Source organism: Cyanistes caeruleus, chromosome 1, assembly GCF_971803275.1.
Source record: "Cyanistes caeruleus chromosome 1, bCyaCae1.hap1.1, whole genome shotgun sequence".
NCBI classification, from domain to species: domain Eukaryota; kingdom Metazoa; phylum Chordata; class Aves; order Passeriformes; family Paridae; genus Cyanistes; species Cyanistes caeruleus.
Window position 1 is genome coordinate 78527690 of NC_141701.1, and position 144179 is coordinate 78671868.

Below are 144179 nucleotides of genomic sequence, written 5' to 3' on the forward strand. Positions count from 1 at the left end.
AAACATCATTAAATGATGACATACAGTTCAGTAAAATGGAACTTAATAAGGAAAAGCATCAACAGCAAGATCTGAAAGCACTCAGAATAATTCTCACCATCTACAGTCTTCTCTAAGACCACAAAGGCTGAGACTAGAAAGTAGATTCATACCCTTCACATGCTTTAAGTTTTATCCAGCATATCACTGAACATAATTTATCTGTGAACAACCAAGCTGGTGATTAGCTGGTCATTTGATGATAACCTTGCCAACCTATGTCATATAGCATAGAAACAAAATGGAGATGATCCTGGTCTCTTATATGACCTGGATTGCCATGGATGCCACCCATTTACTGAAGAACTAAAACATAGTTTGGGCAATTGTTCAGTTTCCATTCTCACGACAAAATTAATTTAAATTTTATTCTTTATTTGACATTGAGGCAGCTTCTCTTGCAAGGTGAAGTTTTGCCAGAATTCATTTAGTGTATTTACATATAACTTTGGAGATCGAAGAGATGAGAAATGAAAGGTATATCTAATTCCCCATTCTGTAAAATGTATATAATATCTGCTAACATGAATGTTTTAAATTACATTTAAAGAAGGTGTTTCATTTTAAAGTGTCTGATTGTTTGTAACACAACTCTTGCTGGAGTATCAAGAATATGAAATATTTGCTGAAATTAAACCAAAAAAAATTTTATTTAACTTTCTGAAAAAAAAAAAAAAAGAGCGAGAGATATAAAAGAATGAAACAGCAACTCAGAGAGGTTTTCATTATAGGCAATATCAGGATACTCACCTTGGATGGGGCAAATATCATCTTCAGATCCCTCAATATATTGGTCTTTCACATGTTAAATGAGAGTGCCTTTACAGCTGCTTTGGAATATTTTGGTGTCAGAATCTCCCAGCTGCCCCCACTGATGCTGTTTAGATCATTCTATTCTTACAGCAAACCATTTCTGAGTCATTTAAAATTTGATGAATCATTATAAAAATGTCTCTTTTTAAAAGCATATCATTATATTTAATAACAATTGATAAGAGAATTTGATATTGAATCATTATGTCTAATAACAATTGAAAAGAGAACATGATTTAGCATCTCCCACAGAGTAGGGGAGTGAAGCTTTTCTCTTTTTGATCAAAACAGTACTACCTACATTTCAGAAAAAATCACAGAATAGGTAAGCTGGCACAAAAAGGATTTTGCTTTGATGAAAAATGTATTTTCCAACAAGAAAAAGCATGCAAAAATCATAAATGTGTATTTATTAACAAAACAACGCCAAATAAAACAAAAAACAAAAAATTGAAAGAGAGACAAGAAGAGACAGCTGTTTAACTGATCCAATAACTCGTTCATGTTATATGTTTTAATACAGAAAAAGTAGGAACTCATGCTTCAGAAACACAGTTACACTGTTTGGTACTCTTAAATATTGGCGATGCATCAAGATTATACAATTAAATGTGGTGCATAAACATAGGGGTAGTATTTTAATGCAACTTGTCTAAAAACCGTTCTTTCTGAACTTATGTGGGTCTATCCATCTCGTTCCTCATGATTTCCAGACTAGACACTTCTAAAATAATTTACCACAGATAAAAGAAAAATAAATACTACAAATGTCATCACAAAATAAAGTCCACTTGAGCAAGAATTAAAGTAGATAAAAAACACAGTCTTGACATCTACAGTGAAAATACTTCACTTTCTACAGGCTGCTGATACAATTTAACATATCATAATATGCTGTGAACCTTTTGGGATGATTTCTGAAACATAAGAGTGGAAAAGAACATGTACTAACTAAAATCTTCTGAGAAGTAGCACCATATTTATGAGCAGGAGCATCATTTTGAAAAGAAAGAACTGATTGCAATCAATTTCATTTTACCAGTGGACAGTTTTTAGGAGATAAGAATTGACTTTCAGAGAAAGTTGGTTCTGTTTCACTTAAACATTTGAACCTTTCTGCATTCACATCTAAAATTTGGATACACATTGGGGTTTTTTTTTCTCTCTGTCACGTGTGATTTGAATTACTTGGGGATATTCTTCTGCACTAACACAACTAGTGCAGAACAACTACAAAAGCACTGACAAGTGACTTGGGAGTTAAAACTGAATTCCAGCTTTGTAAATTAAAGTTGTTTAATCTACACTGGGAGAAGGAAGGAGGAAAAGAACACTGTGTTTTGGGATGCAGCGCTTGCTTTGGACACTGACCTAAAAATAAAGAGCCTGGAATTACATTCCTAGTAAGAGTTCCTATTTAAGTTAAAGAAAATATCTTGTTACACTCTGGCTTGGAAGAATAAGCTTCTCATTTTACTAAAATGGAAGGAAAAAAAGAATTTAATTATTTTTTTCACAATGAAACATTCCCTCAAACCAGTTTTCATTAAGATCTGTTTCTTGACATAATCCTTCTGTGAAAATGATAAATAAAACACCCAAGATTTCTAACTGATTATCACACAGAACTTATGGACCTGCAGAGAAGAACGAAAGTCTCCTAAAGAGACTTTAAGTATTACACTTTTTGGATCACAAGGTCAAAATTTTGAAAGAATTTCACTAGGAAGATATTCAAAGTGCATTCAGACTTAGCAAAGCCTTTTTCTGCCCTGTAATATCAGTTCCCTGAAACAGGCATTTCCTATTGAATCAACTAAGACATTATGACAAATCTAAATTGGAGCACTTTCCTCAGCATTCCATGGAGTTGCTTGGTGTCAAAGTAGAGTGAACAAGGCCCTGAGTACTCTCAAGTTTGCTGCTATTAATCCCCATTAGATTTGCACCAAAGAACAAACAATATGCTGCTGAGCTGACAGAACACCTCAAACCACCTCAAGCAGAGAATTCAGTGGAGCTGATGATGCTGTGAGGTTGTGCTTCAATGTAGTAGGATGCTCACTACCCAGACCAATGGAACCTTAGCACTGTGATTTAAAAGATTTGTTAGCTTTCTATGTTATCAACACAGGATGTAGGAGTTCTCTTTTCAACATTTAATGGTCACTAAGGACAGAAAAAGCTCAAGAATCCCCTTTGAATTCTGCTGTACAAGGTCAATAGCAAGGCCAGAAGACCAGGGAAGCAAAAAATAAAGGAAATTATTCAAGGGAAAGAAGTCATGTGGATGAGAAGGTGTCAGGAAGGCTAAAAAAACAGTTTTGCTGAGTTGCTATGAGACACCACAAAAAGAAGGGCAAGATATTAGAGTAGAATTTGATATGGTCAAAAGGCTAAACAGGTCAGAATTTCCTGAAACATGTACAGAAATATAAATACAGAGAGATTCCCACTATGGCAGACCATCCAATTTCAGTCCTGACTAGAATCAAGAAAGTACACATCTGGGGAAAGAGCAGAAAAACTGCAATTGAGAGGGTGTTTTGCAGATGTTAGCTAGTTGTGGCTATAAATATGCCAGTATGCTTCCTGATTATGTACTCCCTCAGAAGTCCATATACTTCAAATAAACAGAGATGTCAGATTTTAGATTTATTAACCCACTTTGGATAAAAATAGTTTAGTAAAAACAAAAGAAAGCAAAAGTAAACCCAGCTTGAAACACAAACTAGTTTTATCAAATTATCATCTTAACTACTCTATTTCTTGAAAATATATGGAGCTTATACTCAGGACAAGCCTGTGATTGATCATTAACTAAGGGAGTGGCTAACACAGAAAGATGTCACCACAGCCATATTTGTGGCTTGTTCCTTATCCTTCATAATCTTCTAGTACTTTTGAAGAGATGAAAAACCACAAAATCTTTTCATTTGTTTGGTCTTAGATTTCCAGAGAAAGAAAATTTGTCTCTTAACATGTCATCTTTCCCTTTTCAGGAAGCAAATATGACTCAATGAAATCATGGCCTTGGAGTGTTTACAACTTACATATTTGACATTAGCAAAGGGAACAACCACAGTGCATGTGTTAATCCCACCCTTTCATATTTAATTTAAAATGTAGGACCATTGAAATAAGTTATAATTTAACTGCATTTGTTTTATTGCAGCACAAGATCTTAATGACACTAGCTCATACAACAGTTTGTGAAGAATTTATCTGATCATCACAGAGGTACTTCATTAAGAAATTATGTGCCCTTGCTAGCAAATTTAGCCTAAGTTTAAAATGAACAAGAGTTACTGAATGAAGACATGAATGAAACACAAATCTCAACACAAATCTCAGTGTTTAAATCTGAACTAAATGACATCCAATAAAATCTGTGAACCTTAAAAGAGCACACCACAAGTGATAAAACATTTGCCCTAAACAAATAATTCAGGATCAGGCACCTTTGTACCTGTGCGCTACATGAGATAAACAGCAAAGCTCAGATTTCCTACAAAAAAAACTCAACAAGCTTTCAAGCAAAAAGACAACGTAGTACATACATTTTCATCTTTGGTCTTTCCCACAGTATTTTTTTCCCTCTTCTATTAATTCTTCACATCAATGACTTATTGGTTTTTGCCACTGAATTTTTAATTTTGCTTCTCTATTCAACATCTACAACTATTTGAAAAATATTAGTTAACTACTGGCAAAACACATACCGACTCTTTAAGGAAATATAGCCACACCATTATAGTTAAAGCTCTGTCAATATTTCTGCAATAAAAAAACTGCATTTCCAAGATTTATAATTCAAATGTAAAGAAAAAAATCCTTCTGGGATGATGTTCAGTGTACAAGGTCATAGCCCACAACAAATTTGTTTTACCACTTTTCAAGCAAATTGATTCTGCCATTTTGAGTGCTGCAAGTGTAAATCAAAACAGAGATTTACCTGTTTAAAGCTAAACTCTGTTAGCCATGTACTCATCTGTGCCAGCAACAGGATTTTTTATGGCCTTTCATTTGGAACAAACTTAACCTTCAATCTAAATTGCATATTACCAACTTTAAACATAAATATATATATATGCAATACATATGTATATATACATATATATAGATACACCTATTAACATGCACAATAGAATCCCGACAGCTGACATCTCCGTTTAAAGGCTAATTCCATTATAGAACACTGGCTTGTATGAATTAAAGACCTGACCCATATTTTATGTCTGTCCTGCTGTGAAGGTGCAATTTTCCTAAGGAAGCTTTAGCACAAAATGCTCCAATGCTTTTGTTCCATTCTCGCAGCTGTGGCCAGTCTGCCCTTGACTGTCAGCATGCTACCTGGCTGAAAATCTCTGGGCTTGCTGGGTTTTGTACACTGAGAAAGAGTATAAATGGGCTCATCCTGCAGGTTGTACTTGTAGACTTTGTGTGGACAATAGGCCCATTAGGATCTCCATGAGAACTCCTGCTTATCTTGAACACATTCAGGAAACTATCAGAAGATATTTTTAATCAGTCTTTGTTAGCACACAGCATTGTTGTACTAATGTAGATGTCAAATAAATGTTTGTTCCAAATGTAATTTTCTCATTTTCTAAACCGATGCATACCAATATTTTAGAAGTGCTGGGAAAATGAGCCCTTGTACTACTGCAGTGGGTTTAATAATATCCTTGACCTAATTTAGCAATTCTCACTGACAGATAGCAAGGCTTTTTTCTTTATTTCAACTGAGAAAATACCTCTTTTGAAAACAGAGTTGACCTATATCATTAATTTCTACTACTGATGGAAAATTTGTGAAGAGTCCTTCAAAGGGTCAACTTTCCTTCTAGGAAAAGTTTGCATAGGATGCTTTGCCTGTAACTGCATGCCTTTGGACAAATTTTGTGGATTATACTGAGAATGAAATGATATCTTAAGCCCTTTAAAACAGTGCAACCTTCTTGTACAATACCATTTAAGAAGCAAAAATCACCTCTGTGTTACTTCACAGATATAATTATGGTATAAAGTCATCAGACATAAAATGCACCAGTCTAGCAGGAAATGTAACATATAGAATGTAGTGTGGCCTGGAAACACATTTTTCAAGTCATGCTCTGTCTTGAAATCAAAATTAGTGTTATAGTGGCTAATTCTGCAGTGAGTGAACTGCTCTGCTTTACTATATTATTTCTCTCATATTTCTATATATTTCTCTCTTATTTCTATATATTGTTTCAACTCAATAGTTGCATACAGTTATTTTCATTTCCAAGCTACCTTCAGTTTATCCATATGGAATTAAGTTTCTCTTTAATCTTCACTACTTGTAGGATTCTGCAGTTCCCTTTCCCTTAAATCTCTTTCTGCATTCATATTTTTAGAAAAAAATATTTATGTCATATGTTTTAGAGAACTTTATTTTCTTGGGAGAGGATTTATTTAATTTCCCTTTTGCTGTATTTTAAAATTTTTATTTCATTTCCTCTTTTAAAATTTGCTTGAAAACTAATCTCGCTGGGTTAAAGAAGGATCAATAGACCTAATCCAGTAGAAATAACACATTTTGCCTCATTGTAACTCAAAAAACTAAAAGATACTGGCTGATTAGGTGGCTGAATTACCACCTATCCTGGCCTCTGTCAATTTGGAAAGTTAATATGTATGATGGTCTTGAATGATGAGATCTGTGAATGAATTTATACTCATGGGTATCCACTGATTTTCAGCTTTTGAGTCTTTATATTAATCTCTGTCATATACTCATCTTGTCCCTTCACATTTGTCCAAATGTGTTTAGATTACCATTTTTCACTTAAAGAAATGGTTTTGCTTCACTTACTGTATTTTTACTTGGCATTTATTAGGATTGTACCTAATAATAATAAAAATATTTAACTTGGATATTGCTCAGAGAGACAAAGATTTAAATGAGGTTGAGAACACTTTCTAATGTTCTGGTCCTTCTACTCCAGTGTAGAATTATTAATTTTATTCCTACAGTTGTAACTGGCTAATTAAATAACCTGAGTATCTTATTTTCTGCCTCAATTTATTTACATGAAAAATGTGTTGACCATGTTAATTAAGTACACTGGATGTAATAATGCTGAAAGCAGCATAATTACTTTCATGGTAAACAAGTAGACAGACTATATATATATATCTAATTACCACTGGGAAACTACAGTTCAGATACCTCTTTAGGAGCATCTAAACTGTTCAGTCAACAGGAATTCAGCTTTGCCCAGCCTTCTAAGGTGGTGCATCCTTTGAAATATAAGAATCCCAGATGCTGCAGGAATTGTTCAGCTGTTTTCTTCCCAAAACACTAAGCTATAATATGTTTCTCAATCAAAGGGAAGTCAAAGAGAAAAAATCCCACTAATGGATACACACTGGTAGTTTGCTATTGTGTATTCGCAGATAACAGCCCCCTTATGATCTCCATTTCTATTGTGTTCTAGGTGGAAGGTGCAGACTGAGTGTAGAACATCTACTGACTATTGAGAACCCTGAGGAATTAATGAATTTTACAATTAATTGTCAATTAAATATAAAAGGGCATAATTATTAGAAATTTTAAAGATCATTAGGAAATTGAAATCTTGTAGAATGTCCCTCCATCAAAGGGAAAAAATATAAATTGAAGAGTGTATTATTATCAAAACTGTTTAAACAGTCATTAGAGGGTAAAATAATAACTGCCTAAAAAAAAATAGGTTTTAAAACTAACAAAAAATTAACAAAGTTTACATAAAAATGCCACACAGGGTTTATATAAATAAAATATTTGAGAGAATAGAATAATACATCAATAGAAAAAAATAAATAAATAAAAGTTAAGGATTACCAGAGCAGAAAAATAATTTGTGTTATGCTCTTCACCTAAAATAAGATCTGACAGACTCAATCTTATCTTCAGCACACTTAAAACCAAATGGAATTGCTTCAAATTCAGCAGTATGGCACTTGGTTTCAATAGGGCTCAGAGACATATGAGGTTTGAATGAAACTCAGTTTTGTTCTCATAACTACATTTAGAGGACAATTTTCCAGACTCATGTAAATATTTCAGGATGCCATAAATATTATACATTTCAGGAAATTATTATGTAATTTGATATGGATATGAGAGTTACCATTTATAAAAGTAAACTTCAGAGTAGATGGTTCTTTGACATCCTATTGACAAATTTACAATGTTTTTAGAAAGGGTATAGAAGAGCATGTCTGTTTGTATCTAAGACACAGATGATGTTCTGCATCCTTCTGTTTTTTATTCTTTTAATGTGTATTTTTTCCCCCACAAAATGAGATTAATTATGTAAAAAGAGCAGGGAACACCAAGAAAAGTCACAAAGCCACACATCCACTTAATTAATAAACAAAGAGAGCACAAAATTATCTGTTTGTGAAGCAAGAGTAATTGCAGCAATAAAAGCTGGTTCTATTTCTACCAACTGGAGTAACTACAGTAAAATCAACAATACAAACAGATTTTAGGGAAAAAAAAAAAAGACATAAGCACAAACAAAAGTGCAGGGAATGTCTTTTCCCTAAAGTCTTTTGCAGGGAAAGTAGAATTGCACTTTAGAATTCTGACTCTTCCCTTAGTGCTCCTTCTGTAATGCCTTAAAGCATGAAATTTGTTAGTAACAGGTCAAGACAAGCAAGAGACAAAAACAGCACACTAGATCAGGGAGGAGTGTTAAAATATAAATATATTATTAAGTGCTTATTCATATTTCTACAAAGTGTCTGCACTGAATAAAGCCCCAGTCAGGAACCAAAACAAATGTCAGATTCTAATAATTGCAGTCAGGAGCTAATGCAGAAAGGGAACAGATTGAAAACCTTTGCCCCCTCCCCAGGGACAGAAAAGACTGTTGTCCCCAGGAAGTGGGAACTGAGGGAGAGAGAGTGCAGGTGGCTGACATCATCCCACCCAGAATTAAGCAGGAGTGATTGCCTAATTGAATAACCTTCTGCTGGCAGAGAGACATTGTTCAGAAATGGGTGATCCCACCCTCCTGCCCTTGCAGCAGGTGGCGTTCAGCCAGATGGACAAGTGCAAACATCAGTGTAAAGAGCAGGACACACACCAGCTGTAACTTCCATCTATCCAGACACTTAGGGAGAGAATTTTGACAATGTCATTTGAGATTGTTGAAGATGAGATGGTTTTTATTAAGCTTAAGACTGAGTTTGGATTTTAACACTGAGGACCCATAAGCAGTCATTCCAGATTTTACAGCTGCAGGAAATCTTAGTTTCAGTTAGTCAACAGCAAATTCTATTATTTGTAAAAGGTATTTGTGTCTTTCAGCTACCAATTAATTACGGAAAAAGGAATATACTATTTTTAGCAATGTGATAACAGCGAGGGAAAATGAATGGGTAGCGCAGGGCTGAAGACTGTGAAGGTAAGGCGTCATTTCTATTGCTCTGTATGTTTCCTTGGTCATTTGTACAGATTGCAAAAATTCTTTGAATGGCAGTTTCACAAAAGTATAGTACAGACTACTATTTTTCCTCCTGCTCTTAATTTTTCCTATCTATTAGAGATGCCAGAGTGGGGCAGAAACCCTTTTCTTTTGTCTAGAAGCAATTAGCCCAATCAAACCACGATCAATTTAGTTTCTCAAAGTCATTACTATCATTATAAATAACCAAAGATCTCGACCAGAAGCCAAGACTGTAATTTAAAAATGAAAATATCAATTCACCAAAGCACTTGAAAAAAAACCTTAACCTTAATACATTTTTAAATGAATGAAATTCAAGCATGTGCTTAAAGGTTTGGCTGAATGATGGGATAGCTCCATTGCTTCTCCAAATTGCAACAAAAATTCTGACAGAATGTTCAAACACCTGAAAACATAATGACACATTTCCCTACAAACAATTAACAAACTCGTAACACAGGTCTTAAAACAGAGAAAAAAAAAATTAAAAAAAAATTAAAAGAGAAAAAACAGCTAAATCACAAATTCCAAACACAGATGTGCAATTGGTATTATATAACACAGTGTAGGCAGAGACTCATTTGAGATGAATGATGGGGGTAATAAGTAAGAATCCTTAAAGTGTTAAATACCACGCTTGCTTCCTCCACTCCAAGGCCAAAACACTCAGTCATCAGGTCCCAACTGCTCCTTCATGGACTGTCAGTTTTGCATAAGTTTGCAACCATAGCAAGAGGGTCTGACATGGAATGATTTGGGGTGAATTACAAGCACTCTGCTGAAAGTCAAGTCCATAGTGAAGATACGGACTGAATTTTAAAAGTCATGAAGAGGGTATTCCCAGAGATATGGTTCAGATGCCAAAGGACATAATTCATAGAAACAATCCATAGTAATCCACTCCTGCAGGGCAAATGCCAGCTTTACTGCTGGGAATTATGCTTAAGCAGTAGACTTGTCTACTGGCAGTATATTCCCCAGCACTAGTCAGTCTGCACAGGCTAGGATTAATGATATGAAGAGGCTACTACTTTTTAAATTACTACCTTTTATGCAAACATAAAATGTACCATGTGCCTCCAAACAAAAGATTTTTCAGCTTCCAGGATAGTAACTGATATTTCATCATATCCTCCTGGAATTACAGAAAGCAAATTGATTTAAAAAAAAAAAAAATTATGATCTAATTATATAATTTCCTGGCTGCTTCTCTCTTCTAAGTCCTCTTAAGTCCCTTAGCAAGGAAAATAGCAGGAGAAAAACAACGTACAGACAACATCTGCCCTAAGGGAACTCAAGGCAAGTTTCTAGATTTAGACATCCTGACCCAATAAAAGGATTCTAAAGTGTAAAAATAAAAGAAAAGAACATCAGAGGCAAGGTTCTAGAGAGGAACTTGCTCCTCCCATGAACTGGTAGACCCCAAGGGATGTACAAAAAAAACAATCAATCCTATAAAAGTAGTCATAAATGCAGGAGTTCATAACACAATTCCTCTTTGGGAAGAAATGTCATGGTTGTTTTAACACAGTCCAAATCATGCCAATGCCCTTGCTGATTTGCTCTTGAAGCCAAATTTAGGTACCATGAAAAACAAAATACTTGTAAAAGTCAGAAGGCTGACATGATGATGACATGGCACTTCAGTTTCCAACACATAATTAGAAATCCTTTAGTCTATTACAACTAAAATATGGTAAAGAAATCCATACTTCCTCACAGTTGCCTCTTATGTGGGTAAGGTGGAGGCTCAAGTACTCTTTGCAGTATGTTCATAAATAAATATTTTAACTAAAATAACCTAAAATAAACCATGTATTTTTTTTACAATTTATCATTAATCTTTGAATAATCTTCAAGTCAAAAATACTTTCAGTTAGTTTAATGCAACTAATTGAATATCAACCCACCTCTCTGCCGCCGCGCCCACAATATAAAATCCTACAGCAACACTTAACGTTATCCTCCAAATAATATGACAATTTTTAGTCCAGATTCCCAAATCAGAGTTATAAGATATTCCGAAACAGTTCCTCTCAATCTGTTTCTGTCAGTCAAAATAAAGGTATTATTTTATAACCTAAGTTACACTGTCACTACAGCATAAGAGATTTTAATTAGTAGTATATAGGGACAGATAGCCTGCCTGTCCCAGCTGGTGATTATTTATATTTGAGGAAAACACATTTTTTGTTACAGAGTTGACTAGTAATTTTATGGTATTAACAGGACAGACAGTCTGGTCATTCTGTTTTCTTTTAAAGAACAATTCTGTGAATTACTCAGATTAGGCTATGGGTAGCAGAGCAAGGCAATTTTCAGCTTGTGATACCTTTCATTTCTTTAAGTGCCAAAAAACCTTTAATGACTACAAGAATACAAGGCCTAATTTTACATCTTAGATTAGATCTAAAAATCTCAGTGAGACTGTGGGATATTTCTATGCAGATCAGAGAGAATATAACTGTACTATAATAACTAAAGAGAAATCAGCTCTGGAGAATACAAGATAATAATTCTGCAGTGTGTCAAAATAAAGTCATCTGATGTACTGGGATATCTATACTGATGCTTTCCCTCCCTGAGTAGTTCACCTTTAGGTTTCGAAGCCTGAATGAATTATCAATATTTATATTATCACATAAGCAAGAATACCTGGATCACACACTGTAGTTGCTCTGTTTGTGACTGGGGAAACATCAATAAAATACATTCAGAGTCCAAGAGATAAAATTATTTCAATATTTTCTGTAGGAGAAATTGTTCATAGATTCACAGGAACTATCTGTTTACTTGATCTCTGACATCTCGAGTCTTTCTTTATGTTCCCTAATTCTGCTCTAGATTCCTGCAACACACTGAAATATGACAAGAGTCATTAAAGAAACTTGTATTTTCACACTTCATGGACTATTGCTCAGTAGTACTACCCATTAAATTACTATTATTTGAATATGTGTATGATTAAATAAAAAAAAATTACATTCCATTTTATATTAGATATATATTACATAAAAGCTACATATATTCTGCTCAGTCTTAGCATGTTTTCAGTTAGGAATAGGTGGTAATGACTCCAGGAGACTCAAGTTCCTTTGAAATGTCAGATTTCACACTGCAGGGTGTAAAGGTGTAGAAGAAAGGCAATCTAAAATATCATGCTTTGAAACTTGGAGCCTATTAATCAGAAGAAAAAAAATTGACAAGGTGACAACATCCTGCATGACAACAGTGAGCTTGATGTGGTGCTCAGCTTTATTAAAAATCAGAATTTATGATGCAGCAATTTAACCTGTTCAGTTGTGGTGACATGAATTGTCCTGAGTGAATAACATACTATATTAATATTTTAGTTGAAATTCCTGGACTGTATGGTTGATTAATAAGCTGTACTTCAGTTTGAGAATATATGGCTGTTCAATATAGCTGGGTTATGAATAATCCTTATTACAGAAAAAGCAGCCTCCTCTGAGGTTCAGAACAGATATGTCAGTGGAGCAGAGGGAGTTGTATTATTAATCCTCCCATGTTCAAATGTATGTCAGCAACCAACAGAGGTCAATACATATCCCACAGCATTATGCAAATGAATGCATTATTAAAGCTTTTTTCTAGTCAGAAGGACTACAAGAATGTCATGAGGTTGTGCAGGGAGAAAATCAGAAGGGCCAAAACCCAAGCAGAACTTAATCTGACTGCTGCTGTAAGGGACAGTAAAAAATGTTTTTACAAATTCTTCAGCAACAAAAGCAGGGCTAAGGAGAATTTCCATCATTTACTGAATACAGGGGGAAACAGTAAGAAAGATTAAGCAAAAGGCTGAGGTACTAATGCCCTCCTTGCCTTTAAGAGAAGAATAGCTGTTCTCAGCTCCCTGAGCTGGAAGACAGAGATGGGAAGGAAAAGGAAATCCCCATAATCTAAGGGGGAATGGTCAGCAACCTGCTTAGACACACACGAGTCTACGGGGACAGACGGAATCCATTCAAAAGTCCCGATGGAGCTGGCAGAAGAGTTTGGCAAACTACTTTCCATCATTTGCCAGCAGTCCTGGCTAACTGGGGAGGTCCCAGTTGACTTGAGGTTACTGTATGTGACACTCGTCTAAAAGAGCCAGAATGTGCAGGACAACCGAATGCTCAGCCCATTTAGCACAGGTTTGGAAAAGGCAGGTCCTGCTTGACCAATTTGATCTACTTCCATGAAAAGGTGACACACTTAGTGGATGAGGAAAAGATTCCAGATGTTTTCTACCTGGACTTTAATAAATCCTTTGACGCTGTGTCTCAAAGAATTCTCCTGGAGAAACTGGCTTCTCAGGACATGTCCACTATTTGCTGGGTATAAAATTGGTTTGATGGCTGAGCCTGAAGAGTGCTGGTGAATGGGGTTACATCCAGCTGGTGGCCATTCACAAGTGGTCTTCCTGAGAGCTCAGTATTGGGGTCAGTCCTGTTAAATATCTTCATTGATGACCAAGTTGAGGGTATCAAATGCACCCTAAGTTTGCAGGTGACACCAAGTTGGGCAGCAGTGTTTCTCTGCTGGAGGGCAGAAAGGCTCTTCAGAGAGATCTGGACAAGTTGGGTCAAAGTGCCAAGGCCAATTGTAAGAGGTGCAATAAGGCCAAGTGTCGGGTCCTGCCCTTGGGTCACAACAACTCCCTGCAGCACTACAGGCTGGGGGCAGAGTGTCTGGAAAGCTGCCCACACAGAAAAGGAGCTGAGTGTGCTGATGAACAGCTGTGTGGGTCTCATCTGTGTGTCCAGGTGGCCAAGAAGGCAAATGCCATCCTGTTCTGTATCAGCAGTAGTGTGGCCAGCAGGACCAGGGCAGTGATTGTCCCCCTGTAGTCATGAGGGCATATCTCAAGTCCTGTGTTTAATTCTCAGCCCCTCACTAAAAGACAGACGTGGAAAAGCTGGAATATGTCCAGAGAAGGGTATCAGAGCTGCTGAAGGGTCTGAGATATCTTTTGAGGAGCAGCTGAGGGAGATGAGATTGTTTAACATGGAAAAAAGGAGGCTCAGGGCACACCTTATCACTTTCTACAACTGCCTGAAAGAGGTTGTAGCAAGGTGGGGATTAGCCTCTTCTCCCTGGCAATGAGCAACAAGACCAGAAGAAAAGGTTTCAAATTGCAGCAGAGGAGGTCTGGACTGGATATTAGAAAAATTTTCTTCATCAAAAGGGTTGCCATGCATTGGGAAAAACTGCCCAGAGAGGTGTGCAATTAAAAGATGTTGTAAAGATAAAAATCTCTCATCACATAATATCTAGACTAAGGACTGACATCAGGAAGGAATAGAAGTGGCTCTGGAAAATATAAAGTGATGCACTAATGAGAACATAGCATGGGAATTTATATTTGATTAGTCAAAAATAAATGCTTACCTATGGAGTTATACAAGAAGTTTGAGATAAAAAAAATATGTGAGAAGACTCTTATCAGATTCCATTCCTTGTTTGCTTGTGTGACTACCCAAGATACTAAACTGTTGATATACATTATTACAGTGAATCGTATGATTGCTTCATGTCCAGGTTTGACTGAACCATGCTACACTTAGAAGCGTTCTGGAACACTGGAACTTCCTGGGAATAACTGGCATTTGAAGTCTTTGAAAATGAGAATCACTTTCCTTTGAAGAACTGTAAAGAAATACAGCTTTTGAAAGTCTCTGCTTACCACTGATAAGCAACCATTTTTGTATTTAAAAACAAAAAAACAAACAAAAAACTCCAATGAAACTGAAAATTACTGTTTTGATGCTCATTCTTGTCATATGTTTCATGGTGGGAAGTCTGCAGGCTTTAGTTACGTCAGTGAAGACCTAGAAAAAATCCAGTGTAGTAGAACAGTTCATAAACCCTGATTCAAATTCCAATTACATGAAGTTAGTAGTTTGAGGAAACAGGAGCATTTAAATTTCTTCATTCCCAAATTCTGACAGTGAAGATTCTCCTCAGCTGTGAGTACATGGCACTTTTCATACATTTTTTAATGCAAGAAAATCATATACTCATATAATAATGCGACCAGGTATATTTCTTGAGGCAGAATTGCAAGGATAATAATACTGCTAATTTGCAAGGAAAAAATACTATTATAATTTTTAGACAGCTTTGTGGTTATGAGTACAGATGGCACAAATCCAAGAAGCACATCTAACACTGCCCAGAAGGAGAAACACAAAGTACTGCCTCTCTAAACTTATTTTGGTTACAATGAGATTTAATAAAACCTAGTTGAAACAATAGCACACTAATGATCTAAAACCACAAAGCATACACAAGCTCTCTCCTTCATGCCTGAAGCATTGGATAGGAAATAACAAGCTCTGGACTTATAAATCCTGTATTAATACAATATTCCATGACCTAATAGGGATTACTATTTCCAGACCAGTTCTGACCTGTGGCACAACAACTGAGAAATTTGCTCAGGATTGTCGAAACCTATCTCAGGATAGAGAGCAGAGTACGCTGATATAGAAGCATTTTGTTGAGCTGCTGGAAAAAGATTGCATTTAAATAGCATGTTTAGTGCATTCTCCTATATAATCACCCTGACTGCAAAGTCTCAGACATGTACAGTGAAGCAGCCACAGATCTCCATGCAGCTCCTTGACAAATCCAAGTATTGACAGTATTCAGGACATGTTCTGTAACCATCTGGACATCATAAAACAGGGAAAAGGAAATTAAATTGGAGATAGCTTGCCAGTTAATTTGATCAGTTCAAAGTTAAGAGTAGCATTGCAGTATTTCCAAGAGGTGACACAGATCTGCATTCCAATTTGTTTGGGTTTTTTTAATTAAAAAAATCATCTGTTTTATAACAGATGAAATCTATAAAATTATTTGGCTTTGACTTAAAGAAAAACAACAAAACAAAATCACACAAACATTTTGTTTGGCATATAGGTATTTGACATTTCAGTTAATGAAAAAATTTGACTTCTTCATGCTACTTAGATTTCATCACATTTTTCCAGTTCTGAGAAAACAATAGGAATCAAAAGATCAGTTATTTTTCCAGCTTTCACTGGTAATATTTAAGTAAGTTTCCTAGACAGAGAACATTTGGATCATGTTCTTTATCAATGTGTCCCTATGTCATATCAACTCCATTCAGCCAAAATACCAATTTTGGCAGACTTTGCTAGATTTTACATCTTTAATTCACTTAAATATGTTCAAAAGATAAAATGAACAAAAAAGAACAACCAAAAGAAATCATCATTGGGCTAGCACCTAATAATATTAGTTCTTTATTGTCTCATCTACATACCTCTTAGCTTGAGATATGCAAATGTGAAATTTGACCACAGATTTGGATTCTGGATGCAAGGTTCATTCATGCTTAGAAATAGATTTACCTGCATATCAGACAACACATATCATGGCTATTGTTTATGATCAGTGATCTGTAAATTAATGTGTAGCACTTTCAGCTTTCATTTCTTTTAAGAATTGCAAAATATATAAAGACTTGTGTGGTGTTCTTACTTGCTAGGATATATATTATAGGGTAATCTATAATACTGTTAATATTAATTAAAAAAACCAAACAAAACAACAATTCTTTCTCTCATCCTACCATGATGATTAACTTCTTTACAGAATAAAGAGGAAAATTCTAAAAATCATGTATGTTTGAAGTGATGATGTTTCTCATCCCAAGTCATGGGGCCCTGCTCTCCTGGAGATGGCTGAACACCTGCTTGACCTAGGGGAGCACTGAATTAAATCCTTGTATGGCTTTGCTTCCATGCACAGCTTTTGTTTTCCCTATTAAACTTTTATGTTAACCCACAATTTTTCCACCTCTTACACTTCCAATTCTTTCCCCAGTCCCACTGGTGGAGGAGAGGGTGAGTGATTGCATTGGGCTTTTTTTGCTGGCTGTGATCTATCCAGGACAGGTGTGAAGGTCAATTCTTCATAATCCCAATGCTGTAAAGATCTCTCCCATTCTTCCTCTGTTTGTTTTCTAAAAATATTTTTCTGCAGTGTTTGAGGTTCAGCAACAGCTAAAGGTGTACACAGAGAGAACTGACAGAGCCAGGATATCAGAACAAAACTTTATGAATCAATCCACAGTCCATGAGATACTAACTCTGTTGATATGCCATGATCAATGCAGTTTGTCTCTGAAAAATTCAAAATTAAGATAATCAGCAACAGAATAATTAATCTTTCTAGGCTGTCATTTTTTCAAGGCCCCAAAGCTTGCTCCCAAAGTGCTCCATATATGAAAATTTCAGAGCACACTGAGTAGTAGCCTTCTCTTTCCATTTCAGCCACCTAATATTTTTGTTAGGAATGCAGAGGGAAAGATAGCTGCTCCTGTGCTTCATACATTTTGCTGCTGATATGGAATTGAGAAGAGATGGCAAAGACCATGTCAGCAACCCTTATCATCATACAAACTTATATTTTCTCTGCCAATACAATTCAGTTACCATGGTGCTGCTTGTGATACTAACATTTTGATTACTTGCAGTCATTTTCAAAGGAAAGGACTGTTACAGTAACCACAGTAGCACTTAGTATTTTTCATTTTCAAAGAATATGACAGGCATTAGCTAATTATTTCTCATAGCCCTTTAATTCTCTTTAGAGGCATATGGAGAGAGGAATTCAATCCTTACTGTAAATAAGCCCAACCATCTCAGCTTTACCATTAGAGTTGGAGCAGGCTAGTTAACACATTATTGACCAGTGCCAGAAAGGTTATTTTTGCAGACATCAACAGCAAGCTGATTTTATATGACACATCTGAAAAACTAGGAATAATTAAATCCTTGCGTTATAAAGTTTTAAGGTTTATTTATAAGGTTATTCCATTGCAAAGTAATGAAGGCTGTTTTTTCAATCCAGTAAATCTCATAAGTAGTCCAAACTTTCAGGACTGTGAGGCATCCTACTGACTTCAGATTAGAAGCCTAAGCACAACTACAGATATTTTACAGGTCTAGGAATGCAGAAACAAGCACTTTCAGGATGAGGATGAGTGTCAGCTGAGCATGGAGGCACAAATTGTTCTGGCACCTAATTCTAAACCTGTGATTTTAGATAGTGCCCTCTCTGTTAGCCACCCAAAAGAAAGCTTGCGAGGTCATTACCTTCCCCTTCTCCTCTCTATTTTACTGAGCATGAAGGTAGCAGGCATGTATTTGAGAGGTGCACAGAACCATAACCATATACTTTATCTTCTACACTACACTCACCAGCAACTATTAAACCCTGATGGTCCTGAAAGGCTGCGAACATTACATATCTAGTGATGCACTCATTAGTGCTGTCTGAGTGTTTGGCTGCTATAAACTCACTGGTTCAAGAAGAAACATAGAGGACTTCTGCTTCAAATCTGCTGGGTTTGTTAGTGAACTGAAACAAAGCATCATCCCAGTGACTCAAAACACAAGTGAATCTTTTTTTAGAATGTTTCTTAGAAAGCTTCTTTGAAAAGGATGGGGACATTTTCTAAATTGGTATAGATTAACCCTCAGACATGGATAAGTTTACCTACACATAAGTAAACATTTTATCTGCAAGTAGCTGGAGGTTCCCCATAAATTTCACAGTTCTTAGGAAAAGAAGTGACTGTATAACAATCCTTGTATGCAAAAAACCCTCCCTTCATTAACAAGCATCATATCATCCTCTTCCTCTGTCATTTCTCTCATTTCTCTCCCTTCAATAGCAACTGTTTCCTTTGGATCTTCAGAATTCTCTGGTTTGAGCTATGCACCTGGTAGTATGAGTAGTCTGGGTAAAGGAATAAAGAGAGCTTTTCTTTTGCCATCAGCACTTTCCTTTATGCACATATAAAACAGAAGGTTCTATGGAAGACTTATCCTCACTATAAGACTGAAACTTGCTTTACCTTAACTGCCATAAAAGTGCACTATGTATCTTGTCTCCCTTTGCAGCTTTTGGTTCTCCATATCCTGCATTTATTGCTCTCTGCATTTCTTCCTTGAGTTCAGCCCTCTTATTTCAAAATTCTTCCCCGAAATTAATGTCTTTTCTGATTTAATTACTAATGGCTTTTCTTCCAAAACAAGGTATGATAGCTAAGAGTATTCCCTTGGCTTGACTCAAGCTTATCATTCTGCCCAGTTCCCATACCTGTCTCTTTCTGCTTCATCATAGCTGTAGGAGTACACATAAGCCAGGCTGACATCTGTATGTAAGGAATGACAGATCTGCTTACCTCTATTAAACCTGAGCTGGATATACTTGCCTTGGCATTTCTGGGAGGACAGTGTAGTGATGGAGGGCTGTTTAATAAAAATATGTCTCTGGGGTTCATTTCCCCAGAAGTTTACTATAGCCTTTAGTGAGAACCCCCAGCTGAACCCCCCTTACTTGATAGGCTGCAGGTGTTCAGTAGCCCTTCTGCCCACAGACTGGAGCTAAGAACTATAGGACACAAGTGCTGACCCCTTCAGGCATCCAATGAAGCCAAGTACACCTCAAACCTCCACTCAGAGGATAATCTAATTTACTGTTTACCATATTAATAAATGTATGAAATGTGAGTCATGCGAGAGCTGAAACCAGTAAACCAAAAGTTGTGCAGTTTCATATTTTATGTTCCCTTTTCATAGGTTTTAGAAATTAAATTCATAAAGGATTCCAGTACAAGGAAGTTTTATGGAAAAGCAAGATCACTCATTAAATGAAAATAATGTGTATGATTACTTGAACTCTAACTCAGACATCCCCACATGAGGAAACACTGGCAGTGACAAATCTGCTAGAGAGAATTCCTTGGATAAATAAATATTTTTTCTCTGGGTCTGGTACATCTCTGGAACAGACTCAATTTTTTAAGTTTCAGTGCAGTTTTCAGTCTCTAACACATTGCAGATCTACTAAAGAAATCTTCTATGCCTAAAATAACACCATTTATTTTAAAATAATCAATACATCAGACAGAGCAACCACAGCACATTGAGCCTTGAAGAAATAGGTTAGCCTAATGTTCTACAGCCCAAGGGAAGGACAGATGGTATTTATATTACCCCTGAATATGAATAAGAACACTGAAGTTTATAAGGCTATTCCATTAACTGGATCCATGACTGGACAGCATGAAAATTGTATTATGTTTCCAGACAAGGTCTTGGGAGAATTGTAACGGGTCCATTGACGTTGTTTTTGATTTTGCCTAAATTAAATGAAGGCTTTACATTTAAAAGATTTTCATTTGGCTATAGATCAATGTTCCATTTCCATTGCAAGTTTCAATTTATCCTGTTCTGGGTCCTGCAAAAATTTTCTTGCTGTGATTTATAGGAATATTTAATTAGCAAATACTATGTAAGTAATTCTTTGTCCTGCAAATGTTTGTCTTATAAAAAACAGTTGAAAGTTACTTACCACTACTAAATGAGACTTTCAACTGAGAATTTTAATTTCAAGACGCATTAGTTGGGAAGCCATCCTCGGAAAAATACAGAGATGTTCCTAGTGGCCTCCCCCTTTCAAAATTAACACAAAGGCATGACTCTGACAGTTATATGATGCTTGGACAAGAATTAAGGAGACAGTGGTGACATAGATGTGTTATGATCTGGTTTAAGTGTCATGCTATTGGTGGAGAGTCACCACTCCAGGCACAGAAGGCTTGATTGCTCAACTGTAGACTTTAATTAGCAAGAAAAAGAAGATACAGTCTGTCTGTGAAAGTGTTTCAGTCATGTTTTCTGGAGACCAAAGTGAAAGTGCAAATCTCCTTCCTCTCCAGCTATTTGCTCACATGTGGGATACTGGATGTGTGCTGAAGCTAACACTCCTCCCACAAAATCTCCTGTGCAAGTCTACGACTGCACACAGGCAGGGGAGGTCCAAAACCACGCTTCTCAGAAGGAGAGAATCACACAAGTCTGCAACAGACAATTTGGGCAGGAGGCAGTGTTCTGCTTCTAGATGATGAGAGAAGTAACTCTCATTACAGCTCATCAGTAATAGTCAAAAGCCTCAGTCCTCTTTCAGCAATAACTGTTCTCCATCCTTTCTATTCCAAACACATCCTCCAGAAAGAGCAACACTCCAAACTGCACACATCAGTTGAAAAGCACATTTCTTTAGGGGACAGATGGCCAGGGTCAGCAATATGGCCACCTCTTCTAAGGCAGTTCTATTTCCCCAGTCCACTCACCTGGAAAATTGTGTAGGAAAAAACAAAAGTAGAAAAGGCATGTATAATTTATTTTATCATATGTGTTGAACAGTTACAGGAAATTTACCACTTCTTTAAAGAATTTGAAAGATCCTTAACTCTATAAATAACCAGACACCAAGAAGGCAAGTACCGTTTAGACTTAGACCTATTATCCATGGAGAAACAGAATTATAGTCAGAGTATGACATGTAACACTTCTGTGCTCTGTGGGACAGGCAAGATCATTCTGAAATTACCACAAAGAGCCAGCATAGAGGAGGAAAGATATGAAACATTCATTCTTAGTAAACTTATCTTCCCTACGAGGAGAAAGATGAGTTTCTTGCTTTGCAACTAAACTAGTTAAAATCCTAATGAAGAAAAGGCAGCTTTGTAGATGTTGTGTGAGTTAATTTTTTATTTTTTTTTAATGCATTAAACTGAATCTTAATGTATTGTAGTTTAACTCCAGTTGGCAAGGCAGCATCACACAGCCCCCTGATCACCTCTCTCTGGTAAGATGGGAAAGAGAATTGGAAAGGTTAAAGTCAGCAAACTTCTTAGTTGAAATAAAGATACGTTCATAGGAAAAGCAAGAGACACACCCACAAGCAAAGCAAAACAAGGAATTAATTCACCACTTGCCATGGCCAGGACTTTTTCAGGAAAAGTAAGGCTCCCTGATGTATAGCATTTTTTTTGTCAAGACATGCCATCACACTCAACATCCCCCACTTCCCTTCTTCTTCTCCTAGTTTTATACAAAGAGCATGATGACTCTAGAAGCATAATGACAAAGAATCTCCCTCTGGTCAATTGAGATCAGCTGTCTTGGCTGTGTCCCCTTCAAAAATTCCTACTCACTGGCAGGAAAGTAATAAAAGCAGAATTGGCTGTGTCCCCTTCAAAAATTCCTACTCACTGGCAGGAAAGTAATAAAAGCAGAATAGGCCTTGACTGTACATAAGGACTACTCAGCAATAAAAAATATTTCTGTACTATCAATCTTGCTTTCAGCACAAATCCAAAATATCCCTTGCCAGCAATAGTGAAGAAAATTAACTCTACCCTAGCCAAAATTGGCACATAATGGTTAAATAGTCTGAATGTCACATATACTGCAGTCAGTTTCATGTGGGACTCTAATAGTCCCAACCATCTGAAAAAGTTCAGAAAGAAATATATAACATATGTAAGAAATTTATGCATGACTTAAGGTACCTAATGAGAATTTCCTGAAGGAAAGTAACCTTAACACAGAGCGATCATCTCTGGTTCCTCTGACCCCTTCCATACCTGCAGCCAAGAGCACTTGGCAGAATAGCAAAAATGAGAGGCTATTGTCGTCTTGGATAATATTAAATTCAGTCAATTACCATTTGGCTTCTGAATCAAATCAATTCAGAAGATGAAAAAAGCCCAAATTATGATTTCCTGCTTTCTACTAGGCAGAACAAACACTGTTTTATCATACCTGGTCATGCAGTTTTTAAGCTGCTCACCAGTTCATCAGCCTCACAGTCCATTAAATACTGTCTTTCCTTGGAAACCATTCCACATGCTCCCTGTACACCTTCACCACCTTTCAAAATATCAGTGTCCCAATCTTATCAAAATTAGAAAATATATGCTATAAGATCTGTAAATATCATAATCTTTTGCTACTGAATATTAAATTCACCGTGTACTATAGCATGCAAGCTATACTCAATAAAAATGCTATTTTTTTTAACTTTTCCTATGTCCAACAAATCAGATGTTCAATGAATCAGAAGTAAACTTATTTTCCTAGATAAAATACCTTTAAAGACAATAAAAGAGGAAAAAAGTAAACAGTGAAATCTCACAAAGATAAAGAAGATGATGGGTAAATGTCAAAATAAACAAGGGTCTTAGATACAGGAGGCAAAATCCTATGGCTTAAATTTTATGATATTAAATGTGATTGCTGGGGGAATTCATAAATTCTAAAATGACAATGTAAAGATGGTCATACCAAGTCCTTTGGAGCATTGAGCTGAAAGTTGTGTTTTGTCATCCTTCTTCACTTTCAGCAACACCTGAAATCAATGCAGCTTTGAACACTGTCAACTGTTTCTTTGAATTAAAGCAAGATATACAAGTCTGAAAAATAACATTGTCACAGGCAGGGTAAACATTGTACATTGCTCAAGAGAAAGTTTCTCTCTGTGGGATTTTTTACTCTGGATTGCAAGAAAATTTCAGAGATTTCTTGTGTATAGTTATATTTTAACAGATAGACATAGTAATTTAAGAGGCATAAATATAGGTTTATTTTACAAGTAACAATAAGAAAAAAACTGTGCCATGGTGTCATGTTTCCATTCTTTTATTTTGTTTAATTTCATTTTATTTTATAGAAGGTGACTTAGTATATTATCTGAGATTGCCATCAATAGATATCAATATCAATAGAGATAACATTATCTTAAAGTATGTTTGATAGTAGATGAGTAGTAGTAACTTAACCTGTTTTCAAAACAGAATGCAGAAGATGATTGAAACATGTAGGGTTCTACTGTCTTTGAATACATTTGGACAACAGTAAGAATGAAGAATATAGAATAATAAAATAGCTTACTAAAATTACCACAGAAACGTCAAGAATGACTGGTAGGACATCTGATGCATTATAAAAATTTAAGACATTTCATGGGCTTTTTCACATAACAGCAATTAAGAACTTGGGCACGTTTGCTTCCTTGTGGATGTGGAGTACATTATTCTTGTGCAATTGTTATATCTTAGGTAGTGCCTTGAAATATTCTAAGAAACCTGAAAGTCTGGAAAACCAATTTTGTCACAGCCAGGCTTTGTACCACAGCAACCCAAATAGGAGGCTAAGGGACTATTAATTTAACTGCATTTCAAACACCTGAATTAGCAAGCTAATTTACCAGGCTAATCTCCTAATGAAATTAGAGAGATGTAAAACCTTCAGTATTTATTGGAGAGATTAATTCAGAGTACTTTCCTTTCTTTAGCCATCAATTTCAGGAATCTACTAAACTAGACCCAGCTGGATTCTTACCCAGATGTTTAAAGCTAGACACCATACATACACATTAAACCCTTGATCTGTAACTCCTTCAACAGCTAAAATGTTGAAATAGTGGTGGAGATTAATAATAGCTCATCTGGAATTATAAGCTAACAGAGCAACATAATCATCTCCATTTCACGACACTCAAAGCCAGTGAGCTAACCCATATACTAAGGTTAATATGTTAAGGTTAATAAATCAATCCCTTCTTTCACATTACTACCTTCCTGGCTAGGCTCTTTTGCAAACATCCCACCTTTTCTTAGGAAATGAGAAATTATGGTAAAATTATTTAGAGTAATAATATGAATACTAATAATACTATAATAATACTATAATAATAGAAAAAGAATTATTACTGGTTTATTTCTCATTGGTTTTTTAATTTGTTTTCCAGTACAAAACTTATCATTTTAGACTGAAGGTTTAAAGTCATTCCAGCATTTCCATAACCTGCAAAGTACTTCACATTTTAATCTCAGTTGGCTTCATAAATTCCATATCCCTACCTTAAATAATAAATGTAGTCAAAGAGCAGTTATTATAACAAATGGAACATTTGACACTGGTTTCTATACAGGTTTTTGTGATGCCTCAAGCAGTTCTGCATGTTGTACATCACAGTACGTATGTGATCATTTAAAAGTTCAGTGTGATTGATGGTTAATTAAAGCTTCTCATAGCAATGAGTCACAGTAACTTCACAGTGCTGATAAATCCCCAACAGTCTGGTTGTCCTTTCTTTTTTAATTATATTGCCCCTGTTCTTTTATGAAAGTTATCAGGTGCCACTAAATGAGTACCTGTATTTTTATGACATGCAAATAGAGCTAATATTGTGTTGATAGATCCACTGAGCTTTACTTTGTTGTGGATGTTTACAAATGGTTTCATAAAACCTTTTTAAGAAGGGATTTTTAGTGCCTGTGTAAACTCATTGTGTGCTGCTTAATTAAGAAGTGTAACAATACAAATAACATTATGGTGTTATTAATCTCTGGCTAGGAAGTGAATTGCTTTTAAGGATTTTAGGGATTCCAACAGACTATATTTTTTTAAAATGTACTTCACTGAAGCATGTTGAATATTCTGTTTATGAATCTGCTGTTTATGAATATACTGAATATGTATAATTTGTTGAATGTACTGTTTTAGTAATCTCTGCTGCTAACTTAGCAGAGTTCATAAATCAGCAGCATAATGTTTAACTCTTGAAGACAGGCCCTTTAATTACTATTATAGAAATTCTTGCTCTATATTCATTTTATTCTTTAATACGAGCAACTAAGAAAAACCTTTAGGGCTGTGCTCAGTCCTTTGTATCCAAACTTAAAATCAAGTAATTTTTTCATTGTTAATAAGAAGACAGAACATTTCTATGAACTTCATTTTTCTTCTCAGGTATGGACTTTGGCTTTAAAAATATACACCGTCATGACAGTCAGGTTAAAAAGGAAATGGAAATCACTTTAGCTTCTTCTGATCAAATGTTCTTTTCATTGTTCTTCCTCTAGATACTTTTACTCATTTGATGGTAAGTTGTTGACCTGAGCTGGTTTTTGTGTATAAGATATTCTCTGAACAACAATATTCATCCAAAGTATGGTATAATTTAAAAACTAAAACAAGATATGACATCAGAAAGAACAGAAACATGACCAATGCTACAGTGAACTTGTGAACATGTTCATGCACATGTTTCTCAGTTAAGATCAAAGGTAATAAATAGAAATAAAGAATGCCCTTTAAATATACTTAGTAGCTGCCACATGCTTTGAAGTGTTTTTTTTTTTTTTCCTGGAGATGAAATAAGAAAGCAAAAAAAACACAAAAATACATATAAAGCTGGATGTACAAGAGTGGAATGGAAAAAGTCTGTTCAAAAGCTTGACGAATGCTTTCCACTCTAACTGACCCTTTCTCAGATCTTATTCTGAAGCCAGAGGACTTTGTCCAGGTTTTGCTTTACCTACCTGTCAACTTAAGAGCAAGACTGTCTTCTAGTGTTAAGAACACTGAGCCCTTTACTTACTGCATCAGAAAGACTTCCTTAAAAAGAACCATTTATTGTTGTCTTCTTTAGCCATAACATTGTCAACTGTTCAAATAGCTCACTTTTGGACAAAGCAATTCCCAGTTAATTGAATTTGTTCCAACAGTTTTAAATTTCTCTGCTTTTGGTTGTGGTAATTCCACATGCAAATAATAAATACACTGTAGCCTCAAACTTTTCCTGTTTTCTGCTGTCAGAAAATGTACTTGCGGAACCATTATTAAATAATATTTTAATGATAATTTTACTGCTACAAATTCAACTTAGCTTGTCCTTATTGGCCCAGGTCTTCAAACAGTGCAAAAGACCATCAATTCCAGTAAAATTATTCAAGTTATGGCAATAGGTAAACAAAATTAAAAACCTGTTCTGTGTTTTACCTGTAATTTTTTTACTACCAAATAATTTCTCTATCATGGGCCAAATGACCTTTTTTTTTCTTTTCTGAAAATGAAATCTTCAAAATGAAGGAGCAATAATTGAACTCACAGACGGCTTACACATAACTGATTTAATATTATTTCATTTATATATAGTCCTGATTTAAAGCTAAAGAAGACATAAAAAATAAACATGTAAAATCACTTGTTTGCTTTAGGGGCTTATCCTTTGGGAGCCAAGACTCGCTTCTTTGGACCACTCCACTAAACAGGATATTCAGCATAACCTCCTAGTTTGCAATTGACATGGATGAAGCAGGATCCTGCTCTGAATCGATCTCTAGAGGAGAAATTGTGCCTGCATCAACTCACAAACCTAGAGTGAGATCTCTGAAATATACAAATAGCCCTGAAATTTGTCTGGCTTTGATAAAACCATGCCAATGTACAAATCCATAGTACAACTGTTTCTCCAATATCATTTGCAGTTCTGGCCCTTCCTTCCTTCTACATCTCAGGAACTTAGAGATAAACCAAGGGATGGAGTGTCTTACCTACACTGAATGCCTGAGTGAATTTGATCTCTTCATCCTGGAGGGAAACAAAAAGGCTGGAAGATGTGGTAATTTTTATTTATTTTTTAAATTAAGTAAAAAGAGGTGGACAAGGTTAAACACTGTATTTCAAAACAAGATAGGGGATAGTAAGATAAGCTAGGAGGAGTCAGGCTCAAAACAGATGGCTGAACTGTGGAACTTCTTGCCAAGCCATATTAGATTGCTTGTTTCAAAAGAGGCTCAGGGGAAACTTGAAAAGGTCATAGAAGACTGATCCACAGCAGGTTGCTAAATACTCAGATAAGATGTTCATTCATATCAAGAGTCCATGACCTGAAAATCGAGGAAGGCTGGAAAGACATAATGTAAGAATACAATAGAATCATAGAATCACTGAGGTTATAAAAAGACATTTAAGAACATCAAGCCTAACTGCAAAGTTAACAATTCCAAGTCTACCACTAAACCATGTCTCTAAGTGCCACATTTACATGAATTCTGAACACCACTAAGGTGACTCCAGCATTGCCCTGGCCAGTGTGCTCCAGTACTTGAGAACCCTTTTGGTGAGGATATTTTTCCTAAATATGCATTCTAAACCTCCCTGACAATTTGCAGTCATTTCTTCTTGTCCTATTTCTTGTTACTGGACAGAAGAGATCGACCCTCACCTGGATACACCCTCGTTTCAGGCAGTGATAGAGTGATCTGGTACCCCCTGAGCCTCCTTTTCTCCAGGCTAAATACCCCCAGCTCCCTCAGCTGCTCCTCATCAGACTTGTGCTCCAAATGCTTCACCAGCTCTGTTGCTCTTCTCTGGACAGCTCCTCAATGTCCTTCTTGTAATGAGGGACCCAGAAATGGACACAGGATTTCAGCTGTGACAAAGTAGAAGGACACAATCACTCCCTATACTCTTCTAGGCCTTCACATTTGATCACTGTCTGAGACAGAATATTAGATTATGTGGATATGTGACTCAGTATAGCCATTCTTACACTTTATTGCAAGTGTGCATGAATCTAAACTAGTAATTCACTACTTTTCATCTATTCCAAGCACTGTATGGGAAGATGAAACATGAAAAGTGGCTAACTTTGACCATATTATGAACTTTTCTTATTTTTACATTATGGATTAATTTCAATCTACCCAGAAAGCATGGCATTAGCTGCCTCACTTTCAAATAGAACAAATATATTAAATCCACAGTGTACCTCCTCCTCTTGTAAATTTAACTTAGCATAGCTCTGTTTTTGATTTTGAATTCATATATAATCAGCTAGGGAAAAGACTCAGAAGGGGTTTCTTCCCTCCTGCCATGTCTTTCTAGACAATTTACACCCACACAGTTGTGACAAATGTCAATAGAACACATCTGCAATTGTTCCATCCTTTATTTGTTAGTTGCAGGATGCAATGATGACCAGATGTAGATCAATGCTACATCTGTTTCCATTTGTTCTGTCCTATTCTGGAGCGAGTTAAAAAGAATTCCCACCAGCCTCCTTTTTCATTTATTCATTTAATCTTCTTAACACTCTTCAAGCCTGTTGCTAAGAGATAATCAAGAGAAGAAAAAAGCTACATATAGAAACTAAGTAAAAGTCCTTACTTTAGGAAAAAAATAATCTTCCAGAGTGCCTAGCAATCTTTCCAGCTGGCAGGAGATGTAATGTATATTATACAGGAACCCAGCTCTGTCCTTTACACCAGAGAGAGATTAGCTGCTCCACGCAGACTATAAACTACAACTGGCAGCCTCATACAATAGGAACAGGCAGCCACAATCCACTGAAACTGATTCTGTGCCAAATGTCTCCAACCAGCCTTACAGCCAAGGGACCAAACCATAATTCTTCAGGTAAATGCATTCAACTAAATGAGTCCTTTCATTTCAGGCAAAGAAGACAGGGAGCAAACAGGAGCATGAGAGACAGAAACTGGAACATACTAGCAGCACAGCAGTGGCAGCCCACATCCAGTATAATTAGCAGTCATTCTGGAACATGTTAGGAAAGTCAGACCAAGCACTTTGCATTTGGAATTAATGCCCAAGGCTACATCATGACAGGAGTCCAGAAGATCAAAACAAGGACTCTGAAGGATGGAAAAGCACAGGCTATGTGACTACTGCTTTCTATCCATGCAATTGGTTAAACCCTAGAAAGTCTTCCCTAGAAAACTTTTGTGAGCCTTGCCTCCCAGAGACCAGTAAAAACATCTTAAATGGCAGCACAAATGTTTCCTAACTGCTACAAGCTCTCTTCTTGATGGTACTGCTCTCTACTTAAGACATTTTTGTAGGCACTTCATACATTTGCACCGTGGAAAGCATCAACCAAATGTAATTTACTGGCTCAACATCCTGAAATAACATTTAGAAAACACAAAGGCAGATAGCTTTTCCTTTTAGAAAGACAAAAGTAGCAACATAAATTATGTCACTTCACTAAATGACCAAATTATAATTTTATAACAGCTTTTCTTCCTATCCATTCATGTTATAGTACAAGCTTACCCAGTTAACTTCTTTCTGAGCACCTCTGACCTTTGATTTCAAAAGGTGCCAAGAGCGGAATCTGCTTAACATAGTCACTGTGAACCACCATGCACCTTTCTTTAAAAGCCCACATCCAGGCACGAAGCAGATGGATGCTTCTTTTTGTCTTGGATCTGAATGAGTCTTCAGAGGAACAGAAGACTATGAAGGAATCTTCATGCAAGCAGAAAGAGTGCCTAGGTGCCAAAGATATTCTCTGATGTGCAGGCAAGCAAGGGGCACGAGACAGTAAAATGCTGCCTTGGGAGAGCATACAGTGGGGAAGAAAAGGATATTTTCAAACATACACACCTCCAAAATGGGACTTAGCCACTTTCAAAGGATCAACAATATTCATTTGTACTAATCCAATCTCAGAACCTGGGCTAATAGTAAGCCTAGAAGACAAGAGAACTCTGAAAAGACAAAAAAGGCAGGAGAAATTTCTTTTCACATTCTCTCTTAGCTTTGTATCATTATCTGAGCTCTCTGTACTTTTTAAAGTTCATGTTTCTATTCTCTGTTCTAATGAAACCAGCATTAGAGATTCCGAATGTACTCAGTGTTTAGGGAACGATAAATTCGATAATTACTTCAGTCCCATCAAACAGTCACTGAATAATATTTCAAAGTATGGCCTAGAGTCTCTTGCTTTCAAACTGGCACTAAAAATGGCACTCTGGAAATCCTGTGTACAGCGTTACCCCCATGAGAGTCAGGGCTGAGATAGGCATTGCAATGAGAACCTCATAAAGAGCAGGATTTTTCAAAATATATGTCTGAGACAGAGTGGGAGTTGCTTTGCTGAAAGAAAGAGTACTACTTGTTTGTTGCCTTCTTTTGTTGCTGTTTTTGAAATCTATAGGTAAGTCTTAATTTAAAAAACCAAAACTTGCAAAAGACAGTTTTGTTTTAAAGAAGGAACAATTTGTTGCACAACCCCCCAACACAAAGGCATGCATACACAAGCCTCCTATCAGGTGAAATTTTCCTGCCTCTTAGAAAACATTCTTTCTCTCTTGCTTTCTCTATTTTATCATAACATATAAAAAAGACTCAAACAATATTGAAAATATACACTAGAAGGTATCTTCTGGAAAGAAGATTTATCCCTGGCTGGAAGCAGCTTTAAAAAAATTACTTTGCCACAATATTTCAGGCTACATGTTTTCTATTGCACTTTCCCAAAATGCCTGTCAGAGTTCAGCACTGAGCATGACTAGGGAAGTAAAGAGAAACAGGATCTAAAAAGCAAGTAGAGGTAGGGACACTTAAGAATTAAAAATGTGCTTGCATATTTGTTTATTTTAAAAAGCAGAGCTGTATATTTTTTCCTTAAAGTTCTATTCTAAAATTATTAGGATATTTATTTTAATTTTCTAACATTTTCCCTAAAAATGTACATCTACTCGGAGTCATAAAATGAGAATACTAAAGGTATTTAACATTTTAGAAATTTGAGACTTGGTTCTCTGAACATTTACTTCAACAGCATTTTCATAAACCTTACAGGGTCATGGTGATAACATTTATTTTTACAAATAATAGTATAAACATCAGGGAATAAAAGCATAGAAGATGGGAGTATGAGAAAGGATAGCTGAAGAAATTTTCCAATTACAGTTTCTACTACATCTTTATCATCACCGGTACATTAACTGTTATGGTTGTACATTTTGTCCAATAATAGTGTCCAAGGAAGTATTTAGGATTATTAGGATTCTATGGTGCTAAATTAATTTGATATAAAATTAATTTTACTGTCAGTGTTGTAAGACACGCTATTAATCTCCTGTTCTTGGAGAACCAGAATCCCTATAAGCAACATTAAGAACCATAATTTTCTTCCAGACCAAATACATATATATATTTTATCTGACTATACAGCTTCCTATGAAAAATATGTATGTGGAAATTTTTCTAGTATCAGTGGAAGTGGTGACTGAAAGTCTGAGCCTTTAATCATCACCTTGAATGACTGCAAAAAATGGAAGCAGAAAACAAAAGTAGAGTTATTATATCTTTAGTAGTAAAACAAGAAAAAACTAGGAGTTCATCAACTAAATTATGAGATTTCATTAATATTCACCTAAAATGAATAAATTATTTTTTCAAAGTCACAGGAATATAGAACCAAAGTAATTATTCTCAAAGTTACTTAATAGAATGAGGAAAAACACACATTGAAGTAATTTCTTTAAAAGTCCAAATATCAAATCTCCAAAGGCATCCCTGTACTGTTAGGCTGCAATAGGAGAAACCTGCAAATAAAGGTAAACTACCCCTAGTAGCTAAAAGATCAGAAGTAAGTTTTTAGTCAAACTAGACATAACTAGATTCTGCAGAGTTCCCTTACTATTCAAAACTGAAGAAATATACATTTCCATCTGCTGCCTGTCCTATTACTGAGGTAACACCATTATAGCACCGTTTAAGTACCAAAGTGATAAACTGTTATTCTATCTTGAACTCTGAATTTATCACTTGTAGTAAAATATGGAATACCAAATGTTTATTTATGGTCAAAAAAGTTTCACCCTACATTTTTGCAGTTAAAAGTCTTTTGAAAAAATGAGATCTTTAATTCACTGTAAAAGAATAAGCACAAAGGAAAGTCATGGTGTTATTTGTGCACTCAGTTTCCTTTAATCATAATTTCTAATTAAGCATTGAAACCTCCAGACAGCATATTCAACTTATGAAAATCATATGTATTTTGCAGTATTTTGTAACACATAGGAGTTGTTCCAAGATAAATTAATTTCTCGTTTATCATATGCTATTCAACACATTGTATTTATTGAAATGGCTTGCCTACAGCTACTTTGACCAACAGGGTACAAACGTCATTAAAAATGTAAATATACCACAGGCTAAACTACTGAAGACACAAAGTCTAGCAGACTCATGAGCTTTCTGGGAATTTTTGAAATTTAAGAAAAGAAGAGAAAATTTAATATAAGCATAATACATGGCAGAGTGTTGATAATTTCTATTATTCCAGAGAAATTCAGGAATAAATGAAAACACATGTATGTTGTTAAACTCAGTGAGCACTGACTACAGAAACCAAACTCAATACATGCAAAGTGTTTTGAACCTGAAAAGTGTATCACAGAAAACATGATCTATTATCTGTATTTAGTAGGGAAATTAAAATAATATGGAAGTGTCTTTGACTGGCTGCTATTAACTGCCTTTGCTCATAAACTTCCATATGTATGGTTATATATGAGTCACAGTGCCTAAGAGAAGAGGCAGAATCACAATACTTATAGAAGAATGTTGTATTTCAGTGCTATCAAGGCTAGGGCACAGATGGAAAAAAATTGTCTATCAAGACCTCAAACAGTAACTTTTCTTCATGTCACCTTTCCAGTACAAGAAACACCATAAAAAAGGGTAGTTTCTTGCATTCCTTTTTATGGGACTAAGTTCCCAATCATAGAACTAATCATTATGAAAATATCTACTCTGCATTCTGAAGCAACCAAATCTACCAGCACTGGAAACTCAATTATATCATGTATTAATATTACATACATTAAATTTCATAAGATGTACTTGGCTAAACAGAGTAACTAAATTAAAATTTGATTTATAATTAAAAACTTATTAATCATTTCAAGAATATTAACACAACCCACATTATATATCTGCTACTCTAGTATCTCCAGAAGTTGTAGTGTAAGTCAGCCAGTGTTAGTCATCAGTTCCATGCAATGTTTGTGGCAATGCAGAAAGCCTTTAGAATGGATCAGCCATGGCATAATGAATCGTTGGATTAATGACATGTGTACTACACTACATACACATGTAGAAAACTGTAAATATATGGAGAAGCACTAAATTTCAAAATTACAGAGATCTCAAGTTTCTGATAGGTCGCTATTCTTGTAAGCTTTGCATGATCATCGAGAGATAGAGGGAAGAAATGGGAAGAAAAACAAAGACATTAGAAGAAAAAGATCAGAAACATTTTATAATAGCATCTGTATGATTACTTATCCCTAGGTCTGAATGGGGCTACCTGCACTTTCCACAGAGTCAAAAACTGTGGTGATTTTGAAATACGAATCACTATTTTTCTTACAATTATTAATTTGAAAATGCTGATACAATAGGTCGATATGTTTATAAATTATTCATTTCATATAGTTGTACTGGTAAAGTTCAGATAATAACGCAGAGTTTATGAACAGATTATCTGTACTACAAAGAAGAATTGATTTCTTTCACTGTCAATTCTAATTTAGTAATTTATAGGCAGAGCATGGTATGTGTGATTAAGCAAAAATTTTTAGTAAATTTGGAGATAAGATGAAAACTTACCCATTTATCAAAGCAGTGACTTATTGGATCACAGCCAGGGTTCACAACACCTTGTCCATATAATTTCATATAAATAAATATATTCAACTTTATCAAGAATTATTAAGAGTAGAATTAGACTGTGTGACCAAGTACTTCTTTACCACCAGATTCCTAAATAGAAACCATTTCTATAAAATGAAGTTCATTACACTCTTCTCATGGAAGGACTAGTGATATTAAATATTAACAACTATCTTAATTAAAACTCTGCCATTTCCATGATGTAAAACCTGAAGAATTTTTGATTTGCATTTAACTAACTGAGATATATTTCAAAATATGTTCATACACATACGAAACCAACAAACTGGTTCTAGACTAAAACTACTATGAAGACCAAAATCCTAGTTTTTTTCCTGTTTATTGTTTTGAGCTCATTAAAAGAAATCAAAGGTGTTCTCCTTTGAAAAATATTTACATCAGCAACCCTGTCCTGGGTTGCAGTATATTCTATCACCATCCTCATGTACTGTTGAAACCAGGTGAGGCAGTGCTCCCTGCCTCCCCCCCCCCCCCCCCCCCCGGGCTACCTTCTGTTAATGGGCCCATCAATGCCCTGCCCCATGACTCATAGATAACTTCCCCCTGTATTGTCCCCTGTTAATGGGCCCAACACTGCCTTGCTGCATGACTCAGAGATAACTTCCTCCTGGACTGTTTTCTGTTAATGGCTCATCAAGGCCTTATCTCATGACTCACCATCCCATTGTGAGATGCTCCTCCCCGAGGGAGGAGCCAAGCATTCCATACTGGATATAAGCTGAGAATTAGAACACCACAGCAGCCCTTACCTACGGGACTTCCAGAGGACAGGAGCTACTGCTGGACTTTCAGCTGAAGACCAGACCCCCTTTCTTCCAGAGGATCACGCTTCAACAAGACCACCTCATCTGGACGACTACCATCACCCTAACAGGGTTCCAGGCTGTATTCTGACTCTGTCAGTGTTTTTGATATTATTGCATTTATTCTTTTTATCATTTTCCTATTAAATTATAATTCTGACTTGCGATCTCTCACTGGTTTGATTTCAAACTAGTACATATTTTGGCGCCCAACGTGGGGCATTAACCTGAGAGAAAGTCAGAATTGCAATTTCATATTAACAGAAACCTATCCACCATGGTGGTTGGCTTGTCTATATGGGTACTGTATCTTGCTCTCTATATTTTCCCTCACATGGGGAACTACTTGCCTGTTGTATTGCTCCTGTTGAGACCAGGGAATGGTATGAGAATTGCTTTATTGGTTTATTATGCTTATGGCATGATAACCTGTGAGGCAATGAATACCATTCGGAATATATACTCAATTTTGTTTGCTTGTCCTAGTCTGGGCTGCTACATCTGGGACCTTCTCAACAATCGCACCCTGCCCTTGGTGGGAAGAGTGGAGAGTGGTTTCTTCCAGCCTTTCAGGTCAGGCACAGCAGTTTTTAAAAATATTGAGTTCTCTCTGGATGCCAAGGACAGCCTAGTCTTGCTGTTTTGTTTTCTCTGCATGGCCTGCACCATGTACACCATGCTTAGAAACAAAGCACTGTTTGGTGTGGTACAGCGTCTTCTTGAGGAGGAAGAGAAAAGAACCAAGAGCAGAGCAACAGCATCCATGACCACACAGACTGCCACAGAGGAGAAAGGAACCAAGAGCAAAGCCACAGCGTCCGTGTCTACGCAGACTGCCACAGAGGAGAAAGAAACCAAGAGCAAAGCAACAGCATCCGTGTCCACTCAGACTGCCACAGAGGAGAAAGGAACCAAGAGCAAAACAACAGCGTCCATGTCTACGCAGACTACCACAGAGGAGAAAGGAACCAAAAGGGCCATGAGCACCTCCACACAAACAGTCACCGAACCAGAGCAGCCTAAACCGGTAGAAGTTGCCCCCATTCAGAAAAAGAAATCAAAAAGCAAATCAGTCCGCATAGTGACTGATGAGGGTGAGGCAGGACCTTCACACGCAGCGGAGGAGACAGAACCAGAGATTATCACTCGCTCTCTATCCCTAGGTGAGCTGCGTGACCTGCGGAGGGAATTCACCCGCCAGACGAACGAGTCCATCCTAACCTGGCTGCTCCGCATCTGGGACGCTGCAGCAAACGACACCATCCTGGATGGAAGTGAGGCCAGGCAACTGGGATCGCTGTCCCGGGATGTGGTCATTGACCAGGGGATTGGGAGAACCCAAGAAACTCTCAGCCTCTGGAGGCGACTGCTGACAAGTGTAAGGGACAGATACCTCTGCAAAGAAGACCTCCAGGTGCACCAGGGAAAATGGAGCACAATGGAACAGGGTATCCGATGCCTGAGGGAGTTGGCTGTGCTGGAGATCATTTTTGCAGAAGATGAGAGATTTCCTAAGAGCCCAGATGGTGTCCAGTGCACGTCACAGATGTGGCTGAGATTTGCACGGCTTGGACCAGAGATGTACTCCCGTTACCTGGCAACACTGCAATGGAGGGAAGGTGAGGACAGGGTGGGTGTCCTGGCCAATAAACTAAGAATCTACGAGGACACTGTCACTGCCCCGTTTCGCACCCATGTCTCATCTGTGGAAACAAGGCTGGCTGAGCAAGTCCGGAGCTTGATTGAAGAGGGCCATCAGAAACTAAAAAAGGAACTTAAGGAAGAAATTTACCACGTCTCCCCAGAACCAACAAGAGTCTCTGCTATTAGGAGTAGGCATTCCCCAGCCAGGGAGAAAGGATACACTCCACGAGGTAACCTCTGGTTTTTTCTCCAGGAGCATGGAGAAGACATGAGGAAGTGGGATGGAAAACCCACCTCCTCCTTAGCAGCCCGGGTACGTGAACTAAAAAGAGGGACAACTACCACAAGGAGCTCATCTAGAGCCAGCGCCGCTCCGGTCTCTCGTGGCCAGAACATCAGAAGGTATAGGAATGATGATATGAGTGATCCTCTTGAAGGGACATCAAGAGCATATTCACCGGAGGAGAGCAACGTGCACCATGACCAGGATTAGAGGGTCCCTGCCTCTAGCCAGGTAGAGGAGAGGGACAACCGGATCTATTGGACAGTGTGGATCCGATGGCCTGGCACATCTGACCCACAAAGATATATGGCTTTGGTTGATACCGGCGCTCAATGCACTCTAATGCCATCAAGGTATGTGGGAGCGGAACCCATTTCTATTTCTGGGGTGACAGGGGGATCCCAGGAGCTCACGGTACTGGAAGCTGAAGTGAGTTTAACTGGGAATGAGTGGCAGAAACACCCCATCGTGACTGGTCCAGAGGCCCCATGCATCCTCGGCATAGATTACCTCAGGAACGGGTACTTCAAAGACCCAAAAGGTTATCGCTGGGCTTTTGGGATAGCTGCTCTAGAGACAGAAGGCATCAGACAACTGAGTACCTTGCCTGGTCTCTCAGACAACCCTTCTGCTGTGGGACTACTGAGAATTGAAGAACAACAGGTACCAATTGCCAGAGCAACAGTGCACCGTCGGCAATACCGCACCGACAGAGACTCTGTGGTCCCCATCCATACGATGATTCGTGAGCTGGAGAGCCAAGGGGTGGTCAGCAAGGCTCGTTCACCCTTTAACAGCCCCATATGGCCAGTGCGTAAGTCCAGTGGAGAATGGAGACTGACGGTGGATTACCGTGGACTGAATGAAGTCACGCCACCACTGAGTGCAGCCGTACCAGACATGCTGGAGCTTCAGTATGAGCTGGAATCCAAGGCAGCAAAGTGGTACGCGACCATTGATATTGCAAATGCGTTTTTCTCCATTCCTCTGGCAGCAGAGTGCAGGCCTCAGTTTGCCTTCACCTGGAGGGGTGTGCAGTATACCTGGAACCGATTGCCCCAGGGGTGGAAGCACAGTCCTACTATCTGCCATGGACTGATCCAGACTGTGCTAGAAAAGGGTGAGGCTCCAGAACACCTGCAGTACATTGATGACATCATTGTGTGGGGGAACACGGCAGCAGAAGTATTTGAGAAGGGACAGAAGATCATCCAGATTCTCCTGAAGGCTGGTTTTGCCATCAAGAGGAGCAAAGTCAAGGGACCTGCCCGGGAGATCCAGTTCCTGGGGGTAAAGTGGCAAGATGGACGGCGTCAGATTCCCACTGAAGTCATCAATAAGATCACTGCGATGTCTCCACCGACCAACAAGAAGGAAACACAAGCTTTCCTAGGTGCCATAGGCTTTTGGAGAATGCACATTCCTGAATATAGCCAGATTGTGAGCCCTCTCTACCTGGTTACCCGCAAGAAGAACAATTTCCATTGGGGCCCTGAACAACAACAAGCTTTCGCCCAGATCAAGCAGGAAATCGCTCATGCGGTAGCCCTTGGTCCAGTCAGAACGGGGCCAGAAGTGAAAAACGTGCTCTACTCTGCAGCCGGGAACAATGGTCTGTCCTGGAGCCTTTGGCAGAAGGTGCCTGGTGAGACTCGGGGTCGACCACTGGGATTCTGGAGCCGAAGCTACAGAGGATCCGAGGCCAACTACACCCCAACAGAGAAGGAAATTTTGGCCGCCTATGAAGGAGTCCAAGCTGCCTCAGAGGTCATTGGTACTGAAGCGCAGCTGCTTCTGGCACCCCGACTGCCGGTGCTGGGGTGGATGTTCAAGGGAAAGATTCCTTCCACGCATCATGCCACCGATGCTACTTGGAGCAAATGGATTGCCCTCATTACACAGCGTGCCCGTATTGGAAACCTGAACCGCCCTGGGATTCTGGAAATTATAACAAACTGGCCTGAAGGTGAGACTTTTGGATTATCTTCTGAAGAAGAGGAGCAAGTGACACGTGCTGAGGAAGCCCCACCATATAATGAGCTACCGGAGAGTGAAAGACGATATGCCCTCTTCACCGATGGTTCCTGCCGAATTGTAAGCACTAACCGGAAATGGAAAGCTGCTGTATGGAGCCCCACACGACGAGTTGCACAAGCTACCGAGGGAGAGGGTGGATCGAGTCAGGTCGCAGAACTTAAAGCTGTCCAGCTGGCTTTAGATATTGCTGAAAGAGAGAAGTGGCCGAGGCTCTATCTCTACACTGACTCCTGGATGGTAGCTAATGCTCTGTGGGGATGGCTGGATCGATGGAGAAAAGCCAACTGGCAGCGCAGAGGGAAACCCATCTGGGCCGCTGAGATTTGGCAGGACATCGCCGCTCGGGTGGAGAAGCTGATCGTGAAGGTTCGACACGTTGGATGCTCATGTACCCAAAAGTCGGGCTAATGAAGAGCACCGTAACAATGAGCAGGTGGATCGAGCTGCCAAGGTGAAAATATCACAGGTGGATCTGGACTGGCAGCACAAGGGAGAATTATTTTTAGCTCGTTGGGCCCATGATGCCTCTGGTCATCAGGGACGAGATGCAACGTACCGATGGGCTCGTGAGCGAGGGGTGGACCTTACTATGGACAGCATCTCACAGGTTATCCACAACTGCGAGACCTGCGCTGCAATCAAACAGGCCAAGCGGGTAAAGCCTCTGTGGTACGGTGGAAGATGGTCCAAGTACAGGTATGGGGAAGCCTGGCAAATTGACTACATCACCCTTCCCCAAACCCGCCAAGGCAAGCGCTACGTGTTGACCATGGTGGAAGCAACCACTGGATGGCTGGAGACATACCCTGTGCCTCATGCTACTGCCCGGAACACCATCTTGGGCCTGGAAAAGCAAGTCCTTTGGAGACATAGCACCCCTGAGAGAATCGAGTCAGACAACGGGACGCATTTCAAGAACAGCCTCATAAGTACTTGGGCCAGAGAACGTGGAATTGAATGGATCTATCATATCCCTTATCATGCACCAGCTGCTGGGAAAGTTGAACGGTGCAATGGACTACTCAAGACTACCCTAAAAGCACTTGGTGGAGGAACCTTCAAAAATTGGGAAGTGAACTTAGCAAAGGCCACCTGGATGGTTAACACCAGAGGATCCATCAATCGAGCTGGTCCTGCCCAGTCTGAACCCTTGCACACGGTGGATGGAGATAAAGTCCCTGTGGTACACATGAGAGGTATGTTAGGAAAGACTGTTTGGATTAATCCCACCTCAGGCAAGAGCAAACCTATCCGTGGGATTGTCTTCGCTCAAGGACCTGGTTGCACTTGGTGGGTAATGCGGAAAGATGGGGAAACCCGATGTGTGCCACAAGGAAACCTCATTTTAAGTGAGAACTGTGTGTAAGGTTCCATTGTATATATATATATATATATGTGTGTGTGTGTGTGTGGAGTTTAAGGAAGGTACTGATTTGGAATTATGTAGATGGTAATAGAATAAGGGGTGGATTATGTCCTGGGTTGCAGTATATTCTATCACCATCCTCATGTACTGTTGAAACCAGGTGAGGCAGTGCTCCCTGCCTCCCCCCCCCCCCCCCCCCCGGGCTACCTTCTGTTAATGGGCCCATCAATGCCCTGCCCCATGACTCATAGATAACTTCCCCCTGTATTGTCCCCTGTTAATGGGCCCAACACTGCCTTGCTGCATGACTCAGAGATAACTTCCTCCTGGACTGTTTTCTGTTAATGGCTCATCAAGGCCTTATCTCATGACTCACCATCCCATTGTGAGATGCTCCTCCCCGAGGGAGGAGCCAAGCATTCCATACTGGATATAAGCTGAGAATTAGAACACCACAGCAGCCCTTACCTACGGGACTTCCAGAGGACAGGAGCTACTGCTGGACTTTCAGCTGAAGACCAGACCCCCTTTCTTCCAGAGGATCACGCTTCAACAAGACCACCTCATCTGGACGACTACCATCACCCTAACAGGGTTCCAGGCTGTATTCTGACTCTGTCAGTGTTTTTGATATTATTGCATTTATTCTTTTTATCATTTTCCTATTAAATTATAATTCTGACTTGCGATCTCTCACTGGTTTGATTTCAAACTAGTACAAACCCCTTAACCCAGAATTCTGCTTATTAGTCTTGCAAAAATTTGAGAAGTGCCTGTTAAACAGTTGCACTCAGCAGTTCCTACCCAGCTGCACATGCAGGATGTCTCTCAGCACTACTCTTTGTTTGTACATTCTAGTTTCATGTTCTTTGTGACATAATCGGAGAGCTGTGGGGTGGGGCAGCAGCGGAGGACCCCAGGCCTCCCAGTGTATGACATAAAAGTACAAGTCCCATGCTCATTTATATAAAGGCATTGAAGTCCCCTGAAGAAGATAATTTTCTGGTATTTCAGCTAGGGGCAGAAATAAATCAATCAGTGCAGAAATTTTAGTTGCTATCCACAGGGTTAAAGTGCAGTAGGATAACAGAAACATGAGAGCACTGTCTCGTAGATCTGTCTGCTTCCTTCCACAATGTCTTCTCAATATTCTTCTCTTCACATCAGCATTTATTGTTAACTAGGATGATTATACTATTTCTCCACTGTATTACAATAAAGCACGAGACCAAATTTTAAGACTTTATTGGATTCAAGATTTTATCCTTCTTGGATAAAAAAAGTGTATGTTTTTATTTGAATTCTGGAGAGTATGGGTCATTTCACTACCTAAGAGCTTTTAAGAATGACAGGCACATTATCTATCAATAGATATTTATCTGCTCATTCCTCATTTTCTGATAGCATTTACATACCCTGTAATCTGGAGGGAATTAATGCTCTCAGTATCCTTATGAAACAAGAAATAAAATTCCCCTTTCCCACACAGAATATAAAATAACTTAATTTTTCACATTGTTTGGAAAGTTTAACTCAAATATTTTTAATCCTAGACTAAGTCTTGTCTCTGCTTGAGAAGTTATTAAAACGGCTGGGAAAGTAAAAGTGTTTTCATCTGGACTAAACAGAGTAACCCAGTAATATTTTATGAACACATATAATGTGGGGCAATTTCCTGCAAAAATTCTAAAATAAAAACCAGGCTTCTGATTGTAACACCAATAAAGAGAAAGCTGGTGTACCCTGGGTTTAGTGCTGGGGTTACTTGATATAACCTGGTATAGGATGACAAAGGAAAAAAGAACAAATGAAAGTAAAGAGAAGAGAAGCCCAAAATTCATCTGTTTGGAAGCAGGAGTAAGAAACAAGAGAATGGTTGAGCCTCATAGAATTTTAATTTGAACATTCATAGTAAAAAAATTTCATTTGCATTTGTCTTGGTCTAATGAGGGGAAAATTCAGACTTTTAAGTGTAAAGACTGTTAAAGGATATTAACCAGAAAAAAAAAAAAATTAAGAAAATCCTTAAATAAGATTATATTACTCACTGAAGAAACATTCATTAGTATGGTTTTATAGGAAGTGAAAAATTTGGAAAAGATTTGGAAAAGCACAGGGGAAAATAAATGGTTATTTAAAATAATACTATTCTGTAGGGCAAACAAAATTAAAGTCAATTTAGTGAATAAAAACACACATTTCTAAAATACAAATGCATACAAATATGGCATTTAAAAATGTAAATATGTGGAAATTTTATTCAATTTTTTATAATATAAAAGGATTTAAATAAAATATTTAATTCTTTAATTTTTTTTTCTAGACTTTTTGTTCCAATGAAATTATAAAAACTTGGTCCTGATACTGTCTTTATATTTCAAACACTTTTTCTTTTCATATTATAAAATAGTGATTTTTCCAAATATGGAAGCTTAGTCTAAACTCTCGAATTCCAGCTGAATTTCTTTCATGCTGAATTTCAGCACGAATTTCCATGTATTCATTAGTATAAGATTCTATAAGTCATGTCAGTCCCTCAAGTCTAAAGCACTGTTAACAGCTATTCTATCCAGAGAAACAGTTTAAAATAAAACAACGGTGTAATTTTTTCCCTATCAAAAATGCAATTGATTAGTATTATCTAAATATTTCAAAGGAATTGAATCATATCCCCTAGCCTGACCTTCTTCAAAACATACTAAAAACCACCAGCGTGGAAAATTTTTTTAACTTGTTTTCATCTTCTCTAGTGCTGTCTTCTAGGTAGTTATATTACAGAATCTTTAATTTTAAGATTTAAAATTAATGTTTCTTGTTTTAGATTTTTATTAACAGCTTACAATTAAAAAAGCAATATTGGAGAAATTTCTTGGAAGGGAATTTTCCCTGCTAATTCCCAAACTCCTCTAAGTAGTAAAAAAATTAAAATGAAATCAGAAAATACTTCTACTGATATTGCAATATTTGAGTACAATTTATTTTTTTTTTTGCATTTATCTTAGATATCCAGATTAAAAAAATAATAGCAAAAAGCAATTTCAGAAAAATATTATCAACAATGAAACACTGGATGCATACAAAGAAACAGACTTTGGACAATGGTGTCAGTTAAAATTAATTATTTTAATCTATTATTTCAGAATGTCTCTGGAGAAGCAATACTGCAAGATACTACTAGGGGGTCATTATTGTTTTTAGCACTATATGTTTTTTTAACATACAAATCTTGGGTTGTAGCAAGAAAAATTAAAAATAAAATAATGCTTAGAAATGCTTAGGGATGGTTCTCAAACCAAATGATTGAAAAAAGGTATTTTAAATAAGCTGGTATATCAAAATTTTTGCATCATATAGTCCTTATGTCATAAATAATAATGAATGAACTTTGAGGGAATAAAGGTATCTTAGAAAAAGAAGTTGCTTGACAAAGAATTTATTGAGTACAAAAATGGTTTGTAAATGGAGATTGTGTTTTACAAATTCAAGTTGTTTTGTCACTAGACATGCACTGGAAATTACAGTGGTGGGGTTGGTCCTGTTCCAACATGATATATCAGGAATAGATTCCTGCTCTGCACAGCTAAAACAAAACCTGTATTAATTTGGATCTGACAGAGGGTGGGTTTTTTTGTGATTTTTCTAATTAAAAGACAATTTTTCTTCTCCAAATCCCAGCTAGAAGTATACCACTGTACTGAATTAGATCTATCTTTTCCTCCTCTTGCCTATGAAATACAGGAGAAGGAGAGTTAATATTCACATTCAGCTATATTTGAGCAGAGGGAGCTAACAAGAATATATTTTCCTTTCCTGGGCGTACAACTGTCACCATGTAAAATTCAAAGTCCTTAAGAAGGGAAGGGGAAGGATATTAATTGACTCCAAAAGCTGTGCCCATGCTGCTTCTCAGGATATTTCCTGCTAAAAACTTCAAGTCAAGATATACACTAGGTGGGATGCTCCCTTTGAGTGACTAAAAAATTCACTTTAATCATAGGTTTTCTCTATGGCACATGATACATGGTTTCCCATGGTCGGACTGCTGTAAGTGAGTTGGACCCTGTAAGAAGAGAAGTTACTTTGATGGTTTCAACTGGGGTAAAGTTAATTTTCTTCATAGTAGCTAGTATGGGATTATGTTCTCGGATTTGTGCTGAACACAGCTCTGATAACTTGGGGATATTTATTTCTTGCTGAGCTGTGCTTGCACAGCATCAAGGTTTTTTCTGCTTCAGACTGCCCCAACAGCAAGGAGCCTTGGGGTGAACAAGAAACTGGCAGGAGACAGTCAGGACAGCTGACCCCAGCTGACCAAAGGGACATTCCACACCCCATGGCATCATGCTCAGGATTTCATGCTTGGGGAAGAAGAAAGAAGCAGGGGATTATCAGAGTGATGGCATCTGTATTCCCAAGTCCCTGTTACATGGGACGGAGCCCTGATCTCCTGGAGATGGATGAGCACCTGCCTGCGCATGGGACACAGTGAATGAATTGGGAAGTGGCAAATGAGTTCCTTGTTTTGGTATGCTTGTGTGCACAACTTTTGCTTTCCTTATTCAACAGTCCTTACCCCAATCCAAGAGTTTTCCCACTTCTCCCCTTCTCACTCTCCTCCCCAGCCTGACTGGGGAGGGTGAGTCAGCGGCTGTGTGGGGCTCGGCTTCTAGCTGGGCTTAAACCACAGCCCCTAGAAACAAGGGTGCAGATTGTCTCCAGACAAGATAGCAAGCACATCTCAGTGCTGACTACATTCCAGTGGTTGCCTGAGAAACCCTGAATAATACACTTTTTACACCTGGGGCACTAAAAAAGGAGATCTCATTATATCCCATTATTGTAATGGGCAACAGAATGCCAAGAACATATTAAATACTAGTAATGAATATAACACAATGTAGAGAATAGTTTGAATTCCAACTGTTTTGCATAATTCTTGTAAGACTAACCATAAAATTACCTGACTACTTTTAAAAAATTGCTTCATATATACTCTCTTCTGTTTCAATTCTAATTATTTCCTGAGTTATTTAAAAAATTATTTCTCCCCTTTTTTTTTAATATAATATTTGAGAAGAAAAATATTACAGTTTACATCCTGAAGAAAATAAAATGTCTATCACTGTTATACATCCTCCTATGAAAGAAAATGGAAACAAATTACATTCCATACAGTATCCTGGTCACTCTTGAATGACTTTAAACTAGTTTGAACATTGATATGTAAAAAAAAAAAAAGTAATATAAATAAAAAATAACACATTCTTTCCTAAACTATAACTTGGTTCATATTCACGCAAGAAGTTTGAAATGGGCTAATCATGTTTAAACGTTTGGTTTGCCTTTACTGGAAGGGGCAAGGAAAAGAAGTGAAGTAGCACAGTCAGAGGATGCATTCCTTGATGCTATTAGACAGTGATTTTCATTACAGAGACATGTAAGAGAACTTAGAAGTCTTTTTGAATCACGGAAATTTTGTAGGGGAAAATGGAAGCAAAAATAAAATTCAAAATTCAAATATACTCAGTGGTTTGACTATTCCTATTAAATAAAATAGCATTATAGATAGCACCAAATGAATAATTGTGGTAAAAATAAGACCCTACTTGAATTCCCATGCACCACTAATCAAGATGCCTTGAGCATGCAAATATACCCTCTTCACATTTCCAAAAAGTCTTAATAAAACCCACAAAGTTCTGAACAGAAGAAGAGACTAGTTAGAATTTCCAGAAAGAATCTTCTATTTGAGAAATAAGAGTACTACCTACATTCCAAAGAGAAATCTTAATGTGTTTCAATGTTTTTCCTAATTCCATAAAGTAATGTTTTTTAAGACCTTGTCAAATGGGAAGAAACATTGCCAGAAAATGAAAAGGGAGTCATGGTCATGTCAATCCTTAGAGTGGTACATCCTTTTATGTTGCAAACATAGGCTTGAGTGCACTGAAAGCATTACAGCTGATAATAACATATAGACCCAATATACAGACCTGAACTCTTATCAGTCACAACGAAGCCTTTAATGGAGCTATAATTTTGTTTATTTTGAAAATCCATCTTGGACTGCACATTATTGATTGCAGACAGCTGAGCTGCAAAGATTGGGTAATGAAGTCTGTGCAACTAAACCAATCCTCCTTAAGAAATATAGGAGGAGAAAATCCAACCCCTACATATCTGCATTACAGGAATCTGATTTACAATCTGGCAAATCAAGTCTAGTTTGGTGACTATAAACAACTAAGAGTAAGCAAGTTCTGTCATATAACATTCATATTTACTAGATGATGAATGCTAACACAAATTTTTCTTGGCAAGATGTATTAGTCACTTGAAAGTACTCACTTTCCAAATTGCCTTTCTGTCCTCATTCTTATTATTTCAAAATGCCTGCCAGTTAAAGACAATTTTCATAGCTTAATGTAGCCCTTCACCATCTAACTGGACAGCAGTGCATTATGTAATTTACTATATATTCAAGAAGGAAAAGCGACATACCCATTTATTTTTCTGAGACATTACTTGAAATTTTAAGTACTTGTCATATTCAGTCTGCCAAGTTCAATATTTATTAGTTTAATTTAACAGGGAAACTTAAAAAAAATATTTGATATCCCAGTGCAAAGTAATCTTTGGTTTACACCTTATTTTCATCTGGTATTGATCAAGATAACTAAAGCAATCTCAGATGATGCCGGAAGATAAACTAGTCAGGAGTTGGCTTCTTCCTAGTATAGCAGTAAAGAGGGAAGTACTGGATTCTGAACTTTTTTTCTTCCTCCTTTCATCCTCCACTTAATCTATATTTTATTTGCAGTGATGTGGTAGATAAAAACACTATTTATAATTTTTTTTACAAGTTACACTCCAAGACAAGATCTCTATTTCTCATATCTTTTTTCTTTTCTTACTGCAATTTACTTTATTATTCTGATCTTATCCTTTATTTTTTTCCTTTAGTAGGATCTTCACTTTCATACTGCCAGCACTGTTATCATTACAGTTCAATGAACTTCCTCGTGAACTATCATGAAGAGCCACTCACATTTATTTCTCAATTGTTTTGCAGTAATAGCCTCTTTTATAGGTGTACTGCTAGGTGTTTTTCACACCTCTTTTTTCACAAGTTTTAAATTTCTAGCAGGTTTTTTTTTTCCTTATTTTGGAGCATGTCAATACAGAGCTCTGCTGTATCACAATGCTGTATTTATATACAGTAAATTGCAGGAATTCAAATGTGCTTCTCTTTTCTAATATGTTTTCATCCCTGATTCTTTTTCCCCACAATTTATTTTAGTACTCACAGTTCACATTAATATAGAACGTATCCATTCTCAGCTCAACTTTTAACTTTTTCTGAATATCCAAACTCCATGTGCTCAGCTTTTTGTCTTTTTCAGTTGCTCCATTATTATGAATACAATGTGTTCGTGCTGTTACCTGTTTTGAGGATATTAACATCCCCAACCCACTATAGCTAAGATATTCAGTATGTTCAAAACTGGTGAATTTCCATACTATCATTCCATGGAGAATGATGAACATAAAGAAAAGTGCTTCCTAATGGACAGTGAGAGCAGTTAAATTTACTGAAGAAAGCACAAATTCTGGCACAGAAATAAGGATATTACAGTCCTCTATTATATTTTTAATGCAGAAGTTCCTTTTCTGAACTATAAGAAGTTTCTCCCCAAACGCTGTTAGATTCTTGCCATGAGTGACTCTCTAAGATGTGCTATTGTGTTTTGAGCCACAAACTCCAACATTTTGTCCTCAGCTTTGGCATGATAGCAAACGCTTCAAAATGAAAGAGAAAAGGAACAAATATAGAGAGGGTGCTATTCCTTCTCACCTTACAAGAGCCAGAGACACACGGTGAACAGATTTGAAGGTTTCATCCAAAGCATTGCATTTAATGGACATAATGGGAACACCTTATATAAAATTTCCTTTTCCCTGATTAATTATTAGATTATTTTGGTGTTATCATTTGCCTGATAATTTACATGGGGCCTTCTGCCTTTTTTTTTTGTTTGTTTGTTCAAAGATTATTATCAAATAATCAATTCGGTTTTTTTACTTAAATAACATATAAAGCACATAAACTTATAACTTGAGCTAGACAGAAAAATGTCAAAAAAGGTTAGCGGAAAAATCATCTGTACTCACATAAAGCACAGTCACATTGTTACTCAGTATAGTTATTTATTTTTCTGACTATTTGACCAATGATGTCACATTTGCTGTGCAAAATGTTATTATCAGGGGCCACATAAAATACCTTATCAATTATTGCCTATATAAATAAATGAGTACATTAAAATCCTGATACATTTACTACTATTTGTGAGAAAAAAACTCTTCCAAACAGAGTTTTAAAAGTTATTTATGTTAGGCTCTGCAATTTCTCTTTTTTAAATTTTTTTCCCTTATTTCTTTGAGAGAAAGAAATTACTGGCATGATATCACATCAATATTTTAAATATATATTTGCAAAATAAAAGCAAAAAATAAGAAATTCCTGATCAACAAAACAAATCTGCTCAGCATAAATGACCAAAGTAGTAGTGAGGAGAATGGTGAAGGGCTATCACTAAGCCAGAATAATTTTAAAATAAATTCTACCCAACTAGATTGACAGCATAGCACAGAGAAGGAAGTAGACCCCATTTAAAGGAATTTTAATGCTTCATACAAAATTATTTCTCTTTCATCCATACAAAATTCTCACAATCCCAAAACAAATGCATCTTAAAGTTTGGCTCAGAAAGCCAACATAGAAGTTGTTCTTTCTTCACTGTTTATTGAACTCTCAAGCCCAAATCTTGCATGCTATCAGGTTTCTAATCACTCAGCAACCAATCTGTCATCTTTACTCCAGTTCTAAAAAGTTTTATCACCTTCCCACCTTTAACTAAGGTTTTCTATCCTTTCACTATGCTTCTGTGCAGGGAAATAAACCTAGGAGCTGCAGAAAACCCCTACACAACCCTCCAGTTTAAAACACTTAGAACTTGTATAGCAAGTACTTTATGCCCAGTACAGCTGCTGGCAGAGAAATTGGCTCCGATCTTACCTCCCACGTCTCCTGCAGCTCAACCGCTTCCGCTGGGTACTTGTTTATTTCTCTTTTCCTTTCATATCCCTGACCTTTTTTTTCTAATGTGTTGAGCTGAGTTTGGAGTCAGGGTGATGAATGAGATGTGATCATGAGAATCACGGTGAGGCTGCATGTGCGGGGCTGCTTCTCGGGCAGCACAGCAGCAGACGGAGGAGGGGGGAAGTGGAAATCTGACAGGTTTAGCTTGCTGACAGCCCATGTTTATGGACTCTGTAAAGAATACAGATGAGACAGAGGAAAGACAGAGACGACAATGACATAATAAATCTTAGCCCCAGTGTTTTCAGTCCAAAAAATGTAAAGAAATAAAATCAAGTTTGGGATGCTGTTAATGGCTAGGCTTTCACAAAACTGAACCTCTTCACTGTCTGCTTCTTTAGATGAGATTAATAGATACACTCCACTCCACTGTGCTTCTGCCTTCTGCACAGAAAATTGCAGCTTCTCCTCCCTTTGACCAAAAAATACTTTAGGTAATAAATGAGATAGGCGTTCTAGTTCCAATAAACAGGGTCATATATTTGCATAGATTTAAATAAATAAATAAACAAACAAACAAATAAATAAATAAATAAACAAAATAAGATAAAGTGGCAGGGTAAAGACCAGCCTCCATTCTGAAAACAGCAGTCAGTTCTTCAGCTGCTTCAAATACTGTGTTGTTTGGCTTCAGAGGAGCCATGCCCATTTATATCAGGTGAGGTTCTTTCTTCTGTTTTTCATTTGTGAAAAATTCCAAGTAAATTTCAAGTAAATTACAAAACACTAAATAAAGAATGCAAGATTTTATCTAATATCAAATTTTTAAATGTTTACAACTTTTTCCTTCTCCAATGTCCCAGACAGAGCAGAAGTTTCTTTCACTGTTTTGAATACATCCATCAAGAACATGATTTTTTTTATGCTGAATTTTTAATAGGCTACATCTTCCAGAAAGACTTTTTCAGAGCTGCTCTCATTTCTCAAGTTACACTGATTCCTGAAAAAGTTACAAATTTCCACAATTCCCAGTTGTGAAAAAAAAAAGAGAAAGAATGTAAGCTATCATGACAAAATATTTTCATACTCTTTAAACAGTTATCACCGAGCAAAAAAAAGACAGTCAGAGTAAGACGACTTCTGTTTAGATTCTGGAAAAGACAATATTTATTTCCTTCTCAGAAGCTGTAAATTCTGTATCCATTTTCATTCATTTGAGTCCCGTTCTAGGAATGGAATATTTAATATTCATCTTGCTGCCTTTGGTAGATTAACATGTTGTTGAAGGTAAGAAAGAAAAGGCCATTAAACCCAAGTGAACTAACAGGAGAGATCAAAGAGCACATCAAACACTTCAATTTAGGCAGAAGAACCACACTGAAACACACTTGTTTTTTCCCCCCTCTGTCTTCCAATAGCAACATCTGCTTTCAGGCCAGGTATCATATTTTTACTAGTTTATTTGCTAACTGGAAGCTGCTTGTTAACTTGTTCAGCCTCCAAAATCATGTCTCATCCACAACCGTCCAGTTCAGCCATCCATCAGCATGTGAAAGTGCAGCCAGCACAACCTTAGTGAGGCAGTGTGTGAAAGGCAGAAATGTGCAGGGTGGGTAACATTGCTCCCAATAACCAGCCTTTAGAGCCTAGGCACTTCTGTTGGAACATGGGCTAAATTTATACAAATAAAGATTAAGGAAAGGAGCAGCTTTTCATGAAAACCAGAGTTTTTTAAGGCATGCAAAAAGCCAAGAATAATCACTAGCAGTTTTAGAGAGAATGATTTTCTTCCTAAACTTGTGGGCAGGCAAGGGTAAAGGCAGGAGGGAAGACTTCCAACTTAAGATCTCAAATTATTACATACCTCTCTCAATAGTCAGCGAATCAGCAAAGCATCATTTTCATACATATTAACAGTTTGTTAACTTACAGAATTAAGCAAGTTAAAAACTTTATTCAATATCTCTGAGAAAGACAAGCACAGAAAATCTGTCTTTCAATTTCCTGATCTAATTCTGAAATGATGCTGCACTAGACAAGCCTCCTTTCTAAATGGTTGTCCCAGACCCCCAGCTGAAACTCCAACTGCTGTATTAAATGCTATATATTTATCAGCTCCATTATGTTTAGGCAGAATAATTTTATTTCTTCTAGTATCTTTAGATAAATTATGAAAAAACAACAAAAAAGAAATTATCTACAAGAAATTACATTTCTTGTTATTGCTTCCTTTGGTGCACTTTTAAAATACTGCCAGCTCCTCTCCTATGGAAATAAGGAGGATGTGAAAAATAAAATAATAAAAAAGAAGTTGTATAAATGGAAATAATAATGTAAATACATTAAGTCAAAAAAAACAAGCCAACAAACACCTACAATTACTCAATTTACATATCTAGTACTCACCAGACAACCAACATTGCATATAGTCTCTTGAAACTACTGTCAATTATCACAGATATTTCATGGTAGTTATAATTCAATTTTTCATGTACATCTACAGCTGAAAATTGTCATATTGATAAACTAAGGCTTCCTGATTTACTGGCTTCAGCTTTTAGACTGGTTCTTATAAGCGGATTACAACAAAGAAGGCAGATTCTGTGATTAGTCTGGGGAAAGTGGAAAGAAGGCAAACACATTTTTACAATTATTCCTGTGTAGTCATAATTCCAGCTCTTATGATCTGCTAACCTATGACAATAATCACCTTTAATACCAATGCCAGACCTTGCCCTGCTCTCTAATAGTCTCAAAATACTACACCTCCAAACAAAGAAGGTAGCTCAAACAGAGATGAAAAGACCACTTTTTCTCCTGACTAGTAATGAGTTTTAAAAGCATATGCATCTTCCTAGCATCTTAACAGTATAAAAGAAACTCAACCTTTACAGTCAAAAATACTTATGTTTTGTTCTTTGATTTTCAAAAATTTCTCTCTGGAGGTGTAGTTTAACATTGAGAAAAAAAATCTGGTAGAAAAATATATTGTCTCCCCACCCAAAGTCGAGTTGTCATCTCATCTGAGGATGATGACATTCAGTGTTACATTCAGATGAAGACAGCATGAGTGAGACAGCTGCCTCATAGGACTACCATCAATGGAACTGTTCCATCCCAAACCTGGAGACTAGTTCTATTCTTATACTAAAAAAACCATAAAATTTTGACTCTTTCCAGACTATTGCCTAAACAAATCTCTCTTAGTCTATGTAGGATGTGAAATTCTAACACTCTAAGTATTATTTATAAAATCAGGGACTAGGAAGGGTTCTGTTTAAGATTTAGATTACCTGGTCATTCCACTTAAAAATGGAGAAGGGCAAAAGAGACTACTTGAGTGGAGTTAGCTAATTAATATGTTGTTTTCTTAACAGAGAAGTTAAAAACAGAGAGTTTTGTTCCTGTTTTTTCAAACAGCTGAGGTTTACAAAAAGCATAACTGTTACCAGATCACACATGTCTCTGTAGAATTATCTAATCTCCAAACAGGAGCTAAAAAAGAGTATCCCAGCAAGCTGAACAGCACCTAAACAATTCAGCGAGATCTCAAATCACACCCTTTTTTTCACAATGTCCCAATCTTTGACAACACTGCAGAGCTAACACGGTCAGTTTTTCTGTGAAAAATCTTCTAGCAACGTCATGGAAAGGAACAGCTTGACCCCTAGAAGATACTCTGAGGGAGGAATAGAACAGAAGAAAGGCTCAGGCTGTGTTGCAAAACCAACATAACACCAGATTGCAAATGAAGAAAGAGATCCTTAAAAGGGGTTCTGAATTAAGTGGTTGATCAAAACACTGTGCAGTAAGCCCCCTCATTCTAGTGTGAAGGCACGTCAGGGGAAGAGCAAGAAGTGTGTATCAGAATGTGCATCAACTTCTTGAGGCACTGTCACAGTCCAGAAGAGACCTCTTTGCTCTTCTTTTTCAATTCCATATGAAGGTGGGTTCACCAAGGGAATGAGATTTAGTTATGGAGGAAGAGTTATCACACATAAAGTTTCAGAAAATGTTGTTTGCATGAGACTGCACTTACTTTCAATTTGTGTGTTGTTTTTTGTTGTTTTTTTTTTTCCTTTGTCCCTTAAGAGTAAGGGAAAAATATTTCTGGACTAGTTTCAGTTTGGGAAAAAAGAAACCATAGCCTTCCAACCTCATTTTCAGAGACCAGACTAAACTCTCCTTTGTTTTCCTTCTGTACTTATTAAGAATTTGACTTATAGAATATTGGTATATAAAATAGTGTAGGAAATCTACCAGCTTCTGAAATGTCAGACGAAAAGGGGAAGATTTTGTTGAGAAGTTTTCATCCAGGCTGCTAAGATTTGACTGGACATTTCTCTTAGTGCAGTATTTCATATTGTTATGACCAAAAAAGGAAAGCTGAGATATGAAATTCATTTACAGCTTGATTTGTTGCATTACCACACATTAAAAGCTTTCACAAATGAAACAGAATCTGAACTCAGCATGAAAAATAGTGCTGGAGCTCATTAAATCAGTTCAAAAAATGTATCAGGATAGCATCCCTGTTGGAAAAGTTGAATTTGGTGTTATCATCTTTCCCAAAATAAAGTGTTAATGATTCCTCTTATGAACATCTAACATATGAAACAAACTTAGACAATCTGTTTTCTCAAGGACAGAAGAAAATCATTTCACATATATTAAAAATAATAAAACTAAGCAACCTTAACACTTTTATCATTCTATCATTTGGTCAGTGACTTTTACACCTTTTCAAGAGTCTTAAAAAAGCACAATAATATTTCTCTAAATACATAGGGAAATCTTCATAGTGTCTCAGTAAATTAAACTTCATTGTCAAAATTTTCCTGATTAAGGAACTGATGATTTGAAACAGTACATCTCCATGTTAATAATGGAAACTGTTTTATCTCCATTAGATATATAGGTGTATATATGAAAAATTATAAACAGTACTATCAGTATATTACAAGCACATGTAGACATATACACTATAAATATATGCATGTATATATATGTATGTATGTATATATATATACACACATATATATATGTATGTATGTATGTATATATATACATATATATATAAGTTTAAAGCACAATAGAATATTTACAAGTTAAGATTTTACCAAAATATGCAATATAAAATCACAGCTAAGTTACAAAAACACATGCTCCAGCCCATTACCAGCACAGACTGGTGTTATTTTGGCAACTGTCTCACAAAAGATTAAAACACAATATGCAATAGCACAAACCATGGGTGTAAAATTATTTTGTAGCATAGCCAGGCTGCATGCTGTTTTACAGTCTAGAACAAGAAGTGAGTATAAAGATAAAGAAGAATTTATCAGAAACTTTTCCCCATTGGAGTTCAGATTCCATGTAGTATATAGAGATTATATTGGTTACTATAAGGTAAGAAAAAATAATTAAAAAAAGGGAGTAATTATAAAATTACTCCTACTGTTTACATCTCTGGATCTCACTCTATTTCTGAATATATTTATTTATCTAGATAAAATGGATTGTCTTTAGGTTTGTGCCAGATAAGGTGGCTTTAAAAGTGAGAATCGGAAACAGATCTTTAAAAATATAAAGTATATACTCAGACTTTTTCCCTTTAAATATCTGGCATACTAACTGTTTAGAAAATCAGCAAAATCCTTTAGCTGTAATAAAATATACATTTTTTTCCATCACCTATTTCTTCTTCTCTTTGGTGTATTTTGTGTATGAAATGTAAAAACCACATTGTACAATACTTTAATAAGAATGAACACCATATTAATAATTCTACCATTTACCTTCCAGCTGTGAGCCAGCTTCACATTACAGAGATTCAACTCATTGCTGAGCCCCTTGCTGAATGAGAACAAATGCTGAAACTGCCTGCCTTGGACCCTTCTCCAGTGTTAGGTAAATATCACATAGACTTTAATTATGACTTATTGTATCATGAAGTCCACTATTCAACTACTCCAGTCCTGTGTGAATTTTAGTACACAATGTTTAAGTCAGCACACACAGCACTCTGTTCTGTCAAGAGAAAAAAAATTGCCAAAATCCACTAAAATTCAAGGCAAAGTATATTAATACACAGGACAAGAAGAATATGGAAATCTTTTTCCCATATCTGAAATGCATATAAATGGCAAAGAAGTAGCAAATCTGTTACAGCTTGCATATTCCATTATATGTATGTGTGTATATATATATATATATATATATATATATACACACACACATATATATATATTCTGTAGTGATTGGCTTCATTAATGATAAATGTCATGAGTATACACATTAACTCACTAAGCAGCATGAGTGTCAGGCAAAGAGACAGGAATAACTAAAGATGCAAGTTTTTTTTGAGTAAAGCAAAGTTTTTATGGAGCTAGGAAAAGTTTCATACACTGCAGGAATAATTAAATGTCTATATTATGGTTTTGTTTTATTTTGGGTACTGGCTATTGTAACCATTTATTTTGTATCATTGTAAGAATTTTCTGTGTAAATCATTGGTCTTCATGAATATTGTCATCCTTTGAATATGTTATTCTTTGAAGGCCTGGAGCAGAAGACAGGACTTCCCTGTTCTACAGAAAGCAGCTATGAAAGGCCATAGCATAATGACTACTTCTTATCTATTCCTGTTTGAATCTGTTTCTTCTAATAATTTCTGAAACTATTATATCATATCTTCAATAAGGATACAAACCAAAATTGATATTATTTTGCCATATTTCCTTTATCTGGCTCCTTAGATGAATGACAATATTTAGGCCCCTTATTTATTTCCCAAATGCCTATTATTGACTTTGAGGTGTCTCATGTGAGAAAAAAGTCTCAAACCATCCAGAAAAAGCCTTACAGATCACTGCAATTTAAACAAAGAATGCTACATAAAATGCCTTTTCCAAACACAAATGATGGCACACAAGGAAAAAATTTACAACAAAAAACTATAAATATATTCATTCATTTATTTTTATTTTTTTTTTCATCCTTCACTGGTGTCTTTGAAGAAAGCACATAATTTTTGAATGATTGCTCTGAAACTGAAAACAAAATGTATTTTTTTCCTCTTTTTTTTGATGAATATGAAGTATTTGTCACTACAATGCTTCCTATTTGGTCACAGAGCACAGAAGTGCTTTTATTCTTGTTTCTCCTTGAAGTTAAGAGGAGGACCGTCTACATGACTTGAAGTCAAAATGAGAAAAAACCCAAGAAGCTGAAAAAACCCAGAATATTTGGGGGATTTGTGTGCATGTAAAGCAGAAAGCTTTTTAAAGAAAGAACCACAAATGAAACTTCTTGGTTCAAGAACTAAAGGACATAGCTGCAAGTTTCCATGAGCCTTTGACAAACTCTTGAATTATGGCTATGAAGCATGAGAGGAAAGTGAAAACATTGATCAGGCTGCCAGTCAGACTTCAGCAATAATAATGCAGAATTAGTTCAAACACGTGCCAGATTCTGTAATCTCATCCTTATTCTGAAACTGTCTAGCTGTAAAACCCACACTTTTAAGTCATGCAAACAATCTTGAGAAACATTAAGTCTCATGGTTTAAGTACTTCCCTCCCTAGCAATGTTTAAAGGAATGTTTACATTTCCTGAACTTCACACATGGCTAAAACCAGTATTTTTTACTGTATGGATTGTGTGTCTCTTGTGCAGTGAAGACTTTACATATTTGAGCAGGAAGTATATTTCTGGGATACCTATAGGACATTAGAGGACCAAACACTTGACTGTAAATTCATGTGGATAGACAACTAAAAGAAAATAAAACCCCAGTATGTTCTGGCACTTACTAAGAGGTCAGTGAATCAGTGAACCTCAAATCAATTAAAAATTTGGTGAGCTGTAATGTTCAAACCATCAGCACTTAAACATTCAGGAAAGTGTCTGCATTACAGGAAAGTTATTATTCAGCCACCACTTGTCAAGTCTGATAAATGGCCATCCCTTTTGGCTTACTAAAATGCATTACCACGGGCTAGAGCTAATATTACCGGACTGAAACTGGTAAAAGCTGTGCCCTACGTGGGAGAAAAAAAGCAACATGAATTTCTTTGTATAAAGTAACAAAGTGAGAAGTAACAATCATTCACATACTTTACCCATTACGTATGGAGACAAATACAACAAAATTTCTTAACTATTTGAATAATTACCATTAAGTAAATGAATAAAGTTTTTAGAACTCTGTATTATATACTGTTACAACACATCATTATGACTTCACTGTCTCACATATTTAGTTTTATGAGATGTGAAAAATGATGTAGCTGTATCTTATTAAATTAAATTAGACAACACATGCAGTTTAAGCAATTGCTGTAATTACCCTAATTTCTAAAATACGTATAATAGGAATACACAAATGATATAAAGCTCATTTTTATGTAAACAGAGTAATTAATACAGAAATCTCAAACTCTCCTGACTGTCAAAAACAATATGCTAGCAAACTTTAGGAAGGGCTGGCACAGTGCCTTCAAAGACTTTAGAAGAAATTGGGTAATCAGCTTTCAGCATAATAAACATGTGCATACAGCATACAAATGAAATTCAATATGTATTATATAACAAACACTCTAGGATATGAAGCTATGATTCACCATTTATTTCTTCTCTGGATAATAAAGAGTAATTGTAACTGTGCTCATCTGAATTGGAAAAAAGCCAAAATCTCACTATTATAATACAAAATGTTGGAGGTGGCTTCTATATCTTATACATCTGTGTTTTATTGTGATGGTCAAACTTTTGCCATGCACAGTTCAATCTGGAAAAAATTCAGAGAAAAAAAGCATATTAGTTACTACTGAGCTTTTCCATTTTCTAAGGCAACATCAACATTATTTTCACCAGTGTTACACCAACTTAAAACTGTCCAGTGCAATAAGAAGTCAAAGCATTAGTCTGTATTAGAAGGCAAATGACAGCCATTTAGAAGGGAATTTGTACCAAAGCCAAAGAAATGAGGAAGGTGACGGATACAAAAGGAACAATATAAAAATCTCCTCTGTATTTTATATTATAGGGTGCATTTCACATATTGTGCAGGTTCATTTGAATAAACACTGTGTTAGGTATTGCAAGTGGAACCCCTCTTATTATTTAGTTAACCATACTACTGAGTGCTAATGTGGAAACATGGAGATTATCTTGCATCTATACTCTTTCTTTATTGTTAGCTTTCAATATGTCTTTCCCAGGAATCCAGACTACTGGAGCTGTGGATTCTTTCTAGCCATTGGAGCATTTTGAGGGAAGGACAGCTGTTTGGATTCACTTTGTAATGAGTTTCTTCATCCTGGCCTAGAGACTATTCATAGTGCTCACTTATGCCAATCTCCTGTGACTACATTAAGACCAACAGTCTTAGATACTTCAAGGAAATTGCTTTTCAACTTTTTTGCAGAGACTTAGGGACATTTACAAAAGGAATTTTTTTTATGTTTGCTCAACAAACTATTCTTGGTTTTCTACGTAAATCTTTAAAGAATTCATGGTTATAGAGAAATTTTCCTAGAGCAAAATGCAGAGAAACCTAGAGCCAGAAAACTTAACTGATATCCTACATTTTCTTAGTGACAGATAAGCTGCATACAAAAAGATACAGTATGTATTTATATATATAAATGTATGTAAAGTATGTATTTATACATATAAAAAAGTAAAGTATGTATTAAACTTTGCACAAAAATCTTTCTAAAAAGGAAAAGCTTTATGAAATTTGGAAAATAGATTCTGCAGTTTATTTCTGGTATAAATGCTCTTTTCAGGGAGAAGTACTTCATTCCTGCCTGATGATCTGGTGAAAACCAGGTTCCTAAATCTCATGTTTATATTCACTTACACTATTTCAATTCAGAAGAGTGTCCTTCACAAGCACACATCTTAGTTATAAGCATTGTCTGTTGCAGTTGAAGACTTGTACACCAACCAGAAAAATTATCATCTTTATCATGATTTTATAAATGTAAAGCATGTAACACATACAAAGTTTAACTGAACGACTTGTCAAAACACATACAAGATGTGTGTAGCAGAGCCAAACCTTAGACAATCAAGTTACAAATCAGTGCCTTAAATAAGATATGAAAGAGAACTTTCAGAAGTCTCATTGTTAGAGATCCAGCTGTAAAGTACACTCAGTGATCTCCACTGATGTTGATCTTGGTTTCCTTCTTACTTGGTTTACCAATTCAACTGATCTTTCAAGGGAAAAGAGAGACAGAAAAATCAAACCAATCATCTACTTATTTCTTCAATCATATAAACCAACCATATTAAATTCTAGGTAAAATTCTGCGACAGTTTCCATAAAACTATCCATGCTTTGAAATGACTTACATACAACATGAAACTATTTTAAAGTGGGTTTAAGGTTAAAATCTAAAAATAAAGCTAAGCAACTTCATAGCACTTTCTTTTTATCAATCTCTAAAAAGGAAGTTAAGTGTAATTATATCTATAATTCATGATAATAAGGAAGTGACTTGCCCAAAACTCAGCAGAAAGTCAATGGAACAATATCCCACGCCAATGCCCTACTCAAGAAACATAAAAGTAGGGCAAGTTTTGCTCTGATGTACAAATGATTATTATCTGAATGGGAACAATCTAGTTTTAACTGAAACCTCTTGTGCTTTTCTTCTTTATTGATATGCCATGAGATTTACGGTCAATTGGAGTTGCTTCTGATTTGCTTCTGGCAGAGGACAAAAGCACAGAAAGTCATCAGAAGAAAACAAAAATAAGAAAAGAAAGTGAATACATTTTGATCTTACAGCATCAAAGCTTGCAACTTACAAGCTTGGAAAAGACTGCTTGGTCTGGATAGTCCTTGTTAATCCAATATTATGTGACTACTAAACAATGGTTTAATCTTTAGGAAGAAGCTTGTCAACATTTGCAGGGTACTTGAGGGTTATACTGGAGTACTTGTCTGAGCACTCAAGACAAATCCCTCAGTCTGCTTCCTATGTGCTTTTTTCCTGTTTTACAAGAGAGACAGTGATAGACTGTTTAAGATTCCTTGTATTCTGCAGGAAAAAAAAACAGAACATCTTAATTCACTAATATTCAGGCAAAGTTTTTGCTGGTTATCTATTAATCTTCCTCTAAAAAACTCACTGCTGGTAACTGTTTAATATGTGTTGGTCCACACTGAGCAATGCAGATGCGTGGTTGACTTGTTATGAAAATCTATAGCCAGTGGGCTTAAATTCACCTTCCATCCCATAACAAGAGACAGTATGCACACAGAACATAGTTCCACAGCTGGATTTTAAACAAACGACAATCCATTAAAGTGTTTTTGGGTTTTTTTTTCCTCAGAATACTACAAAATTCTCTTGTCATAGATTTCGGGCTGCCTGAGGGCAAGCAAGGTTGCTTGTCAGTTTATAGCCAAGTTTATACCTTTAAGGTCCCATGGGGCTCTAAGACTCAAATGAATGTCCATTTCCTTTATGCTGCACTTGGGCTTTTGAGACCCATGTCCTCCAGGTGCATTAATGCTGTCTGGGACTCATTAATATGGCAAGACAGGAATTTTAAGTGATGGGCTATGAGATGTTGCACTCATTTTAGGATTCTAACAGGTAGTTTCACTAAAGGTCTCTGTGCCATTAATTCTACAGTACTCTTAATAGAAATATATAACAAAAAATATAATAGAGACAAATTAATGTCAAGCAGTAAAGTCAATTCCAAGCATAGTAGTAAAAAGGAATAAGAATTCAACTAAGGCAAGAACAAGTTTAGTATTAACACCAACAGGTAACCTCCCAGCAATTGACTTTCATCGAGTACTATTCTTTACTCTTGTCTGTTTCTACTGATATACTTTGAATACTTCTGTATTTTCAAAAAAAAATATGGTTCACATTCTTTTCCTCCTCCAAACCTTTGTCAGTACATTTCTTACGCTGTTTCATAAGGCATTTCAGTGCCATAAAATCATCTACAGAGAAGAGGATTCATTTGTGAAAGAGAGACAATTAATCAACTGAACAGTTACTGCTATAAGAAGCTGAATTCTGCAGGATTACAGATCTTATTTTCTTTTCTAACCAGTTCAGGGGAGCAGAAGCCACAGGAACCGTAACACTCGGTAAAGAATTCACAGAAAGATAAACAAGATATTAAAATTCCAGCAAAATATTTAGTCACTTCAGAGTCCAAATCAACTGAATGACCTACCAACTCCTTACGAATTTTAAATGTTGCCCTTAAATATACCCTTACTTTATGCAAAATCAGGAATCTTATCAAGACTTTGCATATTTACTAAACTTGTGTCTTCAGAAGTTTTGTAGATTTTAGTTTTGGAAGAGAAACTTCACTTGAGGATTTTAGAAGAGGGCTAAATACTGTTCTACCCATTAGGGAATTTACAACAGGAATGTTATTAATCCTGCTGAAGGACAGAACATATGTGTTGAAAGACAAAGGCAGATGTAGCAAAAGAAACTTTTTACTTCTTGGCATAAACCATCATAGATACATAAATATGATCTCCATACATATCAAGCCTTTTTCACAGAAAGATATAAGTTGGGCAAGAAACTACCTGTCCAAACTCTTGTGAAGTACAGCTTATTTCAAAGAGAAATAAAATTGTTCAGACTCTTCTTGTATGTTCTACCAATTTTCTTGATCAACAGCTGTGTAATACAACATGCATTATAACATTTCCTTTTCCTCTCAGACAAAATTCTTTAATAATGCAGCATATGATGTTGGTACTTTTTTTGTGTGAACTACCAAAAGCTTTTTTTTAAAAAACAAATCTGAGCACCACAGCAACAATAAATTCAATGATGCTGTAAGTGAATCACAAATGGAAGCAAATGATGTTCTAACTACGGAAATTTAAAAAGGAGAAAATAAGTAAAACCCAAAAATAAACCCAGAAAATTAACCAAGTTAAACCACCAAAATGCCCTAAAACACAAAACAAGCCAAAAAATCCCCCAAACAACAACCCCTCCCCCAAACCAAACCAAACCAAACCAAACCAAACCAAACCAAACCAAACCAAACCAAATTCCCCATCCCCCCTAAGAAACTCCTTCTTTTTTCCTGTCTGATGACTTTTTTTGCAGTAAATAAACAAATCTGGATATTTTTGTAATGCTTTTGATTTTATTGAGATGACATTTTTCACTGTTTAAGAAAAGCCAGAACACAAATAATATTAATCACATGTTGAGTTTCATTGTCTTGTCTTCTCACAACCACTTTTTCCTAAGACAATACAGGCAGTATGCGAGCTATGGATGTACTGAGTCATTATCTATTCATAATTTTCCCCTTGGCAACACCTCAGCTACTAAGATTGTGACCAATGCCTCTATCATACAGAGGATTCAGAAGAGGTGCCATGGATCAGAAATCTCTTTCCACAGAGTTGAATCATTTTCAAACCTGTCTTTTAAGCAGGATATGTTTATTTTCATAGTAAGAGAGGTTAAATTTTGTCAACTTCAAATTTGGCGTAGAGTTTATACGCTAAAGACTCAGGGCCTCATGGTGTTTGTTCTCCATCTTTCATCTGGACATTGTACTTCCTTCAGCCCAGAGCTCTTTACAGAAGGCATTTCCAGGAAAAGTGCTACTCATTATCTGCTGAAAAGCTCTTCTTATATCATAGAATATTTTGGGTTAGAAGGGCCTTTTAAAGCTCATCTAGTCCAAATTTCCCTGCAATGAACAGAAACATCTTCAATTGGTTCACATTGCTTAGAGTAGCATCCAACTTGGTCTTGAACACTTCCAGAGATGAGGCATCCACAATTTCTCTGGGCAGCTTGTTCTAGTGTTTCACCACCTCCATTGTAAAAACATTCTTCCTTATATGTAGTCCAGTGCTCTCTCAGATAAAACCATTTTCCCTTGTCCTATCATAACAGACCCTGCTAAAAATTTGCCCCCATCTTTTTTATAAGCAGTCTTCCGATATTGAAAGGCTGCTATAAGGCCTCAGTGAAGATTTCTCCTCTCCAGGCTAAACAGCTCCAACACTTCCAGCCTTTCCTCACAGGAGGATCATTTTCATGGCACTCCTCTGAACTCACTCCAACAGGTTCATGTCCTGTCTTCATGCTCATGTGTGCCTTAACAGATACTTCTACCCTTTTTGAGGAAAACTAATCTCATTTCTGCTCAACTGACAGATAATGCACCTCACATTTAAAGAGACTGCTCAAGAACACAGACAAATGGCCACAGGATAATACTACTGTATTAAAAAAAAAAATTAACTTTTTATGTTCTTGTTTAAAATATGCTTGTGATTCAGGCAGCTGTAGCAACCAAACCATTCACAACCAGCAAAATGAATCTCATGTATCAAGGTAATGACCAAACCCTTAAGTTGATATATAATACCCTCCAGTGTCTTGAGAAATGAGTAGCACATCATTGTGCAAAATATATACATGTAGCAGGCAGAAGCTTGCATGCATAAAATACAAGAAACTTAGTTTTAAAGCTGTGTATGGAGAAAATTTTCTCAGAAAACACTGATAAATGTAGTTTAATACATTAACAAATGCATGTTAATAACTAGTTACTACTTCCTTTAAAATTTAAAAATAAAACACTAAACAATAGACTTTTTTTCTATTTCTTCTATGAATTAATATTCTAATTTGATGAGATTTGTTAATGAAGTATTCCTATACCAAAGTCATCATACTGGTAAAGAACTTAAAAATTTCTCTAAATAAGGATGTGATGTTATTATCTATATAAGAATGTTCTTTGTCTGGAGTTTCTAGGTATCATCATGAACATTTTCTCTTCAGTTTCTGTTGCTGTCTGTTCTCCCATACATTCATCTGCAGAACCAACCAGCCATTTACTGGAATGCCATTTTGAAAGCACGCACATAAAAACAGGACAGGCAGCCTGATCCATAATTGCCCTGAGTATGAGGGATGACAGGGGATAACTGGCAATGACCGAAAGATAAGGGAGTGGCCAAGTTCTGGGCTTCAGGGTTAGCGTCAATATTTTCAAATGAAATTTTCTTTTTCCCTGCCCCCCCCCTTTAAAAACTGCACTGGTGCTACATTATAGATGCATATAAATGAAAACTAAGCATTCTATAAGCATATAACTTTGCATCTGTCTTAGAAAGTGTACTCGGATATCATGCACATTTCTTGGAACCTTTGCTGGTCTTTATAATGCTGCTGCCTCATGATGAGCACTGAAAAGCTTGTTTTACAGGAGATGTGAAAGCAAAGAAACCTCTGAGGCTCTGTTCATATAAATTCATCACTGAGATATTTGAGCAAGCAAGTACAGAAACAGAGAGATGATGTTGAATACAGTTTTAGGGAAAAATCTTGCTACTTTGTCCATTGGAAAGGCTTTATGTAGCTCAGTAAGCAATCAGGGAGAAACTTTATTGTGCCTGGAGAAATTTTATTGTGCTTGAATCAATAGAAATGCAGTGCATTTCTGCATCCTACACAATCATCTTGGCTGGAGTAACTCCCATTCAGAAGTCCTTTGTCCTTTTCCTTTCATTCCTGGCTTCAATTAATTTCTTCTTTCTTTTATTGCTTGCATGTTTACATTCAGCTAAGGACTTTCTGCTTTATTTATCAGCAGTGTTTGATCTAAATTACAATAATAACCAACATATAGTCAAGGGTCATTCAGAAAGTCTCATTAGCTTGTTGATTATTTGAGAGAAGGTTTCATTACCATGTAAATAGAAATAGGTTCTTTACTCAGACAGACTAATGTTTAGTGTTCTGTGAATTATGTCATGCAACAATTAAACTCCTCAAAAGATACACAGCATGTGACATTCATATTATACAGACTAGTTATTATTGCCACAAAGGATAAGAAGATAAAAATTTTTGTTGCAATTTTTAAACTGTCACTGACTTTAGTATTATATAGCTTAAAAGCTCAAATTCGAACCAGACAACAAAAAAGCTGGTAACAACATACTAATTTAGAATCACTTCTTTGCATGGGCTTCTTTGTGTGTTAACAGTAACATCAGACATTCACTACTGATGTTTCTAGAAGACTGCACAATTCATTTTGGCCCTTGAAGAATAAAGGTCAGGCCTAAGCTAGAAAAACAGAGAAATGAATCGCCAATCCACTGAGAATATACCAGAGCAGAGGAAATATCAGCTGACAAGTTGACACTGTCAAGTCCTAGACTGCTATGATATTTACACAACCTACTTTATGCAGACTTTAATTGGGCTTTTCATTTATGTGCTCTGAAATGCCGTGTTAACTCCTGTGTAATCCTTCAGCATTTAGGGACTAAGCCATTTAATTTATGTGCTTAGATTTTAGCTCTTCATCATCTCTTTCTACTTTGAAAGTATAGAAAACTCTGACTGACTAATAAAACAAGACAAATAAAAGGGAAACCTTTCCTACTCTGCCATAGCAGTAGAAGTTCTGGCCCAGCCTCACCTCCAGTATAATTTCAGTGATTCAATAGTTTTCCTGACTGGGGAAGCTATCTGAGTAGAGGCTGTGTTCCCAAGAAAATGTCTTGATTCTGTCACTCTGGGACCTTAGCTCTATTTCTACTGCCTGTTTTTAGCAGCCTTCCTGTCCCTCCTGTGCTGTGTGCTCACTGCTTGGCGTTTACCCAAAGGCTCTGCATAGCTGCTGCCTGCAGCCCAAAATCACTGGAACCTTCCTATCTCTGAACGTGCTCCCTAGGCTACCTCCATCTCTCCATCCCTCAGGAGCATTTATCCAACCTTGCTATTCTCTTTTGTATGAATACCATACAGAAATGGTATAGTACCACATAACAGAACATAAATTATTCTGTTCACAGGGGAAAAAAAAGTAAAACCTTTTTTAGAGTGGAATAAGCAATAGATGTTCACAGCTTGAATGTGAACAAAGTAAAAAAAGCATCAAGTTTCTTTTTTCTGATAGGTATGCATGAGCACATGACTATTTCCAGTTACATAGAGCTGAAGATTTTTAGTCACTGGAATACTTTAAACAATCAATGTTGATATCCCATATTGAATAAGATGAACAGCTAGCCAAATAGTTTAGTCACTCATTCACTTCTGCACTTATTTGATTAAAAGAAGGATGCAGAGTGATCTCCCAGACACACAACATTAACCTTCAATCAATAACCACTTTAATGGTAGATGGACTCCTTTCTTCAGGCCTCTTCCAGCTGCATTACTGTGGAATTGCTGTTTGGATAATGATTAATACGCTCAATACATCAAAGATTAATTCCTGTTTACACTGGAAGATGCAGCATTACATATTTCCATACCACAGTCTCTGTCCTCTGCTCATAGACCTTGACAATGACAGGGTTGTGATTGCTTTCAGAATAGTCTTCATGACAAACAGGGATTTTATACTTGTGGTAATCAGTAAGGCAGAAAATGTTTATAATGCTTTAATTTGAAGGAACCTACTTATTTTCTGAGTTCACAGAAACAGCATTAGGGGCTTAGCACATGGATAAAAGAAATGCATATGTTAAGCCTTTTCTCCCATATGTTTTTTAATTCTGCTTCTAATGAAACAAGATTAAGAAGGTAATTTATACAAGGCTATAGTTTGGGTAGAAAAAGAACTCCATTTTTAGCTCATCTTTGTTGAAATACAATGGACACACATATTAAATAGATATTAAATAGATGTCCAATTCGTACAAATACACCAGATTTAGGGAAAAAAACGTTAGGAGACGTACACATTTAAATGGTATTATAATATAAATAACGTATGATTAGGTTACGTACCAAATTTAAGATTTCACTGGGAAAAGTGAAATCTCTTTCTCACTAAGACTTTGTAGGATTATGATCGCCTTGACATTCCCTCTAAAACCTCATTCACTCAAATCATTAGGGAAAAAAACCAAACAAAACCATACCAGTGTTAGAAACAGATTTTATGTTTAATAAAAATGTTTCTAAGATAGTTACAACACCATAACATTTTTTCATCTATGTACTGACACTGGAAAAACAATTTTGATAGGTCAGCATATGAAAAATTTTCTAAACCAACTTGAAAATCACTTCCTTTTTGCATATATATATATATATATATATATATATATATTTTAATTAGTAAAGAAAACCATTGCTAAAACATATATCTGAAGTATTTTTTAAGGCTCATGTACTAATTATCTGTCTGGCTAAGGCATCGATGGCTGTATTTTTAACTGCCAAATTAAGCCAATGGGATGCTGAGTCCTTGCGTGAGTGACCTTACTCCTTTCACCACAGCCCTCTCTCAGATGCAAAGAAATGGTTTGGTTCTAAAAAGCAACACACTGACATGACTTTGGGCTGAAAAAGAAAGCTAAAAGAAGTTCCACAGGCAAGGACCACCCCCTTCAAAGAGTCCTGCTTTCCTCCCTCACTAAAACCAGAGTCCACAACTCGCCTGAGAGCATCTTGATCCAGGTTCTCACCTCACTGTGACAGAGCAAAGAGGCCAGCTGCATGTAGGGAATATGGGAATATGCCCACACTGAGTGCATGCAGAGCGTGCAAGGCCATATTTGCAGGCCATGTATACACTTTTCTGTGTATATACATGATTTCTACTCAGTGCTTGAGCTCTCCCAGACAGGGTGTCTATATGTGAACTCAGTCATGGTCATTCCAGGGACAGGGCTCCCCAATACAAGCGGGCAGTCATCTCTTTCTCTAATGAGAGAGGATGAACACAACTGTGGCAAAAATCATTAAAACTCTTTAATGTCCATCCTGACTGACTTACACTAAGAGTTTAGCTAGAAACCAAGTTTGATGCTGACATGCTGTGTTTGTGTCAGTGATTTTCTGAGCCACTAGGAATTTTGCTCATGATACAAAGTTTCCAAGAGATGAACAATATCGCCAGCAGTACCGTCTCCCAAAGCTCAGGGTCCACATATTCAGCTCCAGCAAAATTTTACATAGCACGCCATAAATATAAATGTTTATTATAGTTTAAAAGCTTTTCATCATTGCAGAAGTTAAGACTAATTGGCTCTTGACATCATGGGTGCCAAGATCTATTCCTGGATAATTTACATATTGCACAGCCTTTTGAAGTCCTCTGTAAAATAACTTGTTTCTGCCTTCTAGCCTAAAATACAAATACAAACTAAAATTAAAATTAACATTAACTTTTCCTTTCCACTAGCTGGACATCAAATGCACACCACCAGATTAGGATCTGGGATTAATTTCCTTGTCATAAAAATTTCATATTGGCTTCATATAGGCTTTGTATTTGAAAAAAAAAAAAAAAATTACAACGGGGACATGGAGGTAGAGAAAATAAAGACTTATTTCTTCTCTCCATTTTCAAACACTGTTGGACAGCTACAGACAACCATGGTCATCATTCTTTTGTAAGGAAATTCAGGAAGTAGGCTGACATGGGCAGGAAACTGCTGACAGTGACAAGATCACTCTTAGAAATTCAAGGAATAAAGGTCCTCTTCTCATTGTGGCATAATTAGGATCAGAAAATATCATTTTTGCATGTAAAAATACAGCTTCTTTTGACAAAAAAATGGGCTTTATTCTAGGTCTGTCTGATTTTTAAAGGGATGTCACACAAAGAAAACAGATCAAAATGTTACTCTCACATGAAAGAAGATATAAACATTACTGAAAAATAACTAATCTGGCTCAAGTTTAATGACAAAATGTTATACTTTCCCCACCCAAGTATTCCCCATCAAGCCTTCCTACTTCTTCCTTTTCTTTGACCCATTTTACACATATTTTGAAGCAATAGCTGTTGCGAATAGAAGATGGAAAATTGCAATTTCTTCCTTCCCTCACATTCATCACTGTAACTTGTTAAACTCACAGTGCATTTTGATCCTTTCTGTGATCCATACCTCCAAGATGGAAGGTTCACTGCTAACACCAGGGCATGACAGTCCAGTGGGCACACACTACCAAAGAGCTAATGATGCTGGTTTTAAAGGAATTAAGGAATTAAACTGCAGTGCAGTGCTCTTACCCGGTCCTTAGCTTGCAGGCAGTACCTTAACAGAATGAAGAAAAGTGACAAAGACAGATGAGGACTCAATGTGACAACTGCTTTTAGAGGCAGGCTGAGCCAAAACAATTTGATGCGAGCAGTATTATGATCAATAACACCTCCGAGGCTTGCTCATTCCATTATGTATAAGCCTGTGTGGCTCTACCTTTTATTTTCCTTCCTTCTTACTATTTTTTGCAATTAAAAATGTTTCAGACTAGTGACAGTGAACAATTTCTACTGCATTCATTTTTGGAACAAATTGTCGCTGCCACCCTGGTGCAGCTTTTGTTCACGCTCTGTAAAGTTTAATGGTAAAGCAAGACATTTAAGGTGTTCTCATTTGCAACAAACATTGGCTACTCCAGTTCACTAAAGGCTATTAGTAAAGTGAAAAAGATAATGGAATTTTCTGCATGCTTCAAGGAAAGAATAAGTACAGTAAAAGTACTTATATAAAAAAAATTGAGTAGTGCTCTCAGCTAAGCAAAGTCACTGGATCAAACTGTAGCTTTGAAAACTGAAGGAATTATATCAGCATCCAACAAAGTAACAGAAACTGTCATACAATGTCACATTGCAAAATGCAAACTGTAACCTATTTGGCTACCATCCCTACAGAATACATCTTTTCAACATCACTCTTTTAGCACAGCTCTTTTTATTGAATGTCAGCCTATTATATTTTGGGTACATCAGTAGTTTTAGTAAAGTCAAAACAATTCAGGAAAACAATATAATTCTGGCAAACCTAGGGGGACACATCCTATTTTTTACAAAGTCAACTGTTTACCATAATGCAGAATGTAATTTTAAATGTTGTATTCACTGAAATGTAGAAAAAAAAAGGACATTTTAAATGAAAATTTTCTTAATTAGGGAAATCTTTCTCTATGTCCATTGAAGGAAAATCTTTTTGAGAGTGAGATGCACTTGACAAGCATATCAATTTTTGCACCATCTACACAGCTGACTAAAATCACCTGATGGTATAGTGAGAGATCTACATATAAACTTTGTACTTAATTTCTCTTTATATTTCTTTAAATGAGTTGGGAGTTCTTGCTTCATGTTATCAACCATGGTTGATTAGACACACTGGTAAATAATGCAGTTTTCTGATCTGCTGTAAATGCATTCAGTTTCACACTTCTTTGCCTCCTCATAAGTTAATAGAATTGCTATATTTCTCACTATGTAGCCCAGTTATTGGGTCATATAGTCAAAAAGCCCTACTGAGATTACTCAGTTTGATAATCTATTTTAGGCTTAGATAGGTAATGGAATATTGTCATGGAGATCAATAATTAACATGTTTATGTTTGACTTGTTCTTACCAATTGATAAAGGTATAGCAAAGCAAAGCAATCTTACAGTTCTAGCTCTGGAGGGGAAGCAGCAAAAATTCATACATCTAAAAATGGCATAAACTGATTAGAGATTATTTTTTTCTGGCTTTATAAGTCTTTGTAAGGACAAAAGAAATCATTACTTTTTTATCTTAGAACTGCATTTTAAATTAAAAGAAACAATCAATGAAATTGCTGAGGCTGAGTCCATGCCAGGCTAGAAGCCTGCATTCTAATGCAGTCTATAAGATCTTTAAACCAGAGACATTGTCATAGCTCTAGTCTGAAAATAACATCCACATCAGCTGACCTATAGATCTGGATCAATAATAATCATCCAAGTATCTGTGCTGATCTTCATCAAGAATTATTTTATCTAAAAAATAAAGAAACCTGATGGCTCTTCTCAATTCCCTATGGAAAGAGGCAGGAGTACTTGATTAATTTGAATTGTTAGGGAATAATTCGTATGAAGAACAGTGCCATTCTGATAAAAGTAACAGCACCCTGTATATGACATCTTTGTCTCTTAGATTTCCTGCTCGGAGGATATGTAGATGCTGATGCCTTCATTCTTTAATGGACAGGAAAACGTAAACCGATTTTTTCCTCTTTTTAGCTACCCAGAAGTATCTAGAGTTATTTGTGTTAAATACTAAAATAAAAATCATATCACTGGCAGGGCTTACTGTCTCTGTTTCAGCCTATGACAAGACTGATATGTTCTCATTGATAGACCTCAAAATGTATTTGCAAAGGAACAATAATTCACTTCAAATATTTTAATATGGTCCTTCAGGGAAAATGAAAATCAATATTCTGCACATATTTACGCATATTTACATGAACTATCTGGGAAAAAAAAAATATAAATTCAGATGGCACAAAGTCATTGACATATTAATTCTAAGTGGAGGCCATTTTACAAAGAAATTAAGACTCTTAGGTAAACTAGATGCACTTGAGATACATATATGCTTATATAATTTGCTATATCCTATACATATAAATCAAGAACACATGTAACACTTGCAAAGAAAAAGAAGGATTTAAGAGAGAATGGTATGATGATTCTTTCATATGGTATAATGAATTAATTACAAAACCAACTTGTCTCAGATGTACCTGAGTAAAGTGAAGATTTGCTAAAATTCCAGATGAAATCTGACCTGTATAAGGCTATTTGCAAGACAATTTATACAATTATACAATTATAATACAAATATAATTTATAAAATTTCTACAACAGTTCTGCACATGCCCATGGGGATGATCCAAGGCACAGGAAATATGTTGCATAGCGAAATACTAAGAAAAAAATCCTAATTCCTCTAATGAGAAAATCAGAGAGATTTTGATGTACGGGTACATGGTTTGGCACAAATATTACTAAAAAAAATATGTTCCTTTAAACAGGGTAATAAAATCATAAGGACAAATAAGTACAAGCTTAAAATGGGAAAAGTAGAGCTAAAAATGATGTCATCCTTCTTTTAACATGGATGATTCATCCTGTTTTGACATCAGCATCAGTGGGCTTTGATCTCTGTTTGGCTGACTTCTTCCAAAACTTTTTAAAAATGTTAACAGGTTTATCCTTGTTTCTTTCCTTTTAAATGCATGTTAGTTAGTTGCAAAAAATTATATTTACTTACACAGTTACACATCCAATACTACACTAGATTGCTTCTGTCACAGAATGTAATTTTGATTTTAAGAGTTGATATTTTTCTTATCTAGAATACTTTGAGTTACATGATTACATTGTAATGTCTGTGATTACACATCTCTGTTATTTTTTATTTAATTGACTGATATCAATTTTATCAGCTAGGCTCTAAAGAGCAGCTTGTCCTACAGGAAATGCCAGGCCCTTCAAGAAACAGACACAAATGTCACACTTTAAATTTGGTTCTCAGTATGAGCTCTTCTGCAGCTCAGAATTGTTTGGAAGATGATGTGGTTTAATTCATCATTCACAGAAATATCACTCTGAAGCCAGCAAATTATCAATAAAGGTGACAGAAGATGGCTTTGGTATGAAACATAAGGTAGTCTGGAAAAGGCAAAATGCTATTTACATACAAAAATACAAATTTTGGAAAGGGTCTGATGCCAAAACAATGGTAAACGTGGTTTAGTACAATTCCCCTTTTCTTTCTCAAAACAGTCAGCCCACAATCAGAGCTGAGAGATTCTGAAAGAATCAATGGGATCTTCCTGCAGCGGACAGGTTGGAAATTGCAGCAGCCAACATCTCATCGTAGTCATCTCAGGTCCTCATTGAATTGTGGAGAATTCACAGCTCTTCATTCCCAACAGGATAGAAAGATGAGTGAGTATAAAGAGCAAAGATATACATAAATATTTCTCCCAGGAGTCATCATGAAGTCTGACCCTATTGGATCATTTATGAAATGGTTGATATTAAATACTCTCCACTGCTGTCTGTGAAACACATAACATATCCTTAAACCAAACACTGACTTCTAATTTGGATTTTAAATTTTAAATGTCTCATCATTTGTGATAATCCTCATGTTGGGAAAAATCACAGGTATAGAGCTGCTCCCATTGAAACAAGCTGTAGAGAGCAGTTACAGTGTCTTTAAATGTAACTACTATTTGTTTAAAAAGGGTGATGGACATGTTTGACTTTCTTCTCTCACAATCAGGATTGCTTTCTGGTGCAATCTTGAATGAGTTGATGTCTTGCCACACAGTATCATGGGATTTACTATTAGGTTCATAGTATGAACAACACTAATATAAACACCAGTTTGCTGCTCACTAGTTCAACAGTCAATTTTAGAAGATCACTCATTTTCCTAGAAAGATTTGCAAAAGCCTGGAATGATGGAGTGACTCTTTTGTCTGGATAATACAAACCATTAAGAAAGAATATAATATTTTAAGTTAACAATAAATACTTCATATTGTGATGCCATCCTAAGTAATTTCCCTTGACATATGAAAAAAACCTCACCTCATACAATCTTTTAAAACAAAAAGAAAGAGAAAGGGAAAGGGAAAGGGAAAGGGAAAGGGAAAGGGAAAGGGAAAGGGAAAGGGAAAGGGAAAGGGAAAGGGAAAGGGAAAGGAAAAGGGAAAAGGAAAGGGAAAGGGAAAAGGAAAGGACAAAATCCCCACAATTTGCTGTATACAGGACAAAGAACATGCAATGCTGTATTGTAGCTAAGTGGCATAAACAGTAATTTTCTTCCTATTAACTTCAAATAAAATTATCTATCTATCTAATATAACTTCTTCAAAGATTTGAATGTAAAAATAATGGAACAGTGTTTGGGCAAAAAATCTTTGATGTATCTCCACCTGTATCACTGTGATAGTTACCTATGCTACTCCATCCCTATCTCTCTTCAGAATTGACAGTAAATTACAGAAAAGGTATAGCGCTTGAAGGCAAAGAAAAATGTGAGAACAATGTTAGGTTTACTTATCTTAACACTCTTTTTGCTGTTGACTCCAGGAAAAACAAAATAACCCCTTTAGGTTTGCCTTATGGTGTATCCTAGATCTATTTCTCAGGCCATTTCCAGTGTAAGTACTGTCAGCTGCACACTTCTAGAACTCAGGAATAAAAATTTTGTGGATGACGAGCTGTGCCTTGAAATCATGATGGTGAAACCTTTTTTCTCTTTGTTCATTTTGTTTTTTCACCAAATATAATGCTATAGAATAAAAGGTGTGCCTGAATGATTGTTATTTCCTAATTTCTCTAATAGGAGATTATGCATTCTGTTCACATGCATCAAAAAACAACAAAAATGGTTCTTCTAAATAGTTTTGCTAATGTTACTTTATTTTTATTTAAGCTTTACTTGAAATCATCATCCTTTGTACTAGCCAGAAAAAAAAATAATTTTTAGTTTAAAAACTATATCAGGTTTCTTAATCTAGCACATTTTAAAGCTTGAAATTTGGGCAGACATGCACCCTAACTAGATATTTCTCACTAATCTGCTTCCATCCGTATTATTTCTTTCTTGTGTTGCTACAACTTCTTCCCATTTTACAATGCATGATGCAGGTGCACAGCTCACAACTGCTTTCCTGACCAAGTTGAACTGTGAAAGCCTTTTCTCATGGTGAACAGGCCTAATTTATAATATAATAGCACTTAGATCCTACCTACAGGACAACTTAGCTCTCATTCATTTATTAGTACAAATTTTTTTTTTTAGCAGTTACTTAAAAGCATGTTTGCATGTGATAATATTCTAGTACTTTAGGTTTGTAGATTTTGGTTTTAATTTTAGTTAGTAACTGGTAACATCTATGAAAAAATTGCTCAAAAATACATTGTTTTTTTTAATGCTAAGTTCTTCTTTTGTTACATGTCAGTGAATTAAAAATGTTTATTATTTGTTATGCAGATTTCTGGGGAGACGTGAAGACAGGCAGAGATATATGAAGAAACCACTATAACTGGAGGTACAATGGAAATGAGAGATGTTTACCTTTAAGTAAGATGGAAATAAAACAGATACTGTACAAAAAAGGTCAGTGTGAACTTTGATATTCTGATGAGGGTGAGTGCCTTTAAAAGGATGAATTAGACAGGTTTCAGACTGTGGTTTGCTGTAGCACATAATGAAAAGGATTAAGAATTTCCTAATTTCAGCCATATCTCACAGAAAATCCCACAAACAAATAATCAAACAAACAAACCCCAAATCAACCTGCTACACCTGTGTAAGTACACATTCTTTTTTTGTGACAATGACTGTAGAAGCTGCCACAGAATCGCTATGGATCTGCTAAGGGAAAAAACACATTTTTCCCATGGAAAAAAGCCTCATGTTATACAGCATGCAGAATAGCTGAAAACCTGGTAGATGAGTTATACAGAATATGGTGCCTGAAGAATTTATCTTTAAAAAGAGACAGCCTGAATACATAAACCTGTGATTGAGTACCAAAATTTTCGTTAGGCCCCAGTCTTCTCTGAATTTTAAACAGAAAATAAACCAACAACTCACTAACTGAGAACACAGCTAGAAATTAATTATGGGGAGGTATCACAGATCAGAAAAAATAACCACTTGCTATAGTTTGTGAAAACAAACTAAAAAAAACATTGATAGCAGGAATTAATAAAATAGATAAAGGAAACCGATGATACACTGGTAAGAACAATAAAAAGTTCAATCACATTTACTTTTTATAAAGAAACAAACATTAATTTATCTTTAGCATTTAAATGGCAATAACATGTCAGTTTTTGCCATTCTTATAACAGCTAAACAAGATTGCCAACCGTTTGAAGATAAATAATCTTTTTCTAGGAACAAAGTGATTGGGTTGTTTGAAACTTCTAATAACTGTGTGTTTGTTACACACTGATTTGGCAGAGGCTCTAGTTTATCAGTAATTGCGCAGTGAAAACACTAAATCTAAACAGTAGCTAATAAGCAGCACTCCCAAATAACTCTCCAGTCAAAGGGTTTAATTTCTGTGCTATGTTACTGTTTTTGAGCTAGATCTCTTGATGTCAGATAGTGTTGTTGCCTTGGCCACTGTTTTCCCATGGTTGTCTTTTAATTAATTCACTGTTGCCATCTGCACCTCCTCCCTGCACCCTTGCCAGGTTTGCTCCCTCTTGCCCCCTGGGTTTGAGGAGTGAAACTGCCTTTTCCTGGTGGCTTGAGAACGGTGCTTGCTGTCAATTCAGAGTTTTATATGCGATGTATCATTAGCATTGGTGTATCTTGCTATAAAGAATTACCCAACTGGACCCCAAGGCAGTGGTCTGTGTTAGCCAGCAGTCTCACCGTGAGCCACCCATCCTGCTCATAAACAAACCAGAAAGCACTGAATTGCATTTTCATTTTTGCTCTTACACGTTTGCTGGGCGTACAATAGTTCTTTAGAGTTGAGCTGGCCAACTAGATACACTGTATACTCAGGCAGTGTTTGTTGTGTTCTTTTCTTCAAAGACTTCAAATTTGCTGATTTGTTTACACAGCTTGGGCTACATAAGTAGTCAGATTATGCACACAGCATTATTTCTGACCCTTCATTTCCCTTTAATCCTAAAATCCAATTTGTCTTCTGAGTGTCCTGGTAGACAGTGGAGGAGAAAAGAAAACATCTCAAAAGGAAAAATAAGTACCTGGACAATTTAAAAAGACATTTTATTTTCTGTCCTCTTATGGGTGAAAAAACCCCATAGATTTAAAGATAATCTAGTATTTAGGGACATAAAAGTTGTTTCAGAAAAGAGAGATGACAGAGACAATTAATCAGCTGTTTAACATACTTTGTATTGATCACTGAGCTTGTTTCTACATACAAGAGGATATTTCAGAACAAAGTATGAGTGGTCAGCAGCTTTTGTCTTTTTTTAGAAGCTGCAAAGTGCAAGACAATTTTTCTCCCTCATCTTTCTCTATGTATAAAATTTTAGGGTAGATTTTTAGTAGATATAGATAGGCACAAATGTCCTAAATGTTGATGCAGAGCATAGCATTTCTGAATCTGAACCAGTATTTTTTGTGTTAGTCCTGCCCATGAACTGTTCCTAAAAACTTAATTTTCCATAGAATTTTGGCAAGTTAAAAGCACTATATTGAGTCTTAATTATTTATTCAAATTCTTTCAAAATTATGCATATTTTAAAATTCACTTGAGAAAATTGTAAATAAAATTCTGTTTTTCTGTCACTGAACATGAAAAAACAGAAAAGGATAAACTATTATGGTAGAAATGTTCTCCTTTTAATGTTAACAAATGGATTTGAGATAGAAATAATTTTATAGTGTAAATCTTTCAAACAGGATGAGCAAGTATATTTAAAATACAGTTTACAAACAATTACATGCACACAAGAAGCACATTCATACATTTCTCAATTGATCAATAAGGATACCTATGGCACTAATTTTCCTTCTTAATAGTGATACTCCAGTCAAATTTTATTTTGCTTGGCACTGTAGAAATCTGGAAAAAAAGGACAGCTCCCAACACAAAACTTTAATAGTTAAAAATTCAGTATTCTAGGTTAAGTTTTATAAACTATTCAGTATAATTCCTGGCTTTAAAAGATGTCATCAAACTTTGGATTGCCATGGAAATTAATTTTCAACATTACTTATTTTCTTACTAGAAACATTAGTTAGTCATGTAAGAAATCACATGTTCATGCAATAGAGGTTAGTAAACTCACTCTGCAGCTTCTTTCTTTGGATATGATACTGAATTAGTATAACAACTTCCCAAACACAGATGTGGTTAATAGAGTATGAAAACAATTATGTACTATCAAAACATTTTTTTGGCACCTTCCAACCTTATTCTTTCAGTTTGGGTTTACTACTAGTATTCAATATTAAATAAATAAAGAAAGAAATGTTTGTATGTATGCATGTATATGTATGTATAGGTATATATATATAAATACACATACATATGTGTATATATATGAATATATATGTATATATGTGTATATATGTATGTATATATATGCATGTCCATATGTATATGGATATAAAGGGTAAAATTCATAGTGTTTCATGTTGAAAAGAAGTTTTCACATGTGAAACATGAGCATTCCTTCAAGGGTTTACAGCTCTAATTTTTACTTTATATTAGTTACATGCATTATGCTGTTCCTTTCAGAGTTGGCACCTGCAGCAGTTTTATATCAATTGTTATATAATTAATGTGTCAAACTTGGCCTTCAGGATTACTGAGAGACTTCCCTATTTGCTCTCTACTTTCTTTGCAAAATGGAGTACTTTAAACCTGAAATCAGCTACCAGATTTAAGCATTCTCTGCTTAATGAGTGAAAAGCTACCTATGAAGTGAATCCTAGCAAACTGGTTCCTATAGACATGGAATAAATGAAATAAAAAAATGCAATTCAGAATAACTGTATGTGATTATAAATTATCCAGCACCCTATGAAATGTTATTCTTTCTAGACAGGGAATCTTCAGATAAACATATGTTTTTCTCATGTGAGAAAACTGATTCATGACACAAAGTTGTAAATTTATTGTTGGCTAGTCAGTGTTGTAAACTTTATTTTTCCTCCCCATCCTCACAATGATTTCAATGAATAAAACAAATTTTGTATTCTTGTATTTTGGAAATAAAGGCTTTTAAAAAATATTGAATAAACTAGATTTTTTTTTCTCTTTTTCTTTTTTATTATTGTGACTCAGAAATCACTTGAAGTGATTTTTCATGCTTTTTTGCACAAAGTACAAATAAAACAGTGAATTCATCTTTAGGAGACTGTGAAGACAATCCACTTACACAATAGATAGAGCAATTTCATTTTTCTTTTACACTTAAATGTAGAACGGGTTGGATCCAATACTACCATTTCACTTAATTCTCTGTTTCTCATCTCTTTAACTGCAAAATAATTCTGTATAGTGTGGGTGTGTGTCTACAGAAACATGTTCACTGCTTAAATTACACCTGAAGGCAGAAAATTACACCAGAATACAATAAACGAGTCCATCAAAAAAGGGTGCAGTGCACAGAAAGTGAACTTATCCCACACATCAACATTAGCTCTCTTAACTATAACTAGACCCTCTAACTGATGTATATTATGTCAGTTTTTATGTAATTAAAAATAAATGACAGTTTCTTGTGCAAGTATTAGAGAGCTACAATAATAACATGAGTGAGCCTAACATTGAACTTTTTTTTCCCTCTCATGGTTTGGGTGTCTGTCTGTGTATGGGGACAGGCTACTTTATCCCAACATCATTTTCTACTTCCCTGACTGGGTACAACCAAGCCCTATAAAAGTCTGTATAAGGTAGAAAGGATCTCTGTCCTTGGCCTCCAGGTAAATGGATGCAACATACTGGCCTTTTGAGGGAATGTAATACTAACATTTAATAACACATACTAGTCACACAATAACCATGACTGGAATCAGATGACACTCACTTAAGAGCTTAACAAGAACTCAAGCAAAGGAAAAAATTAATACTAATGAACAATGTATAACCCCTCAGTGAAAATTAGTTGATCACTCTGGACTGAAGGGAGGCAAATGTGAATGCTAGTTTTTTCAAAAGGACTTAAGGAACTTTAGACTTATTAATACATATTTTAAAAGATAAATAAAAAATAATAAAAAAACTGTGAACATCTGTGTGAATACTGTACTTGGGAAGGGACAAAAGTCCTTTCTTCTATGGAAGCTGATGCTGCAAAATTTGTAGAGTCATCTGACTTTTCAGCACATTTGGATGAGAGTGACCAAGTTCTTGTGTCTTCCTTAGATTTACAAAGGACTTTAAGAAATTTCCTTACCTTAGGCTTTTAAAAGAAAGAGAAATAAGCAGCCACTACATTTAAATATATTAATTCAGACTGTAGGTGTAAAGAGCTATTTCCCATAATGGAGGGGTGGTGGTAGGGGTTGTCATCAATGGAATCCCTCCAGAGCCTCTGCCAGATCTAGTTCTGTCCCCTGTGTTTTCTGATATCCTCATTAATAACCTGGGTAAGAGACAAGCAGCAAGGTGAGCTGGTTTGCTGATGAGGATATTCAAGAGAACAAGGAAAATTGCAAAGAATTGTTGAGGGTACTTAGGGGCATGACAAAATGAGACGTGAAGAATGTTATAGATTAATAAAATTGCACATGACAAAAAATAAATCTACTTCCACAAATAAAAAAATGAACTCTAGTTTAGCATAAGGAGGATCAAGTTGGTGTTTGGAGAGTTTCATCAGAAGATGTACAAAAAAAAGCAGATCGCTGATAGGAATGGGTAGAAAAAGAGCAGAGGAGAATCCAGATCATCCTGCCACAGTATAAATCTATTTTCTCCCATATCCTATGAAAAAACAAACAAACAAACAAAACAAAACAAAAAAAACCCACAAACAAAATCCCTATTGTTTACTTCCAGTAAAGTAGTAGCAGCCAGAGTCAAAGTAAATAAGTCATTGTTCAATAGCACTCCTTGCTAAAGGCAACTGTGAGGAGAAAATGGTATATTATATATGTTCAAAGGTTACTAGGCAGGCAAATCACTCAACAATGTCTCCTGGTATACAAAAAAATTAGAGAATGGAAAAGTACCTCCTTTTCTTCTCCCTGATATCTTTTTATCTGAAAGTCATAGTATTGTTAGACCCTTAACTGAGGCACTGCAGCTCATGTAAATAGCATCATCTGAGCATTGCTTCTATATTCAACCTCTACCTTTTTCCAATGTGTTGGGACTTGTGATATGTGGGACACCTTATAGGAGAGTGAAAGTCACACTAACCTTGCAAATGTTCAGAGGAAGTTGTTTGCCACTAGGATAGATTTGATTTGTAATTTTAAAAAAATCCAAACCATCAATCAAAAAATCCCATAGCACTAAAGATATGTTGTATATCGGCCCAGTTTGTTTATTTGTTTATTTATTTTACTAAAGTATGGTGTATACAAAACCAGCATGACACATAATTTATCATATATCTTCTTTCAATCTTGAAATAAATTGCAAGGAAGTTATAAAACAATTGAATAGCCTTACTTTGAAATGGTTTGTGGCTCCAAAAAGAAACCGTTAGAATAATGTATGGCCTTATGATTTGTCTTAGAAGAGTATCTTTCATACATTTCTATATTTCCTTATATTTTAACAGTCAGCAAACTCTGTATAAAACATATGAAGGCAATAACTATGAATGCTTTTCAGTGAAACTAGTTGTGAGATCACTTTTTCCATTCCAGACAAAAAAATACACTTAGGAGTCAAAGAAATACTGTTTAGTTTCTGAATGCGAAGCACATGTAAACTGAAATACAAGTCTCTGGGTGAAGAACACTTAAAAACATTAGAATCCAGAACGAGAGAATAAAAGAAATCAAGGCTTTGAAATTATTGAGTCATTACTGATTGGGTTCTGCACTTCTCTGAATTAATTTTCAATGGATTTCCCTGAAGAGTATGTTTCAGGATAATTTATTTCTTGCTTTAGCATCTGCCACATAGCTGGTCTGCAAATATATTCTGGTAATTTTTGATTTATATACAGGTCTATTTCAAACATATTCTATCTCTCTTTACCTTTGCCCTACAAATTTGGCATTTTCATGCAGACTAATCTGGAGAAATATTTTTGAAGACTTCATCCTACTGTTTTTCCAATCTCAATTTAGAATTTTTACATGCTTAGGAAAGAGGAAATATTTATTTTTGTGAAATTATTTTTAGAAATTCTTTGGTTCGGTTCCAAAACCCAAACTAAACCAAACCATAATAAAAAAACAAACCATGCTTTGTCTGGAGTTGTGGAAGGAAAACTGGGAAAAAGACTCTAAGATGGAATACACATCATGAGGAATAAACAGCATGATGTTGCCAGCACAAAAAGACTTTTCTGATACAGTTTTAGAGAAGGGAAAACAGCAGTTCTCTAACTGTGTGTATTTGAGGTCAGATGTGCAATCTCATAGCCTTTTGTTGATTACTTAGAAAGTGTAAAACCAAGGTGATGGCTCAGGGTGATCTTGTTGCGTGGTAAGACTGCTATGCACATCCTCTTACTTGCTTACCAGATAATTAAGAAAGGAAATAGAGCATATCTTAGAAATAATATATAACCAGATACTGAACCGAAAAGCAGAGAGAATAATTAGTGAGAATAATAGCCTTTGGGTGAAAAAACACAATTCCACACAATGGTTCACAGATAAAAAACTAGTGGAATAAGTCTGGTTGAGATTATTAACTTAATCAATCTTGGACATGTGCAATTGTGGAAAGGAGATTGAGGAGGAGGAAGAAAGGTCAGTGAATGATTATTTCACCTGCAAATAACAGGGACTCCAGATAAAAAGAAAATATTTGCAAAAGCACCAGATTTAAGGCCCCTGTGTGAATTCAGAGATCATCCTATCGTTCCTCTCCATTAAGCAATGCCAGACACACAGACAAATTCAACACTGCTGCTGTGGCAGTTTAGGGCTGCACTGCTTCTGACCCGAGAGCCAGCTGCTCAGATGCAACTCGTGTGGCACAGATCCACCTCTCAAAACCACCAGGTGGTGCCTCAGCTTTAACATAATGCACAAACAATAATTTCTCCTGTCCAGGGTCTTTATTGTAATATCAGGGCTCCTCAAACAAAAGAAAGAATACATTTGACATTCATTGAAACAGGATTAATTAATTCTAGGGAATTTTAACCATGGGAAGGAAAGAAAACCCACCCAACACTTAGCATATTTGTAGTATTAATATGCTTTAAAGTTAAAAAAAAAAATCTCCCTTTCTTCCTGTATTTTATTGATTATATTTTAAACCTTGGCTTCAAAGTACATTTCAAAGCATGAATGTCTTTTCATCACTATATTACAAATCCTGTTACAGTATCACCAACTATAAAATTCTCCTACTAGAATTATGGTAATACTATGAAAAAAGAACAAAAATATTCTACCTTAAAATATTATTTATTAATGAATTTCAAGCTTAATAACTAAATTTTAATAAGCTTTTAAATTTCTTTGAAGAATTTGATTTGGCAACCTTGTCAAATAACCACCTAGCTCACATCTAATAATGTGATGAAGTTTCTGCTAAATGATTGCTAGGTATTTTTGCCCCCAAAGATCATTGAATGTTAGTATTTCTGAGTTATTACTTGATTTCCATTAAAATAATTTCTGTTTTCACAATTTTTTTTCTGTGAAAACAAAACATTTTCTGATATACTTCTACAAACACCAGTAGTTTTCAGGGAGTCAACAGGTTAGTTAAACAGTACCTTGTGAGCTAAAATTAAAATAATTCAACCCAATGAACCTATAGGCTCACTGGATTGAATTCTTTATATAAATATATATTTATGCATATGAAGTACACATACTGTGCTAGAGTCTGCAAGTGAAAAATGTGTGGTGTCTACAAAGACTCACGGGTTTTTAATGAAAATGTTGAATTTATCTTCCCTGCAGACAAATTTTCTGGTAAGTTTTGCACTCATTAAATTACTGTTTCTGAGGCTCTTCCATTTTTTGTACTAGCCATTATAATCACTATTGCTATACTTCTTAAGTGTCCTATAGGTTAGTACCAGCGCCAATGTGTTACTTATAGAACCATGGGATGGTTTGGGTTGCAAGGGACTTTCAAGATCATCCAAATCCACACCCTGACATAGGTAAGGATGCCATTTACTACATTCATGCTGCTCAGGGCCCCATCCAGCTTGGCCTTGAACATTTCCATGGGTGGGTCAGCCACAACCCTCTGGAACCTGTTCCAGTGCTTCATCACTCTAAAAAGAACTTTTACCTGAAGAATTATAGATTTTTTTTCCCTAACTTCTAATCTAAATCTGCCCTCTCTCAGTTCAAAACTATTGTCCTTTGTTCTGTCACTACCTGCCCATATAAAAAGTTCTTCTCCCTCCTTTTTATAAGCCCCCCTTAAGTTTCTGAAAAGCTTCTTTCTATAAGCTCTTCAAAAAAACATCTCTTCTGCACACTGAACAAGCTCAACTGCCTCAGCCTGACCTCATAGAAGAGGTGCTCCAACCCTTCAACTTCATAGCCCTCCTCTGGATTTGCTCCAACAGGTCGTGTACTTCTTATTTTAGGAGCCCCAGAGTTGGACGCAGCATTGCAGGTGGGGGCCTCACAAGTGCAGATAAGAGGGGCAGAATCATCTCCCTTGACCTTCTGACCACACTGCTTTTGATGAAGCTAAGGACATGTTTGGCTTTCTGGGATGCGAGTGCACATGGCTGGGTTGTGTCCAGCTTCTCATCCATCAGCAACGTTAAGTCCTTCTCCACAGGGTTGCTCTCAATGACTTCCTCTCCCAGTCATGGAGACTCATGTCTGGGATTGCCCCAAATCAAGTGCAGCATCTTGCACTTGGTCTTTTTGAACCTCATGAGGTTCTCATGGGCCCACTTCTCAAGTTTGTCCCATCCCATCTGTCAGGTGTGTCAACTGCAACGCTCAGCTTGGTGTTATCTGCAAACCTGCTGAGGGTGCACCTGATCTCACCATCTGTATAACTGTTAAAATATGAAAGAACAGCAGACCAAGGCAGGTGCCCTGCAGGACACACTTGTCAGTGGCCTCCACCTGGACACAGAGCCATTCACCACAACTCTTCAGCTGCATCCATCCAGTCAATTCCTTATGCACCAAATAGTCCACTGCTCAAATCCATGTGTCTCCCATTTGGAGATAATAATGTCACGTGGGACCATATCAAAGGCCCTACAGAAATCTCATTAGCGTTCTTTGGTCAATCTTCCCTTGTCAAACATTTCTGTCACTCCAACAGCCATGCTGGATGTTTCAGATAATATCCTTGTCCTCTGTGTGCCTTACACATCTTCTAGGTGGATCTGCCCCATGATCTTCCCAGACAGACACATGAGACTCACTGATCTATAGTTCCTTGGATCTTTTTTAAAAATGGGAGGGATGTTTTCCTTTTTCTATTCTATTTCTGGCTGTAAAATTTTATCCAATAAATAAGAGTGGACAAGAGTAGGCCTTGGATATCCACTGCCAAGTCTACTCATGAATGAAAAAGAAAAAAGGAAACATTTGTCTTATTTGTAATGTGCAGGTTTATAGATTAGTCTCTTGAATAGGAGGAAAATAATTTCTTAGCGTAGCTCTGATTTTACTGCCAGGGACATTTTTTGTTAAAATGTATGTGCACTTAGCACTATACAGCCCTACTTTTGATTAAAATGTAATATAATAATAAATGCGGTATGTTCATAATAATTATAAAAAAACATAGAATAATTTATTGAATAACTTAAATTGTTATCCCTCAAGTATTTGGGAAGATTTATTTCTTCCTAAATAGTTACAGACTGTAATAAATCTACAATATTTAAATATTTAAGAGCTTACCAGTAACAACTTGTTCCAAGATTGTTTGCAGAGATTTTAGTTATATAATATAAGAAAAAAAGATAAATGCATAAATTACCCAGTATGAACAAGTGCTTTTATCATTTCCCTGTTCTTTCCATAATTTTGTGGTTTCTACTCCCCCATCACCTACAGCCTTTTTGGGACTGTCTATACAACTTGCTGCTTGTTCCTCAATGTATTCAGCAACAGAGCTGATGGAAGACAACAGGAGTATTTAATTTGAAGGTGCCTCAACAACAACAATAACAACACAGCTTGCCTGAACAAGACTGTCTTCCACTGTCAAATAAGTCCACTATCACTGGAAAAGCACCATCCAAAGATATGAGTCGTTATGACACAATCACTCCAGGTGGGTCCTCATTCTGCTGTAACACCTCTAGTTCTCCACAAAATCACAAGTTCTGTTGTAGGTCCTTGTATACAGAGACAACCAGAAGACTGGAAATACTTGTCAGCGAATAGATTACTTAGGATCTTCACTTAAAATATGTATCTCCAATGTGCTGTTGAAATTAGCATTTTAAAACAAGTCTTTAAAACATTTTTCAGGTTGATATTTTATTCCCATTTCTAGTTTTCCTTACAAAGATGTGATAGGTTGACTTTGGCAAGCTATCAGACCCCCACCCAGCCAATCTCTCACTCCCTTCAACAGGACAGTGGGGGAAAATAAGATAGAAGAACTTGTAGGCTGAGATAAAGACAGGGAGATTGCTGGTCAATTGCCACCCTATGCAAAATAGTTCAGATTTGGGGGAAATTTTCCATATTACAAAATTTGATGGTGAGGAACAAAGGCAAAATCAAAAATATCTTCCTCTCCTCCAGCTTCTTCCCAGGCTGACCTTCAACCCTTCACTTCCAATTCCTCTACCTCCTCCTCCTCCTCCCTGAGCAGCTTAGAGGAATGGGGAATTAGGGGCTGCAGTCAGTCACAAGAGCTTCTGTCTGTTGCCTCCTCCTCCTCATGCTCTTCTCTGCTTCACCCTGGGCCTTCTCTTGGATCTGGTTGTGTACAGCAAGGGGCAGCACCAGCTTCTCCTCACAGTCCCACAGACCCTCACTGCTCCTTCCACTACCTGGCACAACAGGAATATAGCATCCTATTTATACATACATAACCTGTATCTATACTATCCACACAATTATATGAATGTGCATGTGAAAATCTGTACAAGTAAATAACATGTTTTCTTAATAAATCTTTGCCAAAAAACCTGTTGAACGTTTTCTCACCTATCTTGGACAGACATTTCCAATAAGCACATCTCCTGAAATTAATATGCCTATGCCATAATAATGCTTCAGAAAATTTTTTTAAAAAATAAATATCAAACTCCAAAAAACCTCATCTTAGGATTTTGTAGAAAAAGTGACAAAGTTCCTGAAACCCCAAACACTCAACAGCTCCTCAGATTAATGCATATTGCCTCAGTTGTCTCAGAAAATCATCATAAGGAACAAAATCTTTAGACTTTGGTATATGACTGAGACCACATAGAATGTTTGTTTTGTATCCGGCATGTCTGGTCACTGTCTAAATTCATGTCTTACTACAATGGAGAATGTAATTTAAGAATTCTTAAGGAAAAAAGAAAGCATAATCTTTTAACAGAAGCCTAAACCTAGCTCTGCTAGAAATATTGTTTTTCTTCAATTCTTAAGACTGAATATCTTCCTTTCTGCTTTTTTTTTTTTTTTTTACTCTGTTATTTTCAGTCAAAGGCACTGATTTACTCCTTGACCTTTCACTTCAGAGGTAATAGGTACATGGTTCAAATGACAATACAGAATAAAATTTTAAGATTATAGTGGATTTTGTTCCACTTCTGCCTACCTGTTTACCCTTGACAAGTTCACTTCAACTTTCTGCTGCTTCTCCTCATGCCTGGTGCTTCTGTTCAGGCACCAAAAGAAATGGTTAAACAGACAGAATGTATATTTATTATAGTAGGATTTTAACCTGTACAAAGTTGCTTTACTGAACTGAAAGCCTATATCCATATTAGCATATACTCATTTGGACAGAATTTTTTTCAACATACATAAGATAAATGTGTGAAAAAAAAATAAAAAAAATAATTTCTCTCTCATAAAATGCAGAATATATTTTCCTATTTACTACAATGTGTAAGCTTGAGAAAGCTTATTAAGGCATCTGATTACTTTTTTCAACAAAATTTTGTTACTTTTTTTAAGAATTTCTGAAGGATCAGTCAGGAAATTTTTTTTTTAGATTTTAAATTTCTTTCCCCAAACTGTAGCAAACTCTAAAATGTATTTTAGAGAATATGCAACACTTTACAATGTCTACCTATACATACAAAATATATACATTATATACATGATATAAAGTATGTGTATGTATATAATTACCTATAATATATAATGTATACCATATGTACACACACAGATAAATGCAGGTATGACATCTATTTAATACTTCTACTTTCTGTCTTCAGGTTTTTAATTTAATCTCATGCATTTCTAAGCCAGATTCACTGTTCTGAAAGCTTGATTTTGACAGTAACATACTGAGGTAGGTAGGATTCTGGTGGTGTTTTTCCATATGGAAATTACACTATTCCAAATTACCTTTTTTTCCTTCAAAGAATCACATCCAAAAGTTTTGGTGCATGTCAGGACAGGTATTTCTCATTATTTCGACATCCTTTTCTAATGTTAAAGACAACTAAAGAATGTAAAATTACATACACTTATCTATATCAGCATTGATCCTTGAACATTCCTTGGGAACCTCTGGGAGTTCCTGATGATAAGAATCAGATAAAACAATAAAAATTAACAAACAAACAAACAAACAAAAACAAAACAAAAGAAACAAACACCCAAACTAAAAAGAGAGGCATGAATATTGCCAAAATTACCCTATTGGAAAAAACACAGATTTTTAGGAGATGGCATGTTCTAAAAAAAAAAAAATAAGATTAAATTAAAACAAATTAAGACACTATTTTTGAAAAGCTGGCCTAACTCATCTCAATTCCATTTTCTTTCCTAAAATAGGACTGAGACAGGTATTTGTGAAGATATTTAGCCTTAGAAATTACAGGTATAAATGGAAAATCATTAATGTCCATAAGACTTCACTTTTATAATCCTAATACAATTATTTTACTAAAACTCTAAGTTTATATTCAGTGTTTCTCTTTCTGTCTACCCAAGAAAAGCTTAAAGAAATTCTATTACCAAGTACCTGATATATCCAGGTTATAGCAGCATTTTACAGTATCTAGGACTGTACAAAATGAGATCATTAACTTCACTGCTGTAATTATTACCTGTATTATTAAGTGCAACCTTAGCAGTAGAATTAAATACTTATCTGTTCCTGGTACTAACTCTGAATAAGTGGAAGGCCCCCAATGGAAAATAGTTCTGTCACTAAAGGCAGAAATGTTCCCTGTAATTTAGTTCCTTTTGCTGACTTTTCTCAATAGTGTAAAATCACTTTTAGCAGCGAGGCTATACCACTTAGAAAAGGCACTGAGAAAATCCATACAGGCTATCCTTCCCAAGTTTATACCAGGTAGGCTTTCACCAGGCAACTCCAGGAGAATGCCACTCAAAAGGCAGAAGTGATTTAGTAAAATTTGAGATGAGAGCCTGAAACAATAAACACCAAGGTGTATGTGTCCTTACTGTATTGAGACTAACTTCAGGATTTCCTTTACATTAGGGTTGCTCACTATTTGTTGTCCATATAATTATCAGGACAGAATAGACTTTTTTTTTCCCAAACCCTCTATACATTTTCTAATCATTTTCATACAATCGTGTTTTTTTAAAAAGAAGAAGAAACCCAAGCCTCTGCTCAGAGGTGTGCTGGTCACTGCTGTCATTCTCAAATAAATTCAGCATAATCTGCACACCTTCATTTTTTTCAATAAATGCTACATGGACACAGCACTCAAACCACAGACAATATCTGAGTGAAATCTGTAAAGGTATCCTAATTAACAATGGCTAATGGACCACTGTTCCAAAAAGATCCCCTCTTGCTATTTCAAATTTTCAGAAGTCATGAAGATAATGATTGCATATATATGCTTGAATAGGTGTAAACATGTAACAATATAACTATATAAGTGAATAAATTATGTAGGCAATTCAGTAAAAAAGCTAACAAGGGGGGGAGATATAGAGATAAAGATAATATAGATATGTAGGACATACTGTAGATCACCGTGGGAAAATTACAGTCTGCCCCAGAAGTAAATGTAAAAGTGTAAATGTACACCACAGAACTGTATTTCTGTGACTTCATATTCTTCCCTGTGCTTAGCAAACAAAAGCTAAAGTATAACAGTCATGATTAATTGTACTTTTTGAACCATCAGGTATGCATGCACCACTTTGACTGGCACAAGAATGTGTACTGTAGTTCCAAGATGGTTTGCAGCTTTCGTTACCTTATTTGATCTTTTTCAGAGCTAAGATGATTCATTTGTACTGTCACAACCATTAACTAGAAAGTGTAATCCAATAGTTCTCCCAAACAAACAAGTTAATGCAATTTATGAATTTATCTATTATGGAATAAAAGGTTTCTCTAATCAGTGCTTTTATATCATTTTGATATGAGGTATAGAAGACTCCAGAATGTTTCAGTCTTACCAAAGCCTACACTCTTAACAGAATACTTTAAAGACAAAGGTAATCTCCTCCCCAAAATAATTTCTATCATTGTTTATTAAGACACCTACTTTGTGTCTTTTGATGTGTTGTCAAAATATTACATAATTTCTTTATATTTCCTAAAAAAACTTTGAGTTTTGTGATGACTTGTTTGCAGATATAGTAAGTTAATTGCAGTAAGAGAGACTTTTTTGGACTATTTCTGAGACAGGCATGACATGAGCATTCTAGACATTCTGCACATTATTCTTCCTGATAAATATTTTCATGGGTTAAATTGCCCATTAATTTTTAACCAGAAACCAAATCTTCTTTCTTTACATATGACCTCAAATCAATCTGCTTCAGGAAGACAAGAATAATTTAATGAGTTTTTTGGTACTTGACCTACAGGAGATCTCTACAACTCGACATCAGGGAAGTTGTGCCCAATTGTAGTCATTCAGTTCCAACCCCCAGTGTCCCCCCAAGAAAAAAACCCAAAGAACCAAACACAAGGAAAACCACCAAAATCCACAACAAAGAAAACAACAACCTTGCATATGTGCAAGTTCATTGCCATTACATGCCTTAATTTTCAGATTCAGAACAGTTTTTAATACAGAGCACGCCACTTAGCTTTCTCTCTAACATTCAAAACATCCAGATAAGTATTCAGGGAAATATCAACCTATTGAAACAACCACACCACAAACTTAAAGTTCAGTATTTTGAATTTAAGCCCATACTGTGACATTCAAATACTCTACAACATTCTAGGGAGAAGTCTGAAATAGAATCAAGCACCAACTAACAGAATCTTTTCTCACATATGGGACTTCATGCAAAGGCAACATCCTGTGTTGACTACAATGTAATTTTAAGTGGCATAGATTGCTTTCAAAACTACAGTTCACCAGCTATATGTTGATCAAAAAGAAAACTGAGCAAAACCATAATCTTTGCTATAACCCCCTATATGCAGGTTGCATATAAATAGGAAGGAACTCAGAGAGCAACTCCTTGTTCAGCTCTAAGTTGCATTATTCATTCCTCTTATTTATTATTCCTTTGATTATGACCCAGGAAAGAAACTGATGTGTTTGCTTGTATTAGCATAAATGTCTCAGAATTGCAAAGTACTTAATCTACACAGAAGTACCATTATAAAATGGCTGATTCATTGCAAACCCATGGCTGCTGCCACTACATATAGTTGTACTATTACACAACATTTTACTTTGTATAGGTCATACTAATGATTGAAAAGACCAAACTATTGCCTATAACAGGAAAAAACCCTTATTTCCAGTGTCATCTGAAGCTCCCCAAACAACAAAGTTAGAAAAAGTTTGTTCACAGAATTTAATTAATTTTCTTCTGGCTCAACCAAAAATCTGTGTTGATTTAATCTGAAAGACACAGGAACAATTAGAAAGGTTAAAGAGCTATGAGATTACATTTGCCAAGAATAACAAATGTCAGTGAAATGAAACCTGCAAATTTTAGGTATTTCAAGCTATTGAGTTACAAAAGAATGAACTATTTTAACTGGGACTCTGCTTTTCTTCCTCAACATTCTTATGTCAATATATTCTTCCTCCAGCATAATCAGATGCATCCAAACTTCACCTTCTGAGTAAGGTCAACGAATTGTCCTACCTAGGTGTCATAAAGTCCTTATTGAGAATTTTCAGATATAGATTTCTCACTCACCCCTGCAACAGAGCCCATGTATTTTGAATCTGAATTCTGAATCATTCCTCAAAGTGACTCATAGCCTAGCTCATCTTGCTCATGTCAGATAAGAAGAGCCAGAGACCAGAGCAGAACTGTCAAGGATCATGCTTCAGTCACTAGAATTACACACCACTTTTACTAATAATGCCTACCTTAGTGCCTCTAGTAAAGGTTGCTTGGTAGCAGGACTTTTTCAAGGGCATTACACATCTCAGCAGCTTTCATTTGCCAATTTCACAAAACTTGGAACAAAACTTTTAGCTCTTACAATGGTAATTCTAATTAGTCTTCAAACACAGGAAACATAATTCCATCTGAGCTGTGCCCATATCCATTATTAATTAAAATCCAAACTATGGTTCTCAAAACACTACAATCCTTGCTTTCTGCAATATTAAAATTTCTGAATTATTTTATCTTTTGATCATTTTTATTTAATCTCTCATGAACTTCTTTCCTCTAGAGCCTTGACATGAGAAAAAGAAAACTTTTGTATAGGGATGGAAGAGTTCTATCATCTTGTCTGCTCTGCCATGCCTCCTCTCCTGAAAGCACCAAAAGACAGTTTGGCACTCTCTCCTTCGTCCTTCATTATTGCATCAGGCAGTCCTTATAACAACAGCAGACCTTCCTTTTGCAGGTCTTCCTCCTGCCTGCCCCTCTCATGCTATATTTCTTCCTTTTCTGTTACCTTATCTAAAAGAGCAGCTAGAATCTGATACGCAGAACAAAAGAAATGTTATGTTGGAAGAGGAAAACAATTCAGAATATGCTGAAGGGATGACTCCTATTATGTAAAAACCTGAACTCTGTCTTTCAGAATATGAATCCTTCTCCACTGAATCTGCTGTTCCCCAGTCTCTGTGACACAGCCCTCATAAGATACAATACACCTAAAAATAACTTAATAAACTAAGTGCTAGTGGAAAACTCAGCTACTGCTTTACAACTTCAAAATTTTTTGTTCACAGCTATTTACGGTATACTCCCTTAGAAGCTCAAAACCACATTTTCTTTCCGTGAGGTTTTATCTACACATTATTCTTTATTATTGCTCTTTTCTCCTTTCTCTTTTAACAACAATCAACAAGACTTTGCTTCACTTAGATTCTTATTGCGACTTCAAAATCAATAGGATTCAGTTTTGCTTTGTTTTCAATTTATTTGTTATACTTACAGATCAAAACTATCTTCTTGTCGTTAAATAGTGCCTTCTTTATTTTTATACAGCAAAAAATACGCAGATGCAGATACACATATAAATAAATAACACCTGCTTATGCAGTTTATATAAAGTTTATATAGAGTTTATATATGCAGTTTGTATAAAGATATATTAAAGAGAAAAAAAAATAGCCATAGAAAGAAACAGGCAACCTAGTGACACAACTTCTGATGCATTTGGTCTTTAACTACTTTTTCAATTCAGCTATAAACTTGTTTTAAAACTTGTTTAAAATGTTTAAAACTAAATCTAACAGAGTAGAATAATAATATTTTATATTTCAGAATATTTACCAGTTTTATTGCCATGTTTTTTATTTCTTAAAAGCACTTCAGATACAAAAGGTTCATGCTTAGCAGAGCTATGAAAAGTAGAAGTTAAGGCTTCATGGGTATTTATGCTGATGACCTTTAACGGTGAGTTTCACCAAATTAATCTGAATTTAGTCAGGAATCCTGCTAATGATCCATCCTACTTTCCTGAAGTTGTGTGTTGACACTTCAGTAGTAAGAGACAAGCCACAAAAATTACTGGGCATTCAGTCAGCAAAATAATCAAAATGGCTCTCCATTTACTTAAATCTATTGAGTAAGACAAAGGCATTTACATTAGTTATTTTCAGGATACTATTGCACAACATACACAGCCTCCAGGGAGTTGCTCCTACTTCAGTGAGCAATTTAATTTTCAGCATAATTTGACATATAATTGTGTCTTTAAATTTAGTCAATTCATTCAGTTGTTCACGTAATTAATTCAGATTTATTCTCAAGTTCTCATCTTGCAATTCTTTCATTTTTTCACTCTTAGCTTATCATTTGCTGAAGATTACATTAGATTCTTAGATCCTTTGGAAGCTTTCTAAATTCTACAAACTGTATATTAGAAGTGATATTTTTTGGTCTTATTTTTGCTTCAATGAAGCTTCAAGTTAAAATTGTCTTTTAAGGCTGTGGAAAAAGCAATGTTGTAAAGGAATTCTGGATTGCTAACCACTATTAAAAAAGAGCTTAATCTCTTTCATCACCATGGCTTGTATGCACACTCTATGAAAACATTCAAGGAAAAATATATATCTCATATTATGTAACCACCACTGAGGTTTTCAGATTTGTATGCAGTAAAGATGAGCAAGGCAGAACAGCCTTACAGCTAATTTAATGATATCCACGTGCTACACCAATGTGCTACTTACCATTCAGCTTGATGCACAAAAAATACCTTTGCTATCTGTCATGTTAGACTGCTCCTGACAATAAGATCTTTATACTAACAAGACCAGAGACTAATAAACCATTGGTTGATTTGCTATGTACAGGACTGACTGAAGCATTGACCAGGTTTCTGTGGCAAGAAAACTATCAAGCATAAATAGGGCTATTCATATTTCAGCTTTTCCTCTTCTGTCTATGTATAGATGGAGCAATGGCTCCATTTTTTATTGTTGTCATAAACCATCCATTTATTACAGTAATAAATGATGAAACATAGATTGTGGTTCTTCTTCATGTCAATGACTTTTAGTCTTACACTGTATCAGAGCTCTGTGAGTTCTTATTCACTGAGAATTAAAGAATGTTGTTTTGGATAAGATTAAAGCAATAATGGTATAATGAAGCAACTACATGGGAAGGATTTTCTATTCTTATGTCTGTATGGCTGTTTTTACAGAGTCATGGAATTTGTGTTTAGATGTATTTTCATATTTTTACATTTATATCCATTGCTTTTACTGTCACTGGGCACCGCTGACATGAGCTTTCTTTCATTCCTTCTCTAGCAGGTATTTTTCCAAATTGATAAGGTCCCCTTGAGCCTTCTTTACTTCATACTGAACCATCCCAGCTCTCTCAGCTTCTCCTTGTATTGCAGATGTTCTAGCTGCTTTTATATCTTTGTAGCTCTTCAATGAACTTATTCTAGTAAAGTCTACATCTTTATAGGACTGGGGGAACCAGAACTGGACCCAGAACTCCCAGAGTTGGTCTGACCAGTGCCAAGCAGAAGAAAAATGACCACCTTCCTTAATCTACTGGCAACATTTTTCTATATGCAGCCTGAGTGGCTGTTGAGGACCTTTGCCACACGGTACACTGGCTGGCTTGTGGTCAGCTTGTTGTCCCTCATGATCCCTAGGTTCTTTTCTGCAGAGCTGCTTTATAGCTGGCCAACCCTAGTCAGTACCAGTGCCTGGGGATACTCCTTCCCAAATGCAGAACCTCTAATTTACAACTCTTGAATTTCATGAGATTCTTCCCTGCCCATTGTCAGACTTGGGTTGAACTTGGTGAATCACACCCAGACGATGTATCAGCTACTTCTCAGTTTTTTATTGTCCGGAAACTAGCTGAGAACACATTGTGCCTAATTATTTAGCTCATTAATGAAGATGTTAAACAGTATTGGCTCCACCCTTGAGCCCTGGGTGACTTCACTAGTGAGTTGCCTCTAACTGGACTTTTTGTCACTGATCATCATCCTCTAGGACCAGCCATTCAGTTGATTTTCAATCGACCTCACTGTCTAATTATCTAATCCATGTTTAGTTTTACCTAAGGATGTTATGGGAAACAGTGTGAAAGAATTTACTAAAGTCCAGGTAAAAAAACATTTACTACTCTCTTTTTGTCTACTAAGCCAGTCACCTCACTGTAGAAGACCATCAGGGTGGCTAAGCATGGTTTCTCAATCATAAGTCAACACTGACTACTCCTGAGCAACTGCATCATATTTAGAAATGGTTTCCAGGATTAGCTGCTTCATTGCCCTCCCAGGAACTAAGGTGAGACTGACCAGCAGTAGTTCTCAGATCCCTGTTTTTTGTTTTCTTGAATATGAGTGACATTTGTCCTCTTATAGTGTTCAGGCATCTCTCCTGAATGCCATGACCTTTTAAAGGTAACCAAGCGATGAGTGACATCAACCAGCTCCCTCAGCACTTGTGAGTGCCACCTATCAAGCTCCATGGACCTACATATAACTAGTTTCTCATAGTTCCTAAAGGCTGATTTACAAGTAAAGACTGAGCAGGAAAAGGCATTAAGCATCTTTGCCTTTAACGCATTCTTTGTCAGCAGTTTATCAGATGCATTCAGCAGCAAGGCCACTTTTGATCTTCTTAGTTTGAAAGATTTTTTTGTTTAGGTTTTTGGTTTGTAGTACTACCCAAAAAATTCTTTATGGAACTGCATCAAATTCTGTTTTCTGTCAGTATAAATATTCAATGACAAGGTGGATAAATACCTTCTCCTAACTCTTCCTTGTGCTGTTTATGTACTTGTAAAATTGGTTATTTCTTCCTACATATCCTTAAAAACTCAACTCCAAATAGGCTTTGGTTTTCCCACTTTATTAGCTACATATGGCCTCTAGTACAGACACTGGTATGAAATCCAAAATGAAATAATTTTGATTCCTTGTTCCTGTTTGTCAAGAGGTTGAAATCACTGCTCACTTTATGCTAAGTGTTTCTTGAATCTACAGAGAACATAAAAATGCCTTAGGAGAGAAAACCCTGTTTTTCATTACAGGCCTGTAACAAGAAGCACATAGTGCAGATGCACCTTTGTGTTGGTTTCCAGAGGAGGTGTGGGTGACATTATTTTCCTTCAAAATAATTTCTCAAGGGATAAACACAGTTTGAAAGACCTTCTCTGGATGTATCAAAATTCTGCAGTAGGGAATAGAAATTAACTTCTACAATTCAAAGTTACTTCAGACTGAAGAACTCCCAGTTTCTAGGAAGGACCTTCAACTGTGTGTTAAAACTCTGAACTTTATTAATCTAACTCTGGCTTATGGCACAAGTTACAAAACTTCCATCCTTTTGCATTCCATGTTTGATCATTATCAAACTTCATTTGTGCATAACATTTTGTTTTAGGTTTTTAAGAAGAAAATGTGATTTTGAGTGATTTTTGCCCATTTTCCCCAGGCTTTTCAGGAGATTATAGGTTTAAAACTCTCTGCAATAGTACAACGCTTCCTTGAACACAGCTCAAAGAATTCAATGCTAAATAAATTTTGTAGTGTGCTATGGAAATTCAAATAAAGTAACTACATGAAAAGCCACAAGAAAAAAGAATGCAGGTCTGAATAGATTATTTTGAATATGAAAAATATTTGATTAAAGACATCACAATAATAACTTTTCTGATAAAGATAGCAAATGGATTTTTCCTGCTGTTACAATAGCTTTGAAATTCTGCACTCCTGCTTAGTGTCTGTTCTTACACTAACACAATGCCTGAGGAACAGAAATTATGTTTTTGCACCAAGGTTGGGGTTTTTTGGTTGATGTTTTTTGCTTGGGAAAAACATCATTTTTTAGCATTTTTTAGTTTAGGTGTTTGGTTTGTAGTGCTACCCAAGTAGGTTCTTTATGAAACTGCACTTAATTCTGTTTCCCATCAATAAGAATATTCAATGACAAGGTAGAAAACACATGATTTCTATGAAATTCTAGAAATCGAGAACAACAAAAAGCATGTACATGTATTCATGCTAGAATGAATCCTTTCAAAAACATTAAAAAACCTCTCTTCCTTTCTAAATAATTATTTGGTGATAGATGTAAACCAGAGATAGTAATAATAAAATGAGGATAAATAAAATGTTTCTAAGGAAAAGAACCCAAGAGATTACTCACCATCACAGAGATAAGGAAACTGTAACATATACTAGAAATATAGTATGGCTGTGTGTTGCCACATGGTGAAATTGTTAGCAAAGCAAAAAATTGTTTCTTTAATGTTCATTTATGGACCAGAAGAATATAGAATCAAATCCTATCCATAGTCTATTCTGTGAATCCATTGTTCATTAATTGTTATTTTAATACATTTCTTTCCTGAGCTGATGTGTGATCCTGTGTCTTCGCCACCCATTTTGTAGAAAATAATAATAATACTATAAGTTTTATATTTTCTAAAGGAAGGCAGTTGTTTGGGAAGAAAACAGCTTCAAAAGAAGCAGAAAAATATCTAAACACATGCATGGAAATCATCTGCTTTTCAGTGTGTTTTTACAATTAAAAATTTAAAATGTCAACATCATCATGCAAGGACCATTTAATCTAACATTTTAATTCTCACTCTCTGGTCTTGGAAAAACCCAAACAAGCAAACAAAAAAGCCACCAACAAAATCCAGGAAACAAGATCTCACATATTTGCTACACCATAAGAGAGCTTTAAAGAAACCTGCTTGCTACTGAAGTCAAATAATAAACACACATACCTATCCCTATTCCCACCCACAGAATCAAGGCTAAGTTATTCAAGCACCTACAAATAAAAGAGAGATGGAAAATGTCTTTTTACTTCATCTGTACTAGTTTGAGGCTTCTACCTGGGATAACATCTTTGTGATATCAATTCACAGGAAAAAAAAATCTTAGCTAATAATTAACACTCTTTGAGTCACATACTGCAACAAGATGATTATTACACTCATTTACAGCATTTATTAAGGTGTGATTTCATGCTGGAGGTTATTTGAGTAGAATGTTTCCAAATGTAAAAGTCAAAATTCTTTGGCAAGCATTGAGTATGTCTTCCTTTCTCTGAACTCTCCTTTTGTGCATGTGTATCTCAATAAATCTAATGCTTTCACTGCTTATTCTGTCTTTTTCTTCACTTCCCCTTTTGCTCCTGGAATCCCCTTACTTCTGTTCTTCTTTGCTTTCTTTCCCTCTTGATCTAAGACATCTTATGTGTACTTCTTCCTTTGAGGCAATAACAAAAACCAGCTACAATAGACAAAACAAAAAGTTATCATGCAAATATACACGTCCCCATAGCAAGATAGAAAGTGGGCTCCAAGAGCAGCTTAAAATTATGCTTGACTGAATACGGTGTACCAGCCAACAAATCAGCAACTGAGAATCATTGCAGTAACACAAATGATCTTGGAGTTGAATAGGAAAAAAAATAAAATTGAGGATGTGTCAGTGCTAAACTAATCCCCCCATGTGAAGCCCCTGCCAAAGTAAATAAAGGTGCTTCTGACAGCCACACATGAAAGTTTTGATTTTCCTTTAAAAATATCAGTACGATGCATAGGCACATTGGAGCAATGTGAAATATGCTACCATCTCCCTTTTGGAAATACAGAACTAGCAGAGAGACACTTTAAAATTCTTCTTATTAAAATGTGTAACTATAAAAAACTGGCTTTCTGCTAACAAAAAATCTGTGAGTGCAGAATAAAAATATATACTGTTTTAATAATCTGTTAATGACACAGACCATGACTTAACTTTCTGTCACCAAATAATACTTAAAGGATAATAAAAAAATCCCATGCATGGCCCATATATGAGATCTTGAAACTTATAACTTTTCAACTCTTTTTATAAGCAACTGCTAAAAAGATCTCTCTGAATTAGAGGAAATATTTCAATTTTTCTGTCTTGAATACTGATTTATATATATTAAAATACTGTCCCTACCCTGACACCCACCCACCCACATCATACCAAAAAAAGATGGGATGAGAAAGATTTCACACAGTAGTCCTATAAACTTTTGTTCAAGGGACAAAATTATCTTAACTTCATTATTAATTTTCTTAAAATAAGTGTTAGAAAAAAAACAGAGACTGTCCTTAAAGCTGGAAAATTCAGAAAAATATTTTATGTAGATCATTTGTTAAGGGATTTTGAGAGATTCAGAGAAATGTTTCAGATGTCTAGTATTATGAAAGAATGTGACAGTTATCCTCAAATCTTAGCCATCTCAATTTCTTAAAACTTGTGCAAATTTATTATCCATTGCCACCATGGGGACAAAAATACTTTCTTTAAATAAACAGAATTGATGTACAAAAATTTTATAAAATGTAATGAATTCATGAAAAAGTGCACTGAAATACATCAACATTTATCAAAAAATTCAGCTGTAGGTGGTACACTGAAGCACCTTAGTACTTGTCTGTACATGGGGGGTAATAACAGCAGAAAAAACTTGCTAAAGTTTACAGTAAAACATTTCGTTTTGCAGGGTACCTTCTTGCCTCACTTTCATGTCTGTAATATTCCTTTTTCTTCCACAGAGGTCTGCTACATTTACTCATACCAACAGCTGATTATGTAAGTATGTGCAACTTTTTCTCAGGCTTCCACATTTATTCACCAAAAAAAATGTAATGCTCTTACCAATCCAACTAGTGGGATCCAGAGGGAGACAAAGCTGGAATTTACTCTGTTACTTATTTAATATTTTGCATAGAACTGCCTCAGAGTATTAACACTTTCTGATAGTAAAATATTTACCTTTTCTAGCCCAAATCTTTCTTCAGTCGAAGAACAAATCTTTTGGTCCTAATAGAAAATGACAGACACAAAAAGATACTTTATATCTTGTTACTTGTTCTGTGTGCCTCCCTAATCCATTCCTTGTTTACAGGAAGTGTTGGGATAATTGAACATCAATATAGGCTCTTCTATATTCTACTTTTTTATTTCATCATCTGTCATTTATTTCATAATCATATCATAATTAAGTCATTACATTACTTGGTGAATGCCTCTGACTCCAGAAAGATGAATTTTCTATTGTGACCATTTTTATTCATTCAAGATTTCCCGGTCTGATCTGTTATTCTGAAATTTTATATAACTTCTGAATTTTTACATTTCACTCTTCTCCCAAACTCAAGACACAAACTCTAACTTGACATTTTGTTCAAGGTATTTCTACCTAAGGTATTACACAGTTCCACTGTTCCTTTTTTTTTCTTTTAAATTTATAAAGTAACAAAAACCGCTTTTCTATGCACATCTTTAAACCTTCCATTTGAAATGAGAGGTAGAGCCAAGAGAAGGTATCTGAGAATACTTCTCATTAGCAACACCCCAAAATCACACTGAGGGTTTATTCTCCACTTTCTAAAATATCTGTATCAATGGTGGGGACACACTTTGCTCAGCATGAGGCAGGTATGCCAAATTCCAGAAAGAAACCATACAGCCATACTACTGGAAAAAATGCAAACAACATGGGGAAATCTTTACTACAAAATTAAGTGCCTATAGGTTCAGCACAGAAGACCTTATACAAATCACCATATGACAGGTGATGCTAACTGAGCTTCAGATAATACTTTATTATACTCCACTTGCTTAGCTCATAAAGTCAACACACCCATCTGATCTTGATATCTTAAGTTATAGGACACAAAATGAACTGCAGAAGTCAAAGGTCTTGGTAGGTGAGATAACAACCAGAATCAATCCAAACTAACATTCTTATTGACTCATTAATCTTTTCTGTTTTCTGTAACATGCTACCACACCAGCCTTAGTTGCAAAGTTCATAAATTATATACTATTCTATTAAAGTATTTTATATAATAATATACAATGCAGTAAAATTTCAGGAGCCACTACTATCTTTATCAATATAAATAAATCAATGTAAAATGCAACTTAAATCAAGTGAGCAATAAAAACACACAAGCTGGGATTTGTAGGACAAACTCTATATCCAAGATGTTAGATGAGAATACCACAACTTCAGTAAAAAAAATGGAAAATCTTTAGTTTAGTCTGATAAGGATCTCTTTCACGGCAATTATATCCGGTAATTAGAATAGAAGGTGGAGCTCTCCCCACTGATTACATTCATGTGATACTGCCAATGGTGAGGGCAAAATCTCAGACTTGAAATCTCATGAGAGCCACCCCTTTAAACACAGCTATTGACATTCTGAAGAACAAACAAGTCAATCAGAACACATTTCTCTTCTAGTGTCATCCAACATTAAGTGCATGGAGTCACCCCACAGGCAGTATCACAATTTATGAAGGTAAGAAATGGGAGCTGTCCATTAACACGGAATTTGCCAGTTTACTCAGTAAAAACCTGTATTTTCACAGAGAAGCCATCTGAGATATCTCAGATGTGTTTCAGGCTTGCATCCATTATACTCCGCAAAGTCATCCAAAGGAATATTAAAACAAACTAAACAAAAACTGCATTTCACCTTTTTTATTCCTGTTTTCCCTCTGTCACCTGACCAGTTGTGTGAAATATCACAGTCTGCAACTAAAGAGAGGTTTTTTCCTTCTAGTTAATTCCTAATGGGGTCTGTGAGGTATGACTGAAACAAGCAGAGCAAAATAGCACTTTAGAAAACACAGTGTAGAGGGCATATTGTAATAAAATTTCATTTCTTTCCTTTGTTTATCCAACTCTAAAATTACTTGGTCCATGAGTCAGTCCTTGCATAAGATGATATGTCTGCTTAAGGGATGACTCAGACTAAAACTGAGGTTTGACCTTTAGAGTGGTTATCAACCTTGACCATATAGAAGGAGATTATTTCCTTTACAATTCATTTCACTTAAAGCCTTTAATCTTCCAAGAATTAGAGCCTTCAGCCTCATCTCCATATAGGCAGACTAGCAGTCTACCCTAATTCTCATCTCTAGCTTGACTGCATCCCAGCAAAAAAACAGAGTTAAAGCGACCTGAAAAAGAAGCATCAGAAACCCATACTTCAGACAAGGTATTCTTACCCTGCCTGTGTGGTGGAAAATGAACAGTTGTGATTCCAAAACATCTGAAATAAACAGGATCTCTTATTCCTGGTCAGCTGTTATTTTTATTTCAGATAACTAAACTTTGTAAGATGACAATGGCTTAATGGCTTGATTTTCACTCTTTTAATGAGCTGCAGGGAAAAAAAAAAAAAAATAGGGCATCATAAGTATTTTATTAGAAGCATTTAAGGATACATGCTGTGAATGCTTGAATTGCAGCAGTCCAAACTCTAAGATTGCGTGTTTTTTATGTAGATGTGTGTGAAAGCGTACTGTTATATTTTAACATGATTTGACATAAATCTTACAGAGAAAAGTAGTGAAACTGACAGCTAAGTCAGTCTTTGAAGAAATCCTGACACACTCAGTGTATGAAGGTTTTTTAAAAAAATTACCTCCCAGTTATACTGCAAACAATAGAGGCTTGAGTTCAGGAAAGCTTAAAATCATTTTAGCATAGCCTTTCAATGCACAATACAAAATATATTCAAATATTCCATTTTCTACTCTCAGAAATCACTGTATTTCTAAAAAATGCTTATGTTCCTAAATATGTCTAATAATGAAGAATTCATTATTCTCCTACACAATCTATTTCAATGATATTTTCCTTAATAAGATTTTTAATTCTATGTAATTCAAGTCTTCCTTGATATAAAGTTAAAAAGCACTTAATTCTTGTTCTATTTGTCCTGGGAAAAAACAAGTTATTCTCCCTACTTTCAGGAACTTATCATGGCAGATTAAGACATCTAATTTTTTCCATCTTTACTTTGAAGATAGACTTGTTCAAAGGTTGTCTCATGCAATGAGTGGGGTTTTTTTAACCAATCAGCTATCTCAAAGTATAATGTCAAAAACACTACAAAAGCATTACTGGAGCTGCATAGAAAAGAAAATCATCTCCCAAACTATATATAGAATCACAGAATTATTCAGGCTGAAGAGATATCAGGACATCTTTTATCCAATTTTCAACTTAGAGCAGGAGTAAGCTGTGAGGTCAGACCATTATGCTCAGGGCTTTATTCAGTCTGTTCTTGAGTATGTCCAAGAACAGAGGGACTAAACAGTCTCTCAGAAAAACCACACTTTGACTGTCCTAAGATTTAGAAGGTCTTTCTTTATCTTTTCTTTATCAAGGTGGTACCCCACTTGTTTCAGTTTAAACCTGTAGCCTTTCATTCTCTCTGATGCATGCCCACAAAGAGCCCAGGCCCATCTTATTGCTAACTCCCTTGGCTCCATGGGCATGCTGCTGACACCTTTTCCCAAAGCAGTCTCTTCTTCCAGCTGAACAAGCCCTGATCTTCCATTCTCTCCTCAAAGAAAAAATCTCCAGCTCCAGACTAGCTTGGGGATTGCCTGCTAATCCTGATTTGTCTAGTTGATGTCTTGTACTGGGGAGCCCAAAAATGCAAGCAGTAGCTAGATGAGGTCTCACAAGCTCTGAACAGCAGGGGTATAATCCTTTTCCCTCAATCTCCTTTCTGTTTCCCTATGAATATGACCTAGATGCCACCTCTGCTGGCCCAGGTAAGACGCCTCACATATTTAATTTATCACAAGCCTTCAAGCATCACATGATATACACTTTCAGCCATCCAACCAGATTTTTATCCATCTAGTTTTCTACCATCCAGAGTTCAATGTTCAATGCAATGTAAGACTTATTAAAGTCAAATCAAATATCACCTGTTCCTTTCTCCATGCTCACAAAGCAGAAAGCAATCAGGTTGGCCAGGCATAAATGGCAGCCTGACTGTTCCCAATTCCTGCCTTCTCATTCAGGAGCCCAGCTGTGAACTTTAGGAGAACTCCATGATTCCCTCAGAAACTAACATGATGTCTATACAGTACTGTCCTGTACTGTCTTTTTGGCCTTGTTTGGAAAATGTGTGCAAAATTTACTTTTCTCTAGTCACCCCATCACATCCCAAATTTTTAATGTTTCATTCTGAAATAATTTTACAGCATCACCTTCAGATTACAATCCCTCCTCCCTTCCTTGCCCTTAGTAGTTACCTAATTTATTGTTCTTCAAGCTTGTATTTTGTCTCTGGTGACTTTTATGCAGGGATGTTCCATTTGTCTAAGTTTTGCCACATATTTCAGTAGTTACTTCTCTGTTTCTCAGGGTTATTTTGAATGCAAAGACTAACCAGGACACGTTCTTAATTCTCATCAGCTTTGTAGATGGGTAATTAATCTACAAAATTGCTAAGAAATACAGGTTTCTATTTTATCGCTCATCAGGCTAATGACAATATTGAATAAAGTGAGGTCTAAGTTTATAACAAAATCCTTATGACCACACATTTTCATTCTGAATGTAAGATATCTTTTCATTACAAAGAAAGTTCTACAACCAACTTTACGTTTTCTCTTTGTTGACACAAATCAACAAATCTAGATGAAGCACAGACTGATCACTAAGTGAAACAATACCAATATTCTTAGTCAGGATTTAAGGCATCTGTTTTCTCCTCTCTCCATAAGACTCCACAATTAGAGAGCACTGACATAATTTAGTCAAAATATGTGAATTTCTACCATTCAATTTATTTTTAGCTCTTATTTCTGAAGTCAAAATGTTATAAGTGAGATCACTTATAAGCAAACTACAAGCATTAAGATTAGAACAATGTGACAGTGACTATGATTCCATCTATAACTTTTACAGCAGAAGTCTTAACAAATGAAGATTTTTGGCTTGGTCAAGTAAATGGTGAATATAAGAAAGGAGCTAAGGATTTGTTTGTTTTGTTTTACATCACTAGGGATATATAGATTTCCTGTGTTTTGACCTGGTCACTGTCAAAGAAATTCAACAGGCTTATGTTGCTACAGCAGCTAACCAAAACATATTTATGAGATAAGGGTGGCAACATGATGTTGCAAGATGGACAGGCAAAAATAGAGACACAATAGTTACTTACAAGCGATTTGTCGATGACACTTCAATTATGCAATTTATTTTTAATATCTAAGGAAACTTATCATCCCCAAAATATTCCATTTTCCTTGTAAAATTTTAAAAGTAATTTCTTAAGAATTATTTCTGTGGCATTGCAACAACAACTTGTCATTTTTAATTATTTGTTTTAAGAGAATAAGAACACTGCAGATTTCCAGTTTAATTTAGCTCTTTCATTTCAACCATGAGAAACAAATTCATCATTTACTAGAGAACTTGATTACCTTGAATTAGATTAAGACTTCATTTTTTGAATTCAAAATGTCATCAGGTATATTCTTTGAAAGCTGTTTTCAATCAGCTTCTTTCTGACTCATGCTCAGAAAATTAATGTTTTTTTAAAGGTATCTCAAGTTGGCACAAAAATCTAAAGAATTCCAAATTCTGGTATTGAAAGCGGCATGCGTTTGAACATGAGATTATAAAAACATTCCTCAGCCATGTATTTGTAACCTGATCATCCTCTTTCTCCAAACAGCATGCCTGCTATATCTGTCATGTGTAGTACAAATTATAGAAGGCTTTATTAAAAAGAACACAAAGACATTTACATTAGGCCAAATTAAACTTCCTAAACAAAGAGCAGTTTCTGCCAGTTCACTAAATAGCCAGCTGCTTCCTTCATGGTTTTACTTTAATGGTTCTCATGAATTATGGACTCTTAATCTGTGATCCATTACAGGATTCACAAATGCGGAATTATGTGTTTTATGAGGATAAGAAACAGTGTGTGTGGCACGTATCTATAGTATGAAAAGGAATTTTGATTAAGAACTCATTTTGAAGTTTACATGGAATCAGAGAAAGAAAACAGTCTATCTACAAATAGTATTCAAGTGTTTAGTTTCATAGCAACAGCATCATCCCTGACTAGCATGGTAGATGTATAAGCAAACTCTCTCTCTTCCTGCGTCATCTGTTTTATTGGCTAGATTTCTAGAGTAATCAAGCACCCCAATGGAATACTAGAAACTAAATGAACTTTCACATCATCCAAGTAAGAAAAAAGCAAAGAAAGGAAAATAGTTGAATTAGAAAAAAAATCACCCCAGAAAATCTGCCCGGGAAGACATTTCCAATACAATCTTTATGAGCTAATCAGAGGAAACAGCTATCCTGAAGAGATGAAAGAAGTCTTGCTGCAGTCCTGTAAAACTTCACAGTATTGTTTAAGCAGCTATCAAATGGTCTGGCCTGAAGCAGTTGACAAGCCAATATTCTCCTGATTGTGATCTTCTGACAGCATTCAGGAAGCGCTCTCTTGAAAACACTCTCTGTACATAATGACTGAATATAAACATCCTAATGCCATGTTTGCCTGTCTGTTGACAATCCAAAGGTTTGAATTATCAAGAAGACTCAAACTATACACACATCTCTTCTTTTCTTTTTTTTTTTTTTTTTAAATTTTCAAGACATAACATAATTGTGGCTCAGCTCTATATTTCAATTCTAGTTTACAGAACCATAGAATTGGAAGAGACCTTAAAGACCATCTCTTTCCAATCCCCCTTCTGTGAGTACTAAGGCCTGTCACTGGACCAGGTTGCTCAGGGCCCCCCATTCAAATTTGCTTTCAACACTTCCAGGGTTAAGACATCCACAACTTCTCTCAGCAAATTGTTCCAGTGCTTCATCACCCTTACAGTAGAGATATTTTTTCCTAATATCTAATCTAAACCTCTTTGAGTCTGATGCCATTCCCCCTTGTCCTGTCAGTACATGTCCATGTAAAAGGTCTCTATCCATCTTTCTGGGTTTCTCGGTTTATTGTGCTAATTATGCAATGGATTAGACCTTTAGAAAATTTAAACTTTTGTTTTCTTCATAATACATGTTGAAAGATAATCACCACCATTGTCACTCATGCAGTACAGGACTCTGCTGAACTTTATATTCCCGTATATCTTTTCCTGACAGACATGTATAGAATTTTGAGTCACATATCAGAATTCAAAAAAAACCCAAAAAAACAACCAAAACCCAAAAGGTCTTGATTCCCTGATTTTCTTGGTTTGCAGGACTATGAAAGTGGTTCCTTATGACATCACATCCTTTCATTTATCTTGCAAATGTTTTCAGTCCCTCTATATTGGCATTCTGAGCATGGAAGTAAAATATTTTCAGTACATTGGTGGATAAAACTTGTTTCCAGGTATACTGGCAACATTTACAAACCAAACAGATAAATCCAGGCTTTATGGTGCTTATTTAGCAGATTGAACACATTATATTTTTTCCCTTGTGAGGTTGTTCTTCAATCACCATGAGTATTTGAGTTGAATATTTATATTTGAAAAAATAGCTGAATTCAAGCAAAGGCAAAAGGCAATTCAATTCAAAGGCAGAGGGCTCTTCAGGAATCCAATTTAAAATGGGAAGGGTAAGTTATTTTTGTCTTGTGCCTATTAAGCAAGGCTTTCAAACATATTTATAAATTTTAACTTTTAAAAACAGATCAGGGTTTAAAAACAATGGGTAAGAAAGAATCAATTTTTTTTTTCCTTCTTTTTTGGGAAATGTTAAGTATTCCTTTAAAGCAGAAATTCTTTTAAGATCTGTTTCGCTTTTTTTTTTTCCCTTTCAAAAAGTAGGTGTTACTGTTAATTAAGAGAAGCATTTTAAAAATTTGACACCCTCTATCCGTGAATAAAGATTACATGCACAGTAAGTTATAATCCTTGGCTTTACAATACCGCTTTATGAGGTTAAGAAGATGAATGTTCAATGATTTTAATCCTTACCATGATTTATGAGGCTCTGGGTATCCTCTCCCCAGAGCATCTATAACTGTGCGGTTGTTCTGCCTGCTGCTTAAATTACAGAGACATCTGCAAAGTAAATTATGGATTGTTGTCCCACAACCAAGCTGCCTCCTGATCTCTCCTGTAGTATTTCTTTGATAACAGCAAAAGGCTTTCCTTCCCCTTGTTTATCACTCTTGTTTTTCCAGACTGGGTGATACTATGATGACCTTGATTACTGCCTGCTCTGCTCATTCTCAACCAACATGTTCCACTAAAAGCTCCCACTAAAAGACAAGGGGAGGGAAGGCACAGAGGCCTCTGTGAGGCACAGAGCAAACAGCTATGTAAAGTTTGTTTTATCCATTAAGCTCTTCAAAGTTCACAATTCACACATCTGGAGATTATTTTCCTATTCCAGAAATATACATAGCTACACCTAACATTTGAACACTTAGAACCATTCTGAATGAGGTGAATATATAGCTTTTTGTTATTCTAATACCTCTCTGTTCCATATTCATAATATGCTGATTTCCACATCTCTAGTTATATGCACGTATCAATATAAATTTATCAAACATTTTGAGGATTATCTAAGCCATATGAAAACCTGGGCCAGATTTTTACTTATGTGCCAAATTTTATAATCAAGCAGTTTAAAATTTTATTTCATAATAAATGCAGTGAGAATATAAAATCATTATCAGATGATTTCAAATTTTGAATAAAATTAAATAAAATAATTCCATATTACTTGCTCTCCATTATCTGTCTCATTGCATTCCCATACTGCCTACCTGAGTCCCCTGAAACAAAACACAATTTGAATTACAATCCAAGTGTCAAGAAAATAATGTTTTAAAGGTAAACTGCATAGAAATATAACATCCAAACCATTTTACTAAGCAGAAATGATAGTCACATCCCAAGCTCTTTTGGCACAATTCCAGCAAGCCTAGTAGTCAAGATAGAAAGTGCAGATCACATTGATATCAGATAACTCCTTTTCATTTATTTGTCAGAGTCACTGAGGTATAATCTCAATTTCCTAATTTCTTTTGACTAGTCAGAAGCCCAGAGTTTTGTAAGAGAGGATGCATAACTGAAAATTGCCTTGTGCTCCTTGTCCCAAGGACATCAAAGACAGACTTGAGTAAAAAAACTAGTATCCAGACACTTTTAACCATGCTTCATAAACCAAATTACTAAAAATAAAATATAACCCAAAAATTTCACCAACCTTTTCCATCTTTTGGAGACTGTGCTTTAAACACTTTTAGGCATATACCTCAAAATACATTATAGCTAGAGCTATAACATTCATACCTTTATATCTAATTGATTTTTTTTTGGTCATCCCCAGCATTAAATTGTTGGCCAGAATATAGTAAAGCCAGTTTACAGTGCACTCCATATGCAACAATTGAAGAAAACTATAGTGTATTAATAAACATGAGGAAGCTTGTGACATTGCTTTTTCTTAGGTGAAAGGGGTTCTGCCAAGCTATGCCTTTGAAAGCAGACAAATACCATTTGACAAAAATAACACTATGCAAATACAAGAAAAAAAGCATCATAAATATAAAACTCAGAGAGAAAATTAGTTTCTGTCCTTTAAGAGGTACAGAATAGACTGTAAAGGTACTTTTATTTTCTCCAATCTACATCTAAATTGAAACAGTCTCAAGAATATAACATACAGTACAGCTCTTTGTAAATAGTGAATTGGTCTGTAGCAGTTAAATATCTCTAGATTGCATCAAGAATTTTTGTTGAGATATGCAGCAAGGATAATTAAAATTCTTAATTTCTTAAGCTCAATTAAGTGGGCCTAAAACTAAATTCTGTTTAATATATAAATAACAGTAAATAAACAAATAAGAAAAAAAATCCACACCAACTAAAAAGTGAGAATTGAATCCATCGAGTTTAACACAGTAAATTCATCACAATTATTACAGAGTACTTGGAGATGACAGAGACATCTTTTAAAAAGTCTACCTGTGAATATGATGCCACATCTTCCAAGACCTTATACAAATGCAGTTCAGCCCTTAACTGGCCTATTCACCACAATCCTCAATTGATTGGTCACTACAGTCTGTAACAAACAAGCAAAGGTTAAATTGTCATTGTCAATAATTGTTTCTCATGAAAATGTGAAGAATAACACACAATCATGCATAAATCTAGCATAAAAAATATTAACAGATCACAACACAGCACTTTTTCTCTGCCTCTGGACTGAATATGGCAAGGTGAGGAGCAGGATATATCCCTTGAAACTGATGGACCCCAGTGAGCAAACATTCAGAATTAAACTGCTCACATTCCTTATTGCTGTCTAAAACTTGGGGAATTTTACTGCCAGCAGGCATTACTGCAGAACATCATATTACAGGTCTGATTTGTATGCATTGCCTTGGCTGGGCTTCCTTTGTGTCAGCTATCATTCATCACAGCATGAAAATAAACATACAAAGAATTTTTTGAAAAGGATGGAGTAGCAATAATATGAGCTAGGGACATCTCATATAATGGTTTGTTCTTTTCACAATGGGTTTACAGCCAATTTTGGCACTACTATAATGGGATAAATCAGTATCATATATGGCAGGATTGTAATTCTTCTCATAAATGCAATTCTGTAACTCACAGAAGCAACTTCTATAACTAGCCCATCCTGATCTGGTTCCTCTTACATCTCTGAGATACATTGTTATTTGAACCTCAATCTGTTGTTTAGATGAGGGGGGTGGGGGGGAAGCAAAATAAAAAAAAAAAACCCTGGAAAATCTTTTCTATTACTTCAATGGGATGAAAATTTTATCCATCAAAGGTTCTTTGCTGCTTTTATTTATTGCCTAGTTGTTTGCATAAAGGAATTTTTTAATGTAGATGGGCAGAAATCTAAATTAATAGGGGGGCAGAGAAAAAAAGAATATATGGGAAAATATACGGGATTCCAAACCTAAGACTGGAGGGATATTAAGAGACAGATGACATCCAGATACAAAACTATAAAACAAGAGAAAACTCAAGGGGAAACAAACAGCTAAGCTGGTGACTCTCTGTTTTGTCTTCTTTTATACCCCAGGCAGTGTCCTTACCCAAGATAAGAGGCTACTAAAGAGAGGCATAACATCCACTCTGAGCTAAACCATTATATTATATTAAATTGAGGCTTTCAGAAATGTACAAACTTGGGAGTTGCAGGTGAATTATGCCTGCAGAGGAGAATAAGCCATTCATAAGACATTAGCAACCCGAGTCTCTGTACTTCAAGAAAGCATTAAAAGAAAACCTAATAGTACATTACAATATAAACTACATAGTTATAAATATATAACTTGTTTACAGTACTTCCACTCTCATCCACTGAATTAATACAGAACCACTTTTGGTACCTTCAGATCTTTTAATACCTTTTGGGGATGTGGGAGGACGGGGAGGGAATCAGAATTTTCTTTAAGTTCAGTGGAAGGAATATTTATTCAATAATTAGTTGAAGTAAATTTTGAAATTATTAGTATCGTTCAACCACAATTTTTTTATGCCCAAGACATTCTATTCACTGACAATGAATTTACTGCAGGAGTGACTCCAATGCAATAGCTGGTACTATTCAAATACTCAGTCCACCTGGATGTGGTGATCTATTTCACCCTTTAAATTCCCCATATTTTTGAGGAAGGCAGCACCAGAAGAAAACGTACCCACTTAACAGGAGAATTCTATTTCAGTTTTTTGCTAAGGCAAGCAGAATTTGAATCACATGATTTATTTCAAGCTTACCAAACCAGCCACATTCCCTTTTCTTTTGAAGAATTTACTTTTGGTCCTTACACTAAAAATTTAATATATCTGCCAAAAACCAAACTTACAAACAAAAAGAAGCAGTCCAAAAGGAGAAGAATCCCAACACTGTATAAGCTTCCTTTGTTGCAGAAACCTCTAACAGAAAACAAAAGTCGTAAACAAAACAACTTGCTCTTTCTCGGTGTTAGTTCTTCACATTATTGGATTTGATAGTAAAAATATTAACTTAATGGATCAATAACTCTTGATATTAGTTCAAAAGAGCAGCTGAAACATGCATCCAGAACTACACACATTCCAGGGCTCTAGAGTCTGCTGATATAGAAATAAATAAAGAACCTCATCAAAGATAAAAAAAAAGACAAATCCAGCTTTTTGGTGTTAGCACTGCAAGTTCCTGTTTCCTTAAAAATGTTCTGCAAATGTAGCATACAGCCCTAGCTGTTTATTGCCTGGCACCTCTTTCCGAAAGCATCAGCAATGAAAAAGAGATCCCAATGACTCTTACTGCAAGTGGTTTTGTAAACCTTATCAATATTTTCTCAGTTGCATTGATTAAATTTGAAAATTCTTTTCTTCAAATAATCCAGTTTACATAGCTGAAGGAAAAGCACAGCATGAAAACTGTAATATACAGTTTGCAGTAACCATCCAACCTGAGGAAACTGACTGGGAACTGTGGTGCCATTGAGTACCTTCGAACATATCCACATTCAGAGAACATTTTGAACACATTTACAAAACAAAGTTAAACCTGTTAGAATTATTATCATCTGTGAAACTGCAGAAAGCATCAAGTGGAAAACAATGTGTTTATTTAGTGAAATATCATTCACTTTCATTTACAGATATTTTTCACAGTATATTATTTAACTGGAAGTCACCTAAATTGTGCTGCATGAAATCACAGTTCCTTACTGTGTTTTGGATTTGCAGGTGGACTGACTTTTACAGTGCTTTTCTGTCTGTGCTCCCTTGCCCCACTGGGGAGAGGTGGATCACAATTGCTAATGAAAGTGATGATTCATCTTTTGTGAAGCTGGCATCTGGGCCTATGTTTTAGGGTTTTTTTCACATTCTCTTTATATCAACATTTATTCTACAGAAACAAATGCCTTTGGGCAAAAAACTCCCCACACACAAGGTCATTCAGAAAGAACTTAATCATAGACTGAAAGCCCCCACTTCTCCCTGTACTTTTCAATATTCTTAGTTTTTCATTTTACTACACTGGTGTGTTTACAGAAATTTGGCAGTCAAACACTCTTTAAAACCATAATAGTAAATTTTGTAAAGAACAACACTTCCTTTTGGGCTTATTTGATAAATATGCTTCCAACACAATTATGTAACAATGTGCAGCTAATAATGCTTTCATGTTTACTTATTGACAAGTCAATACTAAAACAAGCAGCATTAACTCTTTTGCTCGATTCTGAAATTCCTGTGACAGAATTCAGTAGCAAAGCTTTCATGAACTGCAGCACTTCAGGGTTAGTCTTTGCATCCACCCCTGCATTTTCCCTGTTTCTTCTGCCTGCAGTAGACAGAGGTTGTTTCCTGACATTGTGGGCAAGCTAAGCGAGACCCACCCATTACACTCAAACAACCAACAGCATTTGCTATAAAATTACCATTTTTCTTCACTCTTTTAGCACTTTGTATTTTACAAAGAAGTATCTGAAAGGATTCCAAAAGACCCTACACAAGTCCAGTGGGTTTCTAAATCAGCTTTCTCTTCATGGAGGAATGCAGCAGCCTCTGAATCAGCATCTTTTAATATAGTTTTTACAACAAGATGAGCGTTAATTGAGTTTTAAATGGTCTAATGTTATTTTTATTCTCTCCTGTGTTTTTTTTTTTTTTTTAGCTGTGGAACTAAATGCTACACAAAAATCTCTACTAGTCAAGTCTACTAGTTGGACTAGCTCCAGAAAAAATGAGACAGGGGTTAATTACACTTTAAATTCTGGGGACTTGGGAGGAGTTCCAGGTTAGGCAGGGTGGCTGTATTTGAAAGAAGAGGAACCTAATACCTTAGAGTGACAATACACAGTAGACAGTCAAGCTATAAATTTAAAGACATTTAAAAGAAAAAGCGATAAAGAAAAAGGCAAGAATAGACACGTAATTAAATTAAGCATAAATCCTGTAACAGACATGGGAATACAAGCACACTGAAGCAATAGAACTCCTGGCTTGCTGAGGATTCAGAAAACAGACTGAAGAAACTGACATACCAAAAGAAAGTCAGAAATGTGCCTGAGTGAGCAATATTGCCACAGTCTCCACAATTAAAAAGAATGAAAACTAATGGATAGCAAAGGAAAGGGTAATTATAATTATAATAATTATAATACAAATTATAATTATAATACAAATACAATTGTTTAGGTTAGAAAAGACCTTTAAGATCATCAAGTCCAGCCATTAACCCAGCATTATCAAATTTGTAATGCTCCAACGTTTTAATATGACTCTGTGGTTTATTGAGATTGCCAGCAACTTAAATGATTTCTTAAGGAATTAAATTTTGCTGGTTTCAGATGACATTAATTATTAACATCAGGTCATACAATTAAGGAGAAAGAACACAACTCAACACAGACAAGCAATTACAAATCTTTAGCAACTCAATTCAGGTATGAGTCATCCATTGACTCAAAACAGGTCAGGCACATCTCCAAGGTCAAACATTCACATAAACTACCTGAATGACAGGTTTTTTCTGTGAATTACAAGTGACAAAACCAAAATAAAACAAAGCACACATCCTTTCCTAGTAAAAATGGTGTAAACAATGCATGAGAATGAGAAATAGCTTTATAGAAGTGTACAGAGTTGCATCACATACAAAATTTTCTTTTATTGAGGTCAATGAGAAATGTCATGTGGACAAAAACAGGTGGCTTTAATTCCTCAACAAGAGCCTAATAGAAGGTATTGATGCTTTCAATGTGCCAATGGACTGTGCTATTTGTGCTTCTCCTATCCCTCACTGCCCAAAATACCTCCTCAGGTAAGCATGTAAAGAATTTTCTCATCCTTTTCTTCCTTAAGCCCCTGACAATGGGAGTAGCTATTTTTGCAAGGTGAGTACCAGTTCCCTAGAAACTGGAATGAAACCAATCACCCATTTCACACAGCAATTGCACTGCTATCAGAGAGTAATGATTTTCAGTCACTACTGGCTTAGCTTGAGTCTGAACTACCGGCTCAAAGGTCAAAAGCTTTATAACCAATTATCAATCTCCTGGTCCATCCAGACCCCTCTATTATCTTGATTTCCTTTTGAAGATTAATGCTGTTGCCATAGTTTAATCAAATAAGCCTTTGGCTCTGACATTTACTCCATCCTACAGCTCCTTCTTCACAGAAATGAGTCAAGAAAACCATAATAAAATTGCTACTAGAAATATTGCTAAAAAATTAAATATTGGCTGTTCAAGATTTATCTAGGAATTAAGACAAAGAACTCTGTCACTACTCTAAATTTATTTCATGATCTCTTAAACATCTATATTTTGTCTGAATTTTTAGACAGGAATTGATGTTGTTTCAAATACCAAGAGTGCAATATGGCATCTAAAATATTTGGTCTTATTGAGCAGTCAAAATTTTCACAGAATTCTTGAAATACATAGAAAGAATCTACACCTGGCCCTCTGAAAACCACCTTCTGGACTCCTATCTGCTTTATCTGCCTTAGTCTCCTTCTCCCATAAAGACACAATTTAGTAGAAGGATAAGCATGACAGGATTAAGTAAGATCATGCTAGACTATTTGTGACACTAGCCAGTTTATTGATATCTCCAGATCAAAAGTATAGTGATTTTCTAGGTAGTTTTTGGTCTTTCTCATGTCCTTTCATATTATGCCTCATGAAAAATGTGACATTCTTTATAAAGTTCTACTAAAATAAAACACAAATATTTAAGATTACATCTAAATATATATGGTTTACTTCTTAGAATAAATCATCACGGACTCTCAAAATATTTTTACATCTTTTTCTTTTGGAATAGCTCACACAACACTTGTGTTGTATGCATGTTTCAGGAACAACAGGGAATTGATGAATAATTTGCTATACATAAATTCTGCTGTGAAATCACACCATATGTCTACTTGGTTAACGGCTGTAGAAAGATAATTTGTCTAAGTGGAAAAACAAATGGGTATTCCCTTAGTTTCTCTCCATTCCCTCTGTAAGGACCTACTTACACAGACTCATAAATGCACAAATACAATTTCTTGCTATTACATAACAGATTTTTATTACATGTTTTCTTTTAAATTTAGCATGTTTTTCATTGTTATTTTTTCTTATTTCCTGTAACTCTGATTGATTTATTTGATAAAAATACTGAAAGTCTAAATTAAGGGAAAAAAGGAACATTGCCTCTACTCTCAATCTGACAGTACAGTGCCCATTAACCACATGGGCAATGTAAAAAATTGAATAACATCAAAAGAAATGTAATGTAGTGAAGCCATATGTTTTTCTTGGATATGGAACATTACAGTGATTTTTACACTCTTAATAGTCTAACACAACAGATCCAAGTTGAATTCATAAGGTGGCCATTATCTAGCACATTTAAATACTACCCATAACAAAATTTATTTTTAAATTAATAGTAGAAAATCCCATTTTGAAAATGGGATGACAATGCAATTTTGTACCCTCCTCAGGTCTCTTCCAAAGAAGTTTGAAAGCAAAGAGCCTGCCTCAGTTTCAACATGCCAACTGGAACCATGGTGCAATGTCTACCCATGTACAAAAACAAGCTCTCTGAAGAAAAGTTAAGACCACCCGTGCAAGGGCTTTGTCTTGTGTTTTGCAAAGCTCTCAGGATTTGAGATCATTTTTACTTTCACTCTATAGCTTGAGAAAACCAAAATTGCTTGCTTGCTTCTGAAAACCACTGCCAAACATAATAGTTTTTTTGCAGTGTGCTGCTTTTTATTTTTATTTCTCAGAAGCTGCTGTCTTTCTTTGTTATTATCAGAACCCAAGGTTTTCACCAGCAGTGCACTTGAACTTTTCTAACTTTACAAAAATGTATGTTGTCCGTCCGTTTACAGGTCTTGGGTTAGACTCCAGTGCTGAAAATTAAGTTATCTGCACAACAGCTTTGGATTACACCTTTTGATTATGCTTTGCAATTTCAAAATTGAAAAAAATTATAATGAAATCACTGCTCAAAGTATTTGGTTATCAGTTATGACTTATAGCTAGGTTATTTCTCTTTCTTTTATCTCTGTGGTAGGAACTGATCTAAGCACTTCTATTAAACGTAATCACAGTGTTAATAGTGTTTTATTCCCCCATTACATGCACAGCTTCACTGGTCATGACTGTTCCTGGAGGTTCTAGGCTTTATTTCTTTTTTATAAGGCTTTCTACAACAGACATTCCAGCTTAAAATTTTATGTGGTTTCCATCAGTAAGTAGAATTTCAAACAGAGTAAAATATTTTGATAAGTTTATTTCTGAAGTTATTTCTAGAGAAAAGGGCAAACAGTTGCAGACCTAAATATATAACAACTGCAATGTTTAAGTTTTAAAGAGAAAATATTCTGCTAAAAATAGGAAACTAAATAAAAGAAAGGGTAAAATCTAAAAATATTTTACATTTTTAAAACTAAATTGGCTCCCCTATAGTCTTGAAATTTCATTGTTTACAAGAAAAAATGGATCACTAACTATTACAGCTTAAAATCCCACATTCCCAGGCAAAACCTACTTCATCGAAAATCAGTGATTCACAACACATTCTGTGAGATTCAGCTTTTTTGTGATTTAGGCATTAGCTGCTAAGTATTGCAGAAATTTAAAGCAAAACAAAAATTTCCGTGGTGTACAGATAAAGGCTGAGCCCAAGATACATATTCAAGACAAATTTATTACATGCATACCATGTGCAGGTATGACAAGGTTAGATTTGGAAGAGGTTGTGTAACAAAATTCTGTCATTAAGCCTAGGTTCATCCAAAGGCTGGTGGCTTTAGTCACCAACTACAGGTAGGAAAATATTTGACTAAAAAACAATGTTTCCATACTTAATTCTTGGCAGATTACAGGTGAATATGTCCACTTCAAAGAAAAAAATAGAGAAAACCAATTCTTCCCTTCTCCCATCAGAAAATAGTGTATCACCAGGAACTGTGTGTGTGTTAGTCACCAGGATGCCTATACTATAAAGATTTTTTTATTATTAATTTCCTTAAGATTTTTTTTTTAAATTATAGGAATTGTAGAAATGTGAAATGGTGACAATAAACATGTAATTTGAATAGCTTAAAATCAAGTTCACTGAAGTATTAGTTGTCAGTATAAAGAAAAACCTTAGCAATCCCTCCAAAAACATCCAATGCCTAAACAGACTAATAAAAATCAACTAACAAAGAACACTTCAAAATCCACTTACTTCTTTCAAATTATTTTCTCTGTTCTGGAGTTGATAAAACATAATGTTGATGAAAAAGCACCTGTGAAGATAAAGTCCTGTGAAATTATTCCAGCAAGATAATGGCATTTGGAAGCCATTGAGTAACTCAAATGTCCTCTGGAGGATCTGAAAAAGTGGCAGCAGAAGTCCATTTAACTGATGCCAACAGCCACAGCTACACAGACATAGCAGAGAGAGAACAAGGTAGTCCTAATATAACCTGAGACTCCTTTTCTCTGTGTTCCTTCTCCAACTACAGGAAGAATGCAGTGCAATAAAGGGCTTTCTGCTGATGATCTGTGTAAGAAGAATTTCACCCTTATTGACTATTTTGAGAAATATTAAGCAAATATAATGGAATTCCAAATTGGGGGGACCAGGAGGAGGAGGAGGCAATCAGGGTGTGAAACTAAGAAACCCCCGGGTGTACGTGAATTTTCCATAAGGAAGAAAAGTTATATTTGTCATTCATTCCTTTCTTGCAAAGAGAGTGGAATCCAAGTCTTCTTATTACAGATTATTAAGATTTGCACTGACACAAATGATTAAGCAACTCAGAAACTGTGCTCAATAATAAAAAATCTTTAATTTTATAGAATAATTTATTAATCTGAACTATAAAATATCATTATTTTATTGAAATTTAACATTTTAATCCATAAAATTAATAAATCTATATATATCTTTTTTTGCACCTATGCCTTACATATTTTCACGTGAAATTCCTAACATGTAAAAAATATAAATTTTGCAAAAAAGTTAGAAAGGAACCTATATTAACTCTTTCTTATGAAACTATTTTCCCAGACAGTGACATTATACATTTATACAGTAAAGTTATAACAGTAGCATATCACCTTGTTATTGTCAATTCAAGGGCACACCTGGAGATTCAAATGCTTGGGAAAAAGTCCACAGCTGTGATAAGTGCTATGTCCAATTACAATTTCATGACAAGCATAGTAGTAATTTCACATATGAATATACCCACTGCAGAGCATGAAAAGTTTATGATCCACTTAACTACCAAACATTGGAGGAACATATTATGCAAAAGGGAAAAAAAACTGGGGAAAAAAAAAAAAAACCAAAACCAAACAAATAAGAGATTCTGAAGCAGAGACAATGTTCTTGTTTCTCAACAGAGTAAGAACCACAACCCTTTATGTCTGCAGCAAGTCACTGAGATGAGAATAATTTAGCTTAATTCAGCTGGAACAGTAGAACAAACAACCAACCTAAACTGCACTCTTCTGTTTCCCTAGTTCACTGGAGCAAGCATCAGCGTCAGTAATAGCATTGGCTGAGCCTAGGAAGTCAAACTAAAGTACTTAATGAAACACTAGGCATGTCTTTGCAGTTCTATTAAAAGAAGAACTGATCCAAGATTTTTCTCAGCTCTGAGGGATGCACCCATTAGCAATGCTCACAGCATCCATGATGATGGTCTTCTAGTGCTTTTATCTTCAAGAGTATGGATCTGAGACAAGACAAAGGACTGGAAAATAATCCTATTTTTGATTCTTTTCTCTGTGCCATGATATACTCTGCTCTGTCAAATCAAGCCTCTCAGACAGATTGGAAGCAAAAACAATGCACCTTTGACACCGAGACTAGCAATTCCATAATTCACTAATGATGGAAAGCACATGAGCCAAGATGCATTTTGGCCAACAGTGAGTAAACAATTACTGATTATCTGAGAACACCATTTAAATTTCTGACTCTTACTTCCAGTTAGGAGCAAGGTATAGCCCTAATTTTCACATCAAAGGGATGTGTAATTGAACATGTGTGAACTTTACACAACTTGCACTACAAAATACATGACCTATAGGGATCCATCCTTGGTGACTGTGAATCCTCCTGCACTTGATCTGCCAGGTGCTTTTCCATGCATTCAGGTTATTTCAAAGCTATTAGCTTGGACTTCTTCACTAGGAACTTTTATTGCAGGGCAAACAAGTTCTATTTTCTTCATTTAAGCTACCAGTCTTTTAATCTTGCTTTTAGTGTATGATTATGAAATCTTTGTAGTAATCTAACCACAGAACATACACATCCCCTTCTCCTTCACCTGTTAATAATAAAAGCAACACGTGATCATTTTATTTATGTGCATTTCACTATAAGTCTTCTCAGGATTCAGGGTCTATCCTGCCAGGATGAACAGGGTTTCTTCCCAAGCAGCCAAATTTACATACATCATCCACTTCGAAGTCAGAAAGAGCAAAATTAGGATTTCAACCTAACCACGGCCATTTTGCCCAAGTGTATTATTAGTATATCTTAATTTCCTGTTATGAGTGATGGGAAGGAATGGAAAGTCACTATGATACATGCTAGATGAAATCAGCTTTGATCAAACAAACCTATCATTATTTTGTCATCGCTTGACAGAACAAAAACCTCCAGTAAAATCCACAAAACCTCTAGAAGTTTCCTGGAAAATATATATATATATATATATATTTAAAAATCGTTTTGATCTTTTTTTTTTGAATGAATTTTTAGAAACGGCATTCACAGAATATGCAATGAGTTCTTCTTGGTATACTTACTAAGATCACATTCCATAAGAAAATGATAGTCAGTGCTTCATCTGTGAAATCTATTTCACATTAGCACGTTTTCTTTGGCTACAATAAATGTATTCCATCTAACTCTGTTTCTTTTAATCAATTTCTTCTCCTATTTTTAGTTCAGAATGATGACACTAGGAAAAACCTGACACTTGTTGAAGCTTTGGCCATAGTGTTGAGTGAAATTGATGTAACAGAGTGGCCAGGAAGAATCATGACTGGTGGAAGAGGATGATGCTTCCACCATATTCCTCTCATCAGCATTTAGGCATCACAGGAGGGTTCTCAGTTATTAGACAGTTCCTGGGGCAATTCCTAGTGTTGGTCACTAGAAAAGGAGAGGGAAAAAGATCTGCACTCAAAAATTCTGGAGTAATATTGACCTGATTAGTTTTTCTGTAAAGTCACAAAGACACTCTATTCAGCATACTGACATGACAATTATTGGCCAAATGCACTAATTTTATTCATTATTTCTTTGAAAAACTAGTTGAGAAAATTAAGCTAAAATCAAAACTACTTATTAAAAAATATATTCTATTTGATAAGAATTTTCTCCAATACATATGGAGCTTATAAATCAGATTGTCCTATGGGCTACTAAATATTTTAACTTCAAAAATATCTGTTTATGTACAACATATAGTTAAAGTACACGTTAGATTAAGGTCAAATGATACTATCTGTAAAACTTGGTTGGCATTTCTTAATATTTACATTTTACTATTCACATTGTATTTGACCCATATCAGTAAGATGACATAAAAAAGACCCTAGGTTCCCTAGGACTACCTTGATTATTTTTGATAGTGACTATGCAGGAAAGCAATGAGTTCTAGAAACACACACACAAACAGAAGGGCTAAAAATAAAGATTTTAAACTTTTCTAATCCTAGAATCAAAAAACCGAAACCCCCAAACAAAACCACAATTGTTTGGGGCCGCAAATAAGATTTTTTTAGAAAATTGCCAAAGCTTTGTGTAGCTGTAGTGACAAGTGGAACATTCTGTTACGTGATGGCAAAATAGTCACTTTAATGCTTAGTACTATTGTTTTTCATAAGATGTAATTTAGCAGTAATTAATTTTCATGTTAGGAAAAGATTTATCTGAAACATTTTTTAGGGACTGGTGAAAACACTTTCCTGGAGCCTATAAAAAAACTGAGGCAACTATGCATTTCCAGAAGGACTGATCAGGATGGATAACAATTCACATCACAAGTTTTTCCTTCACACTCTCTTGGCAAACACCAACCAATTTTGGAAGTCACTGAAAGACATGCATGAAAAAAATGACTTTGAAATATATTTAAATAATAACCTATCAATTTCACATGCATTTTTTACAAAAATATTAATTTAACAAGATTAGTTTACTGAAATTTTCCCTAGTTAGGGTTTTAATCTTTGAGTGTAGAAGACACTTCAAGCAAAAACTCATCATTTTAAGGGTATCTTTCAATTATACTTCATAATAGTAAGAACTCTTTCCATATTCATAAGTCTGTCCATACACATGATACATTAAATAATTCAATAAATCAATTATTATCCTAGAATTAAACCAAACCATTGATTTGTGTTACTTTACTTCTCAGATTCTATTTCTTTTTCTATTTCAAATATACAGTATTTCAAACAAACAATGCAACAAACTCCAAACAAAAAAAAGCAAAAGCAAAAACAAAAACAAAAACAAACAAACAAAAAACCCACCATGATACATATCTGGATATAAAGGTACTTTATTTTTGGCATTATTTGGGTAGAGGAGTTATGAGCTAATTCCATCATCCTAGCAGCCATAACAGGCATCATGGAAGAAACTGAAATTATTAGATGCTATCATGTGGTTTTACTTTTGTAAAGCTGAGGTTTATAACTGCTAATGCAAGGATCACCTCACTATATTTTCTTATTTTAATGAATACTTTTTTAGCAGTTAAAGGTAAATACAAATTATGCAGAAAACCCATTGTAGCCAACTGTGTCCCTGTTGACATTGTTGTCACAGTACTCCTATTTAGCAGCAAAATTAACAAGAAAACAAAGATGAAGTTTAGAATCTTTCAATGTGATTCTTAGATCACCTGGAGGTAATTACTTACTACACAAGCTATATTGCTTACTACAAGAGCTATATTTCTTACAGAAACAAACAAATCCTCTCCTCCTCAATAGAAGGGCCAAACAACAAAGCCAAAAAACACAACATTGTAATAATTTGTTTAGGCACTAACTATTAAAGGAGAAGCTGTCATCTAGTAATGTAAGTTAAAATACAGATATGGTTTCAGGTATGCTCTCCAAGGAACCCATCACCTGTTATTCAGATTCCAGTAAAGAAAAGAAAGGAAAAACCACACTGTCACCACAGTGGCTTCTTGAATTGGTATTCCGAAAGGAAGCACTAGTGACACAATGTTACATGAAGTATCATAGTTGCAGGCCAAGGGAGTAAATTAAAAACAGTATGATAGCTGTCTTCACATTTTTACAAGCCAAGCGACACGATACTTGAGATTGGGTTTTGTTTTAGCAACACGTTTTTACAAGCCTGCTGGTGTGAGTAAACTGAGTAATCCTTGTGCCTTTGCTGCTCAGGAGGGCAGCACAACCTCCATGTACAGCCTCGTCTCTGAAGTTTTCCAACTATAGCATGAGGCCATGGAGTTTACCTGTACAATAAAGTGTTCTCACAGAAGGACTTAAAGGATACTCCTCAGGTGACTTCTTAGATTTATTTTCTCTCATCATGTCAGGACTTCTTGAGAACTAGATTGGCTCTCTTTCCTCATGTGAAATGATGAAATACAGCTACAGTATCTAAATGTCTCTGCACATGAAGAATAGGATCTAATGATGTATTCTGAGACAAAGAAGCTTCTGAAGTAGACCTGGACAGCATTAATGCAATATAAATATGGTTCACTTATATTGTAGAGACATGATGGTTTAAAAGCACACTGTTCTTCACAACACTTTATAAATTGCATAATAGCAAAAGAATAATTGGGATTTTTTTTTCTTATTTTGGTAATCTGAGAAAAAAAATATACACAAATAACTGATAAATATTAATTCAGTAGATAGCCAAAATGCCTTGACTGTATTTTTGCAATAAGACACTACAGCTTTTTCTCTGTTCCTCATAATTAACATGTTCCATCTGTAATCAGTTACTTGGCAAATAAAATTATAACCCAAATTTCTTCCTATGTACTTTCTTGTATGGTTTCATATAAAACTAACTACTTTAGTTTTGTCAGAGAAACTGGTAAGGAAGACAATGAGAAAAAATAGGTACTCAGTATATAGACATTTTGCTACAAAAGATGAAATGATGGTAAAAATGGAAGTGAAAACCTCATCATTCCCCAAGTCTCAAATCAGCCTCACATGTGACTTACACATGGATGAAGTTTTTAGAACTTCTGCTGTGATTAAGAACATCAGCTTGTTATGCATTCCAAAATAATAACTTCCTGCTATCGTACAAAATACAAACTGCTACCTGAAAATCATAGTAACAAGTTGCATAGCATTGTAAAGAAATCGAAAATCTAAATAAATACATATTAATTCGAATCTTTGAAATCAATCAAACATAAAAGAACTCCGATAAGAAAAGATGTGAACAAATTCCTTGTGTACTTGTGCCACCTACTGGGTATTGTTGAACAATGACAAAAATTAGGCAATAGCACTCTGCTGGCAGAGTTCTGACAGAAATCTGTCTCTACATACTCCATCATAAATTAAACTGAAACCTAATTAAACATTTAATGTAAAATTTCTCAGAAATTTCTAAATTCACAAGTGTTGCTTCTCTTCTGCTTCAAAACTTCAAAGAAAATAAAGAAAATACATCAAGCTGCCTTGAACAACTTCTCCATTCCACCTGGGTCATATTCTTCCAAAGATTTTTGCTGAAATTGGAAAACTGAAGAATCCAACTTTTATTTGGTGTATATAAAGAATCCCCCATGCCTTCAGAGTACATACTAAAATTTAAGATGCTGGGTGTCTTTTTTTTCTGAACAAAATGCATGAATTAAAGTTTATTTTTCCTCTCTGGAGAAATGTCCTCTAGTTATAGGCATGCTTGCATGTTTCCTCAGAACTATTACAAAATATTTAACATACTCAAAAGGTAGGAGCCAAAAACTTTAATTTGAAAAAAACCCCCCAAAACTGTATATTTTAAAGTTTGGTTTTACAGATGGTAAATTAAAATTGAAGCTTATCAGAGTGATTTAGAAGACTGTAATCAAAGAGTAAATCATAGGTGCTCTGGGTCACAGGACTGTGCATGTTTCCATTGACTTCATTCAGCCTTGAAAATTACTTCTGCTAAAGAACTTTTAACTGCTTACATGGAAAAAGAGCTCTCCTTCTTCACAGAATTGTTTTTCTGAAAGATTATGGCAACAATTGAGAAGGAGTCACAAGGAATACTCTGAACAGAGAAAACTACTCCAAATTAGATCTGCCTGCACATTCAAAGGAGCATAGCAAAATCATATCCAAGCTAACAGCTTTATCCCTTTTTGGAAATGTTGAATTAACTGTATCTTCAGCAAGTTTAGCAGAAGACACCTTGTCAGCTCTAGAGGCGAACTGACCAGGCCCTCCCCAAACAAAGCCCCTGTACACTTTGTCACCATAGTCCACATATGGCACTGACTGGTTTTTGAATCAAATGGGTTTCTCCTCCCTCTGGCAAACACATTCATGAGATTGCAGAGGATCTTGGTGCACTTGGTGAGGAAACTGAGTGTACATCTCAAAGAGATTTCATTTTGGGGAAAAATAACACTTGATCTGAGTTTTATGTTAGAGGAACTACTGCAGCAGGAATGACCTGGCCAATGGAGCATGAGCCTCACAGGAAGAACTGGGCACATGCAGCTATGATCCAGCCTGAGTCATCTTTGGTACCCAACAACTCAACACAGTGTCTCCCTTCTCCTGACTTGAACGCCACAGTCAAACAAGACTGGAAACAGAGAGGTAGAATTTTATCTACAGAAAATCATGGAAGTTAAAAAAAAAATTCCCATGAAAGAATGCTGAGCATTCTATAATTTTGTTGTGTGCAACAATAACATAGCTCATCATTTCAAATGAATTCCAAACTCTGACTTTCATGTCAAACCAGTTGGCAGGAGTGTCACACTGCACATACACATAGGACATTATGCTCGTCTGTCATAGTTCAATCTTGCCACAGAAATAGAAGTAGCTGAAAGATTTTTACAGTACATCAGTACTGTACATCAGTATGAATTTATACTACCATTCTGGGAACTTTTGGCCATGTCTTGACCAAAGGTAGACTGTCTCCATATAATTGAATCCATACCCCTCTCTCTAATTTAAAAACCAGAAACCAACCAAAAGAACAAACAAAACAAAACAAAAAACCCACCCCAAATAAACAAAACCAAAAAAATCCCACTATAAAGCAACCAAACCCTCAGACTTCTTTTAAAGCCTGAAAACAGCAAGGTACTGTACAGCTTTCAGAAAACAAATGAAATGTTTTTGAGTATTTTTATACACTTAAGTGACATTCTTAGAAAATTAACTCCTTGTTATAAACTGAAGCACATTTTGAAAACTTGTCTGTTGCCAAAATATGACGCTATATGACAACTATACAGTGCTTAAGTAAAGCCATGATCCTACTATATTTTAGCATTCATTTAAACTAAACATTATATTATCTATATGGAGTAGATGAAAAGCTATGATTATGCAGAAAGAATGGTTTAAAATTTAAAAATTAGTAACTTTCTATCATTGAATCCTGTCTGGAATTCCTCGAGCACAGGCAGCTGTAACAAGTATATACCATATGCCAACACTCAGAGGATCACAGAGTGTGGTTTGTATTTCATGCTTCTGTACACTTTTCTGTTAGAGCAGTGTAAAATATCAGGGTTTAGAAGTCTCGGAATATCTTTACTTTCCTGAAGTGGATTTTACACTGTAAATAGAGATTGAAAAATTGGACAGAGTAGAAGACATTAACTCATCTCAGAATTTAGGAACACAAAGGTTTTAATTTTCTGTTCTGCAACATCTTGCTGCTCACAATGTAACAATGCTGACTTGAATCCAATTGCTGAGACTCCTTTAGAGCCATATTGCTGCACTGGCTCAGTTCCCCTCCTGATAATATTTATGAGCAATTCTTTATGTAACTTGATTAGGATCATCCTGTAGGGTGAAATTTCCACAGCAGTAAGACACAGTTAATTTTCTAGTTACTGATCATACGTGCATGGATAAAAAATAATTACTTGCAAGATAAGTATTTTACCTAGGGAGGGAATATAGTTTCAAGTCTTTGAAACTTAGGAAAATCCACATTCTGACATGATCTAAGGTCTTAATTAGCTCTATATAGAGCAACATTCAGGCCCTCACTTATGTGTGCACCTATGTAGTCAATTTATTACAGTCAGCTAGCCATCCAGAAAGTAGAAACACAAAAAAATTATGCTTAATAAAATTTGGTACAAATTAAAACTTCAATTACACACTCATTTTTCTCATGCAATCATATGCCTGAATAGATTTCCAAGTTCTTATCTTCCCTGTGTGCATTTTTGTAAATATCTCTAAATCTTATGGACTATATGCAGCAGCAGAACTTTAAAGCTTATTTAATACAATCACATTTTACAAGTGTTTTTGGTGAGTCTTCAGGATCTGCATCTGAGCTAAGCATAAAGAAACTGCATCTGAAGGTTTCTGTATTTAACCTCCCAAAAAAACCCCACCTATATCAATGAAAACTAATTACATCTCAGTTTGGGCACTTTACTTACTTGAGGTGAGTTATATTAACATCTAAAAGCAAGGTATAACTACTCCTATCTTGGATGTCTGACCTTACAAGACATGTTAATTTTAAGAAGAACTTGGGATGTGAGCATGGGGTTAGGATACCTCTTAGCAAGAAAGCTTGGCTTCAGTGCTAATCACCAGTTTGAGTGTGGTATCCTGTGTCTTTGTCAAAGATGGCTGGGTCAGTCTGTTTTGACATCTCATTTTTGCTTTGTTTGTATTGCAAAGGCAGTAGCAAAGTCAGAGTGCCTTGTGGCTAGTAGCACTTATGGTACATGGCCACTGGTAAGGAAGCTTCTCACTGTGACCATTCAGGAGGCACTCTGGCAGCCACTTTGCCACCACCAGAGACTTTCACTGCTGGGGTCAAAGCCCTTCACAGCTGGTGGGCCCAGTGAGCAACTCCCTACACACCCCACTCTCACACAGTCAGACCAGGTTTCCTCACCAGTTTGACCTTAGCTTTCCCTTAGTGTAATCTGAGCTACCTCTTTCCATGAAGCCACTTATTTGTGGTGCAGTAACACAGGAACAGCCCGAGCTGGTTCCTCTGAGGAGGGATCCCTGACAAAGGAACCCCTGGGCTTTTATACCCTCACAGTCTAAGTGTGCCATAGTCTGAGGTCTTCCAGATGAGTCCTTGGCTTCAGTTGTATTTCTGAGTGTCTGCTCTCCTGGCTGGTGGGACTGGTCTACATGGCCTTTGTTAACCAAAGCGTTGGGACTTCACAGCACCTTGTCTCAGGCTCCCTGAGAGCTCAATCTGCATCTCCTCAACCATCACACTAACGAGCTTTGCTTAGAGCAGTGTCCCTAGACAACAAGGAGGTTGATCCCACATGGCCCAGCTGTACTGATGTTCAATAACATCAGTAAAGAAGTGTTGCAACTGGCAGAGAAAGCATTAGGACAGCTGGAGATGTCCTGCACAACTCTATGCTCACTGCCTTTCCAACACTGCCTCCCACCCAAGCTACTTAGCAAATGGAATGGCAGGAGTTGTCTTGTGGACGACAGGTGTTCGTGGTCAGATATATACACCTCAGGCTGAGATCCTAGCAACTGGTAAATATGCTTTCCCCCTTTCAAAAGGCACGTGGAATACATGGAAAATCAGAAACAAATATGAAGCTTCAATGCAGAAAGACTAGAAAATCTGCCCAGTTACCACATTCTCTTTTGAAGGAAAGGCTTAAACTCTCATCATGGCCTAAAATCACAACGTTATTTTCATAGGACATACCATTTTTTTAAAATGAAAATACTTATTAAAAGATTATATTGCTCTTCCTTGAGTATTTGTACTCCATGTAGCAGCTTCAGAGAGTTATCACACACGTACTCTGCAGTGAGATGATAACGACAGGCCATAAAACATCGCAAGTTTGTACATGTATTTTCAGACAACTGTCAGACACTTGCCAATGCCTGCCAGCAGGCATAACCTGTTTCCAAGTTCTCTTAACATGCTTATATATAAATGGAGGATGTACTTACATCGGTAAAACTAGTTTTGCTGAACAAGGTACGTACAATGCCCTATGAAGCCAAAGCTTTTGCCAGTTTCTTTTCAGAAGAAAAAAACAAAATCAAAGGTGGTATGTCTTATAAACATTTATAAAAATGTTAACCTGAAATATTTTTCCTGTAAAAGTACTGTCTGATATTTTTCTTTTTCGTCTCATCCAAAAGGATATTAACATATCGTGTAAATCCAGACTTCCTACACAGATTAGCTAGAGAGGGAAAGCCATGCCAAATCACATTAGAGTTTAACAATGTTATCTTTAACTTCTGGGAGTGATGATGAACAAATCTTTGGACTTGATTTTCCATTTTACATGTTCTGAATGATGTCTTTTTTGGGTTTCTTTTGCTTGTTCATCTTCTAATGCACACTCAATTTTTTTTTTTGAAGGATTCAGGAGCACAAGAATTGTTGTGCTTGTGTGCTAAGAGGACATGCTGGATGGATGGAAAGATGGCCTTGAGAGCAGATGAGGATGCTTAATTGGAGAAATCTTCCTGTAGTGCAAGATATGATGGGCAGACACAGCAACAGAGTACAGAAGGAACTTGCAGAAGGGTGCATGCCGAGAAACTCCTGAGAAGATATAGGGAGCACATGCCAAGTCTTGAGAGAAGACAGAGAAAGCCAGAATAACTTTGGATCTGGTGTATGTGTGAAAAACTGGGAATCACTTGGAGAGCATGGCCATGGAAAAAACGTTCAAACTGCTCTAGATGAGCAGAATAAGCAGGGAGACACTGGTTCCAGTTCCTGTCATTTACAGATGTTAAAAGCTGAATTTATTCTCTGTCCAAAAAGTACACCTTGTTCTGGTTGATGTTTCATGAAACATCAGCTGGAAGCTTTTCAGGATTTTCAGTGCATGTATTTTAAAGAAAAGGTGCCAGCAGATACACTTCAAGATTCTCTCAGATTCATACCTTGTCAAAAATACATAGAGCAGCAATTAACATTTTATAAAAGTCATGCCCATAGAAATGTGATCTTTGAATTGTATCTTGCAACATCACGGCCCAATCTAACTCCAGGGATAATGATACCAATGCAAGAATTGCAAGGTAAACTCACCTGATCTTCCTCAGTATGAAAGCAGACATTTGAAGTTGACATAGAATTACTCATAAAAATAAATATCTTTAACAGCAGAAGCTAATGCTAAAAAAATAGAAAATACTTAGGGATATTTTAAAAGGTATGTTTGTTTCCAATATTTTAATATAGTTGCAGTCCTAAAATAAAAAAAAAAACAAAACAAAAAAAAACCAAAAAAAACCCCCACATATATAATGTAGAAAGTTAATCATTTCCAAGTATGAATCTGTTTCATCCACTAATTCTATAAAAAGGACAGCAGTAATTTAAGTTTCCAGAGATAACACAATATGGAAATTCCAAACTAGGAACACAATACAGCCTGATTACTAAGAGACCATGTTTTTAAGAAAGGGAAAGACTTTCTCCTGAGATTGTCTTTATAATTCTGCAACTTAGAACATATTTTCAAACTTTTCTCTTCAACTACAAACATCAGAAGAATGCTCTTTTTTAAAGGGAACCCAAGATTCATTTGTTCCTTTATATCAGAAGTCTGGGTTTCAGAAAAACAGCTACAACTACAGCAAACCTTACAATTAAAATCATCAGGTGTGATGACCTTTGCACTACCCATGACCCAAAGAAGCTTCTTTTAAGAACAAAAGTATAAAACAGCTCTCCATGTCCTACTTTCCAATTTTCAGAAGACTACCACCCATAGGTGTAAAGGGAACAATTTTACTCTGAACAATAAACATAGGCAGGGTGGGTGGCTATGGGAGGGGGATGCAGAGAAAGCTGTATCTTTCTCTGAATCTCCTTTTCAAATTTTTTATAACTCCAGAGTGTAGTCTCACTAAAACTGCCTAAGACACTCAGAAAGAGCTGGTTCAAGGGAAAAAGTCCGTAATAGAAATTCCATAATTATGAAGGCTCTCTTTAAACTCCTAATTAAGATGCAATGAAATGATTTAAGAATTTCTTTCCCTCTTTTAATAAAATATATGAAGTCAGTAAGTCATAAATAAGAGCTAACCTTTACTCTAAATAAGATAGCTTGATTTTGTAAGGCAAACTCCAAATAATTAGCTTCAAACAGCATACTCTCTGTCAGCAGGTAGGACAGAAACAAATGCTTAATAAAAGTATGAGCCTTTAAGAGTGAGAAATATACACATGACTTGTGAGTGCCACTGGCATTTTCATCTCACAGTACCTCCAAACATCTTTCAATTCTCCTCCATTTTTATGGATGCTTAAACCCAGAAGTTTTTGAAAAGGATCATTCAGAAACCTTTCAGGAGATTCAAATATGATTCCTCCATTATAAAATAACTCTGCACAGACCCTCAAACTGAGGAACATGTGGCTATCATCATCAGCATCACAGGTTTCCCAGTTGCTGACAATGTCCTTCAGTGCCTCAGCACCATTCTGCTACAGGAAGCCCAAAGAGATATGGGAACACTGGACATAACATTAACAAACAGGAGTAGGTGCTAGCAAGTTCCTGTGCAATCATTTTATAAGGCACTATTAGTAAGGCTGCCCTGCATTATTTTGGACTACAATTACTGTTATTGCAAATAAACTAACAGTAACTGGGTTTCACATGTAGATTTTATTTTGACTGCAATTGAGCCAGTACAGATCTGTGGTGCATTCTGTTTTGCACACAGTATTTCAAATGCAAGGGTGAGGCACCCACGCAATACTTTCACTATTCCGCACAAAAGAGAAAAGGCTGTGAGCATTTAAACATCAATTCCACTATTGCACTTTCAAGGATCAGAATAGAAGAATTGTGAAAGGATCTTTCAGCTCTTAGATTTTGATGTTTACTCTTTTTGCATTTATGCCTACTCAGGCCCCTAATAACCAGCTTTCTACAAGTTTTGTTAATGTAATCCATAGCTCTTAAAACCAGGCATTGAGAATTAATAAATAAGAATAATCTTCACATTGGCAGAATTTACCATTTCATTTTCCTTTTCACTATTATGAATTATCAAGATCACTAAAATTTCCTCTTTTTTTTTTTAAAGTGATAAACACCGTGAATATGGAAGACTGAAACTGTCTTTCTTCTTACCCCTCCTGGGTAGTCTATCATTGCTGAGGACAGCTAATACTGACCTAGAGAAATTACTATCTTCAGGTCTAATGAGAATCCCACTGTTAAATGCTGCATTACTATTTCTGAGTTCATAGCTCCAATATTTAACCTTACAGTAAGTTTTGCATTGTTAAAGGAGAAGTCTGAACAATCTCACACATCATGTATTACTGGTTGCCTGGTGAACTCAGTAACTTATTGATTTTCTACCAGCTACAGTGTGGTAAACATGGTACTAAATTAGTAGTATATGGTTCTGCCATTCATGTTCCTCAACTACAACATAATTTCATTTCATTTAGTGGTAAATCACATCACAGATTGATTAAAATATAAAACCCAGAAAAAACAGTAAAATTTAAAACAGTACCAGGAGCACTGGGGAAAGATCATATTTACTTAAAAACATCAAATCAAATGGAGCCTACACAAGTGGCAGGAGACAATCATGACTTGAATGGATTTACTGTAGGATATGTAGAAGAATGAGATACTCTTATTTAATATTTCAACATTTTCTTCCTGTAAAATGCAAATCATCAAATTCCAGAAAGGCAAGGTACTTGTGAAGAATGACTTGGGTTATGGCATATAAAGAGCCATTATACTTGGATTACATTGGTGGCATTATTTTGTGACAAAGTTAAAGAGCTCGAGTCTTTTTAATAGTGTCACATTATCTGCCAGTTACTGACAGATGTAAAATCTGCAGAGGCCACTCTCAAGTATTTCTTCAGAAACTCTCAATTCCATTTGGTGTTGAATAAAGAAAGAGTATGAATGATTTTTTTCTCTGTTTACTGAAAATGTAATACAAGCTTTGTGAAGGCTTAACCTATTTTATAATAACTTCATTTGAATTTATCAAAATTGAGTAGGCAAGTGAAATCAGGCTTTTATTTTTCCCACACAAAGCTAAAATTACAGAAATAACTGGAACATTTATCAGCATTGCTGGTCACCTCTAACATCAATCAGTTTTCAGTTATTTCTGAGAACCTCATGAGTATTGACAACAAGGACGATGACCTGCAGAGGAAATTTAAATTCATGCCTGTTTGCAAACAGGAGAAGTAATCAGCCTCTTACACATCCTGAAAAACTGTCAATCAGATGTTTTCCTGCTTCCTTATTTCTAAAAAGTAGATCGTCTGCCCCACCTTGTAGCAAATCAGACTTCCTGCTCACATGTATTCTCATGCAGAAATTAAGTAGAAGAGTGAGATATTGATTTTGTGCAAAGATGCTTAATATAATCACTCAGTATGAAAAAAAATTAAAAAAAAAAACCCCAATACTGCCTCTTTCAATGTTAGACTGTCTCTGAGTCTGAGCACAAGCTACTTCAGCAAGGCGGACTGAAAAATAGGTTAAATTCAAGATCAGTAACTAAAGAGAACAAATGTAATATTGAGGCATGTTTGAAGGTAACTGGGCCCTGAAGTAAGGTTAAGTTTACTGAGGAGGGTGAGAGAAACTCCTGAAGATCATGTAAGAATCTGCTCGACACAACACAGGCCTCGGCAAGAAATTAGTAAGAATTACACCTGATGCTGTGGGGAAAGGCTGGGTCCCACTGAATGGTTCAAGGGGGTGGGTATGGGAGAAACAGATACATTGCATGAATTACTGAATGGGGAGCACTGAAACATGTTTGGGAATCTTGTAAAACCAAGAGAACTTTGGCAAACATCCTAAGGCTACAATGAGTCTGAGATTACCTTTGGCAACACCAGAAATATCAAGATGGAGAATATTATTTTTTTTAAATTCTTGTTTCCTTTTTCTCTTGATTCTGCTGTGCGTTTTCTGCACTTCTGTTCACTCCTGGATTTCCTAGTCTCCTCTGAGCTGGGCTCCTTGTGGATACTCCTTCATGGGGAGTCCTGCTTATTTCAGTTCTCTGGGTCACCACAAAAACTCCAAAGCCTGTTAGGATCTTGTTTCTTGTGTTTATTAGGATGTTAACACAAAACTTGGCAGGTCTCTCCAGACTTTCTGTACAAGTTCAATTCACTGCAACTTGGCTCATTTTGGCCCTGATGATTCAAAATGGCCTTGAACAAGAAGTTCCTTTATCTTTATACTTATTCTTATCCAGTTAACTATAGACATGTATATTATTTTTCTTAATGGCCCAATGACCCATCACCTGTGTCCTGCACTGCGGCATTTCCTATCCAATCACCTACTCAATTACTCAAAAACTTCTAGAAGAAGAACATGAAGAAGAAAGAAGGAAAAGAAACAACATTCTAAATCCTCCATCTTATCTTCTGCTGTCTAAACTAGTTTAAACTCTAAACTAACTTTTTCACCCAGTGACTTAAGAAAACCCTCTAATCTACACACTCACACTTCTAGCTTTTCTATCTAACTTTAACAGTTGTTTTCATGTATCACCATGAAAACATGCTCATAAATTTCATATTATAAGAAATTCAGTGTTCTTCTGGATCTCAGAGCCAGGTATCAAAGTGCACACACTGCGTTTCAGAAGTAGCACACATAGCATGGAGGACACAAGCAGGAATGAAAGCAGCTGGTTGAATGCAGGCAGGAGCAAGTCTGGTACCTGAACATGACAGTCCCTCCTATTTTTTTTTTTCAGCTCTACTCCAAACTCACTTCCTTCGGGAGCATACTGTCTATTCTCTGTGTGTTCAAGCAAGGAAGATGCTTGCAAATTTCAAACTTTACTAGAAGGCAAGGAAATGAAGACAAGAGAGACCGTAAATTTGCAACTGGATGTGAGTGTGAATGTAGGTCAAAGGGGAGCTACCAGAGGGAATCTTGTATGCAAGTTTGAACATGTTCAGGACGTAAGAACAAGATATACATGTCCAATTCTGGCTTTTGTGAGGGCAGTTTGTGGCGTGGGGACACCTGAACAGCTGGAGGTGATGTTCTTATGGCCAGCCATGTTCACAGTGTGTGTGTGTGAGGGGATATCTATACCGGTGTGTTAAGAATAATAAGAAAAGAAAAAGTGGCAGCCTGGCATTTAGCAGGGATGGCAAGCCTTCTTCTCTGGTTTTGAGAACTGCCATCAGTTCCAAAGTCCACTGGTCTTCTCTTAATGTGCATAAAGAGTGACACACAATTCTGAGCTGTAATGGGTATTTATGCTTTCCAGCCAATTTATATTCACATTGCAATCTACACTGTTTAGCTTCATTTAAATACTTTTTGCATGTAGGTGCTTTATAGATGCATAACTTGCTCTGTTCAATATTTATTATTTCTCAAACAGACAATAAAAATTCCACAGAGAGCAGTTATTGAGGCTCTTCATAAAGCAAGTACTTGAGCCTTTTTCTTTCAACTGATTATCCAGTCCTTGCAGTGATTGCAGTAAGTTTTCCTTTTATAGATTATTGACTTGGTTTAGTTCCATTTCATTGATAACCCATTATCATGTATCACAGTAACACAGCTTCTGATAAGGCACACTTCAAGCAGAAGCCTGCCACTTGTGGCCTGCAGGCAAAGAAATGGCTGCAGGGAGCCTTGTGAACGCTTTTCACCTGTGAGTAACAGCTGCTCAGGAGTGTGGTAAATTGAAAGACAGAGTCACTGGTCTGTCCAACACCAACACTTCTGGGAACACCTTTGCAAGATCTCCAGCTTGGTACCAGCAAGAAATGAGTTTTATCCTGTCACAGCTCCAATTGGTGATACACATGGCAAAGGGAGCTCGCATTACTTTTCATGGGCTTGATGCAGGCATTTCAGCCATTAAACTAATGGCTCACACCAGAATCTACTATAATTTTGGCAGCTTTAAAACAAAAAGTATCTATTTATTTCAAATAGCACTTCCTGATTGTGGGTTATTTCCACAACATCTATTAGAATAAAACTAATGTTTCAACAGCGTGATAATGAATTGCTTTGTTCAGAGTGACACTGAGCTTTCAGAGCACTTTTGTTTTCTGAGAAATTGAATTTCAAGTTCATCTAGAATTGTTTCCCCATAAGGTTTTTGATCATCACAAGCATGCCTTCAAAATCTATACAGAAGCTTTTATATTTCTGCTCATTTTCTTAAGTAATACGGTAACAAAAACATCAATAGGGAAATTAAGTTCTTCCTCCTCCACCAAGAACAGAAAATGATATAACATGCAATTTTTAATTTAAAATGTGGACTGCTTTTTAACAACTGCTATTTTTACACTGAACCAATAACAACTAAAAAATAGGTCCTGCATTTCAAGAGCAGAGAATATATTTATTAGAGAATAATGGCAATAGGCATTAATAATATTGCACTATTCAACAATATTGATGCATGAACAGTTTCTGTCTGTACATATGTACATATGGTTTTGTAGTGGTAACACAGGAAATTCACTGGTTATGTATTGGGTAAACAAAAATCAGATTTAAATCTACCTCACTGAACACAAGTTGTAAATGAAAAAATCTGTGGGAAAAGAACAGAAGAATTAGCAAAGTGATATCTAGTGTTTTTCCACATCTGCAAAGCATATAGATTTACAGCACTATTCATTAATATGCTTCACCTCACATATCCATATTTATCCAATTGTATCAGAAAAGAACAAACAAAACCACAGACACATCTGTGAATGTTTTAATCAACCTCATCTTTATACTACAAGTCTCACAACCACATAAATAATAACTAATTAATTAGAGTAATATTCTGTAACCTCAACCTTCCCCTTCCTCTTTTGCAAAGAGCACTATACTGTACTACATAGAAGAAAAGTGACAGGTTACTCTATTACACATATTAAGCAACAAATTGAAAGGTCTTTACACAGTGTAACTAAGAGTATTTCTCCAATTTCTACTTAGAATTTCCACTAATGATTTTACTATTATTTTTGCAGCTCTGCATGAAGGAACACTATTAATCTTACTCATGTAATCTCATGTATCTAAAACCCCAAATAAGTCAATATATCAAATGAAAATCAAATGCACAGGTATTACAACTTTTACATATACATCCAGTCCAAATAATGGAACCCAAAGAATTTAACATTTCAATCTTGAATTTCATTAAAACACATACATTCATTCAGCACTGGTGACACTTGTATACTAAACTGATGAAAGCTGAAAAATTAACTCTCACAAACCTCCCACGAAAATAACAAAACAAAACACTCCAATAGTATACAAACAGTATAATAATGAACCCAGCACCACCAAAAAATAACAGAGCACTGCAGCTTTAGTTTACCAACGTGCTTCTTTTTCCCAGAAACAGGACATCATAAAATAGCCTAAGTCTGGTTGTTTGATCCTGCCTGGATGCTCAGCCACCACCAAAGGTGTTCTATCACTCACCTCTGCAACTGCATAGAGGAAAGCAATTATAAGACAAATGAGGACAGGGAGAGATCACTCATCGATTACTATCACAGGAAAAGTAGACTTGACTTGAGGATTGTAATTGAATTTATAACCAATCAAAATTAGAGCAGGATCATGAGAATTAAAATGAGTCTTAAAACCACCTTCATCCCATTCCTCCTTCCTTCAGGGGCTCTACCTTCTTACCCCAGTGGTGAAGGAGACAGGGAGTGGGAGATATAGTCAGCTCATGCCAGGATTTTCTGCCACTGCTCAGGGAGAAGAGTCCTTCCCCTGCTTCGACTTGGGTTGCCTCCCATGGGAGACATTCCTGCATGAACTCCTCCAGCTTGAGTCCTTCCCACAGGCAGCAGTTCACCACAAACTACTGCTGTGTGGGTCTCTCACCACAGGATGCAGTCCTCCAGGCACACCCTTCTCCAGTGTGGTTCCCCCCAAAGCACTGTAAGCCCTACCAGGAAAACTCTTTCAGCATGGGCTCCTCTCTCTACAGGTCTGTAGGACCTGCCAGGACCCTGCTCCTGCACAGGCCTCCCATAGGTTTACAGCATTCACCTGCTCCAGTGTGGGGTCCTCCAGGGGCTGCAGGTGGATTTCTGCATCCCCATGAACCTCCATGGGCTGCAGGGGCACCGCTGCCTCACCATGGGCTGCACCACAGGCTCCAGGGGAATCTCAGCTCTGGCAACTAGAACACCTCCTGCCCTCCTTCTGCACTGACCTTGGTGTCTGCAGAGTTGTTCCTTTCACATATTTTCACTCCTGTCTGAGTGCAATTACACCTGTGCTCTAACTTTTTTTACTTGTTAAATATGTTATCATCTGCTCTGACAGGCCCAGCCTTGGCCAGGGGCACATCCATTTTGGAGCCAGCTGGCATTGGCTCCATTGGACATGAAGGAAACTTCTAGCAGCTTCTCTGAGAGGATGTCTCCCTCCCCTCACCCTCAGCTATCAAAACCTGGCCACACAAACCCAATACGCCTAATTGTAAAAGTCTTATGTATAACAGTAACAAAATGTTTTGTCAGTCTTTCAGAAGTCATTAGTAGTGTGGATTTCAGGTAGATAGGTTTTGTAAATCTGTTTTACTTTTTCTGCTTGAGCTTCTTGTAATTAGGAGAGTCTCAAACAGTGAGCCAGGTTAAACTCTGTAGTCAGAGAACAATTTAAGCAATTAAAATCTTTGTAAATGTAGTAGGAAAAGATGAAGCCATATGAATTCACTGGATTCTATTTTCAAAGAAGTTTGTGAGTTACACACTGGATTTAGTTCATGGAGGTATTTAAGTGAACCTGATTTATGTGTCTAAATGCAGCATGAACTGACCCCAGAATTTTATATCCCTCCACACTAGATGTCTTCCAGCAGGATGTCACCTTTCTCCTGATGATAGTAGACGTGGAGGGTCAAGTTGGCAAAGAGAGCAATGGGAAGAGACTACCTGGCTGATGAGCTACGTTAATATTCCCACCTCGTTTTCACAAAATGTCACCAAGTAGTGTGACAGCAATAAACTTCAGAACTCAAACTTAATTAAAGAACATTTAACACAGATGTTGCTACTGGCAACAAAGTAGTACTGCCACTGTAACCTCTTCTGTCAAGGTGACTGCTGCCAGTCTTTCAAAATATTGTACCTAATGTATAAGTAACTGAATATACTAGTAATATTCAGATTTTGTATGTACCATGCAATCAGACAACAGAAAGCAACTTTTCTGCAAACAGATTTGCTTTTCTTTGCAATCCTTTTCTCTGGACATTAATTTTATTGAGAGCAAACAGGTTCAAAAAAGTCTTTAAGGAGTTCTATTAAGCAGCTTTTAATAATGCTGGGTTTTAGTGGGATTCCGATTAATATGTTGCTATACTGCTTTTCATTCACCCAAGTAGTCCAAGTGCTTTAAGATATATATGTGGACATTTTTTTCAGACTACCTCCAGCACCTGTTCACATCTTACAAATACTTCCTAGGTCTGCTGAAAGGACAGACAGACACATATTTTTTTACCCTGTAGAATATTCAAATGAATAGCTGGAAATGTTGGAATCAGGGCAGATCTAAATTCCTTATCTATTACCTATTTATCTCCTAGAGCTACAACAGGTAACGCGGCACTTACGTGTGCGATACTGTCAGCAGTTACCCATCTTCTACAAATTTCTTTCCCATGAGCAACCAATTTTTACATATGTATTCCCAGAAAAACTTATTTTTTGGTCTCAGTTTGCAATAGATAGGGCAGATACCTGATGCATGCAAGTCAAGATTTGGTGTACAATCTCTGTACACAATTAGTGATAGAATTTCCTGATCTCTCCCTATGGAGCAATAGATCCACAATAAATGTGTCTTTAAATCTTCTTAAAAATTTGTGGACATTTCCGTAAGTAAGGTCCTCTGTCCATGTGGCTGTAGCTACAAACATGTGCCTCACTTCCTCTTACCCTTATTACCACAGTGAAATGTGGTATTATTTTCCTCCTTTTCCTCTGTGCCATCTAAAACCTTTCATTTTTCTTCCTCCCACTCCTTGTTTCCATTTTTGTCTAGACACTAAAACTGAAGTCCTATCCATGTCAAAGCCCCAGCAGGTACCCTGTGTCTGCCCTGGCACACCTCCAGGGGCCAGGCCACCTGGCTGCCCTTCCTCCCGTGCTGCACTCTGCCAGCCTTCCCTCTGCAGGGACAGAGGCACAGATTCCTCTCCTACCACACAATTTCACAGCACTTACCAGAACTCCTTCACTGCCTGCAGGCTTCTACTGCCTGACAAATTTAAGATGAACTGGCCAATAGATTAAAAACCTATCACAGGTAACTGACAGACACTGTGACTCTATTAGAAAGCCAGTAAATCATTAAAATTATGCTGAATTTCCTGATATAAATACAAACACAACAGAATTCTCTTAAACTGGACTTCCATTAGTTAACGAAATGAAGATATTGATTATTTATTTGGCTTTTTTTTTATCATCTTGTACTTTTAAATATCCACAGCCCATAAAGATCATTCACTTCTGACAGGATTTTTCTTCCAGAGTGCATGCATCACTGATTATATTCTGGCTCACATACAATCAGAGTTCCATTACTCCACACTGTAATTAAGGATATGTGAATCAATTACGAAATTAATTCCAGGGTTATAAAGCTATCATTAAAGTCAGAGAATGATTCAGGGAATTAACAGGTACCGGGTAGGTAACGCTTCAGACAAAACTGCCTAGAATATTTTTCTCCCAACATTAAGAGTGCCTCCTAAAGTTTCTTAGAACTTGTTTAACAAATTTAGTGGTGTCAGAAACAATGGTCCTACTCTGGCTACTAATGGCTTCAGGGTTTGGCCAAGCAACCACAAAAAAGATATTCATTGTTTTTATACTGCTTTAGTCCATGTACTGCATTCCAGCTGCTGCTTCCTTTTGTTTGAACACCAACGAATTATAAGTAATTTCCTTGGCTAACAATGCATCTTCAGAATAGCTACATCAGCATATTTAAATGTGTACCAAAAAGATAGAAGCATTGGTTCATTACACAGTTTGTTTTGAAATTTCCCATTCTCTTTTTTAAACAGTAACTTTTTACAGACTGAACTTATCTACCAGTAGAAAAGAACTTCAAGATGCAACCAACAAAAGCAGTATACAAAACATTTTAAAATAAATCAAGTTAGCATTATTTTTAATTTGAAAAAATAATTTAATGGCAATATTGGAATGCAGACAAAGGAAAAAGGAATATAAATCTTTGAAATAATAGAATAAACTAATTACGCATGGAATATTCTCCACTTGATGATAAACTATGATAACATTTTTAGGTTTTCCTGCTTACAAGTCTGTCAAGTACTTCTCTAATTTCTTTTTGCAGTACTGTGATTGACATAGGGATGACTCACCCACATTAAGACAACTTCAGATTTTAACAATGAACTCCCCACTTGCATCTGTTTTTTTTTATAAGGATAAAAAACTATGTCGTAAGAGTTGCTTACTACACAATCAGAAAAACATCTCCAAATTACATCTTCCAAAATACAAATTTAAGCCTCTTCTTCAAACACCAACATTTTCCCTACACATCTTATTGTACCTTTAAATCCAATTACAGTAATCTAATGATATTTTTTCTCTTTTTTTTTTTTTGGTTTTTTTTGTTTTTTTGTTTTATCTTGGAGATATTATCACTGAACCACATATTACAGAATGCATTTTCAAAAGGATACCACCTAATATTTCTTGGCTCAAAGAAGTTATATGTATTGAATGGGATTAAACAACATACAACATTTTCATTTTGGGGGTGGGGATTTTATGAGTGGGGTCTCTATATGTATCTCAGCCTTGTAGTTAGTATTGCACAGCCAATTTGTCGTTACTTGGACTACTACTGATTTCTTAGAGTGAAAGGTTGAATTCATAGGAGATTTCAGCACCAATGCACAACATCTTCAGAAATTTAACTCCATTTAGTAATTTTAATTAGCTGTTTCTTTTTTAGAGCCTAAATTAATTTCATAAAATCTTAACACTCATTATAAACTGGCTTATAGCAAAGAAGAGTCAATAATTGTAGGAGTTAGCAAAATTAAAATAATGGATAGTCATTTAGCTTGGGCAGAGACAGACAGCACAAGATACATGAAACACAGAAGTCAGGAAATATCATGGCACCTAATCATTAATTCTTTGCTAGTTTTTTTGTCTAACATCACAAGACAGAGACAAATAATATCCTCTGAAGAAATGTCTAGTACTAACAAAAGTTGTTCATGTACTACATGAGAGGCAACATCACTTGAGAACATTTTTCCTTTTCAGCCTTCTCCCCTTAGACCCTGGTCTTGCTATCTGCTCCAAAACAACAGATCAAAACACTTAAGAAAAGCTGATGAAATGTGCAACAACCCAAATATCCCGAAGCAGAAACTTCTATGTTTAGGTCTGACAGCAGCTGGTAAAGCTGACAAAATTATGTAAATACAATTTCAAAAGAAGTAGTAAAAAGTTAAGAAACTAAAACTTTGGAAGAATTACTGACACTTCTATGTCCTTGAAGTGTCTGGTAGCAGAAATTTCTCCTGCTTTACTGGCATAAGGCACTAGAAGGAAAGGCAGTAAGAAGCTAGCTGATCGCTCCCTGTGGTTTAGCAAGAGTATCATGATGGTTTAATTCACAATCAGGGGCTCACTCGGTTTGCATCAGGGGCAGGAAATACAGCCAGCTGACACAGCTGCATCTGGGCCTTTGCTCCATGACAAGTTAAGGTCAGTAGGGCTGAATTGAACTGGCTTGTAACAGCTCAGCTTTCCATCTCACCTGACCCCAGAGGTCTTTAGTCTGGAGAAAGAGAAGCATAACCAAAAGGACAAGTCTTCCTACTGGAAGGCTGGTGGGATAGTCCTTACTGCAACACAGGCAACTTAAGAGGAGGTTCAGATACATAACTTACATTAGACATGAACATTTAGGCC